This window comes from Macaca fascicularis, chromosome 7 (assembly GCF_037993035.2).
Source record: "Macaca fascicularis isolate 582-1 chromosome 7, T2T-MFA8v1.1".
Lineage (NCBI taxonomy): Eukaryota > Metazoa > Chordata > Mammalia > Primates > Cercopithecidae > Macaca > Macaca fascicularis.
In genome coordinates, this window is record NC_088381.1 from 51,209,502 (window position 1) to 51,323,853 (window position 114,352).

The 114,352-nt window shown below is 51.5% G+C and overlaps 3 protein-coding genes and 1 long non-coding RNA gene across 28 annotated transcripts; 2 read left to right on the top strand and 2 right to left on the bottom strand.

Moving 5' to 3' along the window:
- The first annotated feature begins 5,883 nt into the window (after positions 1 to 5,883).
- ISLR2 (immunoglobulin superfamily containing leucine rich repeat 2) lies at positions 5,884 to 14,551 on the top strand. 17 transcript variants are annotated; one of them, XM_073996337.1, is made up of 5 exons: positions 7,381 to 7,482; positions 7,685 to 7,864; positions 8,321 to 8,388; positions 8,959 to 9,068; positions 10,514 to 14,551. In XM_073996337.1, exons 4-5 carry the CDS (start codon positions 8,990 to 8,992, stop codon positions 12,760 to 12,762), a joined length of 2,328 nt encoding a protein of 775 aa, XP_073852438.1. In that variant the 5' UTR covers positions 7,381 to 7,482; positions 7,685 to 7,864; positions 8,321 to 8,388; positions 8,959 to 8,989; the 3' UTR covers positions 12,763 to 14,551. The 17 variants fall into 17 exon arrangements, with proteins under 17 accessions (XP_045251678.2, XP_005560103.3, XP_045251666.2 ...); XM_045395734.2 differs by having other exon boundaries at positions 7,685 to 7,842; XM_045395738.2 differs by having other exon boundaries at positions 7,685 to 7,777.
- Positions 14,552 to 28,954: 14,403 nt separating this feature from the next.
- LOC123574456 (uncharacterized) lies at positions 28,955 to 34,180 on the bottom strand. The gene is made up of 3 exons (XR_006699342.3): positions 34,008 to 34,180; positions 32,283 to 32,359; positions 28,955 to 29,357 (listed from the first exon to the last, which is right to left on the bottom strand). It is a non-coding gene; the product is annotated as an uncharacterized lncRNA (long non-coding RNA).
- A 16,307-nt stretch (positions 34,181 to 50,487) lies between these two features.
- Positions 50,488 to 53,640, top strand: ISLR (immunoglobulin superfamily containing leucine rich repeat). 2 transcript variants are annotated; one of them, XM_073996339.1, is made up of 2 exons: positions 50,488 to 50,757; positions 51,590 to 53,640. In XM_073996339.1, the coding sequence occupies exon 2, from the start codon at positions 51,598 to 51,600 to the stop codon at positions 52,882 to 52,884; it is 1,287 nt and encodes a 428-aa protein (XP_073852440.1). In that variant the 5' UTR covers positions 50,488 to 50,757; positions 51,590 to 51,597; the 3' UTR covers positions 52,885 to 53,640. The 2 variants fall into 2 exon arrangements, with proteins under 2 accessions (XP_073852440.1, XP_065404250.1); XM_065548178.1 differs by lacking the exon at positions 50,488 to 50,757 and adding an exon at positions 51,273 to 51,391.
- A 2,448-nt stretch (positions 53,641 to 56,088) lies between these two features.
- Positions 56,089 to 89,033, bottom strand: STRA6 (signaling receptor and transporter of retinol STRA6). 8 transcript variants are annotated; one of them, XM_005560059.4, is made up of 18 exons: positions 88,936 to 89,033; positions 78,889 to 79,019; positions 74,491 to 74,557; positions 74,076 to 74,161; positions 72,741 to 72,880; positions 72,036 to 72,202; positions 70,502 to 70,624; positions 68,123 to 68,190; positions 67,866 to 67,942; positions 67,540 to 67,601; positions 65,795 to 65,957; positions 61,602 to 61,677; positions 60,478 to 60,611; positions 58,967 to 59,084; positions 58,785 to 58,886; positions 57,918 to 58,081; positions 57,404 to 57,559; positions 56,089 to 56,863 (listed from the first exon to the last, which is right to left on the bottom strand). In XM_005560059.4, the coding sequence occupies exons 2-18, from the start codon at positions 78,999 to 79,001 to the stop codon at positions 56,700 to 56,702; spliced, it is 1,980 nt and encodes a 659-aa protein (XP_005560116.3). In that variant the 5' UTR covers positions 79,002 to 79,019; positions 88,936 to 89,033; the 3' UTR covers positions 56,089 to 56,699. The 8 variants fall into 8 exon arrangements, with proteins under 8 accessions (XP_005560116.3, XP_065404246.1, XP_065404245.1 ...); XM_065548174.1 differs by lacking the exon at positions 88,936 to 89,033 and adding an exon at positions 79,748 to 79,934; XM_065548173.1 differs by lacking the exon at positions 88,936 to 89,033 and adding an exon at positions 79,461 to 79,603.
- Positions 89,034 to 114,352: the final 25,319 nt, after the last annotated feature.

Consider the following 114,352-nt stretch of genomic DNA (forward strand, 5'->3'; position numbering starts at 1 on the left):
ACTTCACAGAGTCTTTCCAGGCTACTAGAGCTGATTGCCTACAGGCCCAGAGAGGGGGAAGTGCTTGGGAATCCCATCCCCAAGGGGCAGCCCTTGGCCAATGTCTGACTGCTGTGCATCTGTGGAAGTGAGCTTCTCTGCCTCTCACTGGGACAAACAGGATTCATTTTCACTCTGGAGCTTCCTGGGATCAGTCCAAGGCTGAGACTGTGCCTGAAATCACACCTTTGCTTAGCTTCTTCCTCTTCCTTTCCTACTTCCCCTTCTCTCTTCTGGTTGTTTTTTGCTTTTGCTTGGGCAGTTTTTTAAACAACCACCTGCACACAAAACATTGTCTCAGCTCTGCTTCTGGGAAGCCACTTCCAAGAGCAAATGAAAACAGTCTATTGATAGCAAGAGACTGAAGGTCTCCGAGGGAAAAGTCAGTTTTATTTCAGCCCACTGAGTGCCCTCCCTGTGCTGTTCTGGGCTTTGATGGGGACAGTGGAGGGGAAGGCCTTGGGCAGCCCCCACACCCCAGGAGCTTTGAGTCTGGGGGATGGAGGAGGAGGAGGAGACTCTGGGCCCCGCCCTCCCGCAGTCTGCAGGAGACCACAGGAGGTGCGGGGCGGGTTGGGGTTGGGGACAGTTCTCTGAATGTGTGTTTATTGTGGCCCTTCTATGTCCTGTGGTGTCCCCAGGGAATGGAGGACTGAGGGTTGCAGAGCAGGGAGGGGTGGCAGCCTTGCTCTTCCCCGGTTGATGTGCCAGGCTCTGAAATATTCAGTGATCAGATTTTAACCTCAAATAACAGCGCCCCAACCGCCCCTGAATCCTGCTATGGAAAGAACCTTTGGTAAGTGTTTTGAAGCAGGAAGACTCCCTCTGCCCACAGAGCAGTGCACAGCGGTTTGGGGGAGGGGCTAGCTCCTGGGGCCCAAGTGGGCCTCAAGAGATGAGGTGGGTTGCAGTGTGATGGGAGGGGAAACACAGAAACTGCCAAGGGCCATGAGGAAGAGGGGAAACCACAGCCCCCAGACACCCAAGGAGGGTGTCTTCCTGCAGAAAGCCCTACCAGATGGCAGCCTGCGGCCCAGAAGCCCCAACTCAACCTGGAAACTGGCTTCTTCTCAGGCCACAGCACCCCAAGGGCCTCAAGACACGTCTAGCCCATTCCCCTACCATTACATGGGTGGAAACCTAGAAGGAGAGAGGGCAAGAGTCGCTTAAGACCACTTAGAGAGTTTGTGAAGCTGGAGTGAGGTTTCAGGTTGTGGAGCTCCAAGCCCAGTGTGGTCTGCCCTGCTTTGCACTGCCCCACGTTTTTCCTAAGACCAAGGTAGAAATCTTCCTCCCGTTTTCCACGTCGACAGTAACAGTGCCTCTCTTCTCTGCCATGGGACTGGGAGACATGTTCAGGATGTGAAGTCATACAGGGACATCTTTGAGTTCATAAACATCTCCTGTTCATAAATATCCGACTAAAGACTGAAGCTTCCACTGCTCCAAAAATAGCTTTGGATCCCAGCACAGGCATTTCCAAGAACAGATTTTTATCCTTTCAAGAATTCCGTGAAAGAGCCGGGTGAAATGTGTGCCTCTAGGCACAGCTACTTGGGAGGATGAGGCAGGAGGATCACTTGAGCCCAGGATTTGAGGCCAGCTGGACAACACAGTTTGATCCTCAACCCAAATAAAGAAAGAAAGAAATAGTAAATATAAAAATAATCAATCCAAGAATTCCGTGAAAGCAAGGAATCATCTGGTTTGTATGCCTACCAGAGTTTCCTGAACCTGGTCACACACACTGCCCTGACCCTGTGATCTCAGACTGTGGATATAGATTGGTCTAAACTCCAGATAAGGAAGTATCTAGTATGGTCCATTATAATCCTGGTCATTCTCATTTCAATTCATTTTAATACAATATTAGGCTACTCTGAACATGTAATTCCCCAATCCTTCTATTTAAAAGGGACTTCTTGCTTGTAGTGAGCCTTGGGATTGACTGCTCCATAGCCATATCAGGGCTAGATGATTGTTCTGAACCAATCAATTTCAACCCCTTCACCAGTGACTGGTTCAGAGATAAATAGTCCTATGCCAATAGGTGTCAAGAGCCAAGGGATAGGCTGTGGCTTCAAAAAAGAGAAACCTGTCTTTCTAACCCACTAGTCTGTTAACATTACGTTTGTGACTGGGCACAGTGGCTTACACCTGTAATTTTCAGCACTTTGGGAGGCTGAGGTGGAAGGATCACTTGAGATCAAGAGTTTGAGACTAGCCTGGCCAACATGGCGAAACCCCGTCTCTACTAAAAATACAAAAACTAGCCAGGTGTGGTGGCATGCACCTGTAATCCAAGCGACTCGGGAGGCTGAGGCAGGAGAATAACTTGAACCCAGGAGGTGAAGGTGAGCCAAAATTGTGCCACCGCACTTCAGCCTGGGTAACAAGAGTAAGACTCCATCTGAAAAGAAAAAGAAAAAACAAAACACAATAGGTATGTTTCCTTGGTGGCTCCGGAAGCCCTCCAGTGACACCAAGGCACCAAGGGACCCAGTCCTTGGGCTGGAAGCCCTATTAAGGGTGGCAGAGGGGAGAGATGAAAGAACTTGTGACTGCTGATGTCATTGAGTCGCTGAATCAACAGCTGGGAAGCCAGCCTTTCTTCCTGCTTTGTGAGATGATATACTTAATACTTTCCATCCTTGGAGGTGGGTATCTTGTTATTTGCCGATGGAAATATTACACATCATCTCCAGCCCCCACTCCCCTGCCTCACCCAGCCCTACCTTTACCAGGGCAAGTCCTGCCACAGAGGAGCTGGCTGCCTCAGAACATCTCTTGTGGAAAACAGTCCTGCCTGAACTGGGGTGGGACTGCCAAGCATTTTGCACCCCGCCCCCCTTACTTGTTTTTTGGGGTTTTTATGGTTTTTTGTTTGTTTGTTTGTTTGAGACAGGGTCTCACTCTGTTGCCCAGACTGGAGTGCAGTGGTGTGATCATGGCTCATGGCTGCCTCAACCTCCTGGGCTCAAGCAATCCTCTGGTCTCAGTCTCCCTCCAGAGTAGCTGGGACCACAGGTGTGCGCCACCATGCCCAACTAATTAAAAAAAATGTAGAGATGAGGTCTCACTCTGTTGCCCAAGCTGGTCTTAAACTCCTGGGCTCAAATACTCCTCCTACCTTGGCATCCCAAAGTGCTGGGATTACAGGCATGAGCCATCTTGCTAGGCCAGGTTCCCCCTTGAATGTAGGAGTATTGCCTCTTCCAGGCAGGAGTTCCTCTTATTCAGTGAGACAAGCACAGACCCAGATAATTACATGAGCTGCCACTGGAAGAGCTGTTGTTAATTTGGATGGCAATAAAAGGCCTTGCCAGTACGTTAAGCTAATTTCATGAAAATGCTGGGAGGAGGGTCATGGGCTGGATCCCAGATTATTAATAATGTCGAGCTTCATTAGAACCATTCAGAAAATTCCTCTCAGTTGCCTCCAGCAAACTGCCACGGGTTGCTACTTTCCTCTGAAATCAACAGTCTTCTCATAGGCAAATGTGGATTTTTTTCCCCCTAGAAAATAATTAAAAGTCACAAAGTCCAATAAACGCTTAAACAGAATATAGTTTTAATTAAAAACCTTTCAGCAAGTCTGCAGTTGCAGATCTCTCTTCGCAAACAGGCATGCTGGTGGCAGCCACAAGCCCAGTCTAAGTATCTGAAACTAGAAACCTTTACAAATCATAATAGTAAATTTGGTTGCTACATATACCCATGGTGTGTGTGTGTGTGCAAAGGGGGTGGTGGTGGTGAAGAGAGAGGTCTGGGGGCAGAGCCAAGGTCCTCCCCTATGGGGGAGGCAGGACACAAGCCTGTAGGGGTGTGTGCAGCAGAACATTTTATCAAACCTGTGTCCAACTCTGCAAGGCAATAATAATGGCTAATTCAGCTATTATATTTAAAAAGTGGCCAAGTACTGAGCACTAAGTGCCAGGTACTAAGTGCTTTGCATACATTGATTCATTTAATCCTCAAGGTGACCCAAAAGCGTAGGTATTCTTTTGTTGTTGTTGTTGTTGTTGTTGTTGTTGTTTTTAAAGATAAGAGTCTCACTCTGTCACCCAGGCTGGAATGCAGTGGCACGATCTCGGCTCACTGCAATCTTTGCCTCCCAGGTTCAAGTGATTCTCCTGCCTCAGCCTCCTGAGTAGCTGGGATTACAGGCACGCACCACCACACCCGGCTAATTTTTGTGATTTTAGTAGAGACGGGGTTTCACCATATTGGTCAGGCTGGTCTCAAACTCCTGACCTCGTGATCCGCCCGCCTTGGCCTCCCAAAGTGCTGGGATTACAGGCGTGAGCCACCACGCCTGGCCAGTACTCTTATTTATGCCTTTTTTTCTTGAGGCACAGAGAGGTTAAATAACTTGGCTAAGGACACACAGTCAGTACATAATGGAGTCTGATGCTAGAACCTGCCCTCCTGACGACTACATAGAGCCTGTACAAGGAAAGGCCGGAGGGGGAAGTATAAACTGGGCCTGGCTTCCCTGAGGAGTGATCTTTCGACTGGAAATTAGAAAAGGAAAGCAGCTTCTTGGAGGTGAGGGACTGGAGAGAACGTGTGTGTGTGTGTGTGTGTGTGTGTGTGTGTGTGTGTGTGTGTGTGCGCGCGCGCGCGCAGAAGCTGAAAGATGGAAAACAGTGAGTGTTCAGGGGCTTCTGGCTGGAGGGCAGCCGTGGGGAAGGTCCCCGCAGCCTTAACCGGCTGCTATGGTGGGGATGTTTGATGCCCATCTGGGCCCCGGCTTTCTTATTCTCAGAGGCCCTTCCCACATCTTTAGGCAAGTCCATTAAATCCTCTGCGTGCCACATTAAAATACAAGGGCATATATACAACTCTGAGTGCAGTTGCAACAGAATCGTTTACACAATATTGCATGTCCTAAACATTCAAACATCGATTTCTTCCAATTTTGCAGTTTCCTTTTGCCCCTCTTAGCGCCAATAGATTTTTTTTCAGATATCAGATATTTATTTTAATAGGCCCCTGAGAGAGTCATAAGACTCAGAGAGAAGGGAGAATGGGAGAGGTGTGTAAGAAGCTTTTGTGCCAGGGACGACTATCGTTCAAGAATTAGGAGGCGCCCTGGGCACTGGAAACACTACGCAGAGCGAAGTAGGGACCGCGTCTGTGTTGTGTAGGGGACAACAGAGGTTGCTGATACCTGGGACATAGACTGGGTGGGCACGGGAAGTAAAGCCTCGGGACTTTGGTTAAGCGCGCCCCACTAGAGTATCGCGCCGCAGGACTGCAGAGCCGCGGGCAGCGCTCGCCTTGGTGCAGGGTTCCAGCCACATCTTCCTCGCCCAGCCGGCACCCTCCGCCATTGATCCGCCTCTGCGCCCGGCAAGCGGTGTCCAGCAGGGGGCGCGCGCGGAGCAGGCTTGGGTCCCAGGAACAGCGCGCGGAGCAGGCTTGGGCCCCAGGAACAGCGCGCGGACGGAGTCGCTGCAGCAAGTCCCCAGATCCAATGGGTTTCAGTCTTCCCCACCATCCCGACGCTCCGGATTCACAACGTTGAAGTTAAGGGTCGATCCGCAAAAAGTGGCCGGGGGCTCCAGCTCTCCATTCCTGGGTCTATCTGGGGTCGGCCCCAGCCTGGTTAGAAGCTTTAGTCTGGATTCGGCAGATTCTGAATCTGGGACCCTCTGCGCTCCCGGCTTGGAACCTTGACACCCTCCCCTCCCCCACCCCTGCTTCCACACACCTGATTAGTTGACTGTTTCTTTAACGATCAAAGACGTGGGCGGCGGCGGGGTGAGGTCTTGGTTCCCTGCTACCCAGCCCTCCCGTAACTGTGTCTTTATTAACGTTATAAACATTAGACCGGCTTCTGAGCACCGGGCGGCGCCGGACGAGGTGCGCGCAGTCTTCTAGCTGAGCTCGGAGGCAGATCCAGAAGTCGCGGCTCCCACCCCAGGCCTCGGCGGACTCTGCCTGGGGCGACTCGGGCTCCAGCCCTGCCCGGGCGGGCACTGGGCTCTCCAGGCTCAAAGGCAGGGGTAAGGGGCGTCTTTCCCCCAGGGCAGCCTAGGGGACAAAAGCATTTGCTGTAGAGTGAGCTAGAGCCTCCGGGGACCGCGGGAGTCAGCTCCAGCGCAGAGGTAGTCACTGCGTCTTTAACCACCCAAGGTCTCCCTGCCGAACTCCTTGGCTTCTGCAACCCTGTCAAGACAGCAAGGAAAGGGGGTCTTCCCTGGTCCTCGGGCCCCGAGGTTTCCGGGTTGCTTATAGGACGGGTTCCTGCAGTCCGGGGAAGCTCCGGGCAAATAGCAAGCCCATTCTCCCTTCCACTACCCAGATTCTGCCTCCCTGCGGAAGGCAAAAAAGAAAGAAAGAAAACAGGTAAAAACCGGAGGAGGGCCCAAAGGCCTTGAGTCTCCCCGCCTGACGCCCCTCACTCAGTCGCGAAAAGTCCCCTGGACACCCCATCCGGGACCGGACTCAGCTCCAGCTGCTGGGCCCCTGCCTCCTAAGATCCTTCCCTGGCATAGGCTCCCAAGACCGCCCCCTCAGGGATCCCAAGACCGGACAACTGCCCAGGACGCAGCTCCCCGCCCCCACCCCCACCTTGTTCGGCAGACAAAGAAGGGTGTGCTGGTCCCGCTGTCTGCGTCCCTCCCCCGACCCCTCAAGGCCTAGAAACCTCAGGGACTCACTCCCAGGCTAGGGACCCAATCCTGGCTGCCCCACCACAGGGTCCCCGGCAGGGACGGGTCACAGTGCTCTCACCCCTCGACCTTTCTCGAAGACACCTTCCCTGAAAGGCGCCTTGCGCCCTCCCCATGGGTGGGCTGGGGGGATCCCAGGCCAGAGCAGGCTGTGTGAATTTCTGTGTTCTGAACTGGGGCTAAGCGAGATGCGATGGTCCCAGCCCGCTGGGCCGCCTGTAGCGACGGCAGCAGTAGGAGAGAGGGAGGGACGCTTGGAGCGTGAGCGCACCAGTCTGTTCATATTTAATTTACAAAGCAGCCTCGGAACCCCGGGCCGGGTGGTCTCTTTAGATGCTGCGCTCTTACCCTGTCTCTCTTCCCCACCCCCTCCCCTAGCTCATTAAGATGCTCAACACTCAAATCGGGGTATTGATCTCCACGGAAGCCCCAAACCCGCGCCATCGACCCACCACGAGAGACCCCCCATGGCCCGGGGTGATGGCTGTGGGACTTGGTGCGCCCGGAGAACTCAGTGGCTACAGAACGGGTGGGGATTCTGCGTGTCTCCTGGAGCCTGAACCCCTTTCCTGGTTCTGGCCAGTAGCTGTCTCCAGGGCTAACGTGGGCAGCGCACGGGGGGCGGAATCCGGGTTTTAGCCAAATGCCTCGACATCGCCGCGCCTCCGCCTCCTCGTCGCTGAAAGAAATGTCGGGGTTTCATCAGAGCTAAGGAGCGAGAGTCGGGAACAGCGAGTCTGCTGAAGCCGGCTGTTGTGTGAGGGTGTGAGACGGCGGGGCGGTGGGGGGCCACCGCAGCTTGGGGGATAGCGCGTGTGGGGTTGACCGAGTGTCTGCTTGAGAGGCTGGGAAGATATGGGGGGCAGGGATGGGAGAAATGCTTAGGCCTGAAGTCCCCAGCCCACCGTGCTCAAGAGTAGCGGACGTTTTGACACCATCCTTGTCTGTGCTACTGTCTGCTGCAGCTTCCGTGCCTCGTTCTCCTGGAGCAGGCAAGACCTGGAGTGAGGTGCTTGGGTGAGCTCGGGAGAGCTTCCCCCTGCTCCACCTGTCCCGCGGTGCGCTTAGGCCAACGAGCCGGGCAGTGGGCTTCAAGCGCTGGTTTAGCCACAAAAGACCAGATGTAAAGAGTTCCAGTTTAAGAGGTTGGGCAGGGCTACGGTGGGCTGGGGAGGGGGGCGTCCCTTCCCAGCACGCCCTGCAGGGCTGTGCGTTCTGGTCTCGGGTTAGACAAGCAGGCGGGGAGGAGGGGGGTTGGGGCGGCGGCGGCGGCGGCGGGGGGAGACTAGGGCTTATATCAGCCCAGATCCAGGCAAAAATGGTAGGGAGGGCGCGGCGCTCTGCTAACACTATCAATTATGCATCGTGTTGAACGTGGCTTCGGGGAGGAGGCGGCTAGCAGCGGGGGGTGCGAGAGGGAAGGGTCCGCGCGAGCTCTGCTGCGCGCAGCTCCGCGGGTCCGGCTCGAGGTCTGTCGGTGCCACCGCCTGCATTTGCAAAAAGAGTTTAAAGGCAAAGACACTCCTTCCCCCACCCGACTTCAGCCGCGCAGCTTTCCTTCCCCCAAATTCCTCAAAGATGGTTTGTCTCACGTGTTGCAGGGCGTAAAAGCGGCTTGCATTCAATTAGCAGTGAAGCTTGCGGGTGCTGGCGGGACAGGCGCGTGAGGGTGAGTTCGCGTGAATGTGTGTATGCGTGTGCGAGAGGAGAACGGTAAGTGTCCCGTGTGCAGGTGTGCCCGTGAAAATGCGTGTGAATGTAGCAGGGACTGAACACATTGATGCGATTATTACCTGACCATGGATGATTGTAACGTGTGAAGGTCGACTATGGGGAGGGTGTGAGGGACTGTGTGCGCGCGAATGTGTTTGAACGTTGAGGGGGGAGGTGGTGTAATGAGGGACAGTAACAACGTCAGCGGCTGTGTAAATGTGGGGGTACCTGGGTTATGGGGGGTGTAGTAGGCTGCGAAGAGCCCAGCCGGGACGGTGGGCGTGGGATGCCCCTTATGACCGACTTGGCCTTGGGGAGGGTCTCCGTGGCTTTAACAAAAGTAGACCAAGCAGGAGGCAGGAGAGGCTATGCGCGTCCCCGCCAGGCCCTGGAGCGCGCAAGGACTTTCTCCAACCTGCAGCCAGAGAGGTGGGGGGAACGGACGTAAAAGGAAAAACTGAAGTGGTACTTTGGGGCCACCGAGTCCCCAAACTTACCTGTCTCTGTCTTTGCCCCCGGCCCCCAGCCACAACACATGCGAGTATCTTCCTTGGGCTATGTTTCCTGCTCTGCCACACCGGGTCTGGAGAAGGGGTTTCAGCCCTAGGACATTTACTGAGAGTCGGCGAATATTGGGTAAGTAATGGGGGCCACCCCACAACCTTGACCCAGGTGAGGGTAGGTCCAGCCTAGAGTACCCCATGAGGTGCAGGGCTGGGGGGGGAGGTGCTGTCTGGGAGGAACTGAGAAGGGAGGGAAGGGACCCTCCCAGAAGAGCACAGGCAGAGTGAAGGAGCAGGTTCCCAAAGACAGGGTGTGGGAGGGGCTCTGCCAAACCTGACAGGCGCTCCAGAGGGGGCAGGGAGTCTGTGCAAGTTCGTTTGTGTGACCAGGCTTAAGGTTTTATGGGGAGGGGGACCTTAGGCACCGCAGAGCTGTGGAGAAAGGCGCAGAATCTTTCACCTTCTCCAGCTTCATTAGGTAGTGGCAGCCCCATGACCTGTTGGCTGAGGACGCCTCTGCCCAATGGGAGCCGCCTGGGGGACCTGAGAGGAAGCTCTAGTGACCACTTTCCCAACACACCTGGTCCAAACATGGGGGAAGGACCTCCTTCCCCATAAGGAAGGTTGGCAGAGCAACCTTCTTCTCCCCTCACAGGAGCTGCAGCCCCGGGCAGGTGACTTCGGCCTTAGATGCAGAAGGGCATGGGGATGGGCTTCCCCAGATCCCACATCTCAAGTCGTGCAGTGCAGGTCCTCCTATTGCTTCTCTGCTGGGTTTTTATCACAGTGGAGGGCTGTGTGCACACACGGGCGCATGCCTGTGTTCTTGTGGATGGGTCGGTTCGTGTGAGGACTTGTGTCCTTGTGTCTGTTAATTCTCACAATGGACAGGAAAGCGCTTTGTACCGTGGTGGAAAACGCTGTACAAATGCCGGTTCAGTTAAGAGAACAATGAGGTCTCCAGGGTCTATTGTATCCGTGTCTGGGTGCATATGTGTTTGTGAGTTTAGGAAATGTGTTGTGAGCCTCCTAATTGAGCATCAGGTCCTCTAAACGCCCGCAGAAGTTGGCGGTTTGATGATGAACCCCCGCGTCTGTTTGTATTGTTGTGCGCCTGAATGGGCGTGTGTGCGAGTGCTGTATGTGGGACAAAGGTTCCAGGGAGGACAGCCAGTCTCGGACAAAAATGTCCTTCCTGGGTAGGATGCATTTCACCGGGTTAAACTAATGCTTAGAAACACAGAGAGGGGTCCGTGAGGAGCCCGCTGGAGATAGGCGAGCTGCGGAGCCTACGGAGGGGCCAGCTCCAGCGTGAAGGAAGGAGTAGGAAGGGAAAAAAGAGCGATGTACCGGGCCGCTGGAAAAGGAAATTTGGGCCCTGGGAAGGAGTATCCGTTGAACCTCGAGATTTTTATTGACCTTCACTTCTGGCCAAGAGAGGCTCCTGGGACATAGAGGAGGTTACCTGAGTCCTGGAACTTGTGCTAGACGGGTTTGCGGAGGCAGAGCTTGATAGGGGAGGTAAGCTAGGGTTCAGTGAGTCACCTTCTTTCCTCTTCCCCTGGCTTCCATCTGCAGGAGCCGTGATGTTCCCCCTTCGGGCCCTGTGGTTGGTCTGGGCGCTTCTAGGAGGGGCTGGAGCATGCCCTGAGCCGTGCGCCTGCGTGGACAAGTACGCTCACCAGTTCGCCGACTGCGCTTACAAAGAGTTGCGCGAGGTGCCAGAAGGACTGCCTGCCAATGTGACCACGCTTAGTCTGTCCGCGAACAAGATCACCGTGCTGCGGCGAGGGGCCTTCGCCGACGTCACACAGGTCACGTCGCTGTGGCTGGCGCACAATGAGGTGCGCACCGTGGAGCCAGGCGCACTGGCAGTGCTGAGTCAGCTCAAGAACCTCGACCTCAGCCACAACTTCATATCCAGCTTTCCGTGGAGCGACCTGCGCAACCTGAGCGCGCTGCAGCTGCTCAAAATGAACCATAACCGCCTGGGCTCTCTGCCCCGGGACGCACTGGGTGCGCTACCCGACCTGCGTTCCCTGCGCATCAACAACAACCGGCTGCGTACCCTGGCCCCCGGCACCTTCGACGCGCTCAGCGCGCTGTCACACCTGCAACTCTATCACAATCCCTTCCACTGCGGCTGTGGCCTTGTGTGGCTGCAGGCCTGGGCCGCGAGCACCCGGGTGTCCTTACCCGAGCCCGACTCCATTGCTTGTGCGTCGCCTCCCGCGCTGCAGGGGGTGCCGGTGTACCGCCTGCCCACCCTGCCCTGTGCACCGCCCAGCGTGCATCTGAGTGCCGAGCCACCGCTTGAGGCACCGAGCACCCCACTGCGCGCGGGACTGGCGTTCATGTTACACTGCATCGCCGACGGCCACCCCACACCCCGCCTGCAATGGCAACTTCAGATCCCCGGTGGCACCGTAGTCTTAGAGCCACCAGTTCTGAGCGGGGAGGACGATGGGGTTGGGACGGAGGAAGGAGAGGGAGAAGAAGGAGATGGGGACTTGCTGACGCAGACCCAAGCCCCAACGCCGATTCCCGCACCCGCTTGGCCCGCGCCCCCAGCCACACCGCGCTTCCTGGCCCTCGCAAACGGCTCTCTGTTGGTCCCCCTACTGAGTGCCAAGGAGGCGGGCGTCTACACTTGCCGTGCACATAATGAGCTGGGCACCAACTCTACGTCAGTACGTGTGGCGGTGGCAGCAACCGGGCCCCCAAAACACGCGCCTGGCGCCGGGGGAGAACCCGACGGGCAGGCCCCGACCTCTGAGCGCAAGTCCACAGGCAAGGGCCGGGGCAACAGCGTCCTGCCTTCCAAACCCGAGGGCAAAATCAAAGGCCAAGGCCTGGCCAAGGTCAGCATTCTCGGGGAGACTGAGACGGAGCCGGAGGAGGACATAGGTGAGGGAGAGGAGGCCGAAGACCAGATCCTCGCGGACCCAGCGGAGGAGCAGCGCTGTGGCAACGGGGATCCCTCTCGGTACGTTTCTAACCACGCGTTCAACCAGAGCGCAGAGCTCAAGCCGCACGTCTTCGAGCTGGGCGTCATCGCGCTGGATGTGGCGGAGCGCGAGGCGCGGGTGCAGCTGACGCCGCTGGCTGCGCGCTGGGGCCCTGGGCCCGGCGGGGCTGGCGGAGACCGGCGACCCGGGCGGCGACCCCTGCGCCTACTCTATCTGTGTCCAGCGGGGGGCGGGGCGGCAGTGCAGTGGTCCCGCGTAGAGGAAGGCGTCAATGCCTACTGGTTCCGAGGCCTGCGGCCGGGTACCAACTACTCCGTCTGCCTGGCGCTGGCGGGCGAAGCCTGCCACGTGCAAGTGGTGTTTTCCACCAAGAAGGAGCTCCCATCGCTGCTGGTCATCGTGGCAGTGAGCGTATTCCTCCTGGTGCTGGCCACAGTGCCCCTTCTGGGCGCCGCCTGCTGCCATCTGCTGGCTAAACACCCGGGCAAGCCCTACCGTCTGATCCTGCGGCCTCAGGCCCCTGACCCTATGGAGAAGCGCATCGCCGCGGACTTCGACCCGCGTGCTTCCTACCTCGAGTCCGAGAAAAGCTACCCGGCAGGCGGCGAGGCGGGCGGCGAGGAACCAGAGGACGCACAGGGGGAGGGCCTTGATGAAGACGCGGAGCCGGGAGACCCAAGTGGGGACCTGCAGAGAGAAGAGAGCCTGGCGGCCTGCTCACTGGTGGAGTCCCAGTCCAAGGCCAACCAAGAGGAGTTCGAGGCGGGCTCTGAGTACAGCGATCGACTGCCCCTGGGCGCCGAGGCGGTCAACATCGCCCAGGAGATTAATGGCAACTACAGGCAGACGGCAGGCTGAACCTCGGCCCGTCCGGCCCGCCCATTCCCGACCTCCACCTAGGGTGCCTGGGAGCAGTAGTCTAGGGCTGGCAGGACTTATGTCCCCCGTCCCCAACTTTCACCTACTCCTCCCCCTTACCACTTCGCAACCTTGACTACTAGGGACTTCCAGTAGGGAGTGGGCCGATTTCACCAGTCCCCGCTACCCACGGCTGCCATTCTCCCTGCGGGCTGAATCCCCTTACCCGCCAAGCACAGTGTTTCTCTTACCCCATGCAAGACTCCACCCGCAGACGATGGGCGATGTGTATGTTCCTCCATTCCCATTGCGATTATCTGCGAAATCCGCCCCGCAGCCCGCCCCACCATGGGCTCTGGAGCCAAAACGAGCGAAGACGTTGGAAACCTCACGGTAACGCCGTAGTTTCGGGGCCAGCCCGGGCCAGTGGAGGGCTGTGGGGTCGCACTTCGACCCCTCCCCCTCCCCTTTCCTTTCTTTGTTTTTCCTTTTTTTTTTTTTTTTTTTTTAATTTGACGGAGTCTCGGTCTGTCCCCAGGCTGGAGTGCAGTGGCGCGATCTCGGCTCACTGCAACCTCCGCCTCCCAGGTTCAAGCGATTCTCCTGTCTCAGCCTGCCGAGTAGCTGGGACTACAGGCGCGCGCCACCACGCCCAGATAATTTTTTCTATTTTTAGTAGCGATGGGGTTTCACCATGTTGGCCAGGATGGTCTGCATCTCTTGACCTCAGGTGATCCATCCGCCTCGGCCTCTCAGCGTGCTGGGATTACAGGCCTGAGCCACTGCGCCCGGCCCCTCCTCCCTTTCAATCCCTACTCCCAGAAGCCGGGATCCGTGGCAACCCCTAATTTTTAGTTCCAAAGCCACCTCTCGGCAGGGAACCAAATCCTTCTGTCCTCCCACCCCCACCCCACTTCTGGCCTGTTGGAGTCCAGCCCGGTGCCTGGGGCGCCTTTCAGCTCCGCGCTCAGATTTTCCTGTTTTCGTTGTTTTCAAGACAGCGACATTTCGGGTCTGGTGCTAACATCCCCTTCCCAGCCTCTGAGAAAATCGGGTGTGTGTGTCGGGGGGTAGGGAGGGAATGCGTTTTCTGTTGTCTCTCTCCTAACTTAAAGCGCCGCAGGACCGCGCGCCTCTTGGCGGCTGAGCGCGTGGACTTGGTCCCGGGCCAATTTCGTTATCCGTGTGTTGGGCTTTCCGCAGGTCTGTGCGCCCAACAGCGCCGCTCCTGCGGATCCACCCGACCCAGACCCAGCTGGAAAGCGCCAGAGGCGGAGGAAGCTGACTGTGGCCTCCCAGGCTCTCGGGAGGGCTCGCGCCCTAGTTCGCACAAAGCCTGCGCGTGACTGTGCGACTGTGCGGTGGGATCCGGATGGAGCCGAGCGCCTCTGTCCTCTCGTCTCGGTCCTCGCGTCGCCCAGCCCCACCCGCCCCTGCTTCGGCGGGAATCGTTGTTTGCCCGGCGTGTAGTCCCTGACAAGCGTGCCCTGTAGGAGAAAAGTCTGTGTCCTGTAAAGTGTGACCGTGTAGTGTAGGGGGGCGGGCGGGGGTGCAGATGGGCGGGGAGGGAGGGAAAGGGAGGGGCGCGGCGCGGCGACTGGGGGCGGGGTTCTTTTTTCCATTTTGAAAGAAAGCGTCGGGGTTGGGGTTGGGGGAGTTTCAGTCCTCGGGATCTGCGGTCTTCGCGAAGCGCAGCGCAAGCGCGGGCCTGGGACGGAGTAGCACCCGGAGCCCGTGCCCTTTTCTAAACGCGTCTGTATGCAAACAGTCAATAAAACAATCGATTTGAGCTGGGCTCGGTGATTTTTTGTCAGGGGACAGAGGGAGGAGGCCTGGGCGATGAAGGAGGAAACCGCGGAAGGAGGGAGCCCCCCTGCACCCTCCCCCCAGCCTCCCGTTGGTATCTTGAGTGATTTCGTGTTTGTGTGACCATTCCGTGATTTTTTGCCAGGTGTTTGCACCCAACCCTTCTCTTGGTGTCTCAAACTCCAGGGTGGGGTGACAAAAAACGAGGGCAGGCTGGAAGTGAGTAGGGGGGGAGGTTGCCAGAAAGGAGGGCGGGTGTCTGTAGACCCTAAACACACGTAGTCTGAGTGTGCGTCCACGTACGTTTGCACTCGAGAGTGTGCGGCACCCTCTTTCACTTGAGACTGTCGGTGTAGTGGGATGTGGCTGTGTGTGGTGTCACACTGCCCAGTTTCTGTGTCTCCACATCAGCCTTTGAGTTCCCTGAGAAGCCGATGGGAAGAGAATGGGATTCATAGGGACAAGACTGCTGTGGCTTGCACAAGAGAAGTCACAAATAACACAAAGTACAGAGCGGGCAAACGATGTAAAGCAGGAAAAGGGGAGAACCTGGCCAGGCTAATTGCCCAGAGCAAGCGGGCACGTTTGGCCTGGGAGCCAAGTGTGTGTTGTGTGGGTGGGTGGGGAGCACTCAGTGAATGATGCATGGACAACCGTCAGGGTGTGCTAAGGGGGTGCACCTATGGAATCAGGGTTGAAAACACACTGATTTCACAGTCCTAGAAAGGGGGTTTCTTGGGTGAGGAACAGGAGAGAGGGGGATCAAGAAGAGAGGCTGTGGTCCTGCCCAGCCTAAAACACAGGGGTTGGGCTGCCGTGTGTTTCAGCTGAATCCCCCTAAGATTGGAAGAGGCAGGGAAGAGAGGTGGAAGAGGAAAGCAACAGAAATGGGAAGCAGAAGATTCTACCTCCCCCCTCCCTTCTTCCTGCTTCCAATTTCTTGCCCTCTTTTGCTGTCTCTGTGAGTCTTCCTAATTGGACCAGTCCAGGCTGGGAACAGGCCCAAGTTCCAATGCTGGGCATCCTACCCCAGCCTCAGGTCTGTCCTCTGGCATAGGTGGTGGCTGTGACACTTCTTGGGGCCTGAGCCCAGGTTCCCTTCCCAGACCAGCAAAGCTGTTTTCAAGAAAAATTCCCTTCTGAGGGCCACAGCCTGAGCCCTGCCCCTGGTCACAGCCCAACACTGCAGTCCACCCTACTGCCTGGGACACAACTCAGGAATATTATCTTTTAGGAAGACGCCTGCTTTGTTCTACCTGCAAATCCTACCTCTGAGCAGGGGGCAAGGACTGGCCCAATTCCTAGGATCTAGTTAGGAATCCAATGACATGATTGCTTCTGGGAACAGACCTGTCTGGGCCAGTGAGTGCTCAGCAGTTTTGATGCAACTCAATCATCTGGTCATGGGTCTCTAGTGGGAAGACAGGCCCCTTCCTTTCCCTGCCTGCCCTAGGAATTGGGATCCCTCCACGAGACCCTCTAGGATCCTGAGTGTCACTAGGGCAGGTGGAGAGGAGCTGAAAGCTCTGCCCCTCTTTGTCCAGGGCCACGCATCCTAATGTATTAGCAAACACTACTCAGCTAGACCTTGTGGCTTCTGGGCGTGGCCAGGCCCAAAGGCTCCATCCACAGGCAGGAATGAATAGTGTTGGAGGCCAAGGACCAGGGTGCTGGGACACTCTGCCAACTGCCCATTGAGATCCCAGCCCTCTCAGGAACACTCTAGTTTCTTTCCAAAGGTTGGGCACATGCACAGAATGGTCCCCAGCCTCTGGCCTTCCTTCCTACCTCTTTTTAAATGTAATTAATTTAACTTATTTAATTACATTAAAATAAAATGTCTTCCTTTCATTTCCTCTCCCTCATTCCTCTCTAAGTTGTTCCAATTCAACTACCAATTTGAGGTTGAATTCTTTTTCACAGTGTCCCCATCAGGTAGTTGTACAACTTTGGCTTATACTTGTCCAGAGATGGGGAGCTCACGTTTCACTCCCCTCTTCCAAGGAATCAGCTGTTTAGCAGTTTAAAATGTGTCTCTGCCTGGGTTCCACCCCTCAGGCCTGACTGCAACTGGCAAGTGCTCTGGGAGAACCTGTCAGGTGTAGAGGTGTAATCTCCACCTCTGACCCTCTGTCCCTGGCTCCAAGGCTTTCCATTCAATACAACTTTTTTGAGCGTTTCCTGTATGCTTCATGTGCTGTGCTAGCTTCAGTCTCTCCAGTATGTCTTGCTGTAAAACTTATTTGGATACCACATGGAAATGGAGTCTAACGGCTTGAGGAGTGTGTGTGTGTGAGTGTGTGTGTGTGTGTGTGTGTGTGTGTCTTGGGAGACCTGGTAAATGATCGGAGAATGCAATATGACAGCAGTAGCTTCAGAACTCAGAGCAATTTATCAGGAGCAGTAATTCTTTGAGCTACAGAAACCAGATGGCCGGGATGTGGCCTTGAATAGGATCAGAAACCTGTCTAAAGAAAGGTGATTTGAAAAGAGTGCCTCCTCCCCTGACATGTTTCCTAACGATCAGCTGAAATGAGAACCATCTTGAAGATCATTAAAGTCCATTACTATAAAAGAACAAAGGAAGGCAGGGCTTCTTTGAGAAAGAAGCAGCTGGGGTAGGGTCCTCTAGTCCCAGATCTTGTGTCTGGAATGCAGCCCTCCACCCATGACATCCAAATAACAACCACAACTAAAGCGAACATCTCCAAAGATTTGTTGTCAGTACACATATGGCCTGTGACTCCCTGATGGTCATCTCAGTTTTTCCTCCTGGATCTCAGTGGAATGCATTTTAGTAGGTAGAGGGAAAGGAGTGGCATCTTGCCATGACTACCCTGCCCCACATTTGTTAACAGAGCCCCAGTTATGAGACACTCCATAGGGGAAAAGGGACCTGCTGTCTGCACAACAGGAGGCGTCACCTGCAAAGAAGGGACCATGACTGCATAAGCACAGAGCAAGAAAAACTGGGGAATCTCCTTTCTCTGCAGAAAGCCAAGCCCTAGTACCAGGACATAAGAAAGGCCCCTTGTTGAGGCCATAAATTGCCAAGTCTGATCTAACAGATACCTTTATCTTATAAGTTTCCAACATAAAGGTATCGACAAGAGAAATTCTGCTGGACAGTTGGGAGGAAGCAAGTGGAGCCATTTCAGTTGTAATGTGTCAATTAATTGATTGCATTTGAAATGTAGCCACTCACACCTATCTGTTCAATGATAAGATTTTGCCTTAGGACTCAATAGAGAATAACACTGTATTGAAAACGAAAGATCTGCTGTGACTGGCATATAGAAGAGATTAAATTTAAAAATGTTTTGCAATATTAGCATTTTGTTCAAAATATGACCAGTGTTCCTAATGAGACTTGATATGGATTTTTTAAAAAGCCATCCAAAGTCCCCACGATGGGCACAAAAATAAAACCAACTTGTTGGGTTAAATTAGTTGGAAAGACTTTGTATCATTCCATGGTTGAATAAGTAATTTATGGGATTTAAAGACAGTATGATTTTGAAAATTGTGCTAATTGTGTGTGCTTTGTTTGGACATGTGAATGTAAATTTAATAATTAAGGTTAAGTCCACATGGAACAAGGAGAGAAAAAGTGTTTTTATTTTTATCAACTGTTTACTGCTTACATGTATTCCCTTGTGTATTAGGAGTTAATTTGGTTTTAGTAAATTAAATGCATTTTCTCCCAGCAACATTCGCAAACTGTTTCTTAAATTGAGTCTAAAAGCCATTCAAGGCATCCAACCATTTGAGAGAAAAATTTCTATGATTATATAACTTACCAAGGAACTTCATAAGAATTGATCAGTGTGGAAATGGGGAGAGAATTGGAATGGAGAATTAATTACCAAATGCTTTTTAATAATAGAGGCTTGCCACACATCTAGACTAAGAATGCTAATAGTCACCACCTAATATTAGTATAAATACTAATAATCCCAATAGTAGCTAATATTTATTGAACTCTTACTATATTTCAGGCACATTCTATGGATCTTACAAGCTTTATTTTGTCATTCCTTATAGTGATCCTGTGAGGTAATGTTATTATTATAATGTACAGACAAAGAAACGAAAGAGCACAGAGGGTTAGTAGTTTGTTGAAGATCACACAGCTGGCAATTTGCAGGGTTGAAGTTTGTCCTTTTGTTATCTGACTCCAATGCCAGAGCTCTTAGTCGCCAAGCCAAACCTCCTCCTGAAGCCTCTACAAACCAGTGAAGTGTAGAATAATATATTTTCTACATGTTTAAATTTGCTGCTAATTACAGAGTTTGTCTAGAAAAAGGATTTCTCTTGCTGTTTCTCTTATTTCTCAAAATAGCATTTATTTTTTTCTGATTATAAAAGTAATGCAGGCCGGGTACAGTGGCTCGTGCCTATAATCCCAGCACTTTGGGAGGCCAAGGCGGGCAGGTCACTTGTGATCAGGAGTTTGAGACCAGCTTGGCCAACATGGTGAAACCCTGTCTCTACTAAAAATACAAAAAAATTAGGCAGGCGTGGTGGCATGCGCCTGTAATCCCAGCTACTCCACAGGTTGAGGCAGGATAATTGCTTGAACCTGGGAGTCGGAGGCTATAGTGAGCCGAGATCACACCACTGCATTCCAACGTGGGCAACAGAACAAGACTCCGTCTCAAAAAAAAAAAAAAAGAAAGAAAGAAAGAAAATAAATAAAAGTAATGCATGTTTCAACTAGAATTGTCTTTGGTTGCCGTTGGGAATGTAAGTGGGTATAGCCACTTTGGAGAAATATTTGGCAATCTAGGAACGTTAAAGATACACATACCTCTGACTCAGTAATCTCACTCTTGGGTATATATCCAATAGAAATGAGTGTTTACATCCATCAAAAGACAGAAGAGTGCTTTGGTGGATGCAAGTACAACGATGTTCATAGCAGTTTTATTTGTAATAGCCCCAAATTGGAAACAACCTAAATATCCAAGAGTAGAATGGAGGAAGTAACCTGTGGTATATTCATACCCTGGAATACTGCAGAGCAATGAAGAACAAACTGCAGTTACACACAACATGGACGTCATCACGGTGAGTGAAAGAAGAAAGACACAAAAGATTATGGAATGAGTGATTTAATTTATAGGAAGTTCAATACAGGCAAGACTAATTTTTGTTGGAAAAAGTTGGAAGGTACTGCAAGAACAGAAAACCAAATACCGCATGTTCTCACTTATAGGCGGGAATTGAACAATGAGATCACTTGGACACAGGAAGGGGAGCATCACACACTGGGTCCTATTGTGGGGAGGGAGTAGCGGGGAGGGATAGCATTAGGAGATATACCTAATGTAAATGACGAGTTAATGGGTGCAGCACACCAACATGGCACTTGTATATATATGTAACAAACCTGAATGTTGTGCACATGTACCCTAGAACTTAAAGTATAATAAAAAAAAAAAAAAAAAGTTGGAAGGTACTAACTGGGATTAGGAGAGGACTCAAAGGAGCCTTCTGAGATGCTAGAAATGTTCTATATCTTGATCTGGGTGGTGGCTACATGAGTGTATGCATATGTAGAAATCCACCAGCTACACACTTGAGTTGTGTACTTTATTGAATTTGTTATACCTCAATGTGTGTGTGTGTGTGTGTGTGTGTGACGGAGTGTGACTCTTGTCACCCAGGCTGGAGTGCAATGGCGCTATCTCAGCCCACTGCAACCTCTGCCTCCTGGGCTCAAGCGATCTTCCTGCCTCAGCTCCTGAGTAGTTGGGAGTACAGGCATGCGCCACCAAGCCCGGCTAATTTTTTTGTATTTTTAGTAGAGACGGGTTTTCTCCATGTTGGTCAGCTGGTCTCAAACTCCCAGCCTCAGATGATCCACTCGCCTCGGCCTCCCAAAGTGCTGGGATTACAGGTGTAAGCCACCATGCCCTGCCTGGTGCCATGTATCTTTTCAGACCATTTTCTGCATGTACTTATAAACATGCATGCCTGTGTATGGAAATATACAGCAGTGCCATTAACATCACCCTGACTCAACGAGCTTCCACCTGGTTCAGTTCAGTCTCCCCAAGTGCACAGGAAGGGTGTTATCCCCATCGTCCATCCACATCCCACCCGGTGTCTAGGGCTCACTTCCTGTTCATCTTGAGCTGCGATGGTCCTGGGATATTGTGAGAGGGGACGTCACATGGGGCAAGTCAGATGGTCACTAGGTACAGTCTCACTGCAGAACTGGCAATGCCACTCCTGTTGGGTGTTCCTAGGGCAAGGTGTAACTGTAAATCCAGGGGAGCCATCACTCCACACTGTCTGTATGAAGAGCTAGCCTGTGGAGCAGCTCTCCAGCCTGAAGGTGGTGCTTCCTAGGGTAGAGTCTAGGAGGTCTGCAGGCATGACTCAGCTCGCACTGGGTGCTCTCACAGAGGTCCTTTGCTGCTTTCATGAACGCCAGACTGGAGCATGGAACCCTTTTGTGAAGCTGCCCCAGATCCCCCTGGTACCAACATCATCATTTTCTCTCTGGTGCCACTGCAGTGGCATAAGGCACAGGCTCCGTCTGACTCAGAACAACAAACCTCTCAGTGTTTACCTTTTGAGTTCAGTTCTGAATTCATGAATTTTTAAACTTTCCTCATTTTAAGGTATGCATTTACAGCTATTAATGTCCTCCTAAGTACTGCTTTAACAGCATTCCCCAAGTTTTGATAGGTAATGTTTACATTACCATTTAGTTTTAAATATTTTATTTCCATGAGATTTTTTCCTTGACTCATGAATTATTTAGACATGGGCTTTTACATTTTCAAATGTATGTGGTTTTTTTCTGACACTTTTGTTTTTGATACCACTTGCCTTACATCCTTGTCAGAATACAGACTGGGTGATGCTGATTATTTGGTAATTATTAAAACTTGCTTGGAGGAATAGGATGTAGTCAATTTTTTGTAAATGTTTATATAAGTTTGAAAATAATATTTATTCTTGAATTATTGGGTTATGATTTTTATATTTTCATTAGATCAGGCTTGTTAATTTTATTGATTACATATTCTCTCTTTCCTCACTTAATTTTTTGTTTGCTTGTTTTATTAATTTCTGAGAGAGGCATGTTAAAAATCTCTTAGGATTTCAGACTTGTCAATTATTTCTTGTAATTCTGTTCATATTGCATTATATATTTTTGAGGCCATGTCATAAGGTGTATACCTTTTTGGTTAAATTTTTGTTGAAGTCTAACATACATTCAGGAAAGTACTTTCATAAAGAGAAAATACCTCTTATGACCAGTACCCATATCAAGAAAAGAAAATTACCAGCACTCCTGCAGTGTCTTCATGCTCCCTCGGGGTTACGCCTCCATCCCCACTCTCATGACTTCTAATACCATAGATTAGTTTTGCCTGTATTGGAACCTCTTATATTCCAGGAGTCTTCAAAATGTACATGAAAAATGCTTATTATGAAAAAACTAACCATGATTTCAAAATGTTTTCACTAACTTGTACTAACTTGTTATAACATGTCTGAACAGGATCTAGTTTGAGGCTCTAAGAAGGATAAGATATGAGTTTGAAAAGAGCCTCCATTACAGCAACATGAGTTCTGCTAAAATCAAAGCAAGAACGAAAATCAAATTTATGGTGAAGTTTGGGTGGAAGAATGATGAAATCATTGATGCCTTAGGAAAAGCTTATGGAGACAATGCCCCAAAGAAATCAGTAGTTTACAAATGGATAACTTTTCTTAAGAAGGAATAAGAATATGTTGAGGATGAAGCCCACAGCAGCAGACCATCCATGTCAATTTTTGGAGAAAAAAATCTTCTTTTTTTGAGACAGGGTCTCACTCCTATTGTCCAGGCTGGAGTGCAATAATGTGATCTCAACTCACTGCTCCCTCAACTTCCCGAGCTCAGGTGATCCTCCCACCTCAGCCTCCAACTAGCTGGGACTGCAGGTGCATGCCACCATGCCTGGCTAATTTTTTGTATTTTTAGTAGAGATTGGATTTCATCATGTTGCACAGCCTGGTCTCAACTTCCTGGGCTCAAGCGATCCGTCTGCCTCAGCTTCCCAAGGTGCTAGGATTATAGGCATGAGTCACTGTGCTGGCCAAAAATTGTTTGTTCTCTAATTGAAGAGGACTCACAATAGCACAAAAAATATCCAATACTATAGACATGTCAATTGGTTCAGTTTATTATACACTTCCTACTGAAAAATTAAATTTGAGCAAACTTTTCACTTAATGGGTGCTAAAACCATTGCTCCTAGATCAGCTGTAGACAAGAATAGAGTTTTCATTGGAAATTTTAAACAAGTGGGATTAAGATTCCTGTTGCATTTCTTCAAAGAATTGCAACAGGAGATGAAACATGGCTTTACCAGTACCATCCTGAAGACAAAGCACAATCAAAGCAATGTGTACCAAGAGGTGGAAGTGGTCTAGTCAATGGTAACAGTTTTTTGGGATGCTCAAGGCATTTCACTTGTTGACTTTCTGGAGGACCAAAGAACAATAACATCTGCTTATTACAAGAGTGTTTTTAGAAAGTTGGTCAAAGCTTTGGCAGAAAAATGCCCAGGAAAGCCTCACCAGAGAGTTCTTCTCCACCACAATGCTCCTGCTCATTCCCCTCATCAAAGTGGGCAATTTGCAAGAGTTTCAATGGGAAATCATTAGCCATCTACCTTACAGTTCTGATTTGGCTCTTTCTGACTTCTTTTTGTTTCCTAACTTAAGAAAAATATTTTTAAAACACCCATTTTTCTTTAGTTAACAATATTTAAAAGACAGCATCGACATGGTTAAATTTCCAGGACCCTCAGTTCTTTAGGGGTGGACTAAATAGCTGGTATCATCACTTACAAAAGTGTCTTGAACTTCATGGAGCTTATGTTGAGAAATAAAGTTTATATTTTTTATTTTTATCTTTTAATTCCATTTTTCCACAAATGGTTTGAAGTCTTGTCATATGCTCAGCTTTGATAGATACTGCCAAACAGTTTTTCAATATGTACCAATTTACACTTGTGCCAGCCGTGAGAGTCCTCATCAGACTCAGTATTGTCTGCTTTTGGTTTTAGACATTCTGTTGGGTGTGTAGTGGTATTGCATTGTGTTTTTAATTGGCATTACCCTGACAATTAATTAAGTTGAATACTGTTGTTTCCTGTCCATTTGAAAACCCTCTTATGTAAACTGTCTTTCTCTCTTTTTCATTGGGTTGTCTTTTTCTTATTGATTTGTAGAAATTCTTCATATATTCTGGGTATGAGCTTTCTGTACAGAATGTCTTCCCTCTCTCTTCAGCTTCTCTTTTCACACTTTTTGTAGTGTCTTTTTATGAAGAGCTGTTTTTAGTTTTAATGTGCTCCAATTTATCAATTTTTTCTTTATGGTTAGAACTCTTTGGGACTATATTTAAGAAATCTTTGCCCACCCCAAGATGATGAAAATATTCTCCTATGATTTCTTGTAAAAACATTATTATTTTACCTTTTTTATTTAGATCTACAAAGCATGTGGAAGTTACTTTGTATAAGGAGTGAGGTGGGGTCAAGATTCATTTTTTTCCCATGTGGATATTCAATTGACCTAACACCTTTTATTGAAAAGATTATCTTTTCCCCCACTATAAGTAAGACCTTAGCACCTTTGTCATCAGTGAGGTGACCATATATGTATGCATTGTTTTTCCCCTTGCACTCCAGACTTGGCTTCTGTCATTACATCTGTTTGTCTGACTCTCTTTGCTGTGTCTCTCTTCCACTTTTAAGGATCTTGGTGATCACAATGAGTTCACCCAGATAAGCCAGGGTAATTTCCCCATTTTAAAGCCAGCTGAATAACAACTTTAATTCTGTCTGAAGCCTGAATTCCCTTTTGCCATGTAATCTAACATATTCTCAGGTTTGGGGGATTTTTTTTTTACTGTTGATTTTTGAGAGTTCTTTATGTATTCTAGATACTAGAGAGTTCTTTATATATTCTTCTTCTTTTTTTTTTTTTCACTCTCGTTGCCCAGGCTGGAGTGCAATGGCATGATCTTGGCTCACTGCAACCTCCACCTCCCAGGTTCAAGCAATTCTCCTGCCTCAGCCTCCCGAGTAGCTGGGATTACAGGTGCACGCCACCACACCTGGCTAATTTTGTATTTTTAGTAGAGATGGGGTCTCACCATATTGGTTGGGCTGATCTCAAACTCCTGACCTCAGGTGATCTGCCTGCCTCAGCCCCCACAGAGTGCTGGAATTACAGGCATGAGCCACTGTGCGTGGCCGAGAGTCCTTTTTTTTTTTTTTTTTTTTTTTTTTTTTTGAGATGGAGTTTCGCTCTGTCGCCCAGGCTGGAGTGCAGTGGCCGGATCTCAGGTCACTGCAAGCTCCGCCTCCCGGGTTTGCGCCATACTTTACCGGCTTGAGCCACCGCGCCCGGCCGAGAGTTCTTTATTCATTCTAGATACTAGTCCTTTGCTGGATATGTGATTTGCAAATATTTTCTTCCATTCTGTAGCCTGTATTTTCATCCTCTTAGCAGGGTCTTTCACAGAGGAAGACTTTTAAAAACTTTTTGATGACGTCAAATTTATCAAGTTTTCCTTTTATGGATCATACATTTGATGTCAAGTCTAAGAACTCTTAGCCCAGTTCTAGATCCTAGAGATTTTCCCCGATGTTTTTGTCTAAAAGTTTTATAGTTGCAAGTTATACTTTTTCAGTTAATGTTTGTATAAGGTGTGAGGTTTAGATGGAGAACCCATTGTCTGTGGATGTCCAGTCTTTCCAGCACCATTTGTTAAGACTATCCTTCCTTTGTTGAACTGCTATTGCACCTTCGTTAAAAAATCAATTGGAAATATTTGGGTGGGTCTATTTCTGGGTTCTCTATTCAATTCCATTGATTTTTGTATCTGTGCCTCCACCAATAACACACTGTGTTGATTATTGTAACCACATAGTAGGACTTAATATCAGGTAGAGTGGTTCCGCCCATTTTAGATTTTTTTTTTTTTTTTTGTAAGATTGTTTTAGTTATTCTAGGGGCTATGTCTTTCCATATAAATTTTAGAATAAACAAATCTGTGTTTACAAAGGAAAGACAAAGACATTGCTGAGATTTTGATATAAATTGCGTTAAACCCATAAACATATTTACAATGTTGAACCTTTTAATCCATGAACACATGATATTGTCTCTCTACTTCTTTAGGTTGTCTTTTGACTTTTTTAATCACCATTTTGTAATTTTCAGCTTGCAGATCCTGTACAAATTTTGTTATGTTTGGCTGGGTATGGTGGCTCACGCCTGTCATCCCAGCACTTTAGAAGGCCGAGGCAGGTGGATCATGAGGTCAGGAGATCGAGACCAGCCTGGCTAACACGGTGAAACCCCGTCTCTACTAAAAATACAAAAAAAATTAGCCGGGCGTGGTGCCTGTAATCCCAGCTACTCAGGAGGCTGAGGCAGGAGAATGGCGTGAACCCGAGAGGCGGAGCTTGCAGTGAGCCGAGATCGCGCAACTGCACTCCAGCCTGGGAGAGTGAGACTCCTCTCAAAAAAAAAAAAAAAAAAAAAAAAATTATGTCCCAACTTCTTTGGGGGTGTTCATTATTAGTATATAAAAAGTGATAATTTTTGTGTTGATCTTATATACTGCAACCTTGCTGAACAAGCTAATGATTGTAAGAAATTGTAGTATTTTCCTTGGGATTCTCCAGGTAGAATTATTTCATTTTATTTTATTTTATTAGACGCAAGATCTCACTATGTTGAGACCAGACTGGTCTCGAACTCCTGGGCTCAAGTGATCCTCCCACTTTGGCCTCCCAAAGGGCTGGCATTACAAGTGAGAGGCACCACACCAAGCTAGATGTTTTAAATGTTATTTTTATAACCAGTCCTTATTTTTATTTATTCACATGATCATGTCCTCATTTTCACTTCTAATGTTGTTATTTATGTCTCCTCTCTTTTTTTCTGTTAGGATTCCCAAGCTGTGGTCTTTTCAAAAAACACCTAGGTTTTATTTTTGTTAATCAACTCTATATCTTTTTATGTCTAGTTCATTAATTTTTTTTTTTTTTTTTTTTTTTTTGAGACGAGTCTTGCTCTGTCACCCAGGCTGGAGTGCAGTGGCACAATTGCGGCTCACTGCAACCTCTGCCTCCCAGGTTCAAGTGATTCTCCTGCCTCACTCAGCCTCCCAAGTACCTAGGATTACAGGTGTGCACCTCTACATCCAGTTAATTTTTGTGTTTTTAGTAGAGATGAGGTTTTACCCTGTTGGCCAGGCTGGTCTTGAACTCCTAACCTCAATTTATCCAATCGCCTCAGCCTCCCAAAGTGCTGGGATTATAGGTGTGAGCCACTTCATCCAGTCTAGTTCATTAATTTCTGATTTTTATCTTTACCAGTATTTTTCTTTCTACTTTCTTTGGATTTATCTATTTTCCTTTTTTCTAGCTTTTTGAGTTGAGATCTTAGTTAATTTTTTAAACATTTATTGCTTTTGAGTTAATTCATTGGTTATAGATACTCTGCATATTGTTTTGGATAAATACTGCAAGTTTTACTGTGTAATGTTTTAAGCGTTCTTGTAAAAGTCTGCATCTCAGTATGCAATGATGAAAAAGTTCTGGAGATGGATGGATGGATGATTACACTACAATATGAATGAACGTAATGCCACTGAACTGTACACTTAAAAGTCGTGAAGATGTCATGCTATGTGTATTTCACCACAATAAAAAGTTTGTAATTCTTGTCTGAATTTTCTCTTTAACCCAAGAATATTTTATATATGTATTTAAAACTTTTCAGGATCATTTTGTGGTTGCTGTTGCTGTTGTTTTATTTGACTATTCTTTTTTGTTTTGTTTTTGTTTTTGTTTTTGTTGTTTTTTGATGGAGCCTCGCTCTGTTGCTCAGGCTGGAGTGCAGTGGCATGATTTTGGCTCACTGCAACCTCCACCTCCTGGGTTCAAGCAATTCTTCTGCCTCAGCCCCCCAAGTAGCTGGGAGTAGTACAGGAGCGTGCCACCATGACCAGCTAATTTTTGTATTTCTAGTAGAGACGGGGTTTCACTCTGTTGGCCAGACTGGTCTCGATCTCCTGACCTCACGATCTACCCTCCTCAACCTCCCAAAGTGCTGGGATTACAGGCGTGAGCCACCGTGCCTGGCCTATTCTTCTTCTTTATTTTTTTTTAAGCCCTAATTTTATTACATGTGGTTTGTGAAGGTGTCGTGCACGACTTCAGTTTTTTGAGTTTTATTGATTTCTTTTGTGAGCTAGTACGTGTTTAATTTTTTCTGAAAATTTTATGTGTGCTTGAAGAGAATATGTATTTTCCAATTATTGGGTAAGATATTTTATATTACTTTTAAGATCAATATACTTAATTTTTATCAAACCATTCACATGCTTACTTATTTTCTATCTGACCTGTGGACTTCTGAGAGGTGTATTAGAAATCTCCTACTTTGATTGTAGATTTGTTTTCTCTTTATATTTCTGTCAAAGCTGCAATAGTAGATGCATGAATGTTTGTGCCTATTGTATCTTCTTGGTGAACTATCCTATCTTTTAATATGAGTAGCCTCCTTGTTCTTGTTCTTTTTATTGTGTTCTGCATTGACTTTCTCTTTTTTCCTTCCTTTCTTTCTCTTTTTTCTTTTTTTTTTTTTGAAACAGGGTCTCACTCTGTCACCCAGGCTGGAGTGCAGTTGCACAATCTCTGTTCACTACAACCTCTGCCCTCCAGGCTCATTTGATCCTCCTGCCTCAACCTCTCAAGTAGTTAGGACTACAGACATGCACCACCATGCCTGGCTAAATTTTTTGTGGTTTTTGTAGAGATGAGGTTTCACCATGTTGCCCAGGATGGTCTTGGACTCAAGTGATCCTCCCGCCTCAGTCTCCCAAAGTGCTGGGATTACAGGCCTAAGCCACCACACCTGGCCCTGAATTTATTTTTCTAATATTAATATTCTCACTCCCAGTTTCTTTTTAAAAATATATTTCTAATATATTTTTCTAGTGTTAGAATTCGTTTTAATTAATAACTCTCTAAGGTTTATAATAAGAAAACAGTCCCATACTTTATCCCCGATTCCAGTTCCTAGTGCTTTCCCTTCCACTTTCAACATTTTCAGTTTTTTCTGCTATTTCCTACCATATTCAAAAATAGCATGCTTTCATGTTATTTTTTCAATTTTTTGTATTACCTATTGACTTCCTATGGAGGGTGAATAAATTAGTTCTCTCACAAAGACACACATACACTCAACTCTCCTTTCATCCTTCCAATATGGTTAAATTGCAACTTTTGCTGACATGATTGTTCCAATGTTTACATTGTAACAATTACGCAAACAGTTCACAGCTGATCCATGTATTGAATTCTGTTTTTATTTCTTTTCTCATACAACCTTTGTTCTCCCTGGGGTTGATAATTACCTTGGTTTTTTTGTTTGTTTGTTTTTTTCATGTGTTTATTTTCTTAGTTTCTATTACGATATCCCAAAATTTATTGCAGAAGTATTTTCCTCTCAATATATTTTAAAAATTATCTATTTGATCAGTTTCTCTTTCTTTCTTGGAGACACTCCCAGAGCCCCCCATCCTTCTGCTCCCATTCTGGTTGTTGAAGGCCTGATGCACAGCTGTCATCTTCGGACTTCCGTGCACCATCATCCCTGATTCTGGATCCTCTGTCTTCCCCTTCTTGGTTTATTCTCTCTTTTTGATGGAGCACATTCTCTAGAGAAGCAGGAGAGGATCCTCATCCTGAGGCCTAAAATTATGCAATTATACAGAAGAACAAGTGGAAAATTAGACATCAAAGAAATGTGAGAAAAGAAATCACAGCAAATTGCAGTTTTTGAAAATGGTGACAATTACCACAAACCACAAAATCCAGGAAAGTAGTCTAACATTAAACTGCATGACATTGCTTTATAGTAATTTTCTCCTGAACTTTTAGTTGTAGCTCTGAAGACCTTTGTATCAGCTGGCCTTCAATCAAAAGCAGAAGCAGATTCTCCTAGAAGGATATGTTTCTCTCTCTCTCTCTCTCTCTCTCTCTCTCTCTCTCTCTCTCTCTCTCTCTCTCTATCTCTCAATGGATTTGTTATAGGGCTTCAACCTTACACAATTGTGGAAGCTGACTAAGCATGCTTTGTAAGGCTGTTACTTTGTATCTGATGCTGGAGTTTGAAGTCTGCAGGGCAGGCAGGGTGGAAAGGAAGATGGAAATAAAACTCCATGGAGAGCAAGAACAAGCTAGAGTCCAAGAACATGAGGTGGAACCTATAAGGACAGAGCAGAACTGTCTCCAACCTTGATGATGTGTCTTGTGGGAGAAGCGGGTGCCCTGCCTCGCAGAGCTAAACACACACCTGGGCCAGGAGTCAGAGAAACTGAAAGAGGATCAGGAGAAGTTGGAGGATGTACAAGCCCGGCTGCTGCCCCATGCCCAGGAGGTCAGCCAGCAGGTAAGCAACTAAATGGCTGCTGCCTCTCTTCCACCCTCCAAATCACCTTCAAAAATGTCTCTGTGGCTGCGCACGGTGGCTCACGCCTGTAATTCTGGCACCTTGGGAGGCCGAGGAGGGCAGATTGCTTAAGGTCAGGAGTTTGAGACCAGCCTGGCCAACATGGCGAAACCCCAACTCTGCTAAAAATACAAAAATTAGCCAGGTGTGGTGATGCGCACCTGTGGTCCCAGCTACTCAGGAGGGTGAAGCACGAGAATTGCTCGAACTTGGAAGGCAGAGGTTGCAGTGGGCCAAGATCAAGCCCTGCACTCCAGCCTGAGCGACAGGATCAGACTCCAGCTAAAAAAAAAAAAAAAAAAAAAAAATCTTGTGGCCAGCCTACTTGGAAACATTCCAGAAAGGGAATTCTGAAAAACAGTTCGGCCTAGCCAAATTAACATAGTACAAAGCCACTGTGCTTCTTAATGGTAATGGTTTGTAATAATTTCCAGAGAGAAAAATAAAAAGACAATTCAGTCTTTTCTTCAGCATGTTTGATCAAAATTTGTTTTTTATTATCGGTGATCTTGAAGTTATAATACTATTGCAGTTTTGTGTCCCACAGATGTAGGGATTCTGATAAATTCAATTTCATATGATTCTCATTCAAAAAAAAAAAAAAAAAATGTGCCCTGACAATTAATTAATAGTTTTGCTGGACATAAAATTCTAGGTTTGAAATTATTTTCCCTTAGAATTTTGAAAGTGTTGGTCAATTTTGCAATGTTGAATATATTCTGGACAGGAGAGACTGCTGGCTGTGACCAAACTTTAATGAGAACTGAGTACTGTCCTCACAAATTTCTGTATCTAACGGGAAGAGTTTTCCCCAGCCAAGCTTTTTGGCTCTATACATCTCAAAATTTGTTTTTTCTCTACTACCCAGCTGCTTCATTGCCAAATGCCTTAGAACAAGTTCATTTTTGTTTTGTTTTGTTTTTGAGACAAGGTCTTGCTTTGTTGCCCTGGCTGGAGTACAGTGGCATGAACACAGCTGACTGCAGCCTCGACCTCCCAGTCTCAAGCAATCCTCCTGCCTCAGCCTTCCAAGTAGCTAGGACTATAGGCACATGCCACCATGCCTACCTAACTTTTGTATTTTTTGTAGAGATGAGGTCTTACTATGTTGTCCAGGCTGGTCTACTAAAGCCTGGCCTCAAGTGATCCTCCCACCTTGGCCTCCCAAAGTGCTGGGATTATAGATGTGAGCCACCATGCCCAGCCCAAGTTCATATTGTGATAAACATTTGACCCTGACCTTTCATGTCACAATGCCCGTGAGTCAGCCCAGTGGGCAGTGGAAGTATTCCTAAATGACCATTTTTACAATAGGACAACTACCGCATGGAAGGGAACTGAGGCGCCCCAGTAAAGACCATTACCGACCCCCAGACAGGCACGGGGGACATCCTGGAGTCTCCAGCTCTGACTGAGCTGTCAGCTGACAGCAGCCACATGAGTGATTCCAGCAAGATCAGCAGAAGAACCACACAGATACCAGCCTGCAAGACTGTGAAAAATGATCAATCATTTTCATCTTAAACCACTAAGTTTTAGAGTGGTTTGTCATATAGCAATAGACAACTGAACACTTGTAAATCATCTAACTGGATTTTCAAAAACCCAATCTGAGTGTCTTTCCTTTAATTTATGACAACTTATTCACAATTTCTTATGCTTAATGATATGTCTGGGTTGATTCCTAACACTTTGAGTTTTCTATCTGCCATGATTTTTTGCCTCCCACCCCCTTTTGTGCCCTTTGTTAGATAGGTCAGGTTTTATTTATGGTATTTTTCCTCTTACAGTCAGGAAGTTATAAATCCTATTTCTATTCTTCTGGCTTTTCTATTCAAGAAACAAAGGAATATATCTGCTTCATCTTTCTTTGGCGATTGGGTGTGCTTCGGGTTTAATTAGGTTGAATTTTTCCCATCAGAAGGAAGCTACTGTTTGTGGCCTAGAAAATGATAAAATATAGAGTAAGCAATCAAAATCACCACAGGAAAGGAGCCCTGTGGGTCTGTCTGTGTGTAGACGTGTGAGCGGATGGTTATTGGAGAATGGCTGAGGAATGCAGCTCATCAGCCAAGGCCCGGTGCTCATCAGCCGCCCATCTGACACTCATCGAAAGCATCGGTTGCTGGAGATTGACCAGGTGTCCACAGTGGCCTGTTTCTTACCCTCTGCTCTGGCTTGGCCAAGGTTTAGGCAGCTTCTCTCTTTCCTCCAGGCTTCTGAGGTCTGCTTTCCTCCAAGCCTGAGCAAGTGTAACAGAAAATGGATTGTGACCCCTTATCAGCTCCTCCTGGGAATCAGCTAGGCACATTTTCGCCAGACCCCACCCCTTGTGTGCCCAGCTCCCCTTACAAACGTTTGCCTACCTCTGCTTGTCCTCTCATTACCCTGTGAAAGAAAAACTTATTTCTGTTTGATTTTGAAACACTCACAGATTTCTGAGATGGGAGCTTTCTCCATATTGCAATCGTCTTTCTAATTAAAGCCTCTCCCTCCCTCTCTAATTCTGGATTTGTTTTTATTTGACAAAATACAGTCACCATTTTCTGGGGATGAAAACTTAGTCAATATCAGAAACCTGACTGCAGTCAGGAATAGAGCTCATTCACCTTTCTTCCCTAGAACTTAGACTGTGCTTGAGGCATAGTGGGTACTTCATATGTGCCTTATGAATGAATGAATGAATGAATGAACGAACAGATGCTGAACTCAGGAGACAGAGAAGGAAGCTGGGAGAGCTGGTGTCTGGCCTCTGCTTGCTCCAGGAGCTATGCTCTCCTCGTTCACAGCTATAGCAGCTGCCAGGGATTCTGGAAACACATGGTGCTGCCATGGAAATGAATGCAGTCACAGAGTGGGAACAGTTAAGTTACTTTTCCGAGAGAGTTACATCATTTAGAAGCAGATCTCTAAAAGTCCTTGCTCCTGCAGGAGTTGGTGACTGGGTGGCAGTAATTGTGTTCACATGGTTAACTATGACAGTGTCACAAGAAGCTCAAATAACGGGTTGGAAATGCACAAATGATTGCTAGTTGCTTGAGCTCTCTGCTAGCCCTTGCCTTGCTCTCTCCATATTTACTTTCTCCAGCTTGCAACTGGATGTGTCTCTACAGCAGCCTGGCCCACCCTATTGCTGAGGCAGGAAGTTGATCTGCGGGTTGCAGCTGCTCTTGAGGAAGCTGAGTCTACTAAAATCTGTTCACCCTTTCCCTGACACTGCTGCTAAGGCCGGTCCCCATCCCCCGCAGCTTTGCTGGGCCTTGTTTATCTTTTCATCATTCTCGACTGGCTCTGGCCTATTTCTGGATCTCATGTCTGTCCTCTGACAAACCCTGCATCTCTGCCAGCTTTCTGGAATCTGTCACTCTGAGAGGCATGGGAAAACGACATTGCCCAACAGAACCAACATCTCACTGTGGCAAAAAATAGACTCATCCAAAGCAATCTGGGCGCACATGAATGTCCCCAGCACTGAACATCCCCAATCACTGGTTTCCCCCATCTGATTAATTTCTTCCCCATAGAGAGGTTTTGCAAACATTTATGCATCTTTAAGCATTTTAATGGTCTGATTTCTTAATTTTGATGGATTTTTCTTTTTCTCTTTACCTAAAAATATCATTTGAATCCATTTTCAGCTGATTATTCCTTGTCCTCTGTTTGTAATAGCAACGAGCTAGAAACAAGGTAATTATCCAACAATAAAAGACATTTTCCCTCCGCTTTGTATGCTCTTTGGTGCTCAGGCTGCAGGCCGAGAGTCACTTATCTCCTCCCACTGGCCTTATTGCTGGCTAACCCGTGACCCAGTAGCCTAGCCCTCTGTCTTTCCTGGGAATCTCTTACAACCAGTTGACCTCTGCCTGGTCCTTCTTAGTTCGACAGAGCACCTGTTTGTTCCTGGGGTGCTGACTGGAGCACTGTCCTTCTCCTGGATGACTGATGACAAAGATGCATCCAACCTGCACACGCAACGTGCTCCCTCTTGCTTGAATGCTGGCCGCACCCGAGGATCTGCACCTGCTCACCCTCCCTGCCTCCCTGCCTAAGGCAGAGAATTGAGGATGTTATGTTAGTGAAATCCTCAGATCACTCACAGTGCAGAGCGCTCCCCCACTTCTCTCCATCATGTGTCAGGCCCAGAAGCAGTTACAATGATTACAGCATCACCTCCCACCTTTCCATCTACACAGTTGAACAGCTGTGCATTAGTCTAGAAAAGTCACCCTGAAAACTGGCTCTAGTTTGGGGAGGTGACATGCTCTTGCTTTGTCCCCAGAGATGCTCTTCTGTTGTCCTTGCAGTGCAGGGAGTACCTCCTGGGTTGTGTGCAGCAGCCCTGCCTGAGGTAGGGGAGAGCTGTTCACTCATATGGATCTGAATCTCACCAGTCTGGGAGGGGACAGGTACTTCTAAATCAATCAATCAATCTTTCAAGTTTTCTCATCTTCCAAAAAGACATTAACGCCCAGTTGAAAATAGCAGCCACTGAATTCACCTGGGCTTATCACACAAACAAACTCTCATTATCATATTTTTTCCTTGAAGCTGTATGAAACTGAGTGAAGTTACATTTCCTGATTCAGAAGTTGCAACTGAAATGGCCCAAGTGGGAACAAAAGGGGAAATTTTGATAACAGATGGGTTGACCCTTTATGGTATAGAACTGATTCTGAGAACTACTCCAACAAGCATGCATTCTAAACTCTATCAAGCAATGTGTGGAATCACGGCAACAAAAACATGTTCTCCCTGTCTCTTAGGTATTTTTTATTTGGAAAAGGGAGTTTCAAGTTGTTTTCCTGACTTCAATGAAGATTGTGATGAAATCACAGAATACATAAAACAAAAGATTGTTGATATTGTGTTCAAATGCAAACTAGACTTACTCATCTATCTGCATATTTGCAAATGGTGCAAATGTAAATTTTGGAAAATTCCATTCAGTCTATAAACTTACCAAAGGAAATTTAAGAAATTTCCTGCTAAACGTCCTGACCCCTCTGTACCTTTTACATAACACTGCTAAAAAGAGGTGTGATTTGCCTACCTGTGACATTGACACTTTCGTAATGACATTTTTGTTTACTTTTCAGTTTCCTCAAAGCATGCAGAGGTACTTCATGAGATTTTTGATTTTTATGGAAGTGGAAGGAGATAGCCTTCTTAGACATATGCCTACAAGACGTCTTGCAGAAAAGATGTTGGCATGTTGGCCTACTATAAAATCATATTTTCAAAGTGTAGGATGAGAAGAATGTCCTTCACTACTTTGGAAATACATTTAGTATGAGAACGGAGAAAAGGATTACTGTAAAATGGAAATGTATATGCCGTTTCTCCAAGACTGTTTCATAATCTTTAAAAAAGCTACAGAAAAGGATGAACTAAGTGCATCTAACTCGTTCCATTTAGGTGTAGGTTGTGACAAAAACTCATCTAGTGAACAAATGACTCATTCCTTGGAAATAAGACTGCTTTGAAACTTAAAAAATTATCACTAGGAAAGGACAGCCAAGTTAAACAGGATTTTCTCAATTTCTTTACTAAAACTGCAACTTATTTGGAATCCAGCTTCAATTTCACAAGTTCAAAGTACCTCCCTGCTTTGAAACCATTTTTCCAGAGAAAAGAGGCTTACCTTATGATGACATCCAATGTGCTTTGAAGTGTTTTAGAATGACAGACATTTTAGACATCGATAGCCTGTGTGATTAATTTATGGAAGCAAAAGAACTGATTGACGAACAACTGGCCTACCGAAACAAGCCCGTAGATACAGGGCATGGACATGTATGGAGAGGTGGAAATTAATTCCTACAAGTCTAAAAACCTGCTGTTGGCCAGGCATGGTGGCTCACGCTTGTAATCCCAGCACTTTGGGAGGCCGAGGCGGGTGGATCACGAGATCAGGAGATCGAGACCATCCTGGCTAACACGGTGAAACCCTGTCTCTACTAAAAATACAAAAAGTTAGCCAGGCATGGTGGTGGGCACCTGTAGTCCCAGCTACTCGGGAGGCTGAGGCAGGAGAACAGCGTGAACCTGGGAGGAGGAGCTTGCAGTGAGCGGAGTTCGCGCCACTGCACTCCAGCCTGGGCGACAGAGTGAGACTCTGTCTCAAAAAAAAAAAAAAAAAAAAATCTGCTGTTGCTAGTAAATAAAAGCCTAAGTACTCCATGCCCTCACAGTGTTGTTGAGAAGATATTTAGCCTTGTGTCATCACATCAGACTGACACTAGGAATCAATGTAATGTGGGCTTGAGAAGAGCAGAGCCGCAGGCCAAAGTGAATGTTATACTTATCTCGATTCAGTTTTATCATTGCATAAAAGAAAAGATGAGTGTCCTAAATGCCACAGGCAATTCAGAGAAATATTATTAGGAAAGGAAGCTGAAGGAATAAAAGGCATCTTACTGTAGCATGGAACAGAAGGAAACTGACATTTTTTAAAAATCAAATATGTGAAATACCCATTTCATCATTCCTATTGTATTTTCATTTTCCTTTTTAATTTTTTGGCTTCCTTTTTTTATTCTTTTCCAACTTTTATTTTAAATTCAGGGGTTCATGTGCAGGATGTGCAGGTTTGTTACACAGGTAAACATGTGTCATGGTGGTTTGCTGCACTGATCATCCCATCATCTCAGTGTTAAGCCGGCCCAGCATCTATTAGCTATTCTTCCTGATGTTTTCCTTTCTCCCACCCTCCACCCACTGACAGGCCCCATTGTGTGTTATTCCCCCGATGTTTCCATGTGTTCCCATCATTCACCTCCCACTTATAAGTGAGAACATGCAGTGTTTGGTTTTCTGCTCCTGCGTTAGTTTGCTGAGGACAATGGCTTCCAATACCATCCATGACCCTGCAAAGGACATGATCTCATTCCTTTTTATGGCTGCATAGTATTCCATGATCTATATGTGCCACATTTTCTTTATCCAGTCTATCATTGATGGGTATTTAGGTTGATTCCATGTCTTTGCTATTGTGAATAGTTATGTTTTCCTTTTTAGAAGTCTTATGTTTAATCTTAATAATATAAAATAAATAGCCTATAAACCTTAAGTATTCAATAAGGACTTTTAAAAAGTTAAAAACAAATTGCTATATCTGAGGATAAAAACAGTATAAAAATATTGTTTTATTTTTTTCACACATATTTAATTAGCCTTACTATTAATTATCCCTAGTTGCTATTAGCTAGTCCTATTGTCTGGTTTAAATAACATTTATATAACAGAAATATAAATAAATCAGAATATATAACTTCAAATAAGTACCTATCTTCCTTTCTAAGTGCCTTAAAAGCAACAGCACATATGTGTATAATTATTTATTATATATGGTATTAGTATGGCTTTTGTATTGGTCTGGCATAGCATGGCCGTGTCTTGGGTTGTCTTTCTTTTTTTTTCTTTTTTTTGAGATAGAGTCTTGCACTGTCGCCCAGGCTGGAGTGCAGTGGCGTGATCTCGGCTCACTGCAACCTCCGCCTCCCAGGTTCATGCCATTCTCCTGCCTCAGCCTCCCGAGTAGCTGGGACTACAGGTGCCTGCCACCAGGCCTGGCTAATTTTTTGTATTTTTAGTAGAGACGGGATTTCACCGTGTTAGCCAGGCTGGTCTCGATCTCCTGACCTCATGATCCACCCACCTCGGCCTCCCAAAGTGCTGGGATTACAGGCGTGAGCCGCTGCGCCCAGCCTGGATTGTCTTTCTGAAATATTGGTGATCCTGTCTGTCATTCGCATCATGTTTCTTTCTTCTCCTCCTCCTCCTCCTCCTCCTCCTCCTCTTCCTCCTCCTCCTCCTCCTTCTTCTTCTTCTTCTTTTTGGAGACAAAGTCTCTCTCTGTTGCCCAGGTTGGAGTGCAACGGCGCGATCTCAGCTCACTGCAACCTCCGCCTCCCAGGTTCAAGCAATTCTCCTGCCTCAGCCTCTGGAGTAACTGGGATTACAGGCACCGCCCCCCCTACTATTTCTGGCTAATTTTTGTATTTTTAGTAGAGATGAGTTTTGTCATATTGGCCAGGCTGGTCTGGAATGCCTGACCTCAGGTGATCCACCCACTTCAGCCTCCCAAAGTGCTGGGATTACAGGTGTGAGCCACCGTGCCTGACCTGGCATCATGTGTCTATGGTTCCGTCCATGTGGCTGTCATGCCTATCAGTAGCTCAGTCCTTTAGACTGCTGAATGGTGTTCCATTGTACGGATACTATGTGCCCCTGGTGGTGGTGGTGGTGTTTTTATCCATTCACTAGCTGATGGATATTTGGGTTGTTTCCAGTTCTTGGTGATTATAAACACGTGCATAAAGGTTCTTGTGTGCATATTTTTATTTTTCTTGGGTAACTGCCTAAGTGCAGAATTCATAGGTTATATTATGAATGTGTGTTTTACTATGTGAGGAACTCCCAAATTATCTTCCCAAGTGGCTGAACCATTTTTGCATCCCACCAGCAGTGTATGAGCTGCTCTACATGCTAGCTAGCACTTGATAATTTCAGTTACATTTTTAAAATTTTTCAGCTATTCTAATAGATGTGTAATGGTATTTTCTTATTTTAAAATTTCATAGCAGCCATTTTGATTGGCATTCACAACTGCCTCAGAGGGAACCGAGACAAAAAGAAAACATAAAGAAAGAAAATTCTGCCTGTGGAACGGAAGAATGGGAACAGGTGCAGAAAGGGTTCTGGGAATGAGTGTGACATTGAGCATATTCAGGGTAAAAAAAATCAGCTTTGGCTGAGGAAGAGTGCCCCGGGGAGGTGGGGGTTGTGTCAACCAGACTGTCCCCTCTCCCAGAGCTCAGACCCAGGGCTCTGAGAGTCCTCAGGTCTTCATGTCTCAAGAGGAAAGAAGGAGTTGGGGTGGGGGAAGGGTAGAACTCTTTCTGCCTTTATTTATTTATTTATTTATCTATTTATTTAGAGACAGGATCTTGCTCTGTTGCCCAGGCTGGAGTGCAGAGGCATGATCATGGCTCACTGCAGCCTGAAACTCCCTGGCTCAAGCGATCCTCCCACCTCAGCCTCCTAAGTAGCTGGGATTGCAGGCATGTGCCACCATGCCCAGTAATTTTTTTATTTTTTGTAGAGATGGGCTTTCGCCATGTTGCCTAGACCAATCTTGAACTCCTAGGCTCAAGCAATCCTCCTGCCTCAGCCTCCCAAAGTGCTGGGATTACAGGTATGAGCCACCACACCAGATCCAGAAAGTTTATTTTTGATGCGCAGTGTCCATGTCACCATACTGTGAGCTCCATGAAGGCAACCCATCATCACTCTTGTCCCCTGCTCTGTTCCCACACCTGGCTCATTGCCCATCTCATGGTTGAAGCCCAGGAGGTACTTATGGAGTGGATGGAATAATGAATATTTCTAGACCACTGAAGCTGCTTTAGTGAACGTCACACGGAACAGTGACTGCATTCTTTCTGCCAGTCTAGGGAAAGTCCCTTTTGCTCACCCTAGGCCCAGTTGATGGCCCATCTGGTCATTTCTTCACCACCTCTCACACCTGTTCACTTTACTACCCCTTCCCTCACCACTGCTTCTTCTGTAGGCTGTTGACATAGCCTCCTAACAACTCTCACGGCCTCCCCGTCTTCTTCTGTCCCCCAGTTTCTAATCTGTCTTATCTTTGCCAGATGTTGGATTAATAAGCCTTGCTCTTATCCTGACCTGTCACACCAAAGCCCCTGTACTGGCTCCTGATATCCACAAAAGAGGAGCCAACAGGAAACTGGTCCCCGCTCCTTTCCTATATCCCAGCTCCCACTGGCCCTCTGGAGGGCTCTTGATTTTGGTCAAAGTCTACCGTCATGTTTGTTGTTGTTGTTGTTTGTTTGCTTGCTTGTTTGTTTGTTTTTTGAGACGGAACCTCCCCCGGACACCCAGGCTGGAGTGCAATGGTGTGATCTCGGCTCACTGCAACCTCCACTTCCCAGGTTCAAGCGATTCTTCTGCCTCAGCCTCCTGTGTAGCTGGGATTACAGGCACCCGCCACCACGCCCAGCTGATTTTTTGTATTTTTGTAGAGACAGGGTTTCACCATGTTGCCCAGGCTGGTCTTGAACTCCTGACCTCATGATCTACCCTCCTCAGCCTCCCAAAGTGCTGGGATTACAGGCATGAGCCACCGCGCCCAGCCACCTTCATGTTTTTAAAACTGCCCTTTCCTGCTGAAACCAAACCTATCCTGTCTGCATGGCCTCTCAAAAGAACGAAAGAACCAGGGCTTCGGGATCAGAGAGACGTGGGTTCAAACTCTAGTCACCTATTTCCTAACCAAGGGGACACTGAAAAATTCCTTACCCTGAGTCTCAGTGCTCTTTTCTTTAGAATGGGCAATAAAAAGTACCTACCTTTACTTGGGAGGCTGAGACAGGAGGATTCTTTGGGTCCAGGAGGTTGAGGCCGCAGTAAGCTATGAAGCGCCACTATGCTCCAAACCGAGTGACAAAGGGAGACCTCATCTCTAAAACAAAACAAAACAAAAAAGTACCTACCCTGGGTTTGTGTAAGGAGATTGTATGTATAAAGGGGGCCTGGCATATACTAACAGTGTACAAATTTTTAAAAAGGTAGATATGATTTTTGGTAATTCCTGCCTAAAGAAAAAAAGGCTAAAAATAGGAGTATAATTAATTAATTGTTTTCTAATTCTTTCCCAGCCATAACACTGGAGGTTGCTTCCCTAGGGAGGGAACTACCTGAGTAGAGATTGGGTTTCAAGTGTGGGTGCTGCTGCCCCCAGCCTAATGGGTCACATGCCCTAAAGAGAAGCTGGTCAGTCACAATGCTCCCTCCAACTCCCCTCTACTTTGGGATAGAGTCCTTATGGGTTAAAAGACCAACCAAACAACAACAGGACACAGTAGAGAAAACAGTCAGTGAGGGAGAACTTTTTCATCCTTTCCCACAGACATTTGGGGTCATCTCATGTGTGAACATGGTGAAGGAGGAAGACAAAGACAAACAGAATGTGGTCCTCCTGACTGGGTGCTCCCTGAGGGAGAGGCATGAGCCTGCTGATTATTGGAGTTTGCTATGGTTTGTATAATAGTGTCTCCTCTGAAATTCATGTTGAAATGGAATCCCCCATGCAACAGTATTAAGAAGTGTGGCCTTGAGAATGTGATTGAGTCATGAGGGCTCCATACTCATAAACGGATAGGGTTAGGGCTCTTATAAAAAACTTGACAGGCCAGGCGCGGTGGCTCACGCCTGTAATCCCAGCACTTTGGGCGGCCGGGGCAGGTGGATCACCTGAAGTCAGGAGTTTGAGACCAGTCTGGCCAACATGGTAAAACCCTGTCTCTACTAAAAATACAAAAATTAGCTGGATGTGGTGGCACATGCCTGTAATTCTGGCTACTTGGGAGGCTGAAGCATGAGAATCACTTGAACCCAGGAGGCAGAGGTTGCAGTAAGCAGAGATCATGCCACTGCACTCCTGCCTGGGCAACAAGCGTGAAACTCCATCTCAAAAAATAAATAAATAAAAAGACAAGACAGATGGAGTTCACTCTTTTACTGCCCTTCCATCCCTTCTGCCACTTGAGACCATGGCATTCCTCCCCTCTAGAGGATGCAGCAACAAGGTGCCATCTTGGAAGCAGGGAACAGCCCTCAGCAGACACAACCAAACCTGCTGGTGCCTTGCTCTTGGACTTTCCAGCCTCCAGAACTGCGAGAAAATAAATTTCTCTTTTTTATAAATGACTCAATCTCAGGTATTTTGTTATAGCAACAAAAATGAACTAAGACAGAGTTGTTCCAAGAAGAAGACACTTAAAACCTCTCCAAAGCAGATGGGTCTCCGTGGAGTACAAAGCTCCCCAACATCAATGAGATTCTAGAGGGAACATTATGATCACATATCAGGGAAGAGAGTGAAGCTTCAAATGGGTTCTGATTAGGGGCTCTCTAAAGCCCAGCCTCATTCTGGGTTCTGCAACTGAAGAGGCTTTAGGGTATCAAAGGGCTTCCAGTTGCTTGAAAAGCAAAAATAAAAAGAAGAAGCTCATATGTCAATAAGGCAAGTCATTAAGAAAGTAGATGCTTTTAATACCAGGTAATATCAGCATAAGAATATGTATACAAAGCTGGGTTATTTTTAGTATTGGGTGAAGGCACATTATTCTTTTGACAATTAGAATAAAGAAAGCAATTAGAAACTCCAGGAAAATGAAAAGCTGTGCAGAAAAAGCTGTAGCCCAAATACAAAGCAAATGAAATGTGGCATGTCTTTGAGCAGTTGATGGAGCATAAGAAAATTGAATACATTTGACCTTGATGCTAAGAACCCCTTCTGAGCAGCCTGGGCATCATGACATTAGATCAGAAGGGAAAGAAATGTAATTTTTGGATATTCCTTGGCTCAGCAGTGACAGTGAACTGTACTCACACAGGCATGAGAATATAATATTGGTTTATTGATTTTTTTCTTAGAGTCAATTTATGGACAAAATGCAGCTGTTATAATAATGACTTCAGAATAGTATCTAAATGTTATCATCAATTAAAATGTAAAAGTAAGACTATTAAAGACTTGAGAGGTAGAGGAGGGATAGAAGTCGGTTTCTCATTTTACATAGTGGGAAGTCGTTAGATTGTATCTTCACTCTACGGAGTAGGAAGTAGGTCTGTTAGTTAGAGCTCGAAGATAACCAGTAGAAGAACCAAGAATATTTTAATTTGCAAAAACCAGGAGGAATGAAGAGCGATGAAAGGGAGCCATGCACATGAACCAAAACCTTGTTTTTCACAGGAGAGTGAATGAGTTTCCTAGGATTGCCATAACAAAGTATCAAAAATAGTGTGACTCGGCCTGGCGCAGTGGCTCACACCTGTAACCCCAGCATTTTGGGAGGCCGAGGCGGGCAAATCACTTGAGATCAGGAGTTCAAGACCAGCCTGGTCAATGTGGTGAAACCCCATCTCCACTAAAAATATGAAAATTAGCCAGGCGTGGTGGCAGGAGCCTGTAATCCGAACTACTCAGGAGGCTGAGGCAGGAGAATCGCTTGAACTTGGGAGGCGGAGGTTGCGGTGAGCCAAGATCATACCACTGTACTCCAGCCTGGGCGACAGAGCAAGACTTTATTTTAAAAAATAAATAAATAAATAAATAAAACAGTGTGACTCAAACCACAAAAATTTATCATCTTACAGTTCTGGAGGCTGAGGTTGAAATCAAGGTGCCAGCAGTGTTGGTTTCTGCAGGGGAGGATCTGTTCCAGGCCTCTCCACTAGAATCTCTTGCTTGCTGGCGATCTCTGGTGCTTGCAGATGCACGGCTCCACCAGCTGCTTTCATCTCCATTTTATGATCTCCCTGTGTCTTCACCTTGTCTTCCTTCTGTATCCAAATTTCCCCTCTTTATGAGGACACCAAGAATTCTAAATTTTGAATTTGGTCTTCCAGGTAGTTATCAAGACACATTTGTCATGGATTGGAGAATAGAACATATTAAATCTTCTGTAGAATTTATAACTTTAAAATATTTACACATATGGCCAGGTGTGGTGTCTCACGCCTGTAATCCCAGCACTTTGGGAGGCCAAGGCAGATGGATCACCTGAGGTCAGGAATTCAAGGCTAGCCTGACGAACATGGCAAAACCCCGTCTCTACAAAAATACAAAAATTAGCCAGGCGTGGTGGTGGGTGCCTGTAATACCAACTACTCGGGAGGTTGAGGCAAGAGAATCACTTGAACCCAGGAGGCAGAGGTTGCAATGAGCCAAGATCATGCCACTGCACTCCAGCCTGGGCGACAGACCCAATCTCAGGTAATTTGTTATAGCAAGACAAGAGTGAGACTCTGTCACAAAAAAAAAAAAAAAGAAAGAAAGAAAGAAAAAAAAGAAAAGAAAAGAAAATAGGCCAGGGGAGGTGGCTCACGCCTGTAATCTCAGCAGTTCGGGAGGCCAAGGCAGGTGGATCACATGAGGTCAAGTGTTCGAGACCTGCCTGACCAACATGGAGAAACCCTGTCTCTATTAAAAATACAAAATTAGTTGGGCGTGGTGGTGTGCACCTGTAATCCCAGCTGCTCAGGAGGCTGAGGCAAGAGAATCACCTGAACCTAGGAGGTAGAGGTTGCAGTGAGCTGAGATCGCACCATTGCACTCCAGCCTGGGCAAGAAGAGTGAAACTCCATCTCAAAAATAAGTAAATAAATAAATTAAATATTTACACCTATGGTATATGGGCTTCCAATTATACTCTTGTCACGGGCCCTGCAAAAGTATGGGCAGGCCTGATGTGTGTAACCACAGCAGAAGAAGAACCAGAAACCATCAGTTGTTGCTCTGGAGAGTGCACAGGAGAAGGTGAGAGTGGGAGGAGGAGGATTGTAGTGTTCTGTTAGAGGCCTCTCTGTCAATGTGATGCTCTGTTTTGCCATTTGCATGCTTCACTTCAATAAAACTTATGAAAATTATCCAAGTTCTCACCTTCTCCCTTGAGTCTTCCTGGTCCCCAGCTCTCACCACACAGAGAGCTTCTACAGCCCTCAGCGGCTGTGCTGCCTTCTGTCCTGCCTGGCCTGCTCTCCCAGAGGCCCCTGAAGACAATACCACCTCCCCAGGCCCACTGGCCACCTGTCTTCTTGTCTCCCCCGAGAGGTTCCCTGAGCTGAGGTCAGCACAGCCTGTTTGCCCTGCCTCCTCTTGGTCAGCGTTCTCTGCCAGAGCTTCTCTCCTCCCTCCCTCTCTAGCCTGGAGCTCCCACCTGCACCTCCCGGTAGCCCCTCAGGGTTGGGAGAAGCCCAAGCTCTGCCCACAGTCTGTCTGGTGGCTGGGGGTGGGCAGGGAGGTGTTGCATGGAACAGCGCTGCAGCCTCACCTCTTCGTGAGAAGCAGGTGTCTGCCAAGTCAAATGGCTTTCTGCTGTCAGTGAGAGGCTCCACCTTCCTCCTGACTGGCCCAGGCCTTTGCCACCACTGTTCTCTTTATGTCTCAGTCTTCCTCCCTCCCCTCTCCCTCACCCTTGCTTTCTGCTGGGTCCCCCTGTTTCTCCTTTTCTCTCTGTCTGCATTACCCTCCAAGCCCTTTACCCTCAATTCCATCTTGCCATGGAGCAGAGGGATTATTGCCACTCCCCCATTCCAGACCCCAGATCCTGCTTCATCCTCAGGGTTAAACTACCTCTGCCCCACACACTCAACCTGCACTGGCATCTAATCCAGGCCCTTCATGCTGACCCCTAACAAATGGCCCTTGGCCCATTCCTAATGCCCCACAGCTAACAGCGGGACGTGATCCTGACCCTGTAGCACTGGTTCCAATCTAGAACCTTAATCTGAACACTCGCTGTCATTCATAACACTCCCCAATCCCACCCCTACCCTGTGGGAAGGGCTGGGGCTGAAAACTTGAGGTCTTCGATGTATCCTGGGGGTGCGGCCAAGTTCTGCATTCCTGGAAACTGGGACTGGCTTGGAGAAAAACAAAAATAAATCCTATGAAGTATGCTTCAATTGGTGCTACTGCTGAAAATAGTCCCTGAGGACTAAGACGAAGGTCAGGAGAGAGTAGTGGGAATGGTGTCAGGAGAGGGGACCAGAAATGTGGCTGGAGATGGCCCTGAGTGGAAGGGCAGTGACAGTCAGCAGGGAGGGCTTAGGAGGCCCTGGGCAGATGGAGGCGGGAGGAGAGAGGGGGGCAAAGGCTCCAGCTGGAAGGCCAAGGTTATTGTTCATTCATTCCTTTGTTCAGCAACTATTTGTTGAGCACCTACTAAGTGTCAGGCCCTTTGCTGGGCACCGGGGAGATAGCAGTGGACAGAACCAAGTACCCGCCTGTGTGGAGCTCGCATTCAGATTGCGGAGATAGACAGGAAACGCGCTAACAGAGATGTTAGGGGAGGGTAGGAAAGAAGGACAAATAAGGCAAGGTGAGCAGACAGCGAGGGACAAAGACTTTATATAGAGTGGCCTGGGAAGGCCTTTCTGGGGAGCTGGCATTTGAACAAACCTCAAAAGACAAGAGGAAGGGAGCCCTGCAGGTATGGAGGGACTTTGTCCAGTTAGAGGAAATAGTAGGAGCAGCAGCCCCAAGGTGGGAGCAGAGGACACGTGGAGCTGCACACAGCGAGCAGGGCCAGAGCAAAGCGGGGTGAGGCCAGAGAAAGCAGCCAGGCTGCCCACCAAGGCTCGCCTGGGTTCCTAGGTCAGAGATCCTGAGAAGAGGGGAGAGGCCCTCATGCCCAAGTGGTGGGAAGGGGTGGAGGAGAATGGGGAGGAAATGGGAGTGAGGCCACCCCAGGTAAGGTCAGCTGCGACCTCTGGGTTAGCATGATGCCAGAAGAGAAGACAGGGCCTGCAGCGCCTCTCCCCCATCCACAGCCCTGGGTGCACATGCCACGAGCTCCTGCTCACTCCACCTCACGTCCCCACACTCGCGCATGAACAACACACACACAGAAAATAGGCACAGGCTCAGCTTTCACTTGCATGCACATAGAAATCGCGTGTGAACACACGCATGCACACGGGCCCCTCGTGTCAATGGAGACATTTTTGAGAATTCTAGACAGGCAGAATATAAAGGCCAAAGGACTTTAAACCAACTCTCATGTATGACAGAGGCACTAAGGCCTAGAAAAAGGAAGCCTCATAATTTGGTGAGCTAGGCAGATTGCTCTATGTCCCCCCCATGTATGTGCGGCGCGCGCGCACAACACGCACACACGCAGTCCCACCAGCTGGCCAAAGCTCCTTCCATAACCCTATCTTCTCAACAGCCTCTGCCTCCCAGGACACCCACAGGCTTAACCAAGTCCCACCAGGAGTGCACCGAGCTTCCTCCCAGCTATTCCAGCAGGCTGCTGGGGAGAACGCAGTGTCGGGACCAAGACAGACTCTGCCCCTCTTGGTGGGATGGCAACAGCTCACAACCACAGCTGACCACAGCAGCCCCCGACTGCCTCTCTCCTCTCAAAGCCTGTTTCCGGGTCCAACAGACCTTCTTCCTCCATCTCTCTTTCTGGGTGTTTCTCCCTTGCTTCCTTTCTCTACCTCCGGAAAGGAGGCCGTGATGCAGTTTTTCCCTCTCTTTCTCCTGGTATCTTTCTCATTACTCTGTTTCTCTCCAGTTCTCTGTCTCTGCTGGGCTTATCCCTCTCACTCCATTTTCTCATCAGGATCTTTTTTTGCCTTCCAGGAAAAGCTGACGTGGCGCCCCTGGTCAGCGGGAGTGAGGCCTTCTGGGGTGGGGGAGTCCCGCTTGAGCTGGGGTGCGGCTGGCGCCCTGGTTGGGGGCAGCAGAAGCAGGAGCGGAGTGAGAGGCAGCGGAATGGGAGGAGAGAGGGCTGGGCCTCCGCGGGCAGGAAGGGGAGCAGGGGGAAAGAAAAACTGTGGGAGGAAGTGAGCCCCCCTCCCCTGCTAGGGTGACCAACTGTACTGGTTTGCTGAGACTGTCTGGATTTGAGCATGGAAAGTCTCATGTCCCAGAAAATCCATCAGTTCCAGGTGAACCAGGACTGCTGGCTGGTCACCCTATAAGCTGCCAGGGACCCACAGGAGACAGGGCCAGGACTCACAGGAGGGGCTTCCAAGCTTGGCCTCCTAGTTCTGGGGACAGTCAGGGCCCCACGTACTCACCAAGGGTTCCCATCTCAGGCCTGAGCCCAATTTAGAGGAGGCCAGGAGAGGGGAGATGGCAGCCCCTACAGCCCACAGGAAGCTCCCAGGTGGAAAAGATGAGGAAGTCCAACTTCTGGCTTGTCTCCCAGCCTGCTGGCATGATCTCCCGTGAGGTGGGCTTTGCAGAAAAAACTTGAGCTATGACAGCAAGAGACGGCAGAGGGGCAACCCGGGAGATCATACACCCCATCCTCAGAGGCCTGCACAACTGCTCCTGGGCTCTGCAGAAGGGTAGGCCCACCTGTCCCACTGGGAGACACCTTGGAGAGTCAATGGTCCTTAGCTGAGATCCTGCCGGCCCTACTGTCCTTCCTGGTGGAAGCGGGCACTGCCACACCTTGTAGGCAGCGGCAGGACCTGAGCAGACTAGGAAGATACATCAGTGACCAGCACGCACAGTCTCATGTCTGCCCAGGTGGGCTGGTTCCTCTCACTTTTTCCGCCCTCAGCCCTCCTCATCTGTTCTGAGGTGGGAGTCTGAGCTTAGTATTTGGCTGTCATTAAGGTCTTAGGTAGGGAATGAGGGGACAGACTCCCTGCCCCCAGAAGGCTGCTGACATACTCACCCATCCAACAGAGCATGGGTCTCCTACACTGTATGAAATATTCTCTAAAATGTCTTGGGCATGCCACTTCTCTAGCCTGGGCCCAAAGGCCCTATCTGTAAGATGACAAGGAGGTGAAGTAGGTGAGCTCTAAAATGCTTCATTCTGATGCCCACCCAACTTGTCCATCATGCCGTGAAGGGGAGGCTTACTGAGTGTCTTCCTAGTGCCGGAGACCAATAGCACCTGGGAAGGTAAGGCCTCTGCCCTCAGTGGGCTTCCTCTCTAGTAAGGGGTCGCACATTAAACACACATGAATAAATAATCACAGCTTATAGGAAGAACTATGAAGAAAAGTCAGGAATGTCCGCGAGAACCGTCACTGGGAACTGAGGGCTGCGGAGGTGCTTGCACTCTGACCCTGGTGTGCTTGGAAGGAGGGAGATGGGGTAGGAACTGTGAACTCCTCAGAGCACCCTGGAGGTGAAGCTGCTGGCATAGACTTTATGCAGGTGAGGGTGTGTGTATGGGCTGTGCAGAACACAGTGAAGCCCCCTCCACCAGGAAGCCCTCCCTGACTGACACAGGTCACTGAAACTCCCCTCTGGTTTACTGAACCCTGGATGTGTATTCTTGCAGCCTCTGGTTGATCCACCAAACTCAGGACTTTCCTAGAAATTTTCCAGCACAGTGAGGATGATGCAACAGAGGCCTTCCTCTGCAGGGGAAAGAAAGGGGACTCTCCACTAGACCATAATAATATCCTCAACATCATACCGGGGTGTTTTGCAGGCAGCATGCTGGGGACTTCTGTGGCCTTGCCTGGTGACAGGGAATGGGGCGTGATGCGCTGGGGCAGGCTTCCTGGGGATGCTTTCAGCCAAAGATGATCCCTGTCTGCCCTTGGCCCTGCTGAGAGGGTAAGTTGAGTCATGAGCAGAATTCAGCCAGTTATCAGATGGAAGGCTAAGGAAGCTTGGGGAAGGTTACTGAGGGGATACGGTAGGCTTGTTCTGTGGAGGGGAAATTCTTCAGTCTACAGAGTTCTTTTCTGGGGCTCCTTCATCTTTCCGTTTCTCTTCCAGCTCCCTTGTTTTGGGCCTCTTTTGTTTCCCCATTCCCCAACCCTGGGCCTTCCTGTTTGGAAAAGGGGTCAAATATCTTCACCCTGGAGGCGTCTGCCCCTTCCACACAGTTGGTGTTGTAACAGTGGAGCTCAGAGAGGCCGAAGCTGACCACATAGATGTCCAGCGCCAACAGTGGGATTTTGGGCCCTGTGGGGGACACAGAGAAACTCTCCAGGAGTGCGGCCCCTTGGCCTCTCCTCTGGGTGCCCGGTGGGCAGTGGGCCTGGGTGGCTCAGAATCCCGGCCAGGAGCACTGAAGGCCAACAGGCTCCCGCCCTGAGCCTTCTGAGCCAGGATTCCTTGTCTCCTCCCCAACCAGCAAGGAGTGCAGTGAGGGGCGGGGCCTGGAGTCTTGGGAGCTCCCTGGACAACAACATGCATTTAGCACAGCTCAGTCTCAGAGCCAGTAGGATACGTTTTCTTAAAAGAAAAAAAAAAACAAAACACGCCTAACATCTTGGCTTTCACTGAAGTGTTGGTATCTGCTTTGTACACTTTGGCCTTCTTGGCTTTTCACTGAGACACAAACACATGGATGCACACTCACTTCCACACACAAACCCACACCAAGCCAGACACACCCATACAAACACACACCAAGATGTACACACACACACACACACACACTCACACACAAATTAATGTACGTGGTTTCATACCCACATCCACACAAACACACAAAGTCAGGCACACACAGAAATACGCACCCTCACACCCACAAACTTGTACACACACACACACATATACACACCAACACACACAACCCTGGCTTGGACAAAGGCTTCCCCTTTTTCCTTGTTTGCAGTGGGAGTTTCCCACCTTCCATGAGATTCAATTTCTCGCCCTTCCCCCGCTAAAATCCTCCTGGCCCCATCATTTCTTGGGTCCTTTCCAGACAGTGCTGTGTCTTTAAGGAAGTTGAAGCTGCTAAAAGTGAGTGAGAGAGAGAGAAAACACAACCCAAAAAAATTTGGCATCTCTTCCCCCCTCAAGTTTCTGGTGTCACTTATGAAACACGGGTCCTGTTGCTGCAGAGCAGTTGTTTTGCTGGAAGGAGGGAGTGCGCGGGCTGCCCCGGGCTCCTCCCTGCCGCCTCCTCTCAGTGGATGGTCCCAGGCACCCTGTCTGGGGCAGGGAGGGCACGGGCCTGCACATTGAAGGTGGGGTGGGACCAGGCTGTTCCTCGCCCCAGCATCCAGGTCCTCCCTTGGGCGCCCGTGGCCCTGCAGACTCTCAGGGCTAAGGTCCCCTGTTGCCTTTTGGTCCCACCTTAGAAGAGGCTCCGCTTGACTAAGAGTAGCTTGAAGGTAAGCCAGTGGGGAGGAGGGCTCCAGGGCCAGCGGCGGGAAGGGGAGGCCTGTTGGACATAGGGGCTGGTTCTCTCTTGGTCCATCCCTGCTGCTCTGAGGTGCATGGGACAATCCTTAGCTTGGAGCCGTCCCGGGGGCATCTGCTGCTTCCACAACCCACAACTGAGGCCCCACAAATCCCAGCTGCGTTTGGGCTGAGCCCCTGGCCTCACCCCAGTCAGCTGAGAGGTCCTGGCGGGGGTTTATTTGGGCAGCTGCCTGGCTAAGTTTGAACAGAATAGGCCACGGGTGTGATTCCACAGAAAAGGCCTGGTGTCTGCTGCGGTCACGGCCGGAGGAGCAGGAGGGGGTGGGTGGAGTGGATGGGGGTGGTGTGCACTGCACAAGGGGCCTTGTCTGGGCCAGGGCAAAGCATACCTATGGGGGACTCCGGTGGGAGGGACTGCGGCCAGGATGTGGGAGGGCAGGGGGAGGTTCTGCAAAGTGCTGGGGGAGGGGGGTGGCTGGAAAACAGATTTCAAGTCATAAAGTCAGCTAGGAACAGGCCGAGGCAGGGAGAACTCTCCACTCGGAGGAGGAGCTGGGGTCCTCTTCCATCCTGTCTTCGTCCTGCCTGGCTGCGTGACCTCGGGCAAGTCTCTGCCCTTCTCTGGGCCTCAGTTTCTCCTTCTGTAGGATGGGGGCGGTGGGCTAGGTGGTGTTGGGCTTTAGCTGGGTTATGTGGGACAAGGGCATCCTGATGGGAAAGAGCTCTGGCTGGGCTTGTGGGAGGAATGAGTCCCTCTGGCGGGTTCTCAGGATCCCCTGGGTGACATGCCCTTCTCTGCAGGAGGCACCATGCAGGAGCTGCATCTGCTCTGGTGGGCGGTTCTCCTGGGCCTGGCACAGGCCTGCCCTGAGCCCTGCGACTGTGGGGAAAAGTATGGCTTCCAGATCGCCGACTGTGCCTACCGCGACCTGGAGGCCGTGCCGCCTGGCTTCCCGGCCAATGTGACTACACTGAGCCTGTCGGCCAACCGGCTGCCAGGCTTGCCAGAGGGTGCCTTCAGGGAGGTGCCCCTGCTGCAGTCGCTGTGGCTGGCACATAATGAGATCCGCACGGTGGCCGCCGGCGCCCTGGCCTCTCTGAGCCATCTCAAGAGCCTGGACCTCAGCCACAATCTCATCTCTGACTTTGCCTGGAGCGACCTGCACAACCTCAGTGCCCTCCAATTGCTCAAGATGGACAGCAACGAGCTGACCTTCATCCCCCGCGACGCCTTCCGCAGCCTCCGTGCTCTGCGCTCACTGCAACTCAACCACAACCGCTTGCACACATTGGCCGAGGGCACCTTCGCCCCGCTCACTGCGCTGTCCCACCTGCAGATCAACGACAACCCCTTTGACTGCACCTGCGGCATCGTGTGGCTCAAGACATGGGCCCTGGCCACGGCAGTGTCCATCCCGGAGCAGGACAACATCGCCTGCACCTCACCCCATGTGCTCAAGGGCACACCGCTGAGCCGCCTGCCACCACTGCCATGCTCGGCGCCCTCAGTGCAGCTTAGCTACCAACCCAGCCAGGATGGTGCCGAGCTGCGGCCTGGCTTCGTGCTGGCGCTGCACTGTGATGTGGATGGGCAGCCGGCCCCTCAGCTTCACTGGCACATCCAGATACCCAGCGGCATTGTGGAGATCACCAGCCCCAATGTGGGCACTGACGGGCGTGCCCTGCCCAGCACCCCTGCGGCGAGCTCACAGCCGCGTTTCCAGGCCTTTGCCAATGGCAGCCTGCTTATCCCCGACTTTGGCAAGCTAGAGGAAGGCACCTACAGCTGCCTGGCCACCAATGAGCTGGGCAGTGCTGAGAGCTCAGTGGATGTGGCACTGGCCACACCCGGCGAGGGTGGTGAGGACACACTAGGTCGCAGGTTCCATGGCAAAGCGGTTGAGGGAAAGGGCTGCTATACGGTTGACAATGAGGTGCAGCCATCAGGGCCAGAGGACAATGTGGTCATCATCTACCTCAGCCGTGCTGGGAACCCTGAGGCTGCAGTCGCAGAAGGGGTCCCTGGGCAGCTGCCCCCAGGCCTGCTCCTGCTGGGCCAAAGCCTCCTCCTCCACCTCTTCCTCACCTCCTTCTAGCCCCACCCCGACCAAGGCTGGGCTGAAGCAGCCCGAGGGCTTTCCTAACTCCTCCCCTTGCCCCTGCCAATGCCCCTTTAAGTGCTGCAGGGGTCTGGGTTTGGCAACTCCTGAGGCCTGCATGGGGGACTTCACGTTTTCCTACCTCTCCTTCTAATCTCTTCTAGAGCACCTGCTACCCCCAACTTCTAGACCTGCTCCAAACTAGTGACTAGGATAGAATTTGATCCCCTAACTCACTGTCTGCGGTGCTCATTGCTGCTAACAGCATTGCCCGTGCTCTCCTCTCAGGGGCAGCATGCTAACAGGGTGATGCCCTAATCCAACTGGGAGAAGCCTCAGTGGTGCAATTCCAGGCACTGTGACTGTCAAGCTGGCCAGGGCTAGGATTGGGGGAATGAAGCTGGGGTTTGGCTGGGGGGTGGTCTGAAGCAGACAGGGAATGGGAGAGGAGGATGGGATGTAGACAGTGGCTAGTATGGCTCTGAGGCTCCCCGGGGCCTGCTCAATCTCCTGCTCCTTGGTGTTTTCTGATGACTTGGGAGATTGGGAGTCCCTTTGTCCTCATCTGAGACTGAAATGTGGGGATCCAAGATGGCTTTCCGTCCTCTTACCCTTCCTCCCTCAGCCTGCACCCTCTATCCTGGAACCTGTCCTCCCTTTCTCCCCAACTATGCATCTGTTGCCTGCTCCTCTGCAAAGGCCAGCCAGCTTGGGAGCAGCAGAGAAATAAATAGCATTTCTGATGCCCCTCCATGTCTGCCTGGAATTTTGTCTGGATCTAGGAGCCCCTACTGGGAGATAGAATCAGGAGCTGAAGAGTCAGGGCAGCCAGCCTGCCTGCCCACAGTGGCAGGGGCCTCTGGGACCTCAACAGACTGTGGAGGCACAGGAGGGCTGACCCGGTGCTTGTGTCAGGGGCTGGGCCTTGCAGTGAGCTGAGCGCAGATAGTCCCTTCCTCCAAACCATCCCACAGGACAGGTGGGGGCAGAAGCCTGGGGTGGCTGGCTACCCTGAGCAGCGCCTGATGTCAGCAGTGGCTTCAAGAGAGGCATTTGGAAAGGCACAAGGAAATGGAGGTGCCTGGGTGGTAGTTCCTCTTCCCTGTCCTGCTCCTGGAAGAGATGTTAGGAATGAAGAGGAAAGAGGGGACAGGTGGGGCAAGATGGAGGAGACAGATGAGGAACAGGGGACACAAGACAGAGGAGAAAGCCCCAGAGAGACTGGGAACAAGAGAACATATTTGAGGGAGAAGCCAGGGGAAATGAATCGTACTTATCCTTCCCTGTGTGTGTGTGTGTGTGTGTGTGTGTGTGTGTGTGTGTGTGTGTCTGTGTGCGCGCATGCGCGCGCACGCGTACAGCAACCTTCAGCCTCTCCAGATGAGGAGCATAAGGATGAGGTCCTAACCTGGAGACTCTGCACAACCTCCTATCTGTGCCAGGTAGGAGATATGTCTTCCTACTGCCTCTATCCTATCCCTTTCAACATCGAGGATGCTGTGTGCAGAGACAATGGCCCAGAGGGAGAGGCTCTGTGGCCTCTGTCCAGGGCTCCCAGAACTGCTGAGCTCAGCAAAGTCGAGGCAGGAGGCTAAGGAGTCTGGGGTAGCAGCTGTGAGCTTTGGCTGCTGGCCAGCCCCCTTCCCTCCCTCCTGGTCCACATACAGCACCTCCCCCTGCCCACTCTCCCCTCATCCACTTGCAGCTCCTGCTGAGCTGATGTCACCAGCAGCATGTATCAAGAATGACTCCTAATCTAAAATAAAAGTTGAAAAAAAAATGACTCATGTCTGGTGGAAAACAGCAGGATGGAGCCAAATTCCATGTGCTGGGCCACCTTGGGTAAGTCATTGCCCTCGTCTGGGCTTCAGTTGCCTCAAAAACCAAATGATGTGGTAGGACTGGGTGCTGCCTCACGGTCCAATAGACTCTGATTGCCTAAGGCTTGATATTCCCAGCCTGACTTGGACATCCCTGGCTCCATTCCCAGCTGAGCAGCTTGGCTTCTTGGAGTAGGACCTGGACCTAAGACCTGGATCAGAGGCAGCACAGGGAATGGCTGTGCCTTGAGTGGACTAGCTACTCCCCTGCTTTAAGGTCTTCCACGGCCCCCACTGCCCTCCAGGTGAAGCCTGAATTCCCCACTTAGAGCCTCTCTGACCCGATCCTCCAACAAGCCCACCCTTTCTGCCTCTTCTTGGAACAGCTATTTAATTGTTCCCTTAATGCTCCATGGTGTGCCATCCTTTGCACCTTTGCTTACACTGTTCCCTCCACCCAGGCACCCTTTCCCTGTTCATTTGGCTAAATCAGTCTTTGAGAGTTGGCTCTGGCATCACCACCTCCAGAAAGCCTGCCTTCCTGGATGTTCCCCCATCCCCAAAGTGGACAGGGCCCCCTTCTCTGGGAACCTGGATTCTCCCCGCCGAGACCCTGTCAGTTGCTGAAACAAGGTCAGGAAGCCTCTTTCAATGGGCTGCGGTGGGATCGCAGCGTGCCCTCTTTGGCCTCCTCAGGACAACCTTGAAAGTGGGTTTCAGGTCCCTGACCCCACCCCTGGCTTTATAGGTATTTGAGGCTGTAGCAGGAACCTGGGCGTGGGGCAGGGGACTGTTGATCTCCACTAACTGTGCAGGCATTTCTCAAGGCCCTGCAGACCTAGATCTGTAGGGTAGCCACATCTTCCTACCTTCTGTAGCCCCCAACCCCTCAGTGGACCCAGGGCATCTTCCTTATTCATATACCCCACCCCCTTCTCCACCAAGCCCCCAGCAGGGAAAAGACCCTAGTCTGTCTCCACCCTCCTTTCCCCTCCGTATTCTCATTCTATTCCCATCAGGACAGCCCACGCTCTGTCCCCCCATGTGACACGCCCCCTCCTACCTCCACACCTGGAGTCACACTGCTTCACCAGCATTCCTGAAGTCACTTCTCCTCCCCAGATCCTGCCCTTTCTTCAAGACCCAGAACAAGTCCCACTTCCAAAGCCAGCATCCACATGGCTCAGGGGTGGCATCACAGGGTCCCCAGTCTCTTTGCCACCCAAAGGGATGCAGCTCTGGGTTCTCTCTGCCTTCCACCCAGTGTCTGGCCAGCATGTGACCAGAACCCCTCAAGCCCCATCCCCATCAATGCACAGTGTGGATGTACTGACAGCGTAGGCGGGGTTTTCCCTGCATACCCCTCCCGCTATGAGGACAGTTTCTCAGGAACAAGTTTATTGCAGGGAACACACTAACCTCTTTCATAATAGCCAAAGGCATAAAAACTACAAAAATATCTGGCTCTCAAGTGTGGGCAGCTTGGTGTGGGACCTGGTCTGAGTCGTGACTTGGGCTGCCCTTCAGGCCAGCAGCCTGGGAGCCTTCCAGCCACTCCCCAGAGAGGTCCGTGGAGCTGAGGGGGTGAGGAAGTGCCTCGGCTGCTTCCACAGCATGAAGGCCAAGGCTGAGGTGGAGCTGAACTGGAGTGGTTCCAGAGAAGGCTTCATCGAGGCCCTTCAAGGCTGGTGGCAAAGCCAGGGTAGGGAGAGGCCTGGATGTGGCCGCCCTGGCTCGACTGGCTCCTGGACCAAGGCCCTAACCCGTCAGTTTCTTTCTTCAAAACCCCTGCTGGCTCTCCCATGGCCAGGTGGGCGGAGCAGAGCTCTCCTGAGGCTCCCAGTGCACACAGACCTCCACCCAACCATGGTGATCCAGAGGACCTGCCAGCTGCATGGCTGGGGTGATGCTGGGAGAGCCGGGGAGGGAGGAGGATGGTAGGCAGGAACTTGCCTCAACACAGATGGGCAGGTAGGCTGGCCTTCCCTGCCCTCAGGACTGGGCACCATTGGCACCCAACAGGGCCGTCTTGCGGAAGACCTGCAGGGTTGGGTTGTGCAGCAGCGTGTAGGCCAGACCCCAGCGAGCCCTGCAGCGGCTGGCCCTGGGCCTTGCTCCCTTGGCCATGGAGTCCTTTGTCTGTAACAGCTGCATCCCTGAGAGAGACGGACTTTCTGTGAGTCACTCAACAAACACCCAGCCAAGCCTCCCTGGCCCTCAGACCTGAGCAGAGAGCCTGAAAATCCCAGGCGTAGTGCAGGTGGTGAGGCTTAGGATGTCCCCTGCAGGCAGCACATGGAAGTGGGGTGTGAGGTCTGTGGATGGACTGAAAGCTGGGTGGGACAAGGGTCTGGAGCTGGCTTAGTGTCCCCTCCCTATACATACTTCTGGGCAGAAACAAAGGAAGAGGTCATACTCCCTGCCCCAAGGGAGAAGTGGGGGCAATGAGGGAGCCCCTTAGCAAGACAGCTGTTTCATTCTCTCTTTGTGTACACATATGGTGTGTGTATGTGTGTGTTCATATCATGGAAAAAATTACCCTGAGATCAGACCAGGAGGGGTGACCAAAGGCAGCCAAAGAAGAGAGGAAGTGAGAATTTTCCTGGCGCTCACTCTGTGTGCTGGGGAGGGGCACGCATCCTTCCTGGGAGAAGCTGGGTAGGCTCTATTCCCCCATTCCCAGTGGGAGGGCGCACCTTCGTCTTCCTCCCCTGGTCTGAGGCTGTCCTTGGGGGCCACCATGGTCCTGGGTAGGAGGCTCCGCGCTTGCAGGAGCAGGAAGCAGAAGGCTGTCATGGCTGGATGTGACTGGCTGACCTCAATCTTCAAGAAGTTTCGGTACGTGTAGTAGCCTAGGGTGGGGTGGCGGATGGCAATGCTGGGGGAGTAGGGGCCGGACTAGAGGCATCCAGACACCCCCTAACACACACACAGGGAGTGCGCGTGCACACCCTGCATCCAAGCATGTAGACACACCAGGCATCGTGGCACATCTGCTGCATGGGCACATGTGGACCTGCTAGAACACCCCACATCCACTGCACATGCTGCAGGGCCACACAAGGCACAGTGCAGGCACACACAGGTGGCATCTGCAGCTACAGACATCGGTGTGAACTGATCAGCTGGCACAGGCCTGGGGCAGGAAAGATGGCTTCCTCACTGCTTGGGTAGTCTGAGCAACCCTCCAGCCCTGCCCAGTGACCTTACCGGGATCGAGAGTGGCGGCTCTCGGTGGCAGCAGGCTGAGGTCCATCTGGCCAAGGTGGATGGCATTGTAGAGGGCAGAGAGGAGCACTCGCCAGGTGGCCACCATGGCACCCACCAGCACATTGAGGGGAAAGAGAAGAAAGGTGGCTGCATAGAGCACTCGCCTAGGGTGGGAGAAGAAAGCTGAGGCAGGCCGTCCCCCAGAGCCCCCTCCCCAGGGTCAGTGTCAGACCTGGATGCCCAGAACTGCTGTGTATTTACTGAGCACCTACCATTTACTGCTGTGTCTCCTGTGCACCCCACCCTGGGCAAGGCCTTTTCTCTTTCAACCCACCACCCTGGGAGACGGGAAACTGAGGCCCAGAGAGATTGGGTGACTTAGCCAAGGCTGTCAGCTATTTACTGGCAGAGCTAGGCTTTAATTCTGGGTCCATCTAAGTCTTTCTATGACCCTGATGCCTCCCACCTCCCTTTTCTGGGTCCCCTGTCTGCTAATTCCAAATTCCCCCGGGAACCAAGTTTCTCCCACAGCCTTGTCATCTGACAGGGAACTCCCTTGCTACAAAGTGGAGAGGGGCATAGTTTTGAGGAAACAGAGGATCCAGGGGAGAGCAGTACCAATTCCCAAAGCAAGAAAGGTTCCCGGGGGTACTTCCAGCCCCATGCCGGGTATGTAGAGAGGTACTTTGGAGTGGGCTGAGCCACTGTTCCTTTTCTGTATGGGTAAGGCAAGCTCTTTCTACTATCTTCTGGGCTTCTTGATAGAGAGAGGGGATAGACGGCAGTGGAGGGAGGACACAAAAAGAGAGAGACGCTGAAGAAAAGGCTGAGGGCCTGAAGGAGCCACAAGCCCAGGTGCCACCTCACCGGTTGGTCAGCTGTGGGTGTCCATCATGAGTCTCCAGGAAGACCCAGTGGGCTGCCATGTTCTGCAGGGTCACAGCCAGGGCCAAAGTCAGCCAGAAGGGCCTGCCAGTGGGGTGGGGAGGTGGTCACTGTTAGCGGACCTCTAAGGAGGCCCCGAGCCCTCCATGTGTTGCTTCACTCACCACGAGGACTCCAGGGAACGGAAGAGCAGGAGGTTCCTGCCATGGAGCACAGGCATGAGCACCAGGAAGGCCAGGGCCGTGGTTCCCAGGAAGAAGATGATTTGCTGCACCAGGAGCCCTGCCAGGGGCGGGAGTGGCAGGGGGACAGATAACAGGTTCTATGAAAGCTGCCCCCCCGCCACCCCCAGAACCAAGGGCTTTGGAATTGGGCAGCCCTGGTTTTAGATCTCTGCTCTGCCTCTGCCCAGCTATGCTGCCTTGAACAAGTCACTTTACCTCTCTGAGCCTCAGTTTCTTCCTCTGTAAAATGGGGATAATAGTCCCTACCTCAGAGGCTGTTGTAAGGATCCGATGAGGTAATGTCTGTGGAAACTCTTAAAATCACAAAGTACTTTGCAAATGTTATTTCCCTCCAGTTTCTCCTGAGTTTGAGTTACTGGGGAATAAGACTACATTTTAAACTGATGTTTGCATTCCTTCAAGCCAGAGCCTGTCATACGGTAGGTGCCCAAGGACTGTCTATTGAAATAATTTGGCCAACTGATTAGAGAATGATGCCTACAAAAAGGCCTGGAGGCATAAGGGCTACCAAGAAGAGATGCTATGACTTTTGTCCTCGTAATTCCTCCACTCCTTTACCATCCTTCTCCTCCCTCAAGGAGGTGAGAATGGAAGGAAATGGAGAGAGAGATACAAGGCCCTTGGATGTGCAACCCTGGCCACAGCCCCTCACCATTCAGAGTGCTTTTCTCACCGCAGGACCCAAGGGGAGAGTCAGAAACTTGGGGCTGGTAGGGGTCCTGGAAGGTTATCTGGTCCAACTCTCTCAGGGCAGGACCCCCTTTGCAGACCCCAACAATATCCATGGAACTCCGCTTGCATACCCTCAGTGACAGGGGTCTCATCACCTTTGTAGGTAGCCAACTGTGGCACAGCCCTTTCTTAAGCTGGAGTGCAGTGGCACGATCTCGGCTCACTGCAACCTCCACCTCCTGGGTTCAAGTGATTCTCCTGCCTCATCCCCTCAAGTAGCTGGAACTACAGGTGTGCATCACCACACCCGGCTAATTTTCGTGGTTTTAGTAGAGACGGGGTCTCACCATGTTGGCCAGGCTGGTCTCCATCTCCTGCCCTTGTGATCCTCCTGCCTCGCCCTCCCAAAGTGCTGGGATTACAGGTGTGAGCCACTGCACCCAGTCAGGAATGTATCATTTTGAATTTGACACCTCCAGACCTGAGTCCACCCCCCATGAGAACATCTGATGGCACCCAGAGTTCACCTCCATGTGGAGGGTACCCACTCAATTTCCTGAGGGCTCCTGTACCCCCATCCTGAGTAAGCTTCTTAAGGGCAGGGAAGGCAGGGGGGTCCCTCCTCTTGCTGTCGCCCCAGAGCATTCCCAGACAAACCCTGAGGGCAGTACTTGCTGAGCACTCTTCTCTTCAACTGGGGCCAGTGTCTGAGGTGAGGCCCAGGCCAAGGCTGGGTGTGACGGGCAAGGGAGGCTCACCAAGGCAGATAAAGGCTGTCTGGTAGGCACTGAAGCTCATCCAACAGAATATGGCTTGGCGGGAGGGGTGGGGACTCCGATGCAAGGGACTCAAGTCCAGGGCAGCTCCTCGGTACAGAGCTCGAAGGTTGGTCCTGGGGTGGGAGCCAGGGAGGCAGAGACCTCAGGAAGCAACACTCTCCTCCTAAATCCTCTTCTGGGCCAGCAACTGTCCAAACTCCCAACAGAATTTCAACCCACAGCCATCAGCAGGGAGTCCCAGAACTGTGGGAGCCAGGAGGAGGCCACTAACCCAAGATATCTGGAAGAGGTGATACCTGGGCAGTCTTAAAGAGTGAACGAGAAAGACAAAACCAGGCAGAAGGCTCAACCCGAGCCAAGTCAGAAAAGTGAGAAACAACAGTGAGAATGGGAGTGACACACAGCACACCACCTGGTAAAGAGGCAAGGCAAGCACAGGCTGGGGAGCCTTGAATGCCAGGAGAAGGAGGGGTGACCTGTGGAGAAAGACCCCTGGGAGGAGCTCTGAGGCCTGGCAAGTGTACAGGACACATGGGCCAGTTCTCTGACATGGGTAAGTGCTCAGGCTGCCCCTTCCACCTGCCCTGGGCCTTCAGTGCTCCTCACCACTCACCACTGCAGGGCAAGTGAGGCAGCATGGCGAGACCCGCGCCACCTCTCCAGAGCACTATGCCCCCAGGCCACCCCTCATCTATGCTCTCACATGGCAGGGCCACCCCAACCTCTGCTCCCATCCACACAGTCCTCACCTCCTATCTCTTCCATTCCCGGGCAGTACAGCTTCCCCAGGCCGCCTTCCCTCTCATCCAGCCCATCCGGGGGCCCCTACTCAGGGGGCAAGCTCCACCAGCTGCCCTGAGTTGGTGGTGCCCTATGTCCCTCATACTCACAGACATTTCCCCAACCAGACAGGAAGTCCCAAGTGCAGGACCCGGCCCCACCTTCTCCCTCCACTGCAGCACAGCCACACTCAGGTGGGCTCCCTGACAGCCTAGGCTGGCAGAGCCCTTCCCTACCTCCAGCCCCAGGGCCTCCCTGCAGACCCACAGGACTCCCACTCCTTCCCCACCTCTGCACTGGGTGAGCCGGAGTCTGCCACTCACCTGTGTGTCACCAGTGAGCGCATCAGGACCAGGAAGGTGAGTAAGCAGGATAAGACCAAGGCCGAGATGTAGCACACTGGTGGGCAGAGAGGGAACAAAGTGAGAGGTCAGGGCCTGGAGTCTTCTGGGGGCCTCGGAACCCCTGCCAGAGTGGTGCCTTGTGGGGAGTTCCCCCTGCCCCACAATGAACTCTGCGTGGAGGCCTCTTGGCCCTATCCCCAGTTCTCAGATCCAGTAAGCCAATGACTTCGGCCACCCCATTCTTCCCAGTGATATATAGTAGCCAAGAGATGAAACCAGCTGTGAGTCTGCAGACCTGGTCCTCACCCTGCTGTTGCTGCTTCCATTGCTGTGGGACCTCCATCCAACCTGGCATCTGCCTCCAGCTTCACTGTTTCTTGGCCATGTGGCCTTCAGGAGGGCACTCCATCTCCCCCAGGCCCCCATTTGCTCGTGAATATACTGCTGGGCACACTGTTATGCTGTACAGCTCCCAGGATAAGTGAGCCATAAGGCCCCATCCATGTCTGCACTAGCGGTCTTTGTTCAGCGCATAGAGGGTGTGAGTCTACATCGGTGTGGCCTGAGTCCATCAGAATAAGGGAGGCGGACGCTGTCACCCAGCTCCCTCACCCCTTCCCTGGCCATGCACACAATGAGTGCGTGCATGATGGTGTGCCATGAATGAGCCTGGATGTTTAAGAATATCAGGGGTGCGGGCTGTGACTCTCCCACCTTACATCCACATCCAGCCTTGCTCTGAACTGTCACGGCAACCCCATGAGGTTAGACAGAAGAACTGTTCCACTGGGCTGAAGAGGAAGCTGAGGCTCAGACAGAGGGCTTCGCCCAGCCAGCCATGCCGCTAGAAATGATAGAGTGAGGTGTGCAAGCAGATCCAGAATGAGCCTGAGATGCCTGCACCCTGATCTCATCAATCAGCCCAGGGAAGTGTTCCTGGTGCCCATGTCACCACCAGAATCTCAAGCACAGGGAAAGCAAACACAGAAAAGGTGAGTGCTAATTCCACAGAGCCACAGGGATTAGAGCGGTGGGTCTCCGCACTGACATCGCCTTTAGGATCACCTGGAGCTGCTAAAACTCGCCCATGGCCCAGCCTGCACCCAAACCAGTCAAATCAGAATTTCTGTGGGTGGGACCCAGCCTTAGCCTGTGAAAGCAACACTGGTGATTCAGTGTGCAGTCAGGGCTGACAGCCACTGCTCTGGAGACTTTTCAAAGGCAGAGCCTTCATGATTTCTTTCCATCAGCAATGAATTGAAATCAACCAGCCAATATTCATTGGGTGCCTGCTACAGTGGCGCTCAAACTTTGCTTGCATGAGAATCACTGGAACTGTAATCCTGGCACTTTGGAAGGCTGAGGCAGTGGATCATCTGAGGTCAGGAGTTCGAGACCAGCCTGACCAATATGGTACTAAAAATACAAAATTAGCCGGGCCTGGTGGCGGGCACCTGTAATCCCAGCTACTCGTGAGGCTGAGATGGGAGAATCACTTGAACCCAGGAGGCGGAGGTTGCAGTGAGCTGAGATCGTGCCACTGCACTCCAGCCTGGGAGACAGAGTGAGACTCCATTTCAAAAAAAAAAAAAAAAAATTAGCTGGGACTGGTGGTATGTGCCTGTAATCCCAGCTACTCAGGAGGCTGAGACATGAGAATTGCTTGAACCCAGGAGGTGGAGGTTGCAGTGAGCCAAGATTGCGCCACTGTACTCCAGCCTGGGCGACAGAGCACGACTCCATCTCAAAAAAACAAAAACAAAAACAAAAAACACACACACACACAAACAAATCACTGGGAGGGCTGTTCAATCATAGAGGCTGGGCCCCACTCTGAGAGTTTCCGATTCAGTAGGTCTGGCACAGGGTTTGAGCATCGGGAATGTTAAAATCACCGGGTGCTTCCCAGATTCAGCCAGGACTAAAAATGATGCTACAGACACCTAGGCCCTTCTGCCGGTCCCTAGCTCCCTCCTCCAGGGCCCTGGCAAGGACACTTTTCTCAGAAGCAAGGTTGGGAGAAAGCACTGCGAATGCATAGCTCCAGCCTCTGTGGTCCCCCTTCTGGAGCCAGCTGGGCTGCAGCAAGGGCACATTCTGGACCGTTTGCTGCCAGGAGGTGAACAGCCCGCCTGCTGAGCCTGGCCTGGTGAGTGTACAGGCTAACACAGCGGTGAAAGTTAGCAGCCCCCTTGGCCACAGGCCTGGCCTTTGATCTCCATCCATATACCTCCTACCTGTCTCTCCCTCCATTGGTTCCCAACTTGGGCGCCCCCAAACCCCAGCACTCACACAATCTTCCTGCTCTTTGCCACCTCTGGGATCCTGTGCCTGCCTTCTTCTGGGCCCTGCTTTGGGGGATAGATCTGTCTTCCCTCATGTGATTGAGGGCCTCAAGGGCAAGTGTTCCTTTTTCACTCCAGCACTCATTTTGCAGGTGGGGAAATTGAGGTCAGGAGAGGTAAAGCACTTTGCCCAAGGTCACTTAGCTTGTAAGTGATGGAACAGAGATTATAATCTGGTTTGCCTGACTCAGCCTCAGCTCTCTGTGAGTGATGCCAGGCTTATGGTCCAAGCGCTGGGTGGCAGTCCTAAAGAAGCTCTGAGCGCAGAAGACATTAGCTCCCTAGCCAAAGGGCAGACCAAGGGACACTGGAGCCCAGGTTGTGGGGTGGCTTTGGGGCCTGATGGCGGGCGCCTATAATCCCAGCTACTGGGAGGCTGAGATGGGAGAATTGTTTGAACCCATATCTCTAATCCTCTTGGGCTGCAGTATTCCTCATCTGCAAATTTAGAGAGTAAATGCTGCTCTGTTTGGCCCAAGAAGATCCAAAGTGGGAGCCTTTGAGCTTGGAAACTGCAATATGCAATTAAAAATATAAGTCGTGATGAGTGGAAGCAGAATCCTTTGCCCTGGACGTGTCTCTTCTTGCCTTCGATCCTCAATGCCCTGCTCTGTGAGCTGGGATCAATGATGCTGACCTACAGGGTCACTGTGAGCAAGGGTCTGAGGTTGGTTGTGGACTGACCTGGACCATGTCTGCACCTGCCTATGACTCAGGTTGCAACCAGCTCGAAAAATCTCCCAGAAGTCATTTTCAGCTCACCCAGAACTTGTCACCTGTCCAGTTTGTGGGCCTCAGCAGCAGTTCCAGGGCAGCCTCTAGTATGGGAACTGAGGTGCTCAGGGAGATGGTGGAGGTGGTCAGGGAAGGAAGCGGTCACTCTGTGCACCTCTGCCCACTCCCCTGCCCCCCCAAGACCAGCACGCCCAGGTCTGTGGGATAAGGATGATGTTAATGGTCGGGTACAGCTGCGGAGCAGCCACCTCCACCTGCAATGCTGGCAGCCCATGCTCTGACCATCACGTTACTCCTCAGAAGCCGGGGGCCTGTCCGTCCCAGCCTGGGGCCCCCAAGTCAGCAGAAGGTGCATGCCTCCTGAGTCCTGAGCACGGGGCTTTGTCCCAAGGTGATGGAGAGAGCCCCCACCTAGTCTTCAGGAGCCCTGCGTTCTCTTGGCTGCACTCTGCCCTGCTGGATGGCCTCAGGCAAATCCCTCCCCATGTGTCAAGTGGGGACACTTCTCAGTCCCCTCCACAGGGCTGTTGGGAGTGCCCAGGAGGCAGAGTAAGTAGGTGGCTACAGGAGGCATCAGACCGCAGAAGCGAAGACCGGGATGGTTCCCTGCTTCAGGAGCTCATTGTCAGAGGAGGGAAGGAGAAAGGAGATGGCCCCAAAAGACAGGGAGTTGGGAAGAGAAAGCCTGCGCCCTGCCCAACACGAGCCCCCTGCCATGAGGATTCACTCAGAAATCCTCACCGTCCCCCATCACTGTCTCCTCCCTCCTTCCCCACCTCATCTCACCCAGCCCATGGCCTTCCTCATCTCCATTCCTGGAGAGTTGGTCAGAGACACTGGGGGTGGTGGGGGAAGGTGCCACAGAAGCAGGCAAGGGGCAGGAGCTGCTGAGATGTCCCTTCAGGTTTCATGGAAGCTCAGAACTGGAAGCGCCAACTGCCTCAATTTGGAGATGAGGCAGTTGAGACCCAGAGAGGGAAAGGAATGTGCCCACGGGCCCCCAGTGTGTCCATGGCCGACTAGGGCATAGACCTTGGGTCTCCCCATTTTCATTCCCCACTGCAGCCCTCAGGGGCTCCCTGGAGGCCTCACCTTCCAGAGCCCACAGATGGTGCTTCACCAGCTCCACCACCTCCTGCTTGTCCTCTGAGAGCACGATCCCAAAGCCGGCCAGCATATAGGAGACATCCGTGGTGACCCCCGCCCTCACCTTCTGGATGGTGGGTACCACGCCCACCAGCAGCAGCAGGGCCACCTGGAAGAGTCCCACAGTGAGGGCCCCATCCCAGGAAAGGGTTTTCTGTACTAACAGGGGAGACTTTGGGGAAGAAACTGGCAGCACACAGGCTCCAGCCACATGCCCATTGCCCATCAGTGTTCTTATCTGCTCCTTAGAGCAGGGTCCTCATGCCTCTAAATGAGGACATTACAGACAGGTGCAATTATAGCCTAATAGGCCAAAGGCATGCCTTCAAGCACCATAACTACATACAGTCGGCCCTGCATATCTGTGGGTTCCACATCCATGACCAACCAATTCAATCAAGCACAGATCAAAAATATTTGGGGAAAAACCCTCAATAAAAAATAATAATGCAATACAAATAATACAAATAAAAAATAATACAGTAGGACAACTTTTTGGGTTTGTTTGTTTTGTTTTTTTTGAGACAGAGTCTTGCTCTATCGCCAGGCTGGAATGCAGTGGTGCAATCTCGGCTCACTGCAACCTCCACCTCCCGGGTTCAAGCGATTCTCCTGCCTCAGCCCCCCGAGTAGCTGGGACTACAGGCCCAACACCACATCCAGCTAATTTTTGTATTTTTAGTAGAGACAGGGTTTCACCACATTGGCCAGGATGGTCTCAATCTCTTGACCTCGTGATCCGCCCGCCTCAGCCTCCCAAAGTGCTAGGATTACAGGTGTGAGCCACTGCGCCCAGCCGTGGGACAACTATTTACATAGCACTTATGTTCGGTATTGTAAGTAATCTAGAGATAACGAGGTATACTGGAGAATGTGTGTAGGCTACGTGCAAATACTACACCATCGTATATCAGAAATTTGAGCCTTTGGATTTTGGAATGGAGGGGTGTCCTGGAACCAATCCACCTCAGATACTGAGGGATGACTGTGTCTGCACCTCTATTTACCCATCATCTATCTATCTAAACTTTGGAATGTAAAATTTCCAGTTTTTCTATGTTGTGAAAGTAAATGAGTGCAGGAATTAAAGCTGGACAGACTTGGATTCAAACTTAGGCTACGCTGAGATATCAGCTGTGTAGAAACTTGGCCAAGTCAAACTTGGCCAAGTCAAATTCACCTCTCCGAGCTTCCATTCTCCCCATCTGTAAAGTGGGGAATAATTGTAACTGTCTCCTAGGATCTGAATTGTTGTTGTTTGTTTTTTCTTTTTTTCTTTTTTCTTTTTTTGGAGGTGGTGAGGCAGAGTTTATCAAACATGTTATCTCGCTAAATCTTCCCAATTACTCAAAGAGGAAAATTACTCTATTTCCTCCTTTTTACAGATGAGCTAACAGGTTCAGAGAGGTTAAATAACTTGCCCAAGGCCACACAGGAGGTAAATAGTGGAGCTAGGATTTAAATTTGTGTTTATGTGGCTTCCAAAATTAATGCTCCGAGTCACTTTGTGAGTTCAAGAGTGAACACCCCCACCCTTCTGGGTAGGCCAGAATTCCCAAGATGGCCTGCAGCACCTGGTCGGGGTTCTGGATGGGGCACCTAGAGAGCTGGGTTGGGCCGGAGCTACTCCAGGCTTGGGGGTTGAGGGCAGGGCTCCACAGGCAGATGGCAGTACAGGGTGCAGGACATACCTGGTAAATGGCCGTCCCTGTCAGTGTGGCTGAAAGCACCAGCTTCAGCGGAAGACGGAATCCTGTAGTCCTCAAAGGAAGGAGTGTGGTGAACAGCACCACTCAGGCCCGGGAGCCCTCTTCCCTCCCAAGGGGCCCAGGAAAAGGGCCACAGGACTCTGAATGACCAAGGCCAGGCCAGGGTCTTCCCCCTGTCCCAAGCTGGTAGTTGTCCCTGTTGATGACAAGGATTCCAGGGAGCAGGAGCCAGTTCTCCACTGAAGCCATTCTGTGCAAGGGAGGGTAACACCCCCTGTCACGCTCGGTCTCAGCTCCCAACCCCATACCTGGCTGTGGAGTGTAGATGCAGTGTCTCAAGCAGACCCGGGCCCAGGACAGGAAGCCATGCTTGGAGGTGTGGGAGCTGCAGAAAGACCCAAGCAGGTGTGGGGTCCTCAGCGGAAGCCCCTTCCCTGAGGGCCAGCCCCAGAGGCTGGTCATTCTGCCCCTCTGCCCCTGCCATGCTGCCCGGTGCCAGCTTCCCAAGCACGGCTTCTAACCAGCCTGATCCACTGGCCCACAGAGGGTGTGTCGGAGACCCCACCTGCTTCCCAGCTTCTTCCTGCAAAGGAGGTTCCTCAGATATTCCTCAGAGTAGCTGCTCTGCAGCCCCTGTGGAGACAGACAATTGAACAAGCAGATGAGACCTGCCTCGACCCATTCGTGGGTCCCTGGCTCAGGGAACTAGAGTGTTCACCAAGCAGGTGCTCCATAAAAACCTCTTGGCCATGGCTGTGGTGGTGAGTGCGGAGGGGGCTGACCTGTGGGTTTGAGGTCCATGCCCTCCAAAGCTTCCCTTTTCTCTCTCACAAACACAAGGCCAGTTTCCTGTCAAAGAACCATCAATGCCAGGAAGTTCTTCCTAAGATCTGTCTCCAACTCTCACCTGCTTTGCTCAGTCACATCTCATCACTGTTTCTGCCCACCCCTAGCCCTCTGGCCTCTGGTAGCTGAAACTGGGGCAAAGGGAAGCTGTGTCCCACGGGCACATCCCAGGCCAGGACACAGGAGGGGGTCATTCCAGGTCAGACTCCCTCAGGCTTCTCCTCCTGCTACTACGCAAGGGAGATCACAAGGGTGACCAGATTTGTCTAAGCCACATTCCAGGCCTTAAGCTGCCTGTGAAGTGGCAGAGGTCCATGGGAAGATGGGGCGAGCCCCTGCCCTGAATCACTGGGAGAACATAGGCGATTGTCACTTGTTGCCATGACAACCCTGGGATCCAGGGCAGGAGTGGGTCAGCTCAAAGCTGATGGGGGTCCTTTGAGACTTAAACCTCTTTGACCAAAGTCCAAAGAGGATTTTGCACCTCTCAAGCCTGGGAGGAAAGGCTGGCAATGAAGAGAGGGGTGGGGTGGTGGAAACCCTGGAAGGGAAGGTAAAGGGGCATGCCTCGGGCACCACGTGGCCCTGGGGGGCCGCTCCCTCTTCAGAGCCAGATGTAAACAGGAGAGGACACGGGCTTCCTCGAGGAGTGTGAGCCTCAGCAGGCAGGAGCTACAAGTGTTCAGAACTCGCTGCCTGCCACGTGGGAGCCGAGCCTGGAGTCTGTGGGCCTTCTTGGACCAGAGTAGCCCAAAATGGACCCAGGGCTCTCCATCCTGCCTAGGGATCTCACTCATTCTCTGGATTCAGTCTGACCTTGCCGAGTTAACACCCAGTCCCAGCCCCTCTGCTGAGCTCCACACTTTGAGCAACACACACTTAGGACCACACGTTGTCCCAGAAGCACCTGCTTCTCCCTCCACCTTCCCTGGGCCAGCAGCTGGCATCACCACCTACCTGCTGGTTGCCCAGGTGCCTCCCATCAAGCCTCTCCTTCCCCTGCCCTGTCTAAAGAGAAGCCAAGCCCTTTGGCCTCTATGTCCTAAGCCTTTCTCCTAAGTCTGTCCTTCTTTCCCCTTTGAGGGCCTCTGCAGAGCTCTCCTCTTCCTCCTCTCTCACCAGAAAGAAGTACTGGACCGCCCCTGCACCCGCAGTCCCAACACCCGCAGCACGCTTCACATTGCACTGTAGGTATTTGGTGCTGCATCTGTCTCCCCACCACACTGGGAGCTCCTGGAGATCAGACACAAGTCCATCAGCTCCAAGTCCACAGCACTGAGCCCAGGGCCTGATATGGTAAGTCCTTAGAAGGCTTTTCATTAAGATCGAAGTATCTTCTAAGAATTCTCTCTTACCATGATGCATTCATCCATCCGTCCTTCCTTCCATACACCTTTCCTTTGACCCATCCACCCATCCATCCATCCATTCATTCATCTATTCAAAACTTCAAAAATATTTGCTGAGTACGTATTAAGGGCTAAGGCCTACCCAGTGCTGCAAATACAGTGAACAAAACAGATACAAAACCATCTCTTCCCCTTTATTCATGCTCTTTCCTGTGCCTACAATGTCTGCTCCTTTTTCTCTCCTCACTCTAGATCTCCCTGTCCTTCAGGCCCTTGCTAAAGTCTACCCCCTCTAGGAAGCCCTCCCAGCCGTCTCCTTTATCTGAAATTATTCAACCACATTCAACCTAGAGTTGATTCATAATGCAGTTCTGCCCTGGGTGCTTCCTGAATCATCTCAGTATGTGCAGAACTCGGATTAGGCGCAAGGCTCCAGGCCGTCTCTCCAGCCGGATCTCAGTGTTTCACAGACAGAGCGATGACTCTCCTGGCTTCTGACTCAGTTCTGCCTTGTTAAGTCCCTACTATTCATACAACCCAGTGCCGCGGGTATCCTGGGTGCCAGTCAAGGGCCAGCCCAGCCTTTGCCTGGGGAGGCAGGACTAAGCAGTCTCAGCAAACATTTTCTGAGCATCTGTTCTGTGCTGGGCCCTACACTAAGCACGGCCATGTATCTGGGACCACAGATATGGGAGAGTAGGGCTGTCTTGGGTGCTGAGGAAAAGCTTACCCCAGGCCTGCCCCTTTACCTTGGAGCCTGCTCCTGTCCTACGACTGAAGCTTCTCACCAGCTGCACAGGGTACCAAAGGCTCAGGAATCCGAGGCCCAGCAAGAGAGGCAGGGAGGCCAGCAGGGAATAGTACTTGTAGATCTGGACAGACAAACACCCAGACAGACTACCTTCCACCTTCTTCCCCCAGCCAAGAACCAGAATCCATTGCCCTTCCCACCTCACACTGGGCCCTGAGGATGGTCTGGGGGGCCATGGGAAGGCTTCAGCTCTATGGTTCCCAACCCGCCACCCAGCACAAACCTGCCCACTTCCCCTTCTTGAGCCCTGCAGAGATGCTCACCCCTCCCCCATGCTCCTGGACCCCCACAGGCCTGAGAGGAGCCAAGAGGAGGAGATAACTTGATTCCCTCCTGCCCCCCACACCCACCTCAACCAGGACTGGAATAAGGCCTCGAAAGGACACCTCTTTCTGTTTCTGTGTTCCCGGAGCATTAGGAACAGTTCTGAAAATCACGCAAAAGCCTGACTTTGCCTACATATAGTTTTCAACCTAAGCATCAGGAAAGTCTATGCCCTACTTCCCAGGGCTGAGGACTTCCTGGGGGTGGGCCTTTTGTATACTCATTCATTTATTTGTGGGTTCAATATACTTTTATTGAGAGCTTAGTATGTGCCAGGTTCTAGGTGGCAAAAAAGAGCCACCAAGTCCCCCCTCTCAAAGCAACCTCTTAGTCTTCACCTCCACCCTGAGGGACTGGTGTTATCAGCTCCATGGACGGATGTAAAAACAGTCTCAGAAAGGTGGCACTGTTTCCCCAAGGCACTGGGTACCACCTGGCATCATTTTGTTTGTGTATCGTGTCTCCCCTTCTGAAATGACAGCTCTTGGGAGGCTAGGGACTGTGTCTGTCTTGTTCACAGCTGTAGTCCAGTGCCTGGAAATGTCCCTGGTACAGAGTATGTGCTTCAAATATGTTGTTGAATGAATGGGTGAGCTAATGAATGAGGTGGTGAAGCTGGATTCACACTCAGGTTGTCTGGCTCTAAAGCCTATACCATCACTCTTTGGGTTCTAGACTGGACAGCTTCACAACTCCAGCCAGCAGCCAGTGAGCAAGGTCCTGAGGTTCTGGAATTCTCCTCTTGTCCCTCTAAGACCATCCCTGACTTCACGTTTGCCGGCCTCCATCACACTTCACTTCCATTCCCTCTCCAGCCTGACCAAAGGGAAGCTGGGGAATCACTAACACAGGCGTTGGGGGTGGGGGCCATTTCAGGCTTTCTCTTCCCCCTACTCTGCCCACTTTCCCTTCTCTGCCCCATCCTAGACTTAAAGCTCCTGAGGGCTGGGCCCAGCCGCCTTGTTCCCTGCCTCTCCCACAGAGCAGTCAAGCTTGGAAGGGGCATGTGTTTGAAGGCATGGAATCCCATGCACAATGGAAGGCTGCAGGGCGGCCCCTCATAGAATCAGAGCTCAAAGGAGGCACCGTGGTTTGAGTAGGTTGCTCTGCACGCCCCTCTGCCCTAGGCCATTGTGGTCAGCGGTTACCTTGGGTGCCTGGGGACACTCTGCCCTCTGCCAGACCTGGACACCAAGGTGGGCCCAGGACAGCGTGCTGCCAAGCAAGTGTGCAGCTCTGTGGCCAGCTGTGGCACAGGCGGCCAGCGGGTAGTAGAGGGCAGCGTAATAGAACAGTCCCAGCATCTTCCAGGCCCCTGGAAGGTGAAACAAGCAAAGAGACCCATGCTGGAAGAGCAGACATGAGGCCTGTGGTGAGCCCACCCAGACCTCTCTCCTGTCTCCAGCTTCCAAGCCCTTCAGCATGTTCAGCGGGCAAGAACCCTAGGTTCAAATCCAGGCTCTAACTAGTCTCAACTCTGATCTTGGGCAAGTTACATCTTGGAGCCTCAGTTTTCCCACCTGTAAAATGGAAATAATCACAATATATTAGCAAGGGAAAAATGAGAAGGTATATATATGATGCTTAGCATGGTGCCTGAGTAAATACTCAATTTAAGATACTACTTCCCCGGCTCTCAGTTCCTCCATTGCACAATGGGGCTAATATGCATACTTTGTGGCATCATTGTAAAGACTGGATGGTCTGAAGAGGTCATGTCTCAGGATAGTAGCCCATCTCATTGACAACTATTCCTGTTACCCTCATCTCCTTGAGCTCAGCTTAAAACTCCGAGAACCCACCCTATTCCCATCCCATCACACCAACCTCAGGGCCTGGGGGGCAGTGGGTACCTTGGCTGGGTGCTGAGGCGAGAGTCAGGAAGGGCAATGGGTCCTCGTCGGGGAGCAGCAAACACAGGGAGCTGAAGAGGACCATGAAGACAGCAGCAGGCACTGTCTGGGGCTTGTCCCCAGCCAAGAAATCCACAGGGCTAGCACAGAGGCAAGGACAGGGCAGGAAGGAGTTACTCAGCCCCTGCACCCCCATTACCTCCAGGCTGTATTCCATAAATCAAGGAGGTAGAGTCAGTCCCACTTTCTAGATGGGGGAATAAGACCCCTTCATTCATTCATTCCATAGATATTTGTGGAGTGCCTCTTATCTACCAAGCTCTGGGTCCTGTGCCAAAGGGACTTGGAACATACATATAGTGGGAAGAAGCCCTAAGACTGCTCCCTCCGCCCACCCTGGAAGCTCCAGGAAGCAGCCACCTCCACACTAATTGGTCTGTCTGAGCTGGCAAACCTTCAGAGAACTCAGCGAGTCACAACATCCTTGTACAACGGCCGCCGCCCTGGGCTGGGTGTGGACCCGAAGCAGAGGGCAGACAGCGGGCATAGCTGTCCCAGGCATCACCCCTCTGGGCTCAGGGCAAGCCACTCAGACCCTTGGCTTCTGCGCTGTAGCTTGCATTCATGCTCTGAGAGGTTCATTCTCCCTCAAGCACTGCCCCAGCCAGGGCAAGCTCTTTCTGGGGCCAACCGGAGACCCCAGGCTGGTTCTCTACAAAACCAGCACAGCAAGACCAGCCTCGGTGCACCGTCTGGGTCTGAGATGCGAAGCTGTCTATACCAGGGAGCTACCCATCACCTGCCCCAACCCTCTGGTCTCTTGCGCACTAGCCTGCCCAGCCCCATCTCCTCAGGATCATGCCTGTCCAGGCAGGCTCTCGGGTCACAGGGCTGAAGGAGATAGGAGAAGAAAGTTCCAGCTATGGGGGCTAGAGGTCAGTCCCCATAAATCTGCCTTCAAGCATTAGGGTCCAGGTGATACCCTCAGGGAAGACAAGGGTCAAGATGGCATTGGGATGGTCACGTCAATCCACACACGGAGGGCTGCCTGAGAAGGTACGCTCTGAAGCTGGGTCATGTCAGGCTTGTTACCCTAGGGTCTGGGTTGGAGTCCTTTCTCCCAGGTGGGCTTGTGCAAGCTCCTCCCCCTTCCTCTGGGGGTCCTGACTAAACCTGGAGACCTGGGTGGGCGTGAGGAAAGCCCCAGGCTGAGGGAGGTAGGGATGTCATTGAAGCCAGAGCTACCTTTTAGGTACCTAACAAATCACCCACCCTCCCAGAGTGACCCTGTCCGCTGCGCCCCCTGAGTGGGGGTGCCCAGACCATGGCACCAACCTGGGCAGGCCGGGCCTGCCGCGCACACAGTCAGGCCAGAGCTGGCGGCGCCTCACCAGCACGGCCAGGAGCAGCAGCACAAGGATCTGAAAGGAGAGCACAGAAGAGGGCTTGGGGTGCTCAGGCCTCCCCTGAGGATCTGAGTTTGAGGGCTTGGACTCAGGCCCCGGGATATCCCCTACCTGCCCAGTGCACACTCCTGTGGCATCTCGGGGACTGGTCAAGGGGTGACAGACATCTGGGAGGTTGGACTTGCATCCTGGTTTGGGCCCCCAGGCTGGGAGAACTCCCAGATAGCTCCCCCCACCCAGGATCTCCCAGGGCCCCCCTTCACCAGCCCCACCGGGAACACAGGTCCCACTGGCCAGGCTGGCAGTAACTTTTGCAAGCCAGGTTCAACTTGGGTTGGACTCACTGACAGCGAGGCCAGGCAGGCGTGGTACAGGCCGGGTGGTACGCTGGTGTGGCAGGAGGGCACTTCCCTACAGAGCAAAGGAAGGCTGGCTCAGGCCTGCGTCAGGCCCCCCTGGGTGTGCAGATGGGTCTGGGGTTCAAGACTGTTCACACTGAGGCTTTACCCACTACCTCCCTCAACCCTCTGATCCCTCCTACACAAGCCTGCCCAGTCCCACCTTCTCAGGGTCATTCTGGGGCCCTCATGTTCCTGTGATGTGCCGGCCCTATGCCAAGCTCTGGGGTTATAAGACTAAAGGAGATGGGAAGCTCCCAGGGGCAGCAGAGTGGACCGGCTCAGCCTGATCACTTATTCTTTTTTTTTTTTTTTTTTTTGGAGACAGGGTCTTGCTCTGTCACCGAAGCTGGACTTCAGTGGCGATCTCGGCTCACTGCAGCCTCAGCCTCCTGGGCTCAAACAATCCTCCGTGTGCACCACCACGCATGGCATTTTTTTTTTCTGTATTTTTAGTAGAGACAGGGCCTCATCATGTCACCCAGGCTGGTCTTGGATTCCTGAGATCAAGCAATCCTCATGCCTCAGCCTCCCAAAGTGCTGGGATTACAGGTGTCAGCCACTGTGCCTGGCTGAGCACTTATTCTTGCTCACCCAGATGCTTCCTGTCCTTCAAGGCCTCCCCTCTCCAGGAAGCCCCTCTGACTGCTCCTGGTCTCACAGACCTCTTCTCAGAACTGTGGTTGAGCACACTACCTGGGTCAAGCAGTCAAGGGTTTGGCCCGATGATTTGCCCTCTACTCACTGCCATCTGAGGTTGGTCTGTGACTAAAATGATCTCCCCTGGTCCGTCTCTTTTCCTGCTTCCCTCTCAACGACAGCCTCCGTGGACAGCAATGCAGGTTGCCCACTGCACAAAGATGCTCAGCCAAAGGAACAAGCAGGCCACCCTGCTCACCAAACCCAGCACCCGCTGAACTGAATGCACCTAACTGGGGATCCCTTTCTCTAATTCCACAGAGGCTCTCTATGGCCTGGCAATGGTCCTGCAGTCACCCTGGCTGAGCACAGAGGTAGACCCACGGGGGAGATAGGGGTCACTGAGGACAATGAAACCCTCCACTTCCCCAGCAGAATCATGTGGTGGAGAAAGGGAGTGAGGCAGGAGTCCTGAGCTCAGGGCTGGCCCTGGCCCTGGGAGATCAGGCAGGACTGGGTCCCTGGGGAGCGGTAGAGCTGCGGGTTTTCCCAGCTTGGGCCTGGGAGAGCCAGAGGGAGGATGGCAGCATGGGTGAGACCAGTGCGGTCTGGTGGGCGAGGGCCTGAGATGGAGCCTGGGCTGCGGCCAGTCCCTGCTTGCCCAGAGGGCTCAGCCTCCCGCCAGCACACTCTCCACTGTATGAAGAGAGGCATCAAGGCCGCATTATCCGGGGGAGCACAGATCCCTGGAACCCTCTGCTGGGTCAGCTCGGTCTGTCCTGCTCACTTTCTCTCAGGAAATCCCAGCGGATGAGCGGTGGGAAAGAAACCAGCCACTTGGTGGGCAGGCAGAGTAAGTCACCTCTGGACAGCTTCTTGGCCAGGAGACCAGCCTCTTCCCAAAGTAGATGTGGGGTCCTGAGTAGCTGCCATGCAGGGAGCAGGTTCCCACCGTTGGTGCTCCAGTCTCAGGCTCCCCACCTCCAGCTCCAAGGCCTCTCATTCCAGTGTACGGGGCAGCCCTCCCTCTCAGCCTGCATCTCCCCACATGACTAGGTCCTGCTCCACCTGTATATCTGGGCCCAGCAGGGACTTGGAAAACTGTCCCTAGAGTAGTTTGACCATTTTCCTATGGACCTTACCCCAAACCACTCCCACCCCCAGAAACGCCCTCCAGGGCCCTGTCTGGGGGAGCCTCTGGCCCTTTCTGTATCACCTGAGGTCCCCATCTGACCTCTCAGCTCAGTGTGAGGGGCCAGACGGGGATCTCAAGTGGCACAGAAATGAGCAAATGTTTGGCTGGTGGCTTGTGGCCCCATGTTTTGTGCCATGGGACAGACAGGATGGCACAGACATAAAGACCTTGGAGAGGGTGGTGAGCTTGATCCTGGGACAGGCACAGCAGGTGCTGAAGGATGCAGAGGAGGGAGAACTTGGGGCCAAAGGAGGTGGCATCTGACTGGAGTTTAAAAGATGGTTACTGGCCGGGCGCAGTGGCTCACGCCTGTAATCCCAGCACTTTGGGAGACCGAGGCTGGCAGATCTCCCAAGGTCAAGAGTTCGAGACCAGCCTGGCCAACATGGTGAAGCCCCGTCTCCACTAAAAATACAAAAAAATTAGCTGAGCGTGGTGGTGTGCACCTGTAATCCCAGCTACTCGGGAGGATGAGGCAGAAGAATCCCTTGAAATGGGGAGCGGAGGTTGCAGTGAACCAAGATCGCGCCACTGCACTCCAGCCTGGGCAACAAGAGTAAGACTCCATCTCAAAAAATAAATAAATAAAAGATGGTTAACATCTCTTTAGGCAAAGAAGGGGAAAAGGCAGCTCCGGGTGGAGGGAAGTGCATGAGGAAGCAGAGGGGCAGGCAACAGGCAGCGTGGCTGGGGCTGGTCAAGCCCTCCAGTGTGATTGCAGCCCAGCGGTGAGGTAAGATGAGGGTACAGCAAGCATGGGAGGTCCCGGGAAGCCACTGAGGATGTTTGAACCATTAAATGTTCTGGATTTTAGGAAATTTCTGTGGCTGACTCCACTGCCATCAGTGTTCATCCACCCCAACTCCAGCCTGAGAGTGCTGGGGCACCGGGCACTCCAGAGCTCTTCAAAGCTCTGAAGCAACATGTCCCCAGGGTGTCTGACTCACAGACAGAGGTGAACCCAAGTTCATCTCCTCGGGATTCCCCTGAGCTCCTAATTTTCTGCTCCCACTTCGGGGGAAGGGGGATGGCAGGCAGCTCAATTGGTTTGGCTAAGTAAGTAGATTCAAACAAATCTCTTTATTCTTACGGGTGCCATGCCCTGCAGTGGGAGAAAGGAGCTGAATCTTCTAGCTGTCACCCACATGAGGGACTGGACTCCCCATCACCCAGTGCCTGACATACACACAACTTTACTCTGAGACCACACTACAGCTACAGGCACCTGGCTCCCGGCCAGTGTCCGGGCCCTGAGGCTCCCAAGGACACAGCTTCAGATTAGAGCCTTCACCTAGGTCACAAACCATCCTCATGGGTTCCTGGGCCTCTCCTCATTCTGGTCCCTCGCAGCCCACACATACACAGTGGGATATGTGGAGCCCACAGGCTCTCAGTCAGTCAGGCAGGATGAGTGGGGCGCACGCCCTTGCTGACTGCAGGCTATTTTCCAGGTGGTCAGAACCCTGAGTCCTCCACACAACAGCTCCTTCCCCGAGGCCTGGGTGGAGCCTCTGTCCCTGCTGGATGACCCAAGCCCAGCCAGGCCGCAGCCCCAGCCCCTGGGGAGGCACGCAAGGATTTTTCCTTCTCAAGTTTCAGGTTTTGATGGAGAACAGATGTGCACACATCTGGCTCGGCAACCCCCAGCCTCACCTTTCTACTTCTCCAAACCCTCAGACAGAGCAGGGAGGTAGGGGATGGGGCCAGGCCTGGGAACAACAGGGGAGAACTGGCTCTGGGTCCTACCCAGGCAAGGCATCCTGGCAGGAGGTGGGGAACACAGAAGGGGTCCAGCTCCTCCACCAGGGTGCCCAGACTAAACCCCGGTAGAATGGACCCAGGCAAAGCAGCTGTGGCCGGGTTCTCAGGCCACCCGGGGGCGGGCTGCCTCCCTGCTCCCACCCTCGCCTGGGCTGGCCTGAGCACTCTTGCTGAAGGGAATAGGCTCTCCTCATACTCTGAGACCATCCAAAGACAACAAAGGTGGCTGTTTGCTCAGTGACTTCTCCCCACGATTTCTCCCTCTGGTTCTCTGCCTTCACCGAATCCCCCAGCCTGCCCAGAGAACCTGACACTTGGAAACACCACACCCAAATGCTCACCACAGAGACCAATAACCCCTTGAAGGCAGGTCTGCTTGCCTCAACTGCTCCCAGCAGCTTCCCCATCCTGGCTATGGGCCAGAATCACCCAGGGAGCCATCCTTGCGGATCTGAATCTGCAAGGAACACTAAAGGAATCTGTATTTTTAACACATCACACAGGTGCTTTTTAGGTGACCAGCCTTAGGTATCTTAACAGCAAGGTGAGGGGTCTTGTTCTCATGTAGCGGAAGCAGAGACTGAATGAACCCCAGAGAGGCTGTGACTTGCCCAAGGTCTCACAGCAAATAAGTGGCAGAGCCAGACCTAGCAGCCCCTGACCAGGAGCTGCTCCCCGGCCAGTTGCAACCTCTGCCATCAGCCCATTCTGATGGCCGACAGAATGAGTTTGGGGGGTTCCACACTTACCCCTCTGGCTGGAGCTCCTCGCCGCCCTGGGGCTCATCGATGTACCAGCTGCCGTAGGAGTAGTCCTCTGTGGCCCCGGGGGAGGTCTGGTTCCCTGCTGGCTGGGAGGACATTCTCCGGCCCTTCTCCTCCTTTGACCCCAGGCGAGAGAAAGAAAAGCCACTACAGATGTGAAAAGAGGCTTAAAATAGAAAAAAAAAAAAAAAAAAAAAAAAAAGACGGAAAACCCAAACAAAGAAACATTTCTCTTTAATCCTGAAGGTTACTTTCTTACTTTAGCTCTCTGGGAAAAGCCCGTCTGGGACTGAGGGCCTGAGCAAGCTGGCACAGGAGGAGGACAGGGCCTCTCGTGTCCCCTCCTCCCTTCCCGCCCATCGCACCGGTCCTGCAGAGATAGCTGTCCCCTTGGGGCCCCGGGGCTCCTGCTGGCGCATCTGTCTGTCTGACCAACCACCAGCAGGCGTTTGTTCAAAGGACCATTTTCAAAGAAGGCTTGTCCAGTCCGAGCTGCCTAGAGAGACGCCCCTTCCTTCCCTCTTCCCAAGCCCACCTAGACAGACCCACAGACACACCAGAAGGGAGGCCCAGGGAGGAAGGAGTTGCAGAGATGAAAGGGTAGGCAGGCCACAGCCAGCTCCGCACTGCCTGCCTGGGCCCTCCCAGCTGGGCTCCCTTCCCCTCCCCCAGCCTCAGCCTGCCCCTTTCTGGCCCCTTTGGGCCTCGGTGATGGAAACACACCATAATCCTTGACAAAGCCCCCCTCCTGGGGGAGGAGGCCCCAGCACCATTGGCGGCCTGAGCGCTGCAAGGGTGTGGCCAGGAGCCACCCCCACCCCCGCACCTGACTTCACACACATACCTGCCTTCAGCGCCTGCCCCAGAGCTCCCACGCCCCTGCCCGCCACATCTGCAGTGCCCCACACAGACAGGAGACCAGCATTGCAGCAACAACCGAGGGAGACCAACTGCTGGGGCTGGGCTGGGGCGGAGGCAGGGAAGGGGAATCTGTCCGTTCCTTCTCCTAGGGTTTCCATGAAGGAGGCAACATGTGTCTCACTGGTAAAACCCTTTTTGTTCCTACAACTTGATTTCACAAGGAGATAACTCACCCCCACAAGGCGGAAATTAGCTCTTTAAACACAAACCAGACCCACGGGTAGGCAAGAGGAGCCCCGCCTGCCTTCTGCTCCTCCTGGAGTGAGGTTGAGGGTGAGCAAGGCAAGGTCTGGGCCAGGGAGGAGGGCTCCTCCTCATTCTCCCTCCCCAGGAGCAGGACCCGTGCCCCAGCCTGAAGGGAGGGGCGAGAGGCAGAAGAAGGTAGAAAGCAGTTCTCAGGCCACAGTCCCTGATGGAGGTTTAGGCCCCTGAAACTGTGAGGGTCTCTGTCCTTCCAATACCCTACAAGGGTCTTGGGCTTTGACCCTATCAGCTAAGACAGTCATTCAACAGCTTTTTTAAAAAGACATTATTCATTTAGTCTTTTAACTTAAATTTATTGAACACCCAGTATGTGCCAGCACTGTCCTGAGCCCTGAGGCAGGAGACATTACAGTTCACGGGGAACACGGCCAGATAACTAAATCCCCTCCAAAATCTGAGGGGTACAAAGGGAAACACAGGCTGAGCTGGTCTCTACCATGGGAAACCAAATTTAGCCCAAGAGTATTTGGGAGTAGGGGGAGACTCTGAAGAAAATAACCTTTCCATGGTGATCTGAAGGGCAGGGAAGTCAGCTGAGCAGAGGGTGGCAGGCTCAGGATGGGGATGGGGGTGGGGAGAAGTGTGATCCCCACAGAGGAAACAGCAAGGGTGAAGTCTCAGAGTAAACAGGGCTTGAAATCCTGGAGGAGGCTGTCATTCAACTTCCCAAGCCCACAGGAAAGGATTAGGGGCTGAGCACGCTGCTAGCCTGAGTTCCTCCCCATTCTTTCCAAATGGCCCTTCTGGCAGGAAGAGGGTTCTGTTGCTCTCCACCATCCCACAGAGATATCAGCGCCTGCTGACTCAGGGCTGAACCTGAGCTTTATTTGATGTAATGCAGGAACCCACACTGGCCCTTCTGATCCCAGGGATGCGGGAAACTTGCCTTCCAGGCACGGGTGTGAGCTTCTGGAGGGCGGGACTCTATCCCTGCGTTCCCTCCTCCTGCCTTCCCCTGATGCACAGCGCCTGGCCCTTGGGTAAGAGGGACTTTAGAAACTGAGCTCGGCAAAGCCATTGCTTGTTCTGGCGGTCAGTGTTCATTAGTGGGCCTGTCCTATACAGGCTGCTGCTGTGCCCTGAGGTTCACCAGCTGGGCTTCCCAGAGCCCCCGTGCCCACACCAGAGCCCAGCAAGCCCTTCCCTGCTCAGGGGTCTCAGACTCTTACCTTAGGGAGCAACCAACTCACATCTGATTTTAAATCCACCTCCAACCATGGGAGTCCAGTTCCAGACAGGGAGCCCACTCCCTCTACAAGGCAGCGGTGTCTGGGGTTAGACATCCTTGCCTATCAGAAACCATGCCCTTTGGCCAGGTGTGGTGGCTTACACTTGTAATCCTAGCACTTTGGGAGGCCGAGGCGGGTGGATCACCTGAGGTCAGGAGTTGGAGACCCAGCCTGGCCAACATGGCGAAACCCCGTCTCAACTAAAAATACAAAAAATTAGCCGGGCGTGCTGGTATGCACCTGTAATCCCAGCTACTAGGAAGGCTGAGGCAGGAGAATGGCTTGAACCCGGGGTGGGGGGGTGCGGAGGTTGCAGTGAGCCAAGATCTTGCCATTGCACTCCAGCCTGGACAAAAGAGGGAAACTCCATCTCAAAAAAAAAAAAAAAAAAAAGAAAGAAACCATCCTCTTCCTTGGAAGAAGCCTAACTCTGCCTTCCCCAGGCTGGTTTGGCAGTGAGCAAGATGAGTCAAGCCCTGCACCAAATGGAACCTGATGTATGGTAGGGCTTGAGGGACACGACACCAGAGGGGAAGTGAAGTGGGGGAAGAGAAGAGAGACAGACGGGAGTTGGCTGTTTGAGACGAGGTGGTCAGGGAAGGCCTCACTGGGAAGGTGGTATGTCGCTGATACCTGAGGGGAGAGAGGGAGGTACCAGTTGGGCACTGGGGTCATCTGTTTTGCGTTGATCTAAAGGAAAGCCTGACTCTGGGTAACTTATAGGGAAAGGGAGTTTATGTGGCTCACAGTTCTGCAGGCTGTGCAGGAAGCAGCACGGCACCCGCATCGGCTTCTGGGGAGGGCCTCAGGAAACCTACAATCGTGATGGAAGGTGAAGGGGGGTCAGGCAGGACACTTGGCGAGAGAGGGAGCAGGAGAGATGCCAGGCGCTTACCAATAGCCAGCTCTCACATGAACTGATAGAGCGAGAACTCCCTCATTACCGCAGGGAGGGCACCAAGCCATTCAGGAGGGATTCTCCACAATGACCCAAACACCACACACCAGACTCCACTTCCAACATTGGGGGTCACTTTCAACGTGAGATTTGGAGGGGACACACATCCAAACCATATCAGGTACTGAGGAAAGGCAATCAGGTTGCCCGAAGGAGCCTCCATCCACCCAGGGGCTGCAGATAGGCTGGCAGAAAGGGACCCCAGCCGAGCCCAGGCACAGTCCCTTCCCCGCCCCCCACGGAGAACCCAGTGCCAACAATACCACCTCCCTCCTCATGGGGAGACACAGAGGCCACCAAAGGAGGCCCTAAGCAGAGGGGAGGAAATGGTGAGCTTCGTCCTTCTCCCCTGGCGTGGGCCTGGCAGGCAGAGGGCAGCCTTGTGCCCGGTACTTTGGCCAGGGCAGAGCTGGAAGGTCCAGAGGTAAGGGCCAGGTTTCTGCATGGCAGTGGAGAACGCCTGGTTGGGGAGGCCACCTAGCTGGATTTGAACCCTGGGACTGGCTATGTGGCCTTGAGTGAGTCTTTTCCCTTCTATGAATCTCACTGGCCTCTATCAAATCCAGCCTGGAGATTCTCATTGTGAACTCTCCCCTCAAGGCACCCCTCCCTGTACACCAGCAACCAGTTGTAACAAGAAGCTCACAGAGAGTGGTTGTGACTTCCTAGGTGACCCCATTGCTTCCCACCTGCCCCCTCCTGGCCCCCAGCTGCCCTGCCCAGTCTGGTGGGGGCAGAGGGGCAGGCTGGGTTGAAGATCCACGGATAGCGGGTAGCCGTGTGGCTCAAGCTGCAAGGTGAGCCCACTTCTTGAGCCCAAGGTACCTCCTCAGCTTGGGGCTAGAATCGCTTGGAGCTCCCATCTGCAAAATGGGAGGCTTGGCTCTGAGCTATTAGGAAAGATGCTACCTGGGCAGATGGCAGGAGGCAAAAAGTGTTAGGAAGAGAAGGATGGTAATGATGTGCCCCTGAAGAATTTCTCCGAAAGCCTGGGCAGCAGAGTCAAGGGCCTGCCCTCTGGAGCTGGCTTTAAAGGGGCACTGATACCCAGGAAGGTCCAGCCCTGCCCTCAGGAGAGGGCAGGCTGGAGAGCAAAAGTGCTCAAAAGACAGAACTGCCAAAGACTGAGGAGCAGGGAGGGAAAGGAGGAGATGGCTTGTGCAGTTTTGCAGGCTCCCTGGAGGAGGGGGCCTGGAGCAGGGAACTGAAGCCATGGAAGATCTGGAATGATAGCAAGAATGAATTTACACGTGTCTCAGGAGTGCCAAGAAGGGAAGTCTGAGAGACAAGGAGAGAGCAGCATAGGGGTCAGGGCAGGGCTGCCTTGCTGTGGCCAGCATGAGCCCACGTGGCACTCAGATGAGGCTGATGCCAGTATCCAAGGAGCAGCTCAAGCCAGCAGGACTCCCAGCTGGGCACAGATTGGCGGGTGGCTAAGCCCTGCTCAATATGGGAGGAGGTCCCAAAAAGCTTCTGGACTCTGAGCCAATGAAGGTCATCTGCCATTTGGGCTTGGCACAGAGCTGCTACGCCCCTCAGGTTGGAGCTGGCCCATGAAGGCCTTGGGACAGGGCTTCCTTCCTCTCATGTTTTTGTTCAAGTTGATTAAACCTGAGGAATTTTTGCATCCAGAAACAGAGGCCCACGTGCATGCCTTCGGCAGCCTGTGATTATCAAATCCTCAAAGGGCAAAGTGCTAAGCTTAGAAGAAGCTAACAGCAGGCCAGAAGGAATGGGGAAGGCCAGCAGCATCCCCAGAACCTCAGAAACATCCCCTCAAGGACTCCCAGATCTCCCAGAGCACCTCCAGAATCTCAGCAACATTCCTGAGTTTCAGTAATGCCATAAGAACCCCTCCAACCTCAGTATTGCCCCGAAGGACCCCCAGACCTTCAGTAACACATGAGAACCACTACAACACCTCAGGACACTCAAACTCCGGCAAATCAACCACAGATTGGAACAAGATGTTCAAAAGCCTGTGAGCATTTGCAGAAAGCCTGGAGACTCCTGTTGCTCTCCACCCTCCCATCTCTGAGTCCTACAGCAAACCCAATAGTTCTATGACACTCAAACCTCAGGAACACCCCCAACTCCCACAGCACAGAAGAGAATGCCCAAGAGAGGAGCTTCAGTCCAGGAGTTGGGGGATGGCCCCTGTGCCTACCTGTGCAGCCCAGTCACCTTGAGAGTCCATGAATAAACAGCCAAGAAAGTCAACCTCATGCGGGCCCGTGAGCTCGGGGTGTGCCCTCAGTGGCGCAGCACACTCACACATACACATCCAACAGCCCCTCGCACACACACGTGCTTAATTCTGACACCAGACCAAGTCTGACTCTACCCAGTGGGCTGGAAGGCAGTGTCGTTGGCTGCCGTGCTCACGGTGGGAAGAGTATGGATGTGGCTGTCTACCTCCTGTCTCTCTACCTCCTTCCTCCCCTGCCATGTGGGAGGGTCAGAAGCACCAGCTGATGTTCCCTTCCTGCAGTTCTCATGCCCCCCTCACCAACAGCATCATCATAACATAAAGGATTTAGACCAGGCTCTCGTATGACAATGGACACTGGTGAGGAGGAGGAGGGTAGCCGGCTGTTCCAGGGGAGCAGCATGTTCTTTCCCTCCCAGAGAGCTAGGCTAGTACTGACCTGGAGGAGGGAAGGCAGATTTCAGCTCAGGACAAAGGTAGCCTTCGTACTCTAACAGAGTAGTGAGGGCCCCATCATGGGAGGCAATCAAGAAGAGGCTGTTAACATCAATATGCAACAGAGGGTTTCCTGCCTTCAGAGGACTAGACACAAGGCCATGAAGATTCCCCAGCTATAAGAGCCCCACATTCCCCGTTCCCAGCACGTTCCTCCCTGGAGTGTTGTCACTATGGTGTGTCCTTGGGATGTAGGCTTTGTGCTGCCCTCCTTCTTCACTGAGGACGTTGACTGCTGGGCAGATCCCCTGACTTCTCTCTCCTTGTTCTGCTGCTGACCACAGGACAGGGCTCTCCACCAACCTCTTGCTCACAGGCAGTCAGATCCAACTCAGACAGGACTCTGCAAATGTCTCACGGCCTTTTGGAGCTCCTGCTAGCCCCCCAGTGTCCCCTGAGGGCAGCCCTCCCCAGGTCTCCGACCTTATTCATCAGAATTGCTCCAGCCCATCACTCTGCTCACTTCCTGCTCCGAGGCCCTGATTCCTGCTCACTCCCCACTCCTCACCCCATGTGCCTTCTCCCTGTTCCCTGACCTGTTCCAATCCCATCTGGCCTCCCAGGCTTGGCTCCAGCCTACCTCCAACCAGGCGCTCTCCTGACCTCTCCCTTCCTTGTCTCTTTCCTTTCCTTTATTGATCACTCCTGGAAACTTGTCCCTCCAGGCAAGCAGGATGCTCCCAACACAGGGCCTCCTTCTCTGAGCCCGGCTCCAGCTAGGCTGGGATCCTAGAGGGATGGCTGGTTGTGCGGTCTCGGCGGTTGGCCCTGAGCAGTGGCCCCAGCACCTGCTTTAAAAGGTGCTTGATCTGCTCCTCCCGGAAGACAGCTCCCCGCTTCCCCAGTCTGGCTGTGCCCCTCCTCCTGCCCTCACAGACCTCCTGCCCCTGATTCCAGGATCAGAGGAGCCCACCCCACCCCCCTCTCCAGCTCAGGCACAGAGCAGGGGCTGGGGCCCCACACAACACACAGGGCAGCTTGTCTCCAGTGGTAGAGCCTCTCCACACCCCCAAACCATTTGCTCGAAACTTGATCTCCTTGGCCCTCAGGCTTCTCAGTGGAGAAGCCTGCACAGGGCTTTGATGGCTGAGTTTCCCCAGATGTGGCCTTAGAGAAGCTGAGGAACCCCCTACTTACACCCATTTGTCCCCATCTATCACTCCCAGGGGGCCACTGCCTGATGAATTGCTGGAGGGGAACCACCAGCTCAGCTTTTAATAACCGGATCCGCATCCTGCTGCCTAGCTGGGCTGAGGGCCCTGACCATGCTAAGGGGAGTCGGGGCTTCAGGGATGGAATTCCAGATATGATCTATTCCTGGGGGAAGTGAAAAAGGCCCCCTCGGAGCTCTCTCTTCTATTTCTCACTCCTCACAGACAGGCTGGCGTTCTGGAGTCCTGCTCTTTGCCCCAAGTACATGCCTGCACCCTCCAAGGCTGCAGGACAGTCGACTGCATCGCCCCTCACCTGAGCACAGGCTCACCCTGCCCTCCTTCCCCTTCCTAGAGGGGGCATCCTGCAGGGATGCAGACAAGACTGGGGAAGGAAATGGCGCTCAGTGGGTGCTCCAACTAGGTGCTGTGGCAAGCAGGGCGGGGAGGGAGTAGATAAAGGCCGGGCCAAGAAGCAGGGCCCTAAATTCTCAGGAGAAGGGCCCTGGAGAGGCGGTCTCTTCTTCCTTGAAGGAGAAAGGGAGTGCCACCTATAAAAATGTGGGACCACAGGCTTTTGTATGTAAGATTGGCTTCCAATGATAGTGAAAGACCCTGGAAGAGAGGACTAATAAGGGCGGTGATGCCAGAGCCAGGCCTGCCCAGTGGGAGGCAGGGAGAGGGAGAGAGAGCAGCTCAAGCCGAGACAGGGAAGCAGCCAGCCAGCTTGGATGTGATCACCATCTTGTCCATGGAGAAAAGGATTTTTAGTTCCAAAGGGTTAAACCCACATAAAGAGAAAATTAACCTTTGGCACACTTTTAGGAATCCATTCCCAAGGAATGTCTGTGTGCATGTATATGGAGACAAAATTCCCAAAGCCGTTTGTAATGGCAAAAATAATTGGCAACAACCCCAATATCCATCCCTAAATGCTGATAAATTGACACACTGAAGTACTATTTTGCTGTTAAAAAGAATGAGGTAATTCTCTGTGGACTGACGTGGCAGAACCTCCAAGACATATCGCCAAGTAACAGTAACCAAGAAAGCAAGTTGCTGAACAATACATAAATCGTGATCTCATTTTATGCTTCTTTAACTAGGTAGACATATGTGTATGTATGTGTGTATACATAAAAAGTGAATCTGGCAGACACACAGCAAACTGTTCACAGTGGTCACACTTGGGGGAGGGATGAATTTTGGAGAATGAAGGAGGATTTTTCACTTGTTTGAAATGTATATTTTAAAACTCATATTGCATGTGTAATTCTTTTTAAATAAGCCTGCTATGAGTAAGGATCTGTGAAGGCATCACTGAGCTGTGTGAAATTGATTCCGTCCCCAGCGCAGTACTGCACATTTCCCAGTCTCCCTTGAAGCTAGATGTAGCCCTTAGACTAAGTATTGGCCAGTGACTTGGAAAAAGAGTGTTGAGCGTAATTCCCAGGTTGTGTTCTTAAAAAGAGAGGTGTTTTCTTTACCCCTCCTCCTTCTAGCTGGCTGAAAAACAGTTGTGATAGCTGGATCTCAGGCAGCCATCTTGGACTACGAGATAGAAGTCATGAGTTAAGTAGAATAGAGCAGTAAGTTAGCGGCAAAGACAGAGCCTTAGCTAAGGCCAGGTTATAAGGCTGAAGGAGACTCCTGCTGTACCCCAGACTCCATCACGTCCAAAAAAAACTTAAGCCCAGAGAGGCCACATGATGTGCCAGGGTCAGTGACTGACCTAGGGAAAGCTTTGCCAGAGATTCCCCACCACCACTACCACACACACACACACACACACACACACACACACATACACACACCCCCCACACCCCTACCTCACTGCTTTTCCCCCAAGAACATCCCTTCCTAGAGCTTGGACTCTGTTTCATTGTATGGTTGGGAGACTCCTGGGATTGAGGGAAGGCCCCCAGTGTTGATTAAGCCAAATGGCAGGATTGAGACACACCTCTCAATGCTTTGTCTGATAACACAGCAGAACCCCTGCCCACTGCTGGGTCTGTCTGTCAATATCTGCTCCTGGCTTCTTTATTTCTCTCTTTCTTTCTTTTTCTTTTTCTTTTTTTCTTTTTCTTTTTTTTTTTTTTTTTTTGAAACGGAGTTTCGCTCTTATTGCCCAGGCTGAAGTGCAATGGTGCTATCGCGGCCCACTGCAACCTCTGCCTCCCAGGTTCAAGCGATTCTCCTGCTTCAGCCTACTGAGTAGCTGGGATTACAGGCATGCACCACCGTGCCCAGTTAAATTTTTTTGTATTTTTAGTAGATACGAGGTTTCTCCATGTTGGTCAGGCTAGTCTCGAACTCCTGATCTCAGGTGATCTGCCCACCTCGGCCTCCCAAAGTGCTGGGATTACAGGCATGAGCCACAGTGCTCGGCCCCTTTCTCTTTTTTTATCTGTTTGTCCTCCTGTCTGCCTTTCTGCCCCTGTCCATCAGTCTCTGCCTGTCCCTCATATGCCACTCTGTTTCATCCTCTCTGTGTCTGACTCAGTCTCCCTCCTTTCCTTCTGTCTCTCTCTACTTTCCTTCTGTCTCTCCTCCTTCTTTCTCTGTCTAACTCTGTGTTTCTCTCTATCACGCTCTCTGTTGTTTCCTTTTGGTTTCTCTCTCCTGCTCCTTGTTTTGCTCCCCACTCCCCAGTCTGGCTGTGAGGTTTGCATCTCTCCTCTTAAAGGTTTTAGGCAGTACCTTTTCTAAGCTAGCCCAGGCCATGCCTAAATCTCTGATCTTGGGCCTTGTCTTGTGCTGACTCCATGCTGCCCCTGCCATCTCCTGCCCTCTTTCCCACCTTACCTGCCCTGTCTGTCCCCAGTGCTGCAGGACGAGTGGTGCTGGTCTCAGGATCCGCAGTCTACAGGGCCCTGGGCTTGGACACCGTCTCAGGGGTTTGTGCCTTCAGAGCCTGGTGCAGCAGCCAAGCAACTGGGCACATGAAGGCAAAGGTCAGTGCTGCTGAGCAGTAAGGCTACCCTCTCCCTCCTGCCAGACCAGGAACTTTAGCCCCTCCAAGGCAAGGCTGGTAGAGGGGGGCTGTCAGGGCAAGCCCAGGGATCACTGATGCTGCCCTAGCTCCCCTCCTCCAGCTCCTCCTCAGCTGGAGGTCAGAGCAAAAGGACTTGAGGGATGGCCCAAGACTCTCCTGACAGTGCTTGGTGCTGGAGCCCGGAGCAGGAGGCCAAGAGAGGAAAAGTGTGTTATCCGATGGCACTGGCGTGACAGAAAGGATCACAGTTACTACTCATGACAGAAAGCTTCAAAGTAGCCAGGCCCCTCGGTGGAAGGAAGAGACTAGGCTTCTAATTTTGTCTTTACTACTTATTGGCTGAGTGACCACAAATGCAGCCTGTTGGAACTCAGAAAATAACACCCCAAAATGAAAGCCTCCGAAGCAAAAGTGACCGAGCTGTCTCCTGCCCTCCTGTCTCTCAGACCCGTTCTCCCCCGAGGACAGATGTAGAAATGAGAATCCCTCCTCCTGCAGGCGGGTCATAGAAATCAAAACCCCTTTTCCCCAAGGCCAGCCATAAAGCCTACAGACTCTAACTTTCCCCAATTTCTGTGTAAAAACGGGCCTCAAAGAAGTTCTCAGGCCTAGGTGGGACACGGTGGCTCACACTTGTAATCCCAGCACTTTGGGAGGCCGAGATGGGTGTATCATTTGAGGTCAGGAGTTCGAGACCAGCATGGCTGACATGATGAAACCCCGTCTCTATTAAAAACACAAAAATTAGCCAGGCGGTAGTGGTGCACACCTGTAATCCCAGCTACTTGGGAGGTTCAGGCAGGAGAATGCTTGAGCCTGGAAGGTGGAGGTTACAGTGAGCCAAGACTGCTCCACTGCACGCCAGTCTGGGCGAGAGTGAGACCCTGTCTCAAAAAAAAAAAAAAAAAAAAAAAGAAAAGAAATGCAGAAAGTCTCAGGCCTACCTTGTTTGATCGCAGGCCAGACCTCCACTCCAGAGTCCTTCCCATGCCCACACCCGGAAGGAAGAAATGCATGCTCAGAGAGGCCAGGAGAAATCCAGACAGACAGGCCTTGCTGGGTGTCCCCACTCGGTCTATTACATTACATCATTATCATTTTTGACCAATCATATCGCTACACAGCTGTCCATATGTCCTTGAAACTCAGCATAAAAATGGACAATTTTCCCTGTATCTCTGGGTCCTTATTGGGAAAGCTCCTGTGTACGCCTCTCCTCCTATTCACCTGCCTCTTGTTGGTGATTTCCAGCCAACCTTCAGAGGGCGATGGGGAAGGTTTCCCCCGGCCCCTGCAGCCCCTCCGTGCTCGGGGCTCCAGTTTTCCCATCTGTGCGATGGAGGGGGACTGGCTGCCATCCTTCCCTTTGCTGGTCTGAGCCTGTGATCCTGTCACCCTGTGGGCCTCTGGCACTGTGGACTTGAAGGGAGTGGAAGGTGGGCCTGGGGTGACGTTCCCCTGCAGGGGAAGAGAGGCTGCTGCGGGGGACTGGGTGCTGAAGGTCCAGGATGGAGCAGTGATGATCGCATGATCGCATTGGACCAGGAATCAGGAGACCCAAGTTCTGTCCCTTCACTACCCACCTGCTCTCTCTGCACCTCGGATTCTGTGCCTATGGAAGGGGATGAGTCTCAGCCCCAGGTCCTTGGCTCCAGAGAACTCACGGGACTCCCTGCTTGCCAGGATTCAGCTCTGCCTGGAGGAAGGAAGTAAAGTGTGGGTGGGGAGGGAGTTGGAGGTGGGTCGTTGAAGATAGGGGTCTCAGAGCCCTCAGGGGCCGTGGGGGTGTGTCAGCGGGGGAGGTTGAAAGGAGCCATTGTGGGAAGCAGGAAGGGCGCCCTCTGGGGCGGGCTAATTATAGGCCCTGGCTCTTCCAAACAAAGCCAGCGGCCTCTGAGTGGCCATTCTTTTGGGGAAGAAAGAAGACTGCAGGGCCCCATTAAAGTCTTTCACGCTGGAACTTTGGAAGGTGGCTTGGAAGTTCACCTCCCAAGGCTGCTCCCTTCCTGCCTTCCTCCCCTCACCCCAGCCCACATACACTACTCCTTCTTGACTCCCTCTGGGGAACCAGGCCCTGCCCCCCAGAGACAGTCTCACCTGGAGTTTCAGCTTTTTGAAAACTGTAGGAGGCTGAATCAGGGAGGCAGCTGGGAGTAGAGAGAACCTGGGAAGGGAGGAGGGATCTGGTGCTGCCCTGTGGCCCTGGGATCAGTTTCTCCATCTGTAAAATGGGCGTGCCAGCCAGCTCTGACTTGCTGAAATTCATTGAAGTTTCTAGATTCCTACATAGAACTGAGGCCAGACCCAGAGATGCCTGAGCATCAGGGTTTCTGCCTCCTGTCTTGCCTCTTACCCTCCAACACAGCTACCCTCCCTCCTCACCAGCTGCTTGCCCACTGAGGCCCCAGGTTGCAACTCTGAGTCCAAGTTTGACTCAAAAGCCCAAAATGGTCTTTGCTTGTCACAGATGGAATCCAAATGAAATAGCCAAAAGAACTCTTATTCCTTTCTGCATAAGTAGAAGCTGGGTTGGATTTCTTCATCAATTTATTCATTCATGCATTCATTCATTTATTCATCCATAATGCTTTAACCATTTCCCAGGCACCTATCCCTCACCCAGCCTGGGCACACAAACATGATTCCTGAAACAACATTCAGGGCATTGAATGATGACTTGTGTGGGCAAGTCATCATTTGAGACAGGAGAGGAAAATGCAAAATGGGGTGGAGGAGGGAGTCACTAACCCGGGTCACAGGGGAGGAGGCTTTTAGCCAGTCTGCAGGATGAATAGGGCTGCATCGGGTGGAGCTGGACAGTTTGGGCAGTGGAAATCACACCAGCAAGGGTAGGGAGGTAAGAAAAGGCAGACCTGGCCTGGGGCAAAAGGGAACCATCCCCAGGACATTATGTTAAGTGAAATAAGCCACTTGTGAAAAGACAAATACCATAGGATTCCAATTCTATGAAGCCCTGAGTAGTCAAATTCACAGAGACAGAAAGAATGGTGGCTGCCAGGAGCTGGGGGGAGGTGGAAGAGGAAGTTGTTTTTTAATGGGTGTAGAGTTTCAGTTTTCCAAGATGAAAAGAGTTCTGGAGATTGGTTGCACAACAATGTAAATGTATTTAACACCACTGAGCTGCACATTTCAAAGTGGTTAGGACGGTAAAGTTTATGTGTATTTGAGTACAATTTTTTTTTTAAAAAGTAACACACATCAAAAAAAGTAAGCCTTCGCCAGAGAGAATGGGGAGGGGAGGCAAGAAATAGGAGTGGGTGTGGACGTTAGGTGGTGGAGGATCCTAAAAACTTGCTAAGGCCAACAGAGCCACCTCGGATTCTTTGTAGAAAGTCGGAGGGAGGTTAGCTGGGCATGGTGGCATGTGCCTGTAATCCCAGCTACTCAGGAAGGCTGAGGCAAAAGAATCGCTTGAACCCGGGAGGCGGAGGTTGCAGTGAGCCGAGATCCCACCACTGCACTCCAGCCTGGGCAACAAGAGCGAAACTTGGTCTGAAAGAAAGAAAGAGAGAGAGAGAGAGAGAGAGAAAGCAAGCAAGCAAGCAGGGATGGAGGGAGGAAAGGAAGGAAGGAAGGAAGGAAGGAAGGAAGGAAGGAAGGAAGGAAGGAAGGAAGGAAGGAAGGAAGGAAGGAAGGAAGGAAGGGAGAAAGAAGAGAGAGAGAGGAAGGAAGGAAGGAAGGAAGGAGAGAGAGAAAGAAAGAAAGAAAGAAAGAAAGAAAGAAAGAAAGAAAGAAAGAAAGAAAGAAAGAAAGAAAGAAAGAAAGAGAAAGAAAGAAAGAAAAAGAGGGAGGGAGGGAGGGAAGGAAGGAAGGGGAAAGAAAGAGGAGGAGGAGAAGGAAGGAAGGAGAAGAAAGAGGAGGAGGGAAGGAAGGAAGGAAGGAAGGAAAGAAAGAGAAAGAAAGAAAGTTGGAGGGAGGGAAAGAAAGGAGAATGAGGGGTATAAGGGAAGTACTGAAGGGACTTGGGATAAGGAAGGAAGGGAGGAAGGGAGGGAGGGAGGAAGGAAAGAAGGAAGGACGGAAGGAAGTAAGGAAAGAAAGAAAGAAAGAGACAAAGAGAGAAAGAAAGAGAAAGAAAGAAAGAAAGAAAGAAAGAAAAAAGAAAGAAGGAAGGAAGGAAGGAAGGAAGGAAAGAAAGTTGGAGGGAGGGAAAGAAGGGAGAATGAGGGGTATGAGGGAAGTACTGAAAGGACTTGGGATAAACCGACCGGGAAAACGTGATTCTGAGAATGGGCCCTGCTTGCAGGGGATGGGGCTGGGATACGTGTGCGCAAAGTTTGGTCCTAGGGCAGAAGCAACTGGACTCCTATCTTGTAACATCTCTGCGGGTCACTTCAAATATGCAAGGGAAGGGAGCTGCTTTTACTGAGTCACTAAGCTCCAAGACCTCAGACCTGGCAGAGGCAAACCACCACCTCCAGACCCACGATGGTTGGCCATGCCCAGCCGCTGAGGCAAAGGTTTCCAGGTAGCCTCTGCCACCTACCCTCTCCCCCAAATGGCCATACTGTGGTCTTTCCTGACATGAATTATAGAATTTCAGACTATCAGAGCTGAGAGATGACTTACCTGCCCCACTATCCCAATCATAAAGATGGGCACACTGACGCCCAAACAGAAGGGATCTGCTGAATTTCACTTACAAGTCAGGCGGCTAGAACTCTTTGCCTCAGCTTCTCCCTGGGGGATCTGAAGAAACTGAAATTTAATCATTGCAGAGGAAGCCTGCTATATACATTGGGACCCGTAGCTGGGCTGGCCAATACCACTTTTTTTTTTTTGAGACAGAGTTTCGCTCTTGTTGCTCAGGTTGGATTGCAATGGTACAATCTTGGCTCACTGCAACCTCTGCCTCCCAGGTTCAAGTGATTTTCCTGCCTCAGCCTCCCAAGTAGCTGGGATTACAGGGATGCACCACCACACCTGGCTAACTTTTTGTATTTAGTAGAGATGGGCTTTCACCATGTTGGTCAGGCTGGTCTTGAACTCCTGACCTCAGGTCATCCATCTGCCTCGGCCTCTCAAAGTGCTGGGATTGCAGACGTGAGCCACCACACCTGGCCAATACCACTTTTAGACTTGGTATCTTTTACTTTATGAAAGTGACACATTTCAGTCAATGTAACTTCAAGTGAGATTTTTTTTGAATGAAATCTATGCTGTCTATAAATGTTCTCTTTAGACTCAGAACTCTACTACAGTTTTAGGGTACAGAATTCCCTAGCTCCCTAATATAATACATTTAAATCTTTGAGCCAGTCCCAGGACATGTTTAGTAGGGATAAGTGTAGATAGAATTCTGAGGTTCAGATCTCAACACTTACTCACTAGCCATGTGATCTTGGATGAGTTTCCTGACATTCTCTCAGCCTTGAATTCTTCATTTGTAAAAGGGGGAATAATTATATCAACTCACAGAGCCATGTAGAGTGCCTGGTATCCAGTGGCTGCTCAACAAAGACTGCCATTAATAATGAGGCTGATGATGATGATATTGGGTAATGATGATGGTGATGGAGGTGATGATGGTGATGCTGGTGATGCTGCTGCTGCTGGCAGTGATGGTGGTGACTGTGATGATGGCAGTTATAGTGATGGTGGTGGTGACAGTAGTGGTGGTGGTGATGGTGATGGTGGTGGTGATAATGGTGATGACAGTGATGGTAATGGTGATGATGGTGATTGTGGTGGTGGTGGTGGTGGTGATGATGGTAATGGTGGTGGTCACTGTGGTGGTGATAGAGGTGGTGGTGATGATGGTGATGGTGATGGTGGCTGTGGTGGTGATAGAGGTGGTGGTGATAATGGTGATGGTAGCTGTGGTGGAGATAGAGGTGGTGGTGATGATGGTGATGGTGGTGGTGGCTGTCATGGTGATAGAGGTGGTGGTGATGATAGTGATTATGGTAGTAGTGGTGATAGAGGTGGTGGTGATGATGGTGATTGTGGTGGTGGCTGTGGTGGTGATGATGGTGATTGTGGTGGTGGCTGTGGTGGTGATAGAGGTGGTAGTGATGATGGTGATTGTGGTGGTGGTGGTGATAGAGGTGGTGGTGATGGTGATGGTGGTGGTGACTGTGGTGGTGGTGACAGTAGTAGTGATGGTGATGTGGTGGTGGTGATGATGGTGATGGTGATGGTGACTGTGGTGGTGGTGACAGTAGTGGTGATGGTGGTGGTGGTGATGATGGTGGTGATGGTGACTGTGGTGGTGATGACAGTAGTGGTGATGGTGATGGTGGCAGTGGTGATGATGGTGATGGTAGTGGTGACTGTGGTGGTGGTGACAGTAGTGGTGATGGTGATGGTGGTGGTGGTGATGATGGTGATGGTGGTGGTGACTGTGGTGGTGGTGACAGTAGTGGTGATGGTGGTGGTGGTGATGATGGTGATGGTGGTGGTGACTGTGGTGGTGGTGACAGTAGTGGTGATGGTGATGGTGATGGTGGTGGTGGTGATGGTGGTGATGGTGATGGTGACGGTGACTGTGGTGGTGACAGTAGTGGTGATGGTGGTGGTGGTGATGATGGTGATGGTGATGGTGACTGTGGTGGTGGTGACAGTAGTGGTGATGGTGATGGTGGCGGTGGTGATGATGGTGATGGTGGTGGTGACTGTGGTGGTGGTGACAGTAGTGCTGATGATGATGGTGGTGGTGATGCTGGTGATGGTGGTGGTGACTGTGGTGGTGGTGACAGTAGTGGTGATGGTGATGGTGGTGGTGGTGATGATGGTGATGGTGACTGTGGTGGTGGTGACAGTAGTGGTGATGGTGATGGTGGTGGTGGTGATGATGGTGGTGGTGACTGTGGTGGTGGTGACAGTAGTGGTGATGGTGATGGTGGTGGTGACTGTGGTAGTGGTGACAGTAGTGGTGATGGTGATGGTGGTAGTGACTGTGGTAGTGGTGACAGTAGTGGTGATGGTGATGGTGGTGGTGGTGATGGTAGAGATAGTTCTTACTGAGGGGAGTCCTGAATCTCCCCTCTCCCATCGGGTAACACCAAGACCCAGAGTCGGGGAGAATGGATTCCAGCCTGACAACTCTTTGGTGTAAGAGGCCCTGGGCTGTCTGCAAAGTGAAGCTGTGCCTCACATTGTAAGTCTTGATTAATAAGGTAAACTAGGCCGGGTGCAGTGGCTCATGCCTGTAATCCTAACGCTTTGAAAGACCAAGACAGGCGGATCACTTGAGGTCAGGAGTTCGAGATCAGCCTGCCCAACATGGTGAAACCCTGTCTCTACTAAACATACAAAAATTAGCCGAGCATGGTGGTACATGCCTGTAGTCCCAGCTACTTGGGAAGCTAACGCAGGAGAATGGCGTGAACCCGGGAGGCAGAGGTTGCAGCGAGCCAAGATCCTGCCACTGCACTCCAGCCTGGGTGACAGAGTGAGACTCCATCTCAAAAAAAAAAAAAAGAAGGTAAACTAAGGGTTTGCTCCCTGAGAATAGACACTGTCTCCCTTCCCTTGAGATCTCCCCACACCCCAAGCCAAGAACTCTTGAGAAAGAATAGGCACATGAACAGGCTCTCCCAGAATGGGAAGTTCTGGATACCACATACCCATGTGCTCCCCACACCAGAATCTTCATCCTTGACCCTGCTCTAATTTTTTCCACGGAACTTAACATCTTCTAGCATACATTATAATTTTCTATATTTAGTGTTTATTTTTGTCTGTCTCTACCCACCTGCCCCTAGAAGATAAGCTTCAGAGGGCTGGAGTTATTGTTTGGTTCACTGCTGGATTTCAAATGCCTAAAATAGTGTCTGGCACACAGTAGGTGTTCAAGAAATACTTGTTGAAGGAACAAATGCTAAAAGGAAGGGATCGATGGAACAAAACTTGCCTGGGTCAGGCCCAGCTTCCTGCCTTGTTACCTGGTTTCTCCTCAAACAAACAGAGGTGGGTGGGGAGTGGCCCTGAGCACCCAGCCTGCAGGCTTTCAGACTGGGTCTAGGCTGGGCTGTGGGTGAGAGGCTGCAGTGCTCAGCCTGGCAGTTGGTCTCTCAGTGGCCATGGCATTCAGGGGACCTGAACCCTGGGTCTCTGCATCCCTGCTGAGCCAGAGGCTGAAGGCCGAAGAGAAGACGCTAGATCTGGAGTTCGAAGTTTTGAGCGTGGGGTTTAATGAGGGGGGTAGATACGCCCTGAGACTGTCAGCAGAGAACCCCCTGCAAGTGGGCTCTGGGGCTGGGGTGCAGTTGCAAGTGAATGATGGGGACCCCTTTCCTGCCTGCTCTGCTGTCACTGATGTCATTGAGCAGCAGGAGCCTGGCCAGAGCCTCACCCTCACCAGGAGCAAGTTTATCTTTACTTTGCCCAAAGGTATGAAGTAAGGATGGGGTTTGGGGGAGAGAAAGACCCTGGAACCCCTGCCTGAGCCCCTCTCTGGGACCCCAGAGAGCCTCAGGAGAACTGGGAGGGGCAGGGTCGGAGCTCCAGACTGCATCCCAAAGCTCTGCCGGTGTGACCTTGGGCAAATTCTGGGCCTCTGTGGCCCGCACCTCCTTCAGTGTGGCGTGGGGACACTGGTGCCCGTCACACAAGGTCAGGTGAGAAGGAAATAGAAGGGCAGATGAGAGGTGGCTTTGTAAATGTAAAAGTGCTGAGCACACAGCGGGTTTGGGATCCAGTCCTGGGCAGTGGACATTACACCGAGTAATGTTACACTCAGCTCCATGTGCCTGACCCTGAGCCCCACTTGATTGTGGGTATGTGGGGGTAGACAGAAATGAGGAGACCTGGGACCTGCCTTCTGTAACTTCCAGAGCAGGTGGAGAGGAAGGAACTCCAAGCAGAGAAGAGTAAAGTGAGCTGGAATGAGAAGGAAATCCATGCCTAGACTGTGAGGCCACCCCAGCAGGCTGCCTGGAGGAGGAGGAATGTGAGGGAATGGGGAAACAAAGTCCCAGACTTTAAATGGCCATAAATCGGGGGCAGGCTGAACTCTTCCCCAGTCTAGGAGTCCAGGGTGGTGGCAGGACCTACGATCATCCCACAGGCTAAGCCCTCCCTTCCTCACCCCTGCCCGGTGGGCTTGGATTGGGCATCAGCAAAGGGAGGCAGCCATGGGTGGGGCCTAGGAGGGAGTCGCCTACTAGGGAAATCTTAGCCAAGACTGCTTGGCTTTGACTCAAAGGCTGGGCAGCCCAGGTTTCCCCAGGGCCCTGCCTGTCCTCCTGGTCTCCTGGCACATGCAGAGAAACCTGAGACCATCTCAGAGCCCCGTCTTCCCTCATCCAGGTTTCTGCAAGAATGATGGGCAGCACGATGCTCAGCTGCGTGTGGAGGCACTGAGGCTGGACGAACCCTCGGGACGGGCAGCCCAATGGGTGGGTGAGGCCATCTTCCCCATCTACCCGAGGCCGGACCAACCTCGCATGAACCCGAAGGCTCAGGATCACGAGGACCTGTACCGCTACTGTGGCAACCTGGCTCTGCTCCGGGCTAGCACAGACCCCACAGCCCAACACTGTGGGAGCCTGGCCTACAGTGTGGCCTTCCACGTCCACCGGGACCCTCAGCCTCCAATCTCAGACAGCCCTCCCGGGGCTGGCCAGCCAGAACTGATGTCGCCATGCCCAGAGCCCCAGCTCCCCAGGCTAAAGGTGGGTGCTCCCTGGGTCCCAGTTCAGGTTGTGGGCTCACCGGGCATAAGACCCAGCCTTCCTGATAAGCCAGGCTACCCCCTGTCCTGAGCTGAGGAGAGCAGCAGAGCTCCCAAAGCTGCCACGTTCAGTCTGGGGAATGTGCAGTCTGAGGATGGACACAGGAGTCCCAATTTGAAGGGGCAGACAGAAAATGGGGCAAAGGCCACACAGAGCAGGGAGCCAGCTGAGTGGGGTTTCTTTTGCTCTGTGGGTTAGTGTCCCCTGAGACCCTTGAGTTCCCAACCTCATTCTCACCAGATTTTGTGGGAGGCCCCAAGTAACCAGGGGACAGAAGCCTCCTCTGTATGCCCACCCTCAAGCCCATCCAACATCCACCCTGACCAGGAGGGGCTCAACCCCAACCCAGGACCCAGGTGAGAGAGTCTAGTCCTTATCCAAAATATAGGAGGCTTCTCCGCTATGGCCATGTTCTGTGGCCAGACAGCGTGTCTAGTAGGCCTCATGGCCAGCACAGATAGAAGCTGGTAGAGCAAGTAGTAGCCCATTTGACAGGTGGAGAAACAGCCCAAGGTACGCCTGACTCCATTTAATGTCAACATTTCCTGGAGACCTTAGTGTATAATAGTGCACAGAATCCAAAGTGATCAGCACCTAAGCTCAAGGTGTTGCCTGGCTTGAAGACAGTTGGGTATAGTGAGGGTATCGTCTATGGTCCTGTAGGGCATGGCTGGCAGGAGAGTTCTAGTGAGGGAGTGTGCACGTCAGATTTTGGTGCCTAGGAATGGCTTCTTGAAAGAGGGGTGATTTGAGGTGAATCTTCCCATTCATTCCTTCATTTACCCTTTTATCCATTCATTCATCCATCAAACATTTGTTAAATGCCAACTCTCTGACTGCATGCTAGGTGGGTAAGACTTAGGGATAGCAATCCCGGGCTTTGGGGAGGGTATTCCAGGAGGAGGGACCACAATACACTGGCTAAGGAGAAGGGAGAGGTTTGGTTGGCAGTAGAGGATGAGCTGAGGTTGGAGCCAGAATTTGACAACCAAAGGTGCTTGGCCCGCCTGCGGTGCCTCTCTCCCTGCAGTGCATTGGTCTGGTGCTGAAGTGGAGCCCAGGTGGTGGACTGTCAGGCTGGAAGAAGGCCTGGGGATGGGAGAAAGTGGAGGGAGTTGAGGACATCAGGAAGAGAGAGGTGATGTTCATTTTAGGAGGCAGTGGGGAACACCAGAGGGGTTTGTGCAGGGTTTATGAGGGAGAAAGACCAGATCTGAGCTGTGGTTTAGGCCAAGCAATAGGGCAGCATGTACCAGGATAACTACAAGGATGACCAGGGACCCAGGGACCCAGAGACCCAGGGACCAGCTTCTCTTGCCCAGTCACTCAGCCTGTTGACATGGCCCACTGTGGCCTCTGTCCATTAATTCATTCATCAGTCAATCAACGCATACTTTTGACCACTTTCTGCACACCCAGCTCTGTGCTGGGTGCTGAGCTTGTAAAATGAGACGCATGTCACTTCCATTCTTAGGTGACATTCTGTTCCCTTAGACTGCAAGCTCCCTGACTTCAGGACCTGGTGTCCTACAGTTTGTCACAGGACTAGGTATGCAAAAGCTGTGAACTCAGGAGAAGCTGTCCCCTGCTCTCTAGGTCCCAGAATGCCCTGGCCGCCTGAGCCACAAGCCACGTGGACAATGCTCTTCAAGCTGCAGTTCTGAATGTGTGCGAGGGAGGGGAAAGGGGATTGGCGAGATGGCTGAGTCGAACTCAGCAGCTCTAATTTCTGTTATTTAAAGCCATCATCTCCCCGCCATGCTCCCTCTTAAAGTGTCAGATGTCTGCTTCTGCCAAGACAAGAAAATGGCTTTCAAGGGAGAGGAAAATAGCTTCCCTGGGGGAGAGTCGGGGGAAAGTCAGCAATCATAACCCTGACGACAGGGCCAGGAAGCACAAGGGAGCAGACAATGAAGACGGGTCCTTCAGAGAATACAGGGGCTGTTTTAGCTCCAGATAACTCGCTCTAGCAGTTCAGGCTAAGGAAGGCAGGCACCTTTCTGGTGCTGCTACTTGGAGGCTCTAAGGCATGGCCAGAAGGACAGCAGCAAGAGCGGGCTGTCAGCGAGCAATATTCAGATCAAAGCTAGGGATGGATTTCTGGCTCCAGATGCAAATGTCTAGGCTCAAGATCACTTCTTCCAGGAAGCCTTCCCAGCATTGATTTTATCCCTCCCGGGTTATCCTCAGTCCTGACTATGATCAGGCATTTCAACAATCGAATCTATTCAATTCAGAACTTGATTGCAGGCTCACAAGTTGTTCTCCAGTTTGTGTAGTGTGTGGCACTGTTTTGTTTTGTTTTCTCCACCAGAACTGATGATGGTCACGGTGGGGCAGTGGAGCAGGGGCTGGAGAGCAGGGTGAGCAGGAATGCAATGATCGAGGTGATCTAGAATGAGAAGGAAGTAGAAGACAAGACTCAGTGTGAGACCAGGGTCAGGGCTCTGTGCAAACTTCCACTACTGGCTTTGAATCAGAATCATTTTGCTTCTGAGCCATGGCCCACGGGTGGCACAGCCTTAAATGGCCCTGCCAATGCTGGTCACAGCATTCTCTAGTCCTGGAGACTCAGGAACTAAAACGATCAATTCCCCTGAGCAATAAAATTAGGGACAGTGAACACCTTCCCTTCTCCAGTCCCCAAGCTTCCTCCTCTGTGTGGGTGGGAAGGTGATGGTGGGAGGGACTATCCTCCACGAATACTTCCAGCATGCACAATCACAGGCTCCAAGATAGAGGCTACTCCCTGAGTCCTTGACCCAAGAATGGGGGTACTGGGAGCATGCAGGCAGGTGCTGCAGAGGGAATTTACCCACCTGGAGGGCTAACTATTTCCAGGTTCCTGCCAGCCACAGCACCAGCCCTTCCCAGAGGCACAGGGTGCTTCCTTTCTGGGTAGAGCTCCACTAGACTCATCCCACCCACCCCCAGCGCTGCCTCCTGTCGCCTCTTGGCAGGTTTGAGACCGTAGAGCTATGCCACTCCAGCTCCCAGAGCCTCTCCTTCCCCTGGGTAAGGGGCAGTTTATCAGACCAGAATGAAGGTGGCCTGTTTGGTGCTGGGCAGAGCACCCTGGGGTGAGGAAAGCAGGAAGGCACAGCCCAAAGCCGGCAAAAAGGCCATCAGATGTGACTCGGCTGGACACTTTTAGGGGAAAATGATGCCTCTTGGAGGGACTGGGAAGGGCAGAGGAGACCACAACAACTGTGGGCCTGGAGCTGGGCTCTCAGGGGTCACAAACCCTCCTGGTACCTCACTGCCCTCTCCAAAGTCTCCCACTGGCAGAGCTGTTCAAGAGGGAAACTTTGGAAATTCCCAGGGATGAAATTTCTGGAAACGCAAATTTTAAGGTTCTTTGCTTGTAGCTCTGGGAGCCACCCTGGGGGCTCCCTCGCTAGAAGGCCGGGAACTCCCTCCCACACATCTCTGAGCTCTGGAAGGAGAAGGAGGGGTGCGGTGGGCTCCCTCCCCCAGCGTTTACCTCTTCCCAACAATCGCAGTTTCGTTTCATAGAAACGATTTCGTTTCCCAGGAGCCTTTTAAATGACAAGCTTTCAAGGGGTTTTTTTACTTTTTTTTTTCTTTTTTTTTTTTTAATTCCTTCCGTTTAAAACACCTTTTCTTCCCCCTGGAGGGGAAAAAAGGAGAAAAGCTAATAAAGCAATCACCAAATGCCGAGCACCTGGCTCTAAGCCTGTGGATTCTGATTGTGAATTTGGCACCCACTGGCTAGGGGGCTTTCATTAAGGAGAAGTGGAGGAGAAAGGAGAGCGGCCACGGAGCTGTTGTGAACGGCTTGCCTAGCATCCCCTCGGCCACCCCTACCCCCATCCGAACCCACTCCCCCCACCCCCGCCTCCTGTGTGTCTCTGGTCCCAGTTCTAGTTGGAGCTCCAGGCCAGCGCTCTCCCAGCCCCAGGCATCCTCTTGCCTTTAAGGCCCAAGCACTCCGTCCTCACTCCCCCCACCCCGGTGGCCTGCTTTTAAATTCATTATGCCTTTTATTGCTCGCAATTGCGTACACTATTTCTATTGCCCTGGAGACTGGAATGGTTCAAGCGGGGAGAGGCACACGATGTGGATTTCATTAACTTTACTCTTTACTGCCCGTTTAATCTCAGGGGTGCGGCGCGGGGGTGTAAGTGGGGGCTGGCGCGGCTGGAGAACCGGGCACCATGCATGCCCCATCCCCTCAGTGCTGGACCCTCGGGTTAGCTGGTTTTCCTCCTCTTGTGAAGCCTCCCCTTGTGCCGTTCCCTCTGCTCTCCTGGTGAGGGGAATTGTCACTGGCCCATTTCACAGGTGGGGAAAGAGAGGCTCTACAATGCGATGCTTGGGTTGCTACCAACAAAATGGTGGGAGGTGGGGAAAGTAAGAACAGGTTAGATCAGGACTGCCAGCCCCCTCCCAGGCTGATATCCCAGCCCTTGGGCACTGGGCTTCCCCCTCCTCCTCCTTTCCTGCGCTTCACCAAACATAGAGGACTGGAGGCTGGTCAGCTCCTCCTTGCAAATGAGGCAGTTTTATGGGCTTTAGAAAAACACTCCAATTGTTCCCTCAATTACCCTGGAGCGGATTGAATATATTAATCTCTCTCTTAACTCGAGTTAGAGACTCTGCTGCTGCCCCTCCCCCAGCCACCAGCGCCCCTCCACATGCACGTGCCAGAGATTGACTCCCAGCCCCCACCCTCTGGGCCTTGGCCCCGAACAGGTCAGACCCGTCCAGGCAGCATGCTTCTGCTGAGGCTGTGCCCACTGCCAACATACACACACACACACACACACACACACACACACACACACACACACACAGCAGACAGCAGACAGCTGCTTTACATTTCTCCATCAATTTCCATTGATTTTCTCCTCTGCCACTATTTGGAAGAGCCTTTTCCTTGAGTAAACGCGATCATGGGGGCTCCCCCCTTGAGTAGGAGGTGGGAGGGGGACTGCAGGCAGCTCCCCCTTCTCCTTTGACAACTGCCTCCAGCTTAAACACACTCTGCCCCAGGCAGCTGAGCCCCGTTAAAAGCTACCTGAGGTTTCCCTTTGTAGCTCGATTTTCTTTTATTTCAGGGGAACAAAGGCACTGTCACGGCGTTCTCAGAGAATGCTGTCACCCACGCAGGGAGGGGTGCAGACCGGCACCATGGCAGAGAAAGAGGTGGGGCAGGCGGGTGCTGGCCCTGGGGAGGCTGGGGTAGGGGAGAACTTCCAGCCCCCACTTCACCCCTGCACCCCCCACCCTGTCAGAGAGAGAGGCCAGGGGCTAAATACATCATGACCACCCTGCAGGCAGCCTGCTGGCTCCCCTTCCTCCTCTGGGTGCACTGAAACACTCTTGTTCATGGGGTCCCTGAAGGAGAGCCCAGAGGTCCTGGGCAGCATGGATGAGACTCAAAAATGCACAGTTTGAGGGAGTCCCATATTTGTGTCCTTGCCCAAGCCTGTCCCTCCACCCCTGTGCTTCCAGATTTCCATGTCATCTGTATGTGCTTTTGGGGTCCTAACAAGGTCCATGCCTGGAACTCAGCAGGGTAGGGGATGGGAGAGATTTGGGATTCAGCTAGCTTAGGGTGAGAGGCAGATGCATGGAAGTCAGGAGGACCTGGATGCCGATTGGGCTCTGGCACTGACTTAGTAGCGTTTGACCTGGTGCAGGTTATATAACTTCCCTCAGCCTCCACTTCCACATCTGTAAAATGGGAGAGAGCAATTTCTGTGCCCTTTATTGCTGGCAAGATGAAATGAGTTAGTGTACAGTTAGCCGTGCCCTGCAGTAAGTGGTTAATAAATTTGCGCTGTTCTAGTAATGACTTGGGATGTCTGTATTGCGCAAAGAGGATGTGTCTGGGCCTCTGTTTCTGTACCTAGAAAATAGGGTTGCTCTTTCTTGCCCAGCCAGTATCCCAAGGGAGGGGTGTTAGGAGCTTGTGAGTCTCACTGTGTCTGGGCCCAGATTCCAGCTTGCAGGGTGGAGAAGACCAGCCCAGCCTGGGTGCTAGTCTGGGAAGAGCCTCCATTAGCAGATTGTTGTAACCGAACACACCAGATGGCCCTGCTGTCCTCCCTCATCTCTGCCTTTCCTCACCCCAGCCAGGGACTGACACTGACTCACACCTCCTGGAAGCGTGTGTGTGTGTGTGTGTGTGTGTGTGTGAGAGAGAGAGAGAGAGAGATGTGGGGGAGATGGTTTGGAAGGGGGTGCCTGCTTCTGATATGTCTTCCCAGGCAGACCAACCCCAGCCCCACTGAGCAACTCATGAGCTCCAGGGAAGGCAAATGTGGTGGCTTTCTCATCTCCAGAAATTATCTTCACAGTGAAGTAAACGGGGATAAGATGCAGGAAAACCCAGTGACAGTGGCCTTTTCTCGACCTTACACCCATTGAAAGTGGATGTGCCCCCAACTCCCGAACACCCTCCACCCATCCCCAACTCCATCCACCCTCATGGATGCTGACACACACAAGGACACATATGCATGCACACATATGTGAGTATACACAGACCTCCAGCATCCTTAACATGCAGAGACCCCCCCGCCCCCTGCCCCCATCCAATGATAGATTCATACCAAGACACCAGTGGGCCTGCCTGGGAAGCGCACATCCTCTCACACACAGACTCGCACCTCCCTGGATCTCCTGCATCTCCCTGGTCCCATCTCTGTACAACACCCCCAAGTGCAGCACCAGATGAGAAAGGGACTTGGGGACATGGCATATGTGATATATGAGGTGAGATTAAAACCCTGTGTGAAACCCGTCTTTAATATACCTTTAACAGTGGATTAGGGTGGGGAGCAGCAGGGCAGGAAGGCTGACAGTGCCCAGTGAGGTTCCCCTGGCCCTGGTGAGGGGTGTGGCTGTCAGGCCAGCCCAGTCAACCCCAGCCTGGGTCCTGGGCTGGTTCTGCAAAGTCCTGGGGTCAGGAGCAGCTGAGGCCAGCAGATACCAGCTCCCTTCCCAGGGTAGATGGAGAATGTGTGTGGGATGTCCTTCCTCCATTTGGACCTGACAGCCTGCCCTGGGCTCCAAAGGTCCAACCTTCCTCAGCCTGAGCTGACGATCATTCATTCACTCATTCATTTATTCATTCATTCATTCATTCATTCACTCATTTTCCCAAGCAGTCAACTGGGTTGCTGTATGTCTAGCCCTCAGGGAGCTGCCAGGCTGGGCAGGGAGAGGAAATAGGAGGAGTTGAGGAATGATCACTTTCCAAGCCGATTGTGGAGGAAGTGGTGGGCATGAGCTGGGTGGTCGTCAAGGACTCATTCTGTTGGAGGAAGACAGTTCTGCTGGCAGTCAGAAGACTTTGTTTAGAACCTCATTTCCCAGTTGCATATGAGCAGTCATGACTTGGAGCGAGTCCCTAACCTCCCTGGGCCTCAAATTCCTCATCTGTATGATGGACCTACTAACAAGGAAGTTATGAGGCTCAAGTGAGGAAGAGGTTGGGAAATTGCGTGGTGCTATCAACCCACCCCACAAATGTCAGGGAGACAGTTGAACCCTGCCTCCATGGTGGGGTGGGATTCCAGCAGAGTGTGGGGAGAATGGTTTTCAAGGGTGAGCCGGACGCAGCAGCTCACGCCTGTAATCCCAGCACTTTGGGAGGCTGAGGTGGGTGGATCACGAGGTCAGGAGTTCAAGACCAGCCTGACCAACATGGTGAAACCCCATCTCTACTAAAACATATAAAAAATAGCCAGGCGTGGTGGCATGCCCCTGTAGTCCCAGCTACTCGGGAAGCTGAGTCAGGAGAATCACTTGAACCCAAGAGGCAGAGGTTGCAGTGAGCCAAGATTGCACCACTGCACTCCAGCCTGGGTGATAGAGCGAGACTCCATCTCAGAAAAAAAAAAGGTGGAGAACAGTGTAAGCAAAGGCGTGGAGGTATTCGAGGGACAAGCAAGTAGGGGGAAAACAAGAGGTGGAGAGTGCCGGTTCAGTAGGATGGGGGTGGTGGAGAGTTGCAGGAGATGCCAAGGGAATGCACAGGAAGTGCCATATCTGAGTACTTCAAGGTCTCTGCTTTCACCTCTGTACCAGAGGCTGTTCTGGGCCAGGCTGGCAAAGGTGGAACTTATATCACACTTGGCAGCCTGCAGAGCCCATTGGAGCATCATACTGGTCTTGGGAGGAGAGCAGGGTAACCCTGATAGAGCCCATTTTCTGGAGCAAGAAACTGAGCCCCTAGAGGAGATGAACAGCTTGCCCAAGGCAGACAGTAGCAAGGTCAAGCTGGAATCCAGATCTCTACCATATATTTTGGTCTTTCTGAGCCAGTAGTCAGCACACAGGTGGGAATGACTAACAGCATCCTTTCCTAGGGAGACTCACACTTTGCAAGCTGTTCCTTAGCCCATTTGCAAGCTGTTCCTTAGCCCATGCAGCACTAATGCTGGGCTTTCTGGGCACGTGACAGGATCACGGGGAAGCAGTTTGAGGGAGGATATTTCTTCCTGGTGGCCCCAAATCACACCGAGTCCTGCCAAGACAGGTTACTTGGTATTACGCTGGCCCCAACAATGAGTGCTCGTTTATTGCACTGAATGGTTTGGGAGCAAGGCTGGGGATGGAGTTGGGGCTGTCAATGGCTCAGAGTCCCAGAGCAAACTCCCTGAACAACTGCTGTTGGCTGATGACACTTAGAAAAAAGTGTTACATAAGTAGCCCTGGCCCATAATTAAGCCCTTCCCACCCTATCTGAGAAGTGACAGGGAGTTACAGTCAAGAAGGTTCAGTAGACAAACTTTGGACTCACGCTTGAGGTCAGGTTCCTGGTCTGCCTTGCAGTAGGTGTTCCTGAGCAAGTCATTTTACTTCTCTGTTTTCTCATCTGTAAAAGGGGGGGTAATGATGCCTACTTGGCAATGTGGTTGTGACCATTAAATAATATTCTAGTCTCACTGCAGTCCAAGAGGCCTCAGAGGAGAGGGGGCTCCAAAGATTTCCAGAACACAGGCAGCCTGGAAGCCATCCTGATTCACAGCCTTGGAGGCGGGGCGTGGGCCACCCATCTCCACCCCATTACCTCTGCAGAGAGGTGTTACTGATTCCTCCATGCCGGAAGCATTTGTTGAACCCTGATTCTATGCCAGGCCTGGCCTCTCAGAGCTCTTGGAAAGACAGGAGCACCACAGGCAGACCACTGCAGTCACTGGGTATAGAACGCGAAGCAGCTGGACCCACCTTGTGGAGGCTGAAGGCGCAGTGGAGGGGTGGAAAGTATTTGATCAAGGCAGAAAGGCAGCCAGGAGAGTAGTGATGGGCTCTGATTTCAATCCTGTTCTGCCCCCTCCAGCTGTGGGACTTCACCTCCCTGCACCTCATTTCCTCATCTGTAAAATGAGGATGATAACAACACTCACCAGCAGGACTGTTGAATTCAATGTGTAGTAAATTTAAAGACTATAGCCAATGCTCACAAAATGCTGGCCATTCTCGTGACATCAGATGAATGGCAGCTTGCCAGGTAGGCAAGGGTTGGACGGAAAAGCTTGGATAAAGACCCAGGGGCTGGAGAGACTGTGGCTTCTTTGGGGAACTTGGAAGCTTTCTGGGGAGTCAGTGATTGTGGGGGCAGGTGAGGGGCTGGGCCATAGGGCCCCCACTCCTTACCCCAGCCGGAAGCCTGGTCTTGAGTCACTATTGGGCCAGTGGAGCTCACGGATGGGCATGGGAGCAGGGAGGATGTAGACATTATTTTAATCTTCCTTTTAAAGCATAATTGCTTTTTGTCGGCGGGTGTTCCTGGAGACGCCTCCCCGTGGGATTGCTTTCCAGGCTCCTCTCTTCCAGGAGACAGGCAGGGGCCGGGCCAGCTCCACGCTGCATTAATACGCTGCAAATGCGATTTCATGGCCTCAAATGAGATTAGGGCCAGAGGCTCTGCTCTCTGCTAGAGATGGCGGGCTGTGTGAGCGAAGGGTGGCGGGCGCTGAGCAGAGAATCTGAGAGGGAGGGAGCCCGGGCTGACTTGGCCTGAGTGAGCAGTTTCCTGTAATTGGAGCCCCTCGGACTTGCTGGCGGCGCATCCCTGCTGCAGAACCAACCCTGAGGCCCTGTCCAGTGGGTGAAGTACCCAGGGCTGTCACCTCTACCCCTAGGCTCCCCACAAGCACCTCAATAAGGAGAGTGCTGTGATTAAGGCCACAGTCTCTGCAGCCAGGTGGCCGGGTCTAAAGCTTGCCTCCATTTTCTTATCCTTAAAATGGGGCAACAGGCCGAGGACAGTGGCTCATGTCTGTAATCCCAGCACTTTGGGAGGCCAAGGCAGGCAGATCACTTGAGGTAAGGAGTTCAAGACCAGCCTGGCCAACATGGTGAAACCCAGTCTCTACTAAAAATACAAAAATTAGTCTGGCATAGTGGCAGACACCTGTAATCCCAGCTGCTTGGGAGGCTGAGGCAGGGGAATCACTTGAACTTGGGAAGCAGAGGTTGCAGTGAGCCAAGGTCCCACCACTGCACTCCAGCCTAGGTGACAATTGAGACACGGTCTCAAAAAATAGAAATAAAAATAAAATAAAATGGGGACAACAGTAGCACCTACCTCATATGTCATTGTGAGGACTGAGTTAACGTCTGTAAAACATACAGAATAGTGCTCACCGTTAGCTATTATTACGAGGTTCCTATACACATCCATGCATGCCCTAGCAAGGGGAGAAGGCTTGGACTGTGGAGAGGGAGGGCTTGGGGGAGCACGCATCACTGTCCCAGGCTGAAGTAGCAGAAAGGAGGAAGACACTTGACACAAATGTCATCCCTCACTCATACATCAAGCACACACCTGGTGCCAATTCTGTGCTGGGCAACATGCTGGGCCCTGGGGACATAGTCCCTGCCCTTCGGGAAGATAGATTCTGTCCCAGAGAAGCCCACAATGGATCATGAGCCAGGGCAGGGGAGGCCCACGGGCTGTGGATCTGCTGTCCCTGAGGTGGGGGTGGGGGAAGGTTGCAGTGAATCTTTGTGCAGGTTGTGCACAATTCAACTGTGTCTTGGATTATTCAGGCTGGCTGGGGAAGAGGGATGGCCCAGGCACGTGGAACAGTAAAGGTGAAGGCCTGAAGGCTGGAGAGACCACTGCACCTTCACAGGGACCACAGGCATGTCATGAGGCTGGAGTGTGGGTATGAGGCTGGGATTGGGTGCAGGGCCTGGGGAGAGCAGACCAGGAGGCTGGCAGGGGTCCCCTGCAGTGATGGGGTTCTACTAAGGTGTTTTTTGAAGCAGAGGAGGGCCTTTGTCAGATTTGGAGGTTGGAAGAGTTGGGGTGAGGGGACACAGGTTTGTTGGAAACAGGTTGAGCCTACTGTCCCCACCCCAAGGCCTCTCTGCCCTCTAAGTATACCCCCCAACCCAACCTTGGCAGGGCACTGCTTCTGCCCCTCCTGATGGAAGGAAATGGCAGGCAGCTTCATTGCTCACGCCTTTATTCAGTCTCTTGTTAAGCGAGTTATTGATTTTTCAAAAGAAAAATGCCCAAAAGCCACGTTGCATCTTCAGCAAAGTGATTTATGACATGATGGAGGGAGCTGGGCTGCCCCAAATGAGAGCTTTGGTTGCCAAACGCCAAGAGGAATCCTTCAACATAGCAATCCATAAACGTGCCTGCTAAGCAAATGGAAGCTGCGTTGTCCAACAACGAGAACACCACACTCTACTCATCACCCCCAAGTCTCCTGTTGCCAAAGCTTGGGCCAGAGGTGCTCCATCTTGGCATAAATTGTAAGCGTGAAGGAAAGCCCATTGTGGGGCTGCCTACCATGTGAAGGCATCCATTCTCTTGTCTAAAACTCGCCACCACCCTGCACAGAGCCTGCTGGTAGATCTGCTCTGCAGATGGGGAATGGGAGGCTCTGGGGGATCAGGAGGTTTGCCCAAACCTCGCTCCAGTGCCTGGCAGAACCAGGGTTAGAGCCAGGCCTGACAGATTCCAAGTTATCATGCTTTTTTGTTTGCTGCCAAATCTTTTTGCCTATTTGGTGGTGCCCAGAGCCCAGAAGAACTAGGTGCAGCAAGACAGGGTCAGGACTATCATGAAGTCTGCTCTGAGACAAAACACAGATACACATGGGTTTAGCCCAGCAGCCATTTACTGAGCTGATAAAAGTCACCTCTGCACAGCAAGGAACCAGGGGACGGTCAGAAGGGCAGGTCCCCACAGCCTCCAGGATCCCACCCTGGCCCACTTGGCAAGCAGACCCTAAAGACAGCAGCCTGCATCTAACAGGCTTAGCTGGAAATGGGAACGAGCTACATTAGTGATAGTCACAGTCTGGGGTGTCGTGACCCCACTAGCCCTCGTAATCAAGCAGCCCTGCAGCCCCTCTGTGCTGGATAGAAGTGATGTCCTCCAGGCCCCCTGGCTCTGCCCTTGCTTATGCGGGCCTGGCCAGCCATGCCCAGCTGAGCCTCTGGGACACACCACCTCACTCTCCTTTGACACCAGTGTCTGTAGGCTGCACTGCGCAGAGACATTGGTCTGGCCTCATTCAAAAGGCCAGGTGTTTTCATCTCTGGTCTTGAATTTTTCATGTTGCCCCAGTTTCAGGAGAGAAGAAGGGAGAGCTGCGGCTCCTTTCCCCAGAATGAAAGGAAAAGGCAGCGTGGTTTGGTGGTTATGATCATGGAGTTTGGAGCCAGCAGACCTGGAGTCAAATCCCAACTTTGCTGCCTCAAAGCTATGTGACCTTGGGCAAGTCCATTCCCTCAGAGCATTTGTGTCCTCACCTTAAAAATGGGCTCTGGCCAGGTGCGGTGGTTCACACCTGTAATTCCAGCAATTTGGGAGGCCAAGGCGGGTGGATCACTTGAAGTCAGGAGTTCGAGACCAGCCTGGTCAACATGTGAAACCTTGTCTCTACTAAATACAAAATATTAGCCGGGCGTGGTGGCATGCCTGTGATCCCAGTTACTGGGGAGGCTGAGGCGGGAGAATCACTTGAACCCGGGAGGCGGAGGTTGCAGTGAGCTGAGATCGCACCATTGCACTCCAGCCTGGGAGACAGAATGAGACCCTGTTTCAAAAAAAAAAAGAACTCACAACAATAACTCCCAGGAGCATAAACGTGAGGATGAAATGAGATGGCGTAGGTCAGCTCTTGGCACGGGACCTGGCACACAGTAAGTGCTCACTGAAAGTTGGGAGTGTGAAGGGGCTGGTGGTGATGATGACAGCAGTGATACCAGGATAGCAGGTGAGAGATTGGGCCATGGAGAGTGGCTCACATAGCAGGTACATCAGCCAAGGTCCTGCTAGGAAAAAAAAGGCATTCAAATTCAGGAGCTTGAGGGAAGTTTTTAATAAAGGGACTATTTCCAATACTGAGGGTGGGGTTTAGGAAAAACAAGAGGGAGACTATAGTGCCCTTGGGGGCTGGAACCTGTGAGAAGCCTTGCCTGACTCCTAGGTTTGAACAGACAAGAGGGAACAATGACCATAACCTGGAAAGGTACCTGTATGGAGAGAGTTGGCTGCCAGGCAGAGTCCAGGGAAGTGTGCGTCTCTCCCAGAGCCCCCACACTTGGCCTTCTCTTTTCCTGACTCTTGCCCCTTCCCCCGTATCTCCCCATCACTCTTTCTCCATTGCTTTTGGGCAGCTGAGTTGGATGAGGTGGGAAATGTAGGCAGTGTGATTTTATAGCAAATGGCAGCTCATAGTTGTGTGATCTTGGGCAAAATGTTAACCCTCTCTGAGCTTTGGTTCCCATCCTTATCCAGTGGGAGAATCAGGACTGCTCTGAGGGCTGAATGAGACCATGAAGGTAAAGCTCTTAACACGGGCAGCGAAGTCCCCCAGACGTGCTTGCTCTTTTCCCTGCTAACCAACCTTGGACTTGGTGAGTTCTCCCCCAATGGAATGGGCCAGAGAAGTGAGAAATGGCCATGGGTTGAAGTCTACATGTCTCCACCATTGCTTGAGCCTTCACACCCATCCAGACCAGATATCATCCCAGGCCCACTTGCCCTCTTCTCTAACCCCTCTCTGTTCCCGGCTTCTGGGCCCACACCTGTGGCTGCACCTTTCTCAGGTAGCCCTTCACCAGAAATGTCCCCTTCTTTCTACCTAAATCCAATGTGTTCTCAGGGTCCTGCTCAAGGCCCTTCATCCCGGAGGCCTTCCTCGACCCATTTATCTCCTGCTCTGAACGTGTGCAGTCCTCCTGGTCCACAGCAATACCTCCTGCGTGTGTGCCGCTTCTGGAGCTGCAAGTTCACTCCTGGTATTTAAGAAACATGAGGCAGGGGCGTGGGACCAGGGCAAGTCCCTGCCCCTCCCTTGGTTTTTATTTTGACTGTTGTCAACTGAAGCATTTCCGTTAGAGGGCCTCTATGCTCCCACTGCCACGCACCCTCAGCCCCAGTGGTGTAGACAGCAGGTCCTCACTTGTTGGCTGAAGGATGGAAGACTCTGAGAGGGTCCACCCCTCTCAAAGTCCCTCTGAATCCACCGGCTGCTGGCCAGGACCTTTAAGGGCCGCTCTGACCTCATATAAGTTGTGAGGCTCAGCCTCAGGAGTTTCTGCAGAGAGATTTGGGGTCTGGCTTTGCCCTGTGCTTCCACAAGGGCTCTAACTGGGCCCCTTGAGGCCAGTTCACACCCCACCACTTAAGGTGCTGGGCTGGGTTTAAACTGAAGTCACCGCCACCCAGAGCTGCACTAGAGAGAACTTGCCAAGCCCAAGGTTGGTTAGCAGGGAAAAGCGAGCATGCCTGGAGCTCATAACTATCCGTGTTAAGAGCTTTACCTGCATGGTCTCATTCAGCCCACAGAGCAACCCTGATTCCCTCACTGAATAAGGATGGGAACCAAAGCTCAGAAAGGGTTAACATTTTGCCCAAGATCACACAGCTTTGAGCTGCCATTTGCTACAAAATCACACTGCCTACATTTCCCACCTCATCCAACTCAGCTGCCCAAATGTGGGGGTGGGACAGGACTCAGAGGGAAGGAAAGGCCAAGTAAGGGAGGGGTGGTCTCTGGAAGACAGACACACTCCCCTGAGTCTCATTGCATGGGTAGTTTGTCCTCACAGGCTGCTTCCTCAGACTCCAGGCCCCAGACATGGCATGAGGAAGCAGGGCCGACTATGAGCCACATCTGTCTCCCCAGATTCTTCTTGCTGTCCAGCCAACAAGATCCTTCCTTCCCCAAGAGCCAACCCCAGATCCAGCCTCAGGGGCTTGCCCCTCCCAGAACTATGGGCTCCCTAGTGGCCACATGTAACCCCTGGCCCCTCCTAGAGCTCCAAGTGCTCTCTCCTGGGGGTAGGGAGTGGGCACAGTTATCTATTAGCTGTGAGATTAATCATTCCCTGCTCTCCCTCACCCTGGAATCTCCCTGAATCATCACAGCTTGGATCTGGCCCCTGGACATTTGAGGAGCAAGCCCACTTTTCTGGGCTGGGGAGGTAGAACTCACCTTGCTGGAGAAAGGGGAGAAGGTAGAGCAGCTGGGCTCATGCTGCTGTTAAGGCCTTCTCACAGGCGAGGAGGAAGCAGTTC

Bases quoted from the DNA above. Each gene is read 5' to 3' on its own strand.
- ISLR2 (XM_045395728.2), top strand. From the start codon at position 7,588: ATGGGAGAAATGCTTAGGCCTGAAGTCCCCAGCCCACCGTGCTCAAGA. The intron at 7,712-8,320 runs GCAAGACCTGGA...CACGTGTTGCAG, and splicing joins GCCTCGTTCTCCTGGAGCAG to GGCGTAAAAGCGGCTTGCAT. The intron at 9,069-10,513 runs GTAAGTAATGGG...TTCCATCTGCAG, and splicing joins TGAGAGTCGGCGAATATTGG to GAGCCGTGATGTTCCCCCTT.
- STRA6 (XM_005560059.4), bottom strand. From the start codon at position 79,001: ATGTCCTCCCAGCCAGCAGGGAACCAGACCTCCCCCGGGGCCACAGAG. The intron at 67,943-68,122 runs GTGGGGTCTCCG...GTCTTTCTGCAG, and splicing joins AGGAAGAAGCTGGGAAGCAG to CTCCCACACCTCCAAGCATG. The intron at 67,602-67,865 runs GTATGGGGTTGG...TGAGGACTACAG, and splicing joins CATCTACACTCCACAGCCAG to GATTCCGTCTTCCGCTGAAG.
- ISLR (XM_073996339.1), top strand. From the start codon at position 51,598: ATGCAGGAGCTGCATCTGCTCTGGTGGGCGGTTCTCCTGGGCCTGGCA.